Genomic DNA, 144,179 nt, shown 5'->3' on the forward strand with positions numbered 1-144,179 from the left:
GCAGAGTTGTTACAAAAGGACTGAAATAAAACAGTTTGCACAATTATACATAACCAACCAAAGACTAATAATGAAAGATCATTTCTTTAACCCCTTAGTGACAGAGCCAATTTGGTACTTAGTGACCGAGCAAATTTTTACAATTCTGACCACTGTCACTTTATGAGGTTATAACTCTGGAACGCTTTGACGGATCCTGCTGATTCTGAGATTGTTTTTTCGTGACATGTTGTACTTCATGCTAGTGGTAACATTTCTTCGATATTACTTGCGATTATTTATGAAAAAAATGGAAATATGGTGAAAATTTTTAAAATTTTGTAATTTTCAAATTTTGTATTTTTATGCCCTTAAATCAGAGAGATATGTCACACAAAATAGTTAATAAATAACATTTCCCACATGTCTACTTTACATCAGCACAATTTTGGAAACAAATTTTTTTTTTGTTAGGGAGTTATAAGGGTTAAAATTTGACCAGCAATTTCTCATTTTTACAACACCATTTTTTTTTAGGGACCACATCACATTTGAAGTCATTTTGAGGGGTCTATATGATAGAAAATAACCAAGTGTGACACCATTCTAAAAACTGCACCCCTCAAGGTACTTAAAACCACATTCAAGAAGTTTATTAACCCTTTACGTGCTTCACAGGAACTCAAACAATGTGGAAGAAAAAAATGAACATTTAACTTTTTTTGCAAACACTTTATTCAGAACCATATTTTTTTATTTTCACAAGTGTAAAAACAGAAATTTAACCATACATTTTGTTGTGCAATTTCTCCTGAATACGCTGATACCCCATATGTGGGGGTAAACCACTGTTTGGGCGCACCGCAGAGCTTGGAAGAGAAGGAGCGCCGTTTGACTTTTTCAATGCAGAATTGGCTGGAATTGAGATCGGATGCCATGTCACGTTTGGAGAGCCCCTGATGTGCCTAAACAGTGGAAACGCTCAACAAGTGACACCATTTTGGAAACTAGACCCCTTAAGGAACTTAACTAGATGTGTGGTGAGCACTTTGAGCCCCCAAGTGCTTCACAGAAGTTTATAACGTAGAGCCGTGAAAATCAAAAATCGCATTTGTTTACACAAAAATGATATTTTCGCCCACAAATTCTTATTTTCACAAGGGTAACAGGAGAAATTAGACCACAAAAGTTGTTGTGCAATTTCTCCTGAGTACGTCGATACCCCATATGTGGGGGTAAACCACTGTTTGGGCGCACCGCAGAGCTTGGAAGAGAAGGAGTGCCGTTTTACTTTTTCAATGTAGAATTGGCTGGAATTGAGATCGGACGCCATGTCGCGTTTGGAGAGCCCCTGATGTGCCTAAACAGTGGAAACCCCCCACAAGTGACACCATTTTGGAAACTAGACCCCATAAGGAACTTAACTAGATGTGTGGTGAGCACTTTGATCCCCCAGGTGCTTCACGGAAGTTTATAACGTAGAGCCATGAAAATAAAAAATCACATTTTTTCTACAAAAATGATCTTTTTGCCCCAAAATTTTTATTTTCCCAAGGGTAACAGGAGAAATTAGACCACAAAAGTTGTTGTGCAATTTTTCCTGAGTACGTTGATACCCCATATGTGGGGGTAAACCACTGTTTGGGCTCACTGCAGAGCTTGGAAGAGAATGAGTGCCGTTTTACTTTTTCAATGTAGAATTAGCTGGAATTGAGATCGGATGCCATGTCGCGTTTTGAGAGCCCCTGATGTGCCTAAACAGTGGAAACCCCCCACAAATGACACCATTTTGGAAACTAGACCCCTTAAGGAACTTATCTAGATGTGTGGTGAGCACTTTAAACCCCCAGGTGCTTCACGGAAGTTTATAACGTAGAGCCGTGAAAATAAAAAATCCTTTTTTTTCACTCAAAAATGATTTTTTAGCCTGCAATTTTTTATTTTACCAAGGGTAACAGGAGACATTGGACCACAAAATCTGTTGACCAGTTTGTCCTGAGTACGCTGATACCCCATATGTGGGGGGAGGGCACTGTTTGGGCACCCATCAGGGCTCGGAAGGGAAGGAGCGCCGCTTGGAATGCAGACTTTGATGGGATGGTCTGCAGGTGTCATGTTGCATTTGCAGAGATCCTGATGTACCTAAACAGTAGAAACCCCCCACAAGTGACTCCATTTTGGAAACTAGACCCCCCAAAGAGCTTATCTAGATGTGTGGTGAGCACTAGGAACCCCCAACTGCTTGACAGAAGTTTATAATGTAGAGCCATGAAAATAAAAAAAATCATATTTTTTCCACAAAAATGATCTTTTCACCCCCAAATTTTTACTTTCACAAGGGTAACAGGAGAAATTGGACCCCAAAATTTATTGTGCAATTTATGCTGAGTAGGCTGATACCCCATATGTGGGGGATAAACCACTGTTTGGGCGCATGGCAGAGCTTGGAAGGGAAGAAGCGCCGTTTTGGAATGCAGACTTTGATAGAATGGTCTGCAGGCATTATGTTGCGTTTGCAGAGCCCACGATGTACCTAAACAGTAGAAACGCCCCACAAGTGACCTCATTTTGGAAACTAGACCCCCCAAGGAACTTATCTAGATGTGTTGTGAGAACTTTGAATGCCCAAGTGCTTCACAGAAGTTTATAATGCAGAGTCGTGAAAACAAAAAAAAATATTTTTTCCACAAAAAAAGATTTTTTAGCCCCCAAGTTTTTATTTTCACAAGGGTATCAGGAGAAATTGGACCCCAAAAGTTGTTGTCCAATTTATCCCGAGTACGCTGATGCCCCATATGTGGGGGTAAACCACTGTTTGGGCGCACGGCAGAGCTCAGAATGTAGGGAGCACCATTTTACTTTTTGAGCACAAAATTGGCTGTGGCGTTTAGAGTCCCCCTGATGTACCTAAACAGTGGAAACCCCCCAATTCTAACCCCAACACACCCCTAACCCTAATCCCAACCCGATCCATAATCCTAATCACAACCCTAACCCCCAAAACACCCCTAACCCTAATCCCAAAGCTAACCATAACCCTAATCAAAACCCTAAACCCAACACCCCCCTAATCCTAATCTCAACTCTAACCTCAAAACCTAACCCTAATCCAAATACACCCCTATCCCAACCCTAGCCTTAACCCTAATCCCAAACCTAACCCTAATCCCAAATGTAACCCTAATGCCAACCCTAATCCAAATCCTAATCCCAACTCTAACCCTAACTTTAGCCCCAACCCTAGCCCTAACCCTAACTTTAGCCCAAACCCTAACTTTAGCCCTAAACCTAGCCCCAACCCTAACCCTAACTTTAGCCCCAACCCTAGCCCTAACCCTAGCTCTAACCCTAATCCTAGCTCTAACCCTAACCCAAGCCCTAACCCTAACCCTAAGGCTATGTGCACATGTTGCGGATTTTGCTGCGGATCCGCAGCGTTTCCGCAGCTGTGGGTTCGCAGCAGTTTCCCATGAGTTTACAGTACAATGTAAACCTATGGGAAACATAAAACGCTGTGCCCATGCTGCGGAAAAAAACACACGGAAACGCAGCGGTTTACATTCCGCAGCATGTCAATTCTTTCTGCTGATTCCGCAGCGGTTTTACACCTGCTCCATAATAGAAAACCGCAGGTGTAAAACCGCAGTGGAATCCGCACAAAAACCGCGGTACATCCGCGATAAATCCGCAGGAAAAACGCAGCTTTTTGGTCCTGCGGATTTATCAAATCCGCTGCGGAAAAATCCGCAGAGAACCATTCTATGTGTGCACATATCCTAACCCTACCCCTAACCCTACCCCTAACCCTAACCCTAACCCTACCCCTAACCCTACCCCTAACCCTAACCCTATTTGGAAAATAGAAATTCATACATTTTTTTAATTTTATTATTTTTTTCTTACTAAGGGGGTGATAAAGGGGGGGGGGGTTATTTACTATTTTTTTTTATTTTGATCACTGTGATAGGATCTCACAGTGACCAAAATAAAAAAAGAGGAAGAATTTTCTTTTGCCGGCCGGCAGATGATGGCGGGCGCACTGCGCATGCGCCCGCCATTTTCTTACCGGAGCAAGAAGCCGGCGGCCAGCAGAAGAAGCAGGAGGACCCAGGGTCCCCGAATCCCCCTATTTCTCTGTCCTCTGATGTGCGATCACATCAGAGGACAGAGAATGACATCGCTTTTTTTTTTTGCGGTCGCCGGTAAACAGTTAATTACCGGCGATTGCAAAACAGGGGTCGGTAAAAACCGACCCCGATCATGTTCTTTGGGGTCTCGGCTACCCCCGGCAGCCGAGACCCCAAAGAACATCCGGGTGCCGGGCGGCGGGCGCACTGCGCATGCGCCCGCCATTATTTCCCCGGAAAAAGATGGCGGCGCCCATCGGGAGCCACGAGGAGCACCGGGGGAGGTAGGTGAGTATTGGGGGGCTATCGGGGGCTATCGGGGACCACATTTCTCTGTCCTCCGATGTGCGATCACATCGGGGGACAGAGAAATTAAATGGCAAATCGCGTTTTGTTTTTTTTGTTGCGACCGCCGGTAAACGGTTAATTCGGGGGTAAAAAAACCCCGAATCATGTTCTCTGGGGTCTCAGCTACCCCCGGCAACCGAGACCCCAGAGAAAATCCGACTCTGGGGGGCGCTATTCACTTTTTCCACAGCGCCGTTAATTAACGGCGCTGTGGTTTAAGTACCCTTAGCGGCCGCCGTTAAAAGGCGTATCGGCGGTCATTAAGGGGTTAATCCAGCTGGATCCTAGGTAATAAGTCCAGAAAGCCTCTCTGGCCATCAGCAGTCTCTCCATGTCTCGTCCCCTCGGTGACGTCACCGGTCTATCAATACCAGATATCTGAGGCCATGTTGTGCGTCTTTGGTGATGATTATTGAAATGCTTGGATGAAAATGAAGATTTTAGCAAACTGAGGACTAAAATGGATGAAAGGAACTGGTTTATTTCCTATAGAAGATTTTGGTTTTTTTTGTTTATGGATGATAAGATCCTGTCGACTTTTATATTGTACAATATTTAAGGCTCTATCTAAAGTCCATTGAGGATAGCCTCTTCCTAGTGATTTATCACAATGTTGTTTCCTCTCTTCCTCCAACATACGATTGTCACTACAGTTCCTGGTTCTACGCGTTACTTCACCTACCGGTATTGATTTGATGGTGTGTTGAGGAGGGCTACTTGTAGCAGGCAGAATGGTATTACCTGACAGAGGCTTGGAAAACGTGGATGTGACTATTGATTTACCTTGTATACCCCCCAATTGTAGATCTAGGAATGATGTGGAAGACAGATTAGTGGTGTATGTGAAAGATTACAATGATTGGAATTGAGATGCTGGATGACCTTTGGTATGGTAGATACAGCACCAGACCAGATGTGTCGTCAATGTATCTTCCATACCTGAAAATATATGACAAACGGATTACCATAAAAGTAAAGAATTTATCCTTCCCTATAAGAGATCACAAGAATAGTGATGGATGGTGAATGCCCCCCCCATTGACACTCCTCTACACTAAATGATCAAAACAGAATTATTTGTGGCTCATTAAAAAACGAGTCATTTGAATCATAAATGGACATAAATTTGGAGAATAATCACTGTACTTTGTTAAATGAAAATTCATCACCGCAATAGCAAAATCTTGAGGAATTGATGCATACAAAGAAGTCACGTCACAACTTAGCCATGAAAAATTATCCTTCCAAATAATGCAACAAAATATATCTAAAGGATCCTTAGCGCCTTAAAGAAACCCGATGTTCTTAGGCACAAGGGTTGCAGGAGTGAATCCAACCATTCACTTGAGTGCTCCGTGTTGGAGCCAATGCTGGAGATTATCGGTCTCATCGGTGGTGGAACCATGTTTTTGTGGACCTTCGGTAGCGAATGCACGATTGGAAGCACCAGATGTTCCACTTTAAGAATATGTGCTTGTGCTTTGGTGAGTACAGCCAATGCAAAACCTTCATCCAACTATTATGAAAGTTTCCACCTGGAATTGTCTAGTTGGATCTGATGTTAATCTCTTGCATTTAGTGTTAATAATAATAATAATAATAATAATCTTTATTTATATAGCGCCAACATATTCCGCAGCGCTTTACAGTTTAACAGTTTCAAACACAACAGTCATAGGTAACAATGTTAACAATACAGCAATAAAGCAAAATAAGACGACCCTGCTCGTGAGAGCTTACAATCTACAATGAGGTGGGGAGATACAAAGTACAGGTGTGTATTTACAATGATGTATTTACAATGATGGTCCAGAAATCTTCAGGGGGTGGGGGGTAGGTGAGATAGTGAATGGGCTACACACACACACAAACATAAAATGACTGATTAGGGAACGCGATAGGCCGCTCTGAACAAATGAGTTTTGAGTGAGCGCCTAAAGCTATGCAAGTTGTGGATGGTCCTAATATCTTGGGGTAGAGCATTCCAGAGGATTGGCGCAGCACGGGAGAAGTCTTGGAGTCGGGAGTGGGAGGTACGGATTAGTGCAGAGGTTAGTCGAAAGTCGTTTGCAGAGCGCAGAGGTCGGTTAGGCCGATAGACAGAAATGAGGGAGGAGATGTAAGGGGGTGCCGCACTGTGGAGAGCTTTGTGGGTGAGAACAAGTACTTTGAATTGTATCCTGTAATGAATGGGCAGCCAGTGTAATGACTGGCGAAGAGCTGACACGTCCGAGTAACGATTAGCCAGATGGACGACCCTGGCTGCTGCATTAAGGATAGACTGGAGAGGGGAAAGTCACGTGAGGGGGAGGCCAATTAAAAGAGAGTTACAGTAGTCCAGACGGGAGTGGATTAGGGCGACAGTGAGAGTTTTTGTTGTCTCCATGGTGAGAAAAGGGCGGATTCTAGAGATGTTCTTTAGGTGTAAGCGGCACGAGCGGGCAAGAGATTGTATGTGGGAGGTGAAGGAGAGATCGGAGTCAAACATGACACCCAGACAGCGTGCCTGCTGCCGGGGTGTTATTATGGTGCCACCCACGGAGAGGGAAATGTCAGATTTAGGGAGGTTAGTAGAAGGCGGGAGCAGAAGAAGTTCAGTTTTGGAGAGGTTGAGCTTCAGATAGAGAGCGGACATGATGTTAGAGACTGCAGACAGACAGTCAGTGGCGTTCTGTAGTACAGCGGGGGTAAGGTCAGGGGCTGATGTGTATAGTTGTGTGTCATCAGCATAAAGATGGTACTGAAAGCCAAATCTGCTGATGGTCTGTCCAATTGGGGCCGTGTAGAGGGAGAAGAGAAGGGGGCCAAGGACTGAGCCCTGAGGTACCCCGACAGTGAGAGGAAGAGGAGATGAAGTGGAGCCGGAGAACAGAACACTGAAGGAGCGTTCAGAAAGATAGGAGGAGAACCAGGAGAGAGCAGTGTCCTTAATGCCTAGTGACTGGAGCCTAGAGAGTAGGAGAGGGTGGTCAACAGTGTCGAAAGCTGCAGAAAGATCGAGAATGAGCAGAGAGTGGTCACCGTTACATTTTGCTGTCAGAAGGTCATTGGTCACCTTGATGAGTGCAGTTTCTGTTGAATGTAGGGGGCGGAACCCGGACTGTGAAGGGTCTAGGAGGGAATGAGTGGAGAGGTAACGGGTAAGGCGGGAGTAGACTAGGCGCTCCAGGAGTTTTGAGATGAAGGGTAGATTGGAGACCGGTCTGTAGTTGTTAGCACATGATGGGTCAAGGGTGGGTTTTTTTAGTAATGGAGTAATGATAGAGTGTTTGAAGGAGGAGGGGAAAATGCCAGAGGAGAGGGAGAGATTAAAGATTGCAGTTAGGTGAGTTGTGACGACTGGAGAGAGAGACTGGAGAAGGTGTGAGGGAATGGGGTCGGTGGTGCATGTAGTCGGACGAGAAGAGGAGAGGAGCTTGGAGACTTCTTCTTCTGTGATGGGATCGAATGTGGAGAGTGAGCCAGGGGAGATGCAGGGAGGAATGGGAGTCATTGCACTTGGTGTCTGGGAGCGGATTTCCTGACGGATGTTATCTATTTTCTCTATAAAGTGGGAGGCCAGGTCATCAGCACAAATGTCTGTGATAGGGTCTTGTGCTTTTGGCCTGAGGAGGGAGTGAAATGTGTCAAAAAGTTTCTTGGGGTTGTTGGATAGTGAGGAGATCAGGGTGGTGAAGTAGGTCTGTTTGGCAAGGTGAAGGGCAGAGTTATAGGTCCTTAACATAAATTTGAAGTGCAAGAAGTCTTCTGGGGTGCGAGTTTTCCTCCATAAGCGTTCAGCACACCTGGAGCATCGCTGGAGGAATCGGGTTTGCGATGTGAGCCAGGGCTGTTTCACTCTGTGTTTGGAGGTTCTGAGGGTGAGGGGAGCTACTTGGTCTAGGGTGCTTCTAAGAGTGTCATTGAAGTAATGTACAGCCAGATCAGGACAGGGCCAAGAGGAGACTGGGGACAGTGATGAGTGTAAGGAGTCTGAAAGTGTGTGAGGATTAATAGCATGTAGATTTCTGAATGTGTGGTAGGTAGGAGAGTGCTGGGGTGGGCGAGGAATTGTGAGTGTGAAGGAGAGAATGTTGTGGTCAGAGAGGGGAAGTGGTGAGTTATCGAGGTGGGGAATTGAACAGAGCCGGACAAAGACCAGGTCCAGGGTGTTACCGTCTTTGTGTGTTTCAGAGGTTGAGAGCTGTGAGAGGCCTAGGGAAGTGGTTAGTGATAGAAGCTGGGATGCAGATGTGGACGTGGGGCTGTTAATGGGGATGTTGAAGTCTCCCAGGATAAGGGTTGGTAATTCTGAGGACATGAAGTGCGGCAGCCAGGCTGAGAAGTGGTCCAGGAAGTGGGTGGGTGAGCCTGGGGGCCTGTATATGACCGCTACTCTGAGGGAGAGGGGACGGAAGAGCCTGATGGTGTGGACCTCAAAAGAAGGGAATGAAAGTGAAACAACTGGGGGTATAACCTGGAACGTGCATTGGGGGGACAAGAGTATGCCGACTCCACCACCAGGTCTGTTAGTGGGTCTTGGGGAATGGGAGAATTGTAAGCCACCATGGGAAATGGCAGCAGGGGAGACAGTGTCAGAGTCTTGGATCCAGGTTTCAGTGATGGCCAACAGATTCAGAGAGTTGTTCAGAAAGTAGTTGTGCAGGAAAGGAAGCTTGTTACATACAGACCGTGGATTCCAAAGGGCACAATTGAAAGGGAGAGGTGAGGGAGTGCAAGTAATATTAATAAGGTTAGTATGGTTTTGATATGAGATAGGGTAGCAGTTGAGGTTGAGGGATGGGGGACCGGGGTTGGGGGATATGTCCCCCGAAATCAGTAGGAGTAACAAGATAAAAAGCAAGTAGTTTTTTGAAGTGTTTGTAGTTTTTTTGTGCAGTGTGTTTGGGTAAGATGGGCTGAGGTTTTTCAGGAAGGTGAGAAGTGCATGGGAGCTGTACATGGGAGAGGGAAGCAGTGAGGAGCTGATGTGTATGAGTCGTGGTGGAGGGGGGATTGGGTGGTGAATGTGGATTGCAAGGGAGCATAGGAGGATAGGAATAAAGCACATGGTGAGAAGGGAAAACAGAGTGTGGTTTACCTGACTCCTGCCATGGAATAACTGCGGTATCACGACGCTTATCTTCCGTGACGCTTTGCTTATGTGACGCGTGCACCCCCACTAGCGTGCCCCCCTAAGGATGGTTCTACATTTATAGTCCAGTGATGGGTCAGAAGAGATGGATTATGGGACCAGGGTGGGGATAATTTGGCAGCTGGGGCCAGCACACCAGGGGGTGGTTAAATGATCAAAGGCATTGTGGCTGGCAACATGCTATAACACCTTCACCTGATTGTATCTAGAGTGGCCACAGTAATTGATATACATCAAACAGTGATTACATCCTACAATACAACCAATGAATTATACCAAACATTACGCAGGCACATTAAAATAAGTTGCTAGATGGTATAGTGGCAGATGAGACATGGACAGCAAGCAGAGGTGGGAAGCTATACCATTAATTCTAATGCAGCAGATGAGACATGGACAAAAAGAGAATTAATTTGCATTCTATATACATGAGTGTCCATGATTACGACTAGGCCTCCTTTGTCCGCCATTTTGATGGTTACTTCTGACATCTGTCTTAATTCTTGCATTATTTGACTCTGAGAGGGATTTCTATTGGATGTTTGTCTCTAACACTTGGGTGTCATGTCCAATTTCTTCAGCCCTCGTTCATCGATCCATGCAGTTTGCCCAGGAATGAATAGGATAAAAGAAAGGATTCCCAGTTTCAAGTAGTAAAGCTGATTTTTCTCTAGGAGAGCTGCTGGTATGTAAATCTTGAAGATGTCCCAGAGCCATTTGTTCTGAAAATGTACAAAATTCATTTATAGGAATAAAATTGTTTTGATCAGTTACCGCGCACCCTAAATAAAATAGATCAAACAATTAAGTTCATTTTGATCTCATCGAGATCGGACATGCAATTTTTGGATGCTTTAATTAAACAAAAAAATGGGAAACTAACTACAACCCTATTTGTAAAACAAACGGATAGAAACCATTTACTGGTGTACAATAGTCAACATCCCCGTAGTATGGTAAGATCAATACCAATTAGTCATTTTTTGAGGGTGCGTCGTATAGTCAGTGAGAAAGTGAAGGTGGATGGGGTTATGGAATCTCTGGTTGAAACATTTAGGAATTGAGGGTACCCAAAAAACTATGTGATCAACAAGAAAGAAAGGTATTGAATCGGGACAGAACTTCCCTGCTACAGATAAGGTCAAAGAGAAAAGAACTTACCTGAAATCCAATGGTAACAACATTTAGGGTATGTGCACACGTAATTTGGAGCTCTGCGGATTTTTCTGCAGCGGATTTCAGAAATCCGCAGGTAAAAGGCACTGCGTTTTACCTGCGGATTTAATGAGGATTCCACCTGCGGTTTACACCTGCGGATTGTATTGTTCTATTGTGGAGCAGGTGTAAACCACAGCGGAATCCTCACAAAGAATTGACATGCTGCAGAATGTAACCCGCAGCGTTTCCGCGTGTTTTTTTCCGCAGCATGGGCACTGAGGATTGCGGTTTCCATAGGTTTACATGGTACTGTAAACGCATGGAAAGCTGCTGCGGACCCGCAGCTGCAGATCCGCTGCGGATCCGCAGCAAAATCCGCAACGTGTGCACATAGCCTTACAGAGGAGAGCAGGGATGTAGCGGATATAATTAGCAAACATTGGTGGGTGCTGGCCGGGGACTTGCAAAGGTGGAAGGATTTAAAAACCCAGCACAGGAAGAGCAGGAATATTAACCCCTTTACTCCCAAGGGTAATTCTGACAATGTTTTTTCGAGATATAGTGTACTTCATGATAGTGGTAAAATTTCTTTGATATTACCTGTGTTTATTTGTGAAAGAAATGGAAATTTGGCAAAAATTTTGAAAATGTTGCAATTTTCCAACTTAGAATATTCATGCCCTTAAATCACAGAGATATGTCACACAAAATGCTTAATAAGTAACATTTCCCACATGTCTATTTTACATCAGCACAATTTTTTAAACAATTTTTTTGTTAGGAAGTTATAAGGGTTAAAAGTTGACCAGCAATTTCTCATTTTTACAACCTTTTTTTTTAGGGACCACATCACATTTGAAGTCATTTTGAGGGGTCTATATGATAGAAAATACCCAAGTGTGACACCATTCTAAAAACTGCACCCCTCAAGGTGCTCAAAACCACATTCAAGAAGTTTATTAACCCTTCAGGTGCTTCACAGGAATTTTTGGAATGTAAAAAAAAAAAAGAACATTTACTTCAGATCCAATTTGTTTTATTTTACCAAGGGTAACAGGAGAAATTGGACCCCGAAAGTTGTTATACAATTTCTCCTGAATACGCCGATACCCCATATGTGGGGGTAAACCACTGTTTGGGCGCACTGCAGAGCTCGGAAGAGAAGGAGCGCCATTTGACTTTTTCAATGCAGAACGGCTGGAATTGAGATCGGACGCCATGTCACATTTGGAGAGCCCCTGATGTGCCTAAACAGTGGAAACCCCCCACAAGTGACACCATTTTGGAAAGTAGACCCCCCAAAAAGCTTATCTAGATGTGTGGTGAGCACTTTGAACCCCCACATGCTTCACAGAAGTTTATAACGTAGAGCCGTGAAAATAAAAAATCATATTTTTTCCACAAAAATTATCTTTTCGCCCCCAATTTTTTTTATTTTCCCAACGGTAACAGGAGAAATTGGACCCCAAAAGTTTTTGTGCAATTTGTCCTGAGTACATTGCGACCCCATATGTGGGGGTAAACCACTGTTTGGGCGCCTGGCAAGGCTCAGAAGGGAAGGAGCACCATTTGACTTTTTCAACTCAAAATTGGCTGGAATTGGGATCAGACGCCATGTCGCGTTTGGAGAGCCCCTGATGTGCCTAAACAGTGGAAATGCCCCAGTTCTAACTCCAACCCTAACCCCAACACACCCTCACCCTAATCCCAATCCTAACCCCAACCCTAATCCAAACCCTAACCCCAACTCTAGCCCCAACCCTATCCGTAACTTTAGCCCCAACCCTAACCCTAATGGAAAAATGGAAATAAATATTTGTTTTTTATTTTATTATTTTTTCCTAACTAAGCAGGTTATTAATGGAGGTTTGATTTGCTATTTATAGCATCTATAATATAACTCTGGGAGCGTCACTCTGTCCGAAGCCTTTATAGACTGCGCAAGCGCAAGCGCCGGCGCAGTCTGGACCCCACAGAGCGACGCTCCCAGGAGATCGCGGTATGCGTAAGCGCTGAACACACACTGCGATCTCCAACGGAGAAGCAGGGACGAGCCAGGAGGCGGAGGGTGAGTATACTTACCTGTCCCGTTCCACCGACGCGATTCCGGGCCATGAATGTCCCCCTGCTCCCGGAATCGGCGCCTGCGCAGTCTGCGCTTTCCGGCGCCATTTTATTGAAGACACATTGCAGTGTGTCTTCACGAAAATGGCGCCGGAAAGCGCGGACTGCGCAGGCGCCGATTCCGGAAGCAGGACCAAGACAATGGCGGCGGAAATGAATCAGGTGGCGACAGCCGCCGCACCCAGCACAGCCGTCCACAGCCGACGCACCCAGCACAGCCACCGCACCCAGCACAGCCGTCCACAGCCGCCGCACCCAGCACAGCCACCCACAGCCGCCGCACCCACCACAGCCACCGCACCCAGCACAGCCACGCACAGCCGCCCACAGCCACCCACAGCCACGCACAGCCGCCCACAGCCACGCACAACCGCTGCACCTAGCACAGCCACCGCACCCAGCACAGCTGTCCACAGCCACGCACAGCCGCCTACAGCCACGCACAGCCACCGCACCCAGCACAGCCGCCCACAGCCACGCACAGCCGCCTACAGCCACGCACAGCCGCCTACAGCCACGCACAGCCACCGCACCCAGCACAGCCGTCCACAGCTGCCGCACCCAGCACAGCCGCCGCACCCAGCACAGCCACGCACAGCCGCCTACAGCCACGCACAGCCGCCTACAGCCACGCACAGCCGCCTACAGCCACGCACAGCCACCGCACCCAGCACAGCCGTCCACAGCCGCCGCACCCAGCACAGCCACCCACAGCTGCCGCACCCACCACAGCCACCGCACCCAGCACAGCCACGCACAGCCGCCCACAGCCACCCACAGCCGCCTACAGCCACGCACAACCGCTGCACCTAGCACAGCCACCGCACCCAGCACAGCTGTCCACAGCCGCCGCACCCAGCACAGCCACGCACAGCCATCCACAGCCGCCACACCCAGCACAGCCGCCGCACCCAGCACAGCCACGCACAGCCGCCCACAGCCACGCACAGCCTCCTACAGCCACGCACAGCCGCCTACAGCCACACACAGCCACCGCACCCAGCACAGCCGTCCACAGCTGCCGCACCCAGCACAGCCGCCGCACCCTTCACAGCCATGCACAGCCGCCTACAGCCACGCACAGCCGCCTACAGCCACGCACAGCCGCCTACAGCCACGCACAGCCACCGCACCCAGCACAGCCGTCCACAGCCGCCGCACCCAGCACAGCCACGCACAGCCATCCACAGCCGCCGCACCCACCACAGCCACCGCACCCAGCACAGCCGCCGCACCCAGCACAGCCGTCCACAGCCGCTGCACCCAGCACAGCCACGCACAGCCGCCGCACCCACCACAGCCACCGCACCCAGCACAGCCGCCGCACCCAGGACAGCCACGCACAGCCGCCCACAGCCACCCACAGCCACGCTGTTGTGAATTTACCTTTTTGGCTCCCTCTAGTGGTTACTAGTGATTTGACTCTGGGAATGTCTGCCATCCCTTGTATGCTCACCTGGGTCGTTAGGTCAGGGGTGTTGCTATATAAGCTCCCTGAACCTTCAGTTCAATGCCTGGCAACGTTGTAATCAGAGCTAATCTGTTGTGCTCTTGTCTTCTGATCCTGGTTCCTGCTAGATTAAGCTAAGTCTGCTTTCTTGCTTTTTGCTATTTGTTTTTGTTTGCATTTTTGTCCAGCTTGTACATAATCTGTATCCTAACCTTGCTGGAAGCTCTAGGGAGGCTGGAGTTCTCCCCCCGGGCCGTTAGACGGTTCGGGGGTTCTTGAATTTCCAGTGTGGATTTTTGATAGGGTTTTTGTTGACCATATAAGTTATCTTACTACATTCTGCTATTAGTAAGTGGGCCTCTCTTTGCTAAACCTAGTTCATCTCTGTGTTTGTCATTTCCTCTTACCTCACCGTTATTATTTGTGGGGGGCTTGTATCCAACTTTTGGGGTCTATTCTCTGGAGGCAAGAGAGGTCTTTGTTTTCCTCTTCTAGGGGTAGTTAGTCCTCCGGCTGGCGCGAGACATCTAGCGACCAACGTAGGCATGTTCCCCGGCTACTTCTAGTGTTGGCGTTAGGAGTAGATATATGGTCAACCCAGTTACCACTGCCCTATGAGCTGGATTTTTGTACTTCGCAGACTTACTTGTTCCTCTGAGACCCTCGCCATTGGGGTCATAACACCACGCACAGCCGCCTACAGCCACGCACAGCCGCTGCACCCAGCACAGCCACCGCACCCAGCACAGCCGTCCACAGCCGCCGCACCCAGCACAGCCACGCACAGCCATCCACAGCCGCCGCACCCACCACAGTCACCGCACCCAGCACAGCCGCCGCACCCAGCACAGCCGCCGCACCCAGCACAGCCATGCACAGCCGCCTACAGCCACGCACAGCCGCCTACAGCCACGCACAGCCACCGCACCCAGCACAGCCATCCACAGCCGCCGCACCCAGCACAGCCACGCACAGCCATCCACAGCCGCCGCACCCAGCACTGCCGCCGCACCCAGCACAGCCGCCGCACCCAGCACAGCCACGCACAGCCGCCCACAGCCATGCACAGCCGCCCACAGCCACGCACAGCCGCCTACAGCCACGCACAGCCGCCTACAGCCACACACAGCCACCGCACCCAGCACAGCCGTCCACAGCCGACGCACCCAGCACAGCCACCCACAGCCGCCGCACCCACCACAGCCACTGCACCCAGCACAGCCACCGCACCCAGCACAGCCACCGCACCCAGCACAGCCACCGCACCCAGCATAGCCACGCACAGCCGCCACACCCAGCACAGCCGCCGCACCAAGCACAGCTGCCGCACCCAGCACAGCCACGCACAGCCGCCCACAGCCACGCACAGCCGCCTACAGCCACGCACAGCCGCTGCACCCAGCACAGCCACCGCACCCAGCCCAGCCACGCACAGCCGCCCGTACCCAGCACAGCCACGCACAGCCGCGCCACATACAGCCGCCCGCACTCAGCACAGCCACATACAGCCGCCCGCACTCAGCACAGCCGCCCGCACTCAGCACAGCCGCCCGCATTCAGCACAGCCGCCCGCACTGATGGGGGCGCAGAATGGAGCAGCACGTGATAGGATGGGGGCGCAGGATGGGAGCACATGACAGGATGGGGATGCAGGATGGAGCAGCACATGACACGGTGGAGCAGCACATGACAGGATGGGGGCGCAGGATGGAGCAGCACATGACACGGTGGAGCAGCACATGACAGGATGGGGGCGCAGGATGGAGCAGCACATGACACGGTGGAGCAGTACATGACAGGATGGGGGCGCAGGATGGAGCAGCACATGACACGGTGGAGCAGCACATGACAGGATGGGGGCGCAGGATGGAGCAGCACATGACAGGATGGGAGAGCAAGATGGGAGCAGCACATACCAGGATGGAGACCATATACCAATATAAATGCTCGCCACCCGGGCGTAGAACGGGTTCAATAGCTAGTTTTTTTATGTTTGGCTGCTGTCACACACTAAGGCTACGTTCACATTTGCGTTGTGCGCCACAGCGTCGGCGACGCAACGCACAACGCAAACAAAAACGCAGCAAAACGCATGCACAACGCTGCGTTTTGCGACGCATGCATCCTATTTTTGGTTGATTTTGGACGCAGCAAAAATGCAACTTGCTGCGTCCTCTGCGCCCGGACGCGTGCGCCACAAAACGCAAGTGCAACGCATGTCCATGCGCCCCCATGTTTAAATATAGGGGCGCATGACGCATGCGGCGATGCTGCGGCGCCCGACGCTGCGGCGCAGACCGCAAATGTGAACGTAGACTAAACGACGCTTTTTATTGCAATAGTTTTTACATCACCACATTTTGAGAGCTATAATTTTTCCATATTTTGGCCCACAGAGTTATGTGAGGTCTTGTTTTTTGCAGGACAAGTTGACGTTTTTATTGGTACCATTTTCGGGAACACCACTTTTTTGTCGCTTCTAATTCCGATTTTTGGGAGGCAGAATGAACAAAAACCAGCTATTCATGAATTTCTTTTTTTTGGGGGGAGGCGTTTATACCGTTCTGCGTTTGGTAAAATTGATAAAGCAGTTCTATTCTTCGGGTCAGTATGATTACAGCGATACCTCATTTATATCATTTTTTTATGTTTTGGTGCTTTTATATAATAAAAACTGTTTTATAGAAAAAATAATTGTTTTTGCATCGCTTTATTCTGAGAGCTATAACTTTTTTATTTTTTCGCTGATGATGCTGTATTGCGGCTCATGTTTTGCGGGACAAGATGACGTTTTCAGCGGTACCATGTTTATTTACAGTATATCTGTCTTTTTTATCGCATGTTATTCCAATAAGTTTGGCAGTATGATGATAGAGCATTGTTTTTTGCCTTGTTTTTTTTATGGGGTTCACTAAAGGGGTTAATTAGTGGGACAGTTTTATAGGTCGATACCAAATATGTGTACTTTTATTGTTTAGATTTGTTTTTTTCATTCAAATATTTATTGATTTTTTTTTATTATTATTATTATTTTATATATATATATATTTGTACAATTATTTTTAAAAAAATGTATTTCATTTTTATTTTTATTTTTATTTATTTATATAGCACCATTAATTCCATGGTACTGTACATGAGAAAGGGGTTACATACAGGGTTATAAATATCGTTTACAGTGACAGACTGGTACAGAGGGGAGAGAGGACCCTGTCCTTGCGGACTTACATTCTATGGGACACTCATTTTGTGCAGGCTGATCGCTTCTATTACACTGACCTAAGAGACTTCCTGATAATCACTGACCATGACAGGAAGTCTCTCAGGTCTGGAGACCCGGATGTCGTCATGATGACAAAGGGTCTCCATGGTAGCGATCCGGTCATCCTAAGGCAGAGGGGCTGTTGATAATTATTGACCTTGTCAGATTGGTCACCGGATGGGCAGCTTCACTGTGGACTGGCTAGCAGGCACGCTGCAGCGAGGGAATTATTAATGCTCAGGTCGCAGCCAGACAATAGCTTATAAAACCCCGTTCCGTCGCTGCCAGCTCACCTGCCTAGCCCAGAACACACTTCACTGCCACCAGCTCAGATTTCTCCACCGAGGGGTTCAGAGCCAACCCAAATTAGTAGCGTAATTAACTTCCGAAGACTTAGGGTACGTTTTAGAGCAAGGGAACGAAGCTAGTAAAAATTATAACTTTTACTCCATAAAAAGATTAGGCAGTGTTTATAAAAGGTATATCAAGAGTTTACAATATGAGACAATTTAAAGTATGCACAGCACTTATAAAAAAAAAACTGGGATTAAAACAGAAAGTAACACTCACATGTGCTCAGATCATTTCAGCTAACCAGGCCGGTGGGTGGAGCCAAATGTCCCAGTTCATCAGAGGGATCGGCTGTATCAGCTCCTCTGGTAAGACTGAAAGTTGGGTTGTGTGCCGTGCCTTATACTTGCATGCTTGTGACATCACTAAAGGGGCTGGTTTACCTGCACCTTCCCCTCCCCTCAAAGTACAGATTTTACCAGCAATACTTATAATTCTCATAACGTGGCTCGCGAATCTAGCAGAGTAACGGCACACACATCACTCATCTTGTATTGAAATTAGCTATCTAATGATACCAAATTCGTACTAGTTGTCCCACACGGTTCAGGATAAATCCGCACTTTGTACTTGTTGTGTTTAGCTGCTAGCGCTTACAGTGGTTGACAGATCTACCGATGGCAATTCGCAATATGTACTCCTTATTTTTCTAGCCCAAATCGGTGGCCCAATATCTTACTATAATAGAACAATGAACCTCATGTCTTTTGAGAGAGACCATACCAGTTTCAGCTGGTACTAGATGGGAGAATTGTCTACCGCAGCTACAGGGGCAATAAACATTCTTTTGGTGGGAGGGAATGAGAGGTTTGGGATTCACACACACACACACAGCAGCAGAAGCGAAGAGAGGGGGGTCGGACTAGCCCACAGCGTGTGTGATGACAAGGGGAACTAAAAATCATATTATACATTATCGTCACAATGTACCTGATAATGATTTTTCTGAAAATGCCGAGGGTAATACTGATGATGCTGATGATGAAAATGTGAATGTGTTACCTGCTAACCATTTATCTCTGAAGAATGATGTGTTCACAGGTGCAGGAGCGCTCAGCCATGTCACTTCATGTAGTGGGATGGCTGAGGAACCCCTAACAGGAGAAAGTGATGGTGCTAAGGGAAATGGGGAGATGCATGGGAACCATGAGGATGGTGATGCCGTGCAACTGACGAGTGCCACAGAGGAAAGTAACTGCCCCATAAGTAGCACTGCTCCTGGAATGTTGGGGGTGGATGGGGAGGTAGTAGCCATAGCAGCGGCGGCTGATGGGTCTGTGGAAATCCCCGGGGAGACAGCCTTCGTAGCTGCTGTCACCCGCAGTCAGAGTGCCCAGAACGCAGATAATGTTCTGCCTTCTGGACCCTCCTCAGTCACTGGCATGACTGAACCCAGACCCAGAGCAGGTCTCAGAGGGTTCCCGTGGGGAAGGCACCCTGACATCGCTTCTGGCTTCCCCTAGCCAGGAGTTCCAGGCCGCTCTGCACTCAGATGTGAGCCTGGAGAATTTGAGACACCTCCCTGAGATGCCCTGCTCCGTGTTGTTAAGGAGAGGGTGTTCTGGGAACAAGGGAGGTTGTACCGGGAGACAGTACCCGGAAAATAGCAAAAGGAGTGTTTGAGGGAAAGACAGCTGGTCGTCCTGTACCAAATCTGGGGTGAGTTGTTGCAGATTGCCCATGAGATCCCACTTGCTGGACACTTGGGGATCAGCAAAACTAAGGCTCAACACTTCTATTGGCCCCAGATGGGGACAGATGTGTCAAACTACTGCCGCTCCTGTGTCACCTGTCAAAGAGTGGGGAAGGCGGGGCCTGCTCTTAAGGCTCCCCTGATCCCTTTGCCAGTGATAGAGGAGCCTTTCCAGAGGATCGCGGTGGACATTTTGGGCTCGCTGGCTGTCCCAAGCAGCTCTGGAAAGCAATACGTCCTCACTGTGGTAGACTATGCTACCCGGTACTCAGAGACAGTGGCTCTGTCCTCAACTAGGGCAGATAAAGTGGCGGATGCACTGTTGGCTATCTTTTCACGGGTAGGATTTCCCAGGGAGATGCTTACCAATCAAGGGACCCAATTCATCTCTCGCCTAATGGAGGTTCTCTGTAAGAGAATGCAGGTGAAGCGTCTGGTATCGAGTGCGTATCACCCACAGACCAATGGCTTGTGTGAGTGCTTCAGTGATACCCTCAAACAGATGCTACGCATGCTGAATGAGACCCAAGGGCGAGACTGGGAGCAGTACCTCCCACACCTGCTATTCACTTACCGAGAGATTCCGCAGGCCTCGACGGGGTTCTCCCCCTTCGAGCTCCTGTACGGCAGGCGAGTCCATGGACCCCTTGGGTTGATAAGGAAATCCTGGGAAGAGGAGCCAAACCCTTCTGATGTGTCCATAGTGGAGTATGTCATGCGCTTCCGTGACAAAATGCAGACCTTGACGCAGTTGGTGCATGACAACATGATGCAAGCTCAGGCTGATCAGAAGCACTGGTATGACCAGATCCCCCGGGAGCGGATCTACCACGTGGGTCAAAAGGTGTGGGTGCTGGTCCCCGTACCAAAGGATAAGCTTCAGGCAACCTGGATAGGCCCATACGTTGTCCACCAACAGCTCAACCCGGTCACCTACGTAGTCACGCTTGACCATGCTCGGGGTAGTCGAAAGGCCTTTCACGTCAATATGATGAAGGCTCATCACGAACGTGAAGCCTGCATCCTACCGGTCTGCAGCCTGCGTCCTACCGGTCTGCAGCCTGCCTGAAGATGGGGAGGAAGACCCCCTCCTGGACATGCTGGCCCAAGCCAAGGCCGGTGGGTCCATCAAGGACGTGGAGGTAAGCGCCTTGTTAACCGAACCCCAGCAATCGCAGTTAAGGACCAAGCTGGAACCCTTCAGGGCTGTGTTCTCCAACTGACCTGGAAGGGCTAAATTAGCGGACCACGAGGTGAACACCGGGAGTCATGCCCCACTATGGCAAACACCCTATAGGATCTCTAACGAGGTGCAGCAGGTTATGCGCCAGGAGATCGATGAGATGTTACAGCTGGGGGTGATTCAACGGTCAAAGAGCGAGTGGGCCTCACCTGTAGTTCTCGTGACAAAGAAGGATCGGACCACCCAGTTCTTCGTGGACTACAGGGGGCTCAATGCCATCACAGCCTCTGACGTGCACTCAATGCTGCGCATCGAGGAGTTGCTTGAGCGGTTAGCTGGTGCAGAATATCTGACCATAATGGATCTGAACCAAGGATTCTGGCAGATTCCCCTGAGCCCTGAGGCGCAGAAGTCTGCCTTTATCTCACCCTTTGGACTGTACAAGTCCACTGTTATGCCCTTCGGCATGAAGAATGCCCCTGCCACTTTCCAGTGGATGGTCAACCACCTGCTTCAGGGACAGGAGAAGTACGCGATGACGTTCCTGGATAACATTGCCATCTTCAGTTCCTCCTGAGACGAACACCTGCAGCATCTTCAGGAGGTGCTCAGGCAAATTCACCAAGCTGGCCTGACCATCAAGGCGGGAAAGTGCCAGATGGGCATGAGAGAGGTCCACTACCTGGGGCACTGGGTAGGTGGGAACTCCATAAGGCCAGAGCCTGGGAAAGTGGACGAGATCGCGTCCTGACCCACCCCCAGGACCTAGAAACAGGTGATGTCCTTACTGGGCACTGCAGGGTACTATCGGTGCTATGTACAGAACTATAGTAGCCTGGCAAAACCCTTGACGGACCTCACCACGAAGAAGCTACCTCAAATAGTCGACTGGACCGACGGCTGTGAGGGGGCCTTCCAGGCTTTGAAAACAGCCCTGTGCCACTCTCCTGTGTTAAAAGCAGTCGACCGTTCCTGGTGCAGATCGACGCCAGCGCCTCGGTGCTGTGCTCAGCCAGGTCGACTTGGGGAACAAAGAGCACCTCGTGTTGTACCTGAACCGGAAGCTTCTGCCGAGGGAAATGGCCTTTTCCACCATCGAAAAACAGTGCCGGGCCATAGTCTGGGCCCTGCAATGGTTGCAGCCCTACCTGTACAGTCGCACGTTCACTGTGGTGACTGAGCACAACCCTTTGCGCTGGCTACAAGCCATGTGTGGGACCAATGGAAGGCTGCTATGCTGGAGCCTTGCCCTCCAGCAGTACAACTTTACAGTCAAACACAAAACGGGTAGGGAGCATGGCAATGCAGACGGATTGTCCCGCCGGGGCAAACCTGCCGAGGTGCACATGGAGGAATACCGCGAGGTTCTGTTTCCGTAGCGCAGTACAAAAAAAGGTGTCAGGAAATAGGAAGTTCTGATTACTTCACTTACACATACAAAGCTCTAAGCTGCAGTTTCCTGTGCCTGCCAGTAAGGCTGGAATTCTAAGCCTGCAGGCAACTCCCTCCCCCTGCTGTATAGTTGTAATGGGAGACCAGCAGGGGCGTAACTACCGCGGTCGCAGCGGTCGCCATTGCGACCGGGCCCCGCAGGTCAGGGGCCCCGGGCCGGCAGGTCTGAGCAGGGCCAGGCTGGCCATCGGGCACTTCTGGCAAATGCCAGAAGAGCCGATGCCAGTAGTGGGCCGCTGCACTGTTCCTCCCCCGGAACCCCCCCCAGTGCCGCCGCCGCATTTAACTATACCGGCGTCTATGACACCGGTATAGTTCAATGCAATGATGGGAGGAGAGAGCGTCTCCTGACGCTTCCTCTCCCATCATTCCCCGCTCTGCCTCTGACAGTACACTGCGGGTGCGCGATGACGTCATATCATCGCGCACCTGCAGTGTCCTGGGCAGACTTCAGCCGCCAGGAGCAGCGCGGGCAAATGGAAAGGTGAGGAGAGTTTTTTTTTTTTTTTTCTTTTTAACCGGACTGTGGGGCCATTATCGGGGGGGGGGGGGGGGGATGAGATGAGATGTGGGCTGTGCTCTATATATCCCTGTGCGGGCTCTGCTGTATATACCCCTGTGGGGACTCTGCTGTATATATCCCTGTGCGGGCTGTGCTGTATATATCCCTGTGCGGGCTCTGCTGTATATACCACTGTGCGGGCTCTGCTGTATATACCACTGTGCGGGCTCTGCTGTATATACCACTGTGCGGGCTCTGCTGTATATAACACTGTGCGGGCTGTGCTCTATATACCACTGTGCGGGCTGTGCTGTATATACCACTGTGCGGGCTGTGCTGTATATACCACTGTGCGGGCTCTGCTGTATATAACACTGTGCGGGCTGTGCTGTATATACCACTGTGCGGGCTCTGCTGTATATAACACTGTGCGGGCTGTGCTCTATATACCACTGTGCGGGCTCTGCTGTATATAACACTGTGCGGGCTGTGCTGTATATACCACTGTGCGGGCTGTGCTGTATATACCACTGTGCGGGCTGTGCTCTATATACCACTGTGCAGGCTCTGCTGTATATAACACTGTGCGGGCTGTGCTCTATATACCACTGTGCGGGCTGTGCTCTATATACCACTGTGCGGGCTGTGCTCTATATACCACTGTGCGGGCTGTGCTCTATATACCACTGCGGGCTGTGCTCTATATACCACTGTGCGGTCTGTGCTGTATATAACACTGTGCGGGCTCTGCTGTATATACCACTGTGCGGGCTGTGCTGTATATACCACTGTGCGGGCTGTGCTGTATATACCACTGTGCGGGCTCTGCTGGATATACCACTGTGCGGGCTGTGCTCTATATATCCCTGTGCGGGCTCTGCTGTATATACCACTGTGCGGGCTGTGCTCTATATACCACTGTGCAGGCTCTGCTGTATATATCCCTGTGCGGGCTCTGCTGTATATACCACTGTGCGGGCTGTGCTCTATATACCACTGTGCGGGCTGTGCTCTATATACCACTGTGCGGGCTGTGCTCTATATACCACTGTGCGGTCTGTGCTGTATATACCACTGTGCGGGCTGTGCTGTATATACCACTGTGCGGGCTGTGCTGTATATACCACTGTGCGGGCTGTGCTGTATATACCACTGTGCGGGCTGTGCTGTATATACCACTGTGCGGGCTGTGCTGGATATACCACTGTGCGGGCTGTGCTCTATATATCCCTGTGCGGGCTCTGCTGTATATACCACTGTGCGGGCTGTGCTCTATATACCACTGTGCAGGCTCTGCTGTATATATCCCTGTGCGGGCTGTGCTCTATATACCACTGTGCGGGCTGTGCTGTATATACCACTGTGCGGGCTGTGCTGTATATACCACTGTGCGGGCTGTGCTGTATATACCACTGTGCTGGCTGTGCTGTATATACCACTGTGCGGGCTGTGCTGTATATACCACTGTGCGGGCTGTGCTGGATATACCACTGTGCGGGCTGTGCTCTATATATCCCTGTGCGGGCTCTGCTGTATATACCACTGTGCGGGCTGTGCTCTATATACCACTGTGCAGGCTCTGCTGTATATATCCCTGTGCGGGCTCTGCTGTATATACCACTGTGCGGGCTGTGCTCTATATACCACTGTGCGGGCTGTGCTCTATATACCACTGTGCGGGCTGTGCTCTATATACCACTGCGGGCTGTGCTCTATATACCACTGTGCGGGCTGTGCTGTATATACCACTGTGCGGGCTCTGCTGTATATACCACTGTGCGGGCTGTGCTGTATATACCACTGTGCGGGCTGTGCTGGATATACCACTGTGCGGTCTGTGCTGGATATACCACTGTGCGGTCTGTGCTGGATATACCACTGTGCGGGCTGTGCTGGATATACCACTGTGCGGGCTGTGCTGGATATACCCCTGTGCGGGCTGTGCTGGATATACCACTGTGTGGGCTGTGCTGGCACCCAACACCATGTTGCAGTGCAGGAGATTCCTGCAACAGTCCGAGGCGTATCTAGGGGAAGCGGGGCGGGGGAAGGTGGGGGCGGGGGAAGGTGGGGGGGTAGGGGGGGTAGGGGGTGGGGTAGGGGGGGGGGTAGGGGGGGGGGTAGGGGGGGGCCCCATTTGGAAGTTCGCACCGGGGCCCATAACTTTGTAGTTACGCCACTGGAGACCAGGAATGTTTATGGCTCTGTGCTGTGACAGACAAGTCTCCCTACACTCCTCATTCCCCCCTCCCTCATGATGCTGGCTAAAACTGTATAGCAAGCATAGGATTCTATTGTTCTTTTAAGGTTATGTATATTGGCACCGATCAGGGCTAGAGATATTATATATTCCGGATGTCCATCGAGAGATCTATATCTCACAGAAATAGCTAGGAGCTAAACCCGAGTGCAAGGAGCATGTTTTTCCATAAGCGGGTCGTGTAACTACGTCGTGCTTACACTTAAATGAATCCCCCTGACGGGGTGCACATCCTGATTGTGGAGAAACGGGGTCAGTGGGTGCTCTCGTCCGCTGGCCTGGCTGTCTTTAGCAAGACTGCATGGACCAAGGCTCATACCACTGAACACCCGCTCTATCTCCCGGTGGGCAATACACTACACAGACAACAAAGGATTAAGGTAAAACAGTGTGACAATACTTTATTGAACCACAGCACACAATAGCAAACAGAACAATCTTAGCAATTACACCAAGATGATGCACATTACAGGACCTCACCCTTCCACTGACTCACCAAGACAATGGTAGATGTTATGTCAGAGCTCCCAGGATCGCTACTCCATCTGTGGTATGTACGCAGAGAGAAGGTAACGACAAGTGTAGGGAGATATCCGAGAGCAGTCCTGTGTCTGGTCTGGTGTATCCTCAGCTGAGACCCTGAAGAGAGTCCAGTTGGTAGTTCTGTGTTACTTCAGCACTAATGATGTGATCTGAGTCTTTTTACACACAAGACATATAAGTTATTTTTAGAATTACCCAGTGTCCTTCAGTTCAACATCAAGATAAGGTAAACAATGGTGATGAGATAAAGTAGGGCTACTTGACCATTCAGTCTATTTGCACAGACTTTCCCTCTCTGCTTTAGAAGTCACCAAGCTGGTTCCAGAGTTCAATGCGCAATTAGCATATCAGCACACATCAATAAACAAAGATAAACACACACTATGTACAAGTCACTATTAGAGACTTACACAGTATGTTAAATGGTATATCAGTTCGCAAGTCTGTCTTCTTGAACCATCAGACATAAACACTTAAATCCACAAGCCAATATACAGATGCAAAGTCAGTTCTTATTGGTTTGCAAAAGAATAGTTGTCTGGGTAATTAAGATATACTCTGGTTTCTTCACACTGATCATTGTATCTTTCATATACGAGGTTCATACAGCGAGCTATGTATAAAAATGGTTGCCATAACTCTAAGAAAAGGGGAGGATTCAGCCCGAGTGAGGTCACCACAGGAGTGCCTTGGTTTTAGGCAGTGAATTAAGTGAGTGTAGCAGCAGTCTTCCAGTGTCTTTTGTCTGGGGTCTAGCTGCTATACAGATGTGTGATAAGCATTTTGATGTGTCCCCCTGAGCACATGGACAACCAGGAGATGAAATGATCTGACCGAAATGTGTTTTTTCAACTTTAAACCCATTTTATTTGTAATTGTACTGTACATACGATACATGACTTCTTTATACAAATCTTTTTATACTTCTGTAAACACTGCCTACCTTTTTTTGGAGTAGAATATAAAATTACTAGCTTTGTGTCTCTTTGCTCTATAACATGCGGTCACGTCCTCTGAAGTGAATTACGCTACTAATCTGGGTTGGCTCCGGACCTGTTAATTAAAAAACCAGAGCTGGTGGCAGCGGAATTTGTCCTGTGCGTTTGGGAAGCCTGGTAGCGACGGACGTTGATAATTATTGTTCCTGCCTGAGTGGGAATAGTTATATTGCCCTCGCTGCAGCGTGCCCATTTGCCAGTACAAAGTAAGCAGCCTTTCTGGTGACTAATTATCCTAGGTGCAGTGCCCTGTCTGACCTGAGGGTAAGGGGGGCGCCAGAGAGCTGCAAGTTCCAAACAAGAACTGTGAAGTGGGATATAGATAAATCCCCTTCAGAAAGAACCAGGGGCAACCAAACAACCCCGGTTCATGACAAATTGGTGTGAGTGGTGGGGATGATAATGGTATCCTCCCCGTGAATCATGACACCAACCTTGCGAAGACTCAGGCTGGGGTCACACATGGCGTAAGACAATACGCCACGTATTATACGTCCGTACTACGGCCGTAATACGGAGAAATGTTCCCAAAATAGTGATCCGTAGTCAGGGTGTGTCAGCGTATTTTGCGCATGGCATCCTCCGTATGGCATCCGTACTGCGAGATTTTCGCGCAGGCTTGCAAAACCGACATCTAATGGATTTATGTGCTCAAATGTTCGGGAAAACATATATACAGTATATATATATATATATGTCATTGTGACACATATATATATATATTCTGTATTTAGATTTCAATCAGCGCGATATCTGTGAACAGCCGGTAATTCAATTGCCGGCTTTTCATTTCTCCTGCACAAACCCGACAGGATATGAGACATGGTTTACATACAGTAAACCATCTCATATCCCCCTTTTTTTTGCATATTCCACACTACTAATGTTAGTAGTGTGTATGTGCAAAATTTCTGCGCTGTAGCTGCTAAAATAAAGGGTTAAATGGCGGAAAAAATTGGCGTGGGCTCCCGCGCAATTTTCTCCGCCAGAGTGGTAAAGCCAGTGACTGAGGGCAGATATTAATAGCCAGGAGAGGGTCCATGGTTATTGGCCCCCCCGTGGCTACAAACATCTGCCCCCAGCCACCCCAGAAAAGGCACATCTGGAAGATGCGCCTATTCTGGCACTTGGCCACTCTCTTCCCACTCCCTGTAGCGGTGGGATATGGGGTAATGAAGGGTTAATGCCACCTTGCTATTGAAAGGTGACATTAAGCCAGATTAATAATGGAGAGGCGTCAATTATGACACCTCTCCATTATTAATCCAATTGTAGGAAAGGGTTAAAAAACACACACACATGATTGAAAAGTATTTTAATGAAATAAACACAGCGGTTGTTGTAATAATTTATTGTTCTCTCAAATCCATTTGCAGTCCCTCGCTTGGCAACATAATAAACGCACAAGATACATACCTTCTGATGTACTGTCAGGTCCAACGATGTAATCCATCTGAAGGGGTTAACTAATATTACAGGCAGGAGCCCTGCTAATGCAGCTGTGCTCCGTGCCTGTAATCCCCGGCGAATGAATGAAATGTAGGTCATTGACCTACATTTCATTCATTCGCGGTGAGGCGCCCTCTGGTGGATGTTCTCATGAACTGCAGCCTGGGAACTTTTTCCCACGCTCCAGGTCATATGAGGACATCCACCAGGGGGCGCATCACCGCGAATGAATGAAATGTAGGTCAATGACCTACATTTCATTCATTCGCCGGGGATTACAGGCACGGAGCACAGCTGCATTAGCAGGGCTCCTGCCTGTAATATTAGTTAACCCCTTCAGATGGATTACATCGTTGGACCTGACAGTACATCAGAAGGTATGTATCTTGTGCGTTTATTATGTTGCCAAGCGAGGGACTGCAAATGGATTTGAGAGAACAATAAATTATTACAACAACCGCTGTGTTTATTTCATTAAAATACTTTTCAATCATGTGTGTGTGTGTTTTTTAACCCTTTCCTACAATTGGATTAATAATGGATAGGTGTCATAATTGACGCCTCTCCATCATTAATCTGGCTTAATGTCACCTTCCAATAGCAAGGTGGCATTAACCCTTCATTACCCCATATCCCACCGCTACAGGGAGTGGGAAGAGAGTGGCCAAGTGCCAGAATAGGCGCATCTTCCAGATGTGCCTTTTCTGGGGTGGCTGGGGGCAGATGTTTGTAGCCACGGGGGGGCCAATAACCATGGACCCTCTCCTGGCTATTAATATCTGCCCTCAGTCACTGGCTTTACCGCTCTGGCGGAGAAAATTGCGCGGGAGCCCACGCCAATTTTTTCCGCCATTTAACCCTTTATTTCAGCAGCTACAGCGCTGAAATTTTGCACATACACACTACTAACATTAGTAGTGTGGAATATGCAAAAAAAAAGGGGATATGAGATGGTTTACTGTATGTAAACCATGTCTCATATCCTGTCGGGTTTGTGCAGGAGAAATGAAAAGCCGGCAATTGAATTACCGTCTTTTCACTAACAGCGCTGCGTATTTCTCGCAAGTCACACTGCTGGTCCGTGTGGAATCCGTATTTTTCTCGCCCCCATAGACTTTCATTGGCGTATTATTTGCGCAATACGCTGACAAACGCAGCATGCTGCGATTTTGTACGGCCGTAGAACGCCGTATAATACTGAACCGTAATATACGGCTGATAGGAGCAGCCCCATTGAGAAGCATTGTGCCGTATGTAATGCGAGTTTTACGTACGTAGTTTTTGCGCTCTTACGTCCGTAAAACACGCATGTGTGACCCCAGCCTTACAGAAAACGTTTGACCTCTGTCATTGCCAACTAAGGATATATAACAAAATATTGAGATGAACTTTTGTTAATGACCAATTACTTATTTTCCTTTATAATTTGCATAATAGATCTTCCCAAATCAGACCAGGTGATTTTCTGGATTTGTTTCTCATTGTGACTCTCATAGTTGTGTTCTACCTATGATGTCAATTACAGGCCTCTCTCATCTTTAAAAGTGGGAGAACTTACACAATTGGTCGCTGACTAAATACTTTTTTCCCCACTGTGTTATTTTCTGGTTAGCTAATAACGGTATCACTCAGAGAATACTTTTGTCATCATTGGGCAAAAAAAGTATTCACGTCGATTTTTATGGCTAACATGGTACCACAATATACAGTAATTTGTGATTGTTTATGTCGAAACAGAAATCCTTGTTGTCAGCAGCACATCGCCCGGTGAATACTGCAGACGTGCTGCTGATTACTGATACTGTAGGGGACGGATTGACAGCGATCGCTCTGTTCCCACCATTCTTCCTCATCTTGTGTAGAGGCCGGGAAACGAGCGTTGAACAACTTCGATATTGTCGATGACACTCGTTTAACGGCCTGAACTCAGCGCATGTAAATACAACCAAAATGTTTCTTTGCGATGGTGCAATATGTCAGCATATGAGACCCCACTTTAAAACTTTGCCCAGGGCCATGCTTTGGGTAAAACTCGCTCCGCATGGACCATGGATCACACCGGTACTGGTACCTGTGCAAGAGGCCGAATGCTGCCATCTAGTGGTGCAGAGCGGTAGTGGAGGATAGCAGGTTGTGAGCGCTGTGTAAGGCTATTTTTCAGTTGACATATTGCTTTATTTTTAAAGGTGAAATATAGGGGGATTATATTTTTCAATTTTGACAAAATAAAAATATGTTTGCAGTCTCTTTTGGGGACTTGAACCTGAGGTTATTTGATTGCTTGATCTTTATATTCAATTTCTACAGTGTAAAGAGAAAATGATGTTCTCCATTCCTCCAGCTGAGCGTCACAAGCAGAATATGATGGCAGCCACTGCGGCGACAGCTCATCGGCCCCCGCGTACCAGCAATCAGTCTGTATAAATGTCAGCGGCATTTAAACAGCAGCAATCAGTGTAACTGAGCTGGTTTATGGCAGGCAGTGCGGGCTCAGCTCCTGAGTCTGCAGCACACAATCAGATCTGACTTAGGATGTAATAGCACATCCTATGTCGGGAAAGGGTTAATCATGAGGCATCTACAAGAGCCCGCATGTCCACTTGTGATTGGCTAAGAAACATGACATGAGTGTGGCTGTCACTGGCATAGGAGTAATGAGGCCCTCACCTGTACACAATGTAAGACACAGAGCCTCCCATACACATCACCACAGAGCGACCCCCATACACATCACCAGAGCCCCCCCATACACATCACCAGACACAGAGCGCCCCCCATACACATCACCAGACAGAGCCCCCCCCATACACATCACCAGACACAGAGCGCCCCCATACACATCACCAGACACAGAGCCCCCCATACACATCACCAGACACAGAGCCCCCCATACACATCACCAGACACAGAGCGCCCCCCCATACACATCACCAGACACAGAGCGCCCCCCATACACATCACCACAGAGCGCCCCCCATACACATCACCAGACACAGAGCGCCCCCCATACACATCACCAGACAGAGCGCCCCCCATACACATCAGACACAGAGCGCCCCCCATACACATCAGACACAGAGCGCCCCCCATACACATCACCAGACACAGAGCCCCCCCATACACATCACCAGACACAGAACGCCCCCCCATACACATGACCAGACACAGAACGCCCCCCCATACACATGACCAGACACAGAGCGCCCTCCCATACACATCACCAGAGACAGAGCGCCCCCCATACACATCACCAGAGACAGAGCGCCCCCCATACACATCACCAGACACAGAGCGCCCCCCATACACATCACCAGACACAGAGCGCCCCCCATACACATCACCAGAGCCCCCCCATACACATCACCAGAGACAGAGCGCCCCCCATACACATCACCAGACACAGAGCCCCCCCATACACATCACCAGACACAGAGCCCCCCATACACATCACCAGACACAGAGCCCCCCCATACACATCACCAGACACAGAGCCCCCCATACACATCACCAGACAGAGCCCCCCCCCCACCAGTCTGTTTCCAGCTGTTGTAGGTCCTGAGAACTTGCTTGTACTCCCCCCTCCCGTGGTGTAATTTGATATTAAAAAACAAACTGTCCTTCACTCCCCCTTCCCAGGTCCAGCAGTTTCCGCTACGGTCTCCGTTGTTGGCAGTGCTGACGTCCTATCGATACCGCTGCAGCCAGTCAGTGCACTCAGCAGCTCTGCCCGATTAGACCGCAGTTATTAGCTGCAGCGCTGTCTGCAATAACAGATGGGGAGCGGGGTCGGAGGCTCAGTGCTGGACCTGGGGAGGGTGAGAAAAGTTATGGTTATTTATGATTTTGAAACAAACTGCAGCCGAGGTTACACAGGACAGGAAACCCTAAATGTGACCGCTGTAGGCGGAGCTATGACCTGTCAGCAGTGTGGACCCCGCACAGGACGCTCCAGGGGTCTCCGCAGCCATAGGTGGCAATGGCGTCCTGTCCTTAGGTCAGCTGATCGACAAGGAGGCCTGTGATTGGCTGCAGCGGTCAGATGCCTGGAACAGAACGTCATATACCTTGGATGATGTCACGTTCTAGTCTCCTGATCGCTGCAGCCAATCACAGGCCTCCTTGTCGATCAGCTGACCTACTCCAGCTCCAGGGGCGCTCACATCCTGATGGAGATCTCTGGCTCAGATCAGTGCAGCGCCTGACTGGACACCGGCGGCACTACAAAGCCCAGCAGCTATTTGTAACCCTCAGATACTGCATTGCTGGGACATGCACTACTGCACCCAGCAGCCTACACATATAGCTCCGCCTCCTCCGCACATTCTGGAGTTTCAGTCCCGACGTCTAAGGAACCTTGGTGGCAACGTAATGACGTAATTCAGTTTCCGGCCTGGCGCCAGGTACACGCATGACAGGAAGTAGTGCGAGCGCGTGTGACGTCACGCCCCGCAGAGGCTGAGCTTCCGAGAGTGGGAGAACAGGAGAGCGGGCGGCGGGTCCGTGAGAGCTGCGCGTGAGAGAGCCCCGGACCGAGACCTCCGCCCCCGGGGACGGAGAGGTGAGAAGCCGAGGGCGGCGGGTATGTGCTGGGGAAGAGGCCTGGACTGTAGCTATGGCTCCCTGCTATCAGCCATCAGAGGAGACTACAGTCTATTACTCCCTGGTATCAGCTACTACTGTGTGAGGAGACTACAGTCTATTACTCCCTGTTATCAGCCATTACTGTGTGAGGGGACTACAGTCTATTACTCCCTGGTATCAGCCACTACTGGGGGAGGAGACTACAGTCTATTACTCCCTGGTATCAGCCACTACTGGGGGAGGAGACTACAGTCTATTACTCCCTGGTATCAGCCATTACTGTGTGAGGGGACTACAGTCTATTACTCCCTGTTATCTGCCATTACTGGGGCCAGGAGACTACAGTCTATTACTCCCTGTTATCTGCCATTACTGGGGGAGGAGACTACAGTCTATTACTCCCTGTTATCTGCCATTACTGGGGGAGGTGACTACAGTCTATTACTCCCTGTTATCTGCCATTACTGGGGCCAGGAGACTACAGTCTATTACTCCCTGTTATCTGCCATTACTGGGGGAGGAGACTACAGTCTATTACTCCCTGTTATCTGCCATTACTGGGGGAGGAGACTACAGTCTATTACTCCCTGTTATCTGCCATTACTGGGGGAGGTGACTACAGTCTATTGCTCCCTGTTATCAGCCATTACTGGGGCCAGGAGACTACAGTCTATTACTCCCTGGTATCAGCCATTACTGGGGGAGGTGACTGCAGTCTATTACTCCCTGTTATCAGCTACTACTGGGGCCAGGAGACTACAGTCTATTACTCCCTGGTATCAGCCGTTACTGGGGGAGGAGACTACAGTCTATTACTCCCTGTTATCAGCCTAAAAAATGACTAGAAAGGGGGCACCACGGACTGTACAGTGGGATCACCCTGACCTCCAACCATGTGTATTAGAAAACAGCAAAGAGAAAAAGTGAGGGTCATATACAATGGGGATCACCACACATTGGATTTAGCAAAATAGAACGATTTTTATTACACTGAAAAACAGATGAAACAAGCAATACAGAAAACAGACAGTTAAAAACAATTAAAAAAGCAACACACTTGTTCCTTAGAAACAAAGCCCATAATAAGGCCTACACCTGCGCTAGAGTGAATAAGGTAATATCCAATAGAAAAAAATGCCTATATGGACACCACTGGGCATACACTAATGATACAGATGAGAAGACCCATAGGTAAGAATATGAGATGTAGACAATAAGGGACAGTACTATACCACAATGATACTAATACAGTTTTCTCCCCAAAATACTGCCGAAAATACAGCCACAAAATACTGACCCTCAAAAGAGCAAGTCCCTTACAGGGGTGACGAAGCCTCCTCTGTGGGGCGACACGCGTCGGGTCTCCGCTCCACCTGCGCTACTGACTGTGTTTTACACCTTTATGGTATTGTATTTTATGGCTGCACATAGGACTCTGTGCAGGCTTACTCGCCTGCTGTCCTATTGAAGGATATTGGTGTAGCTTCAGTCCTCTGTGCATGCTAAAGTAAGGGATTTGCTCTTTTGAGGGTCAGTATTTTGTGGCTGTATTTTCGGCAGTATTTTGGGGGAGAAAACTGTATTAGTATCATTGTGGTATAGTACTGTCCCTTATTGTCTACATCTCATATTCTTACCTATGGGTCTTCTCATCTGTATCATTAGTGTATGCCCAGTGGTGTCCATATAGGCATTTTTTTCTATTGGATATTACCTTATTCACTCTAGCGCAGGTGTAGGCCTTATTATGGGCTTTGTTTCTAAGGAACAAGTGTGTTGCTTTTTTAATTGTTTTTAACTGTCTGTTTTCTGTATTGCTTGTTTCATCTGTTTTTCAGCGTAATAAAAATCATTCTATTTTGCTAAATCCAATGTGTGGTGATCCCCATTGTATATGACCCTCACTTTTTCTCTTTGCTGTTCCCTGTTATCAGCCATTACAGTAATTTTCCTTAAGTATTTGCAGTGTTTTTTTTTCCCTCTGCAGCGTTTTTTACCCATTGACTTTGAGTCAGTCAAATCCGCAGCAAAAACGCAGGTGTAAAAATGTTTGTGGATTTGCTGAGATTTTGTTTTGCGTTTTACCAGGCTTCCTATGGTGTTTCCCACGCTGTCATCTGTGACAACGTGGAAAAAACCGGTGTGGTGGTTCTTACCGGCGGTAACGCAATCGCTGTTAAGACTGTCGGTCAGAGCGCTGTGGGATCACGCTGTCAGATGTCAGCGTGACCGCGCAGCTGTGACTGTGACCCACGGTAATGCTACTGCCGGTACTGTGGGTCAGAGCTCTGCAGGGTAATGCTGTCAGATGTCAGCGTGACCCCGCAGCAGTGACTGTGACCTGCGGTAACGCAACCGTCGTTAAGACTGTCGGCCAGAGCTCTGCGGGGTAATGCTGTCAGATGATGACGTGACACCGCAGCTGTGACTGTGCCCCACGGTAACGCTATCGCCGGTACTGTCGGTCAGAGCGCTGCATGGTAATACTGTCAAATGTCGACGTGAATATTCATTACCTTAATGAGCAGGGACACGTGATCGCTCCACCGCAGGAGCTGCTGGCACCGGAACGAGGGCACGCAGGGAAGGTAAGACAAGGATGGGGATGAGGAGCCATGCATACAAGAATAGGGATTAGGGGACAATGCATACCCAGTTTATACTCGAGTAAATACATTTTCCCTGTTTTTCGAGGCAAAATTAGGTGCCTCAGCTAATACTCAGGTCTTTTACACGAGTATATACGGTACGTTCGTTCTGTTAACTCTCCTACAAAAGCTGGTGCCTGTGTGTGTTTGTATTTATTATTATTATTAATATTATTATTATTATTACTACGGTACTACTTCTTTGCTTAGTATTGAGGGTGTCGGGCTGACCCCTTTTCATTACTAAGCCTAGAGCTAGGTGTCAGACAGCTGCTGACACCAAGCCCTAATCCGATTACCCTGGAAAAGGTGGTGTTGAACCAAGAAATTACATCACAAAACTTTTTTTTTTTTTTTTTTTAATATCTTTATTTAGCTAAAAAAATAATCATTCATTGCTGTATAGAAACACGGCAAAACCACACTTCTTTTCAGCAGCGGTTTTCCTGCTAAGGGTATGTGCACACGTTCAGTTTTTTTCGCAACAAAAACGCTATAAAAACTCATTAAAAACGCATACATTATGCATCCTATCATTTAGAATACATTCTGCATGTTTTGTGCACATGGTGCGTTTTTTTCCACGAAAAAAACGCATCGCGGTAAAAAAAGCAGCATGTTCATTAATTTTGCGAATTTTCTGCGTTTTTCCCGCAATTCTATGCATTTGGAAAAAAACGCATCAAACACGCGTCAAAGACGCATGAAAAAACGCGAAAAAAAAAAAACGCATGCAGATTTCTGGCAGAAATGTCCGTTTTTTGTCAGGAAAATTTCTGCAAGAAATCCTGACGTATGCATATACCCCAAGAGATGCAGAAACTTCTGCAAGTAAATGCTCAACGCGCTCACGTAGCCTAACACTGACTGGGGTGAGAAGCTCTGCGGCCCCCTGGGCTCCATCCCCGTTATCCATCAGCCTTGATGTCTATTCACAAGGTAAAAAACTGAATTGTGACTCTGTTTTTTTTTCTTTTAGATGGCTGAGGAAGTTCTGTGCCAGAAACCAGAGGATCTAAAACTGGTATAGTGCCCTTTCTGTTGGCTGCTCATTGACAGTGGGGTCCGTCCCCTTTGATGCACGCAGTGTCATCAGTGTGAATTTGGCTAAGATCGCTGCCGAGCTCACTGAGCTGTAAGTTTGGTTCCGTAGATTCACAGGGGATGTGGGGTCTGATCATTACAGACCACTTCCCGATCCTCTGCCTCCTGAAGTCGTTTCCCCTCCCAGCACCGGCCTCTTTACTTTGATTAACAGCCTGTGTGAAGACGGGCAAGGAAATCGGAGAGTGAGCTGTCAGTCAAGTCAAGGAGGCGACAATGGGCGGGGAGACAAATCCGGGAGGCAGCTGCTTGTGAAGTGCTCTGTTAGACCCAAAGCACTTAAAATATATATTTTTTTTTCATATAAAAACTGCTCATTACCCAGGAACAGATGCAATGCTTCATCCTCCCTGCAGGGATGGTGCAGGGTTATTAAGCATCTGCTTGGTTTTTCAGATTATTGTTGATCTCTGGGTCCTGGCAGCAGCTTTCCTCTAATTTTACTATTGTCATTGGTCCTTCCTGATGTAAAGGATCGTCCAGAGCGGAGCGCCCTTTTAAGTCACTGACTGTTTATATATTGCAGAGTCAGAAACCTCCCAGCAAAGCTGTTAGGTTAGATCGGACGAGATGCCTGCTATCAAGCGGCAGATCCCCCACTGCTGACAGGTCACTTATTTATCCCATGGGGTGATCTCCAAGTTTGTGAATAAGTGGTTAATCTCTTTCCATTGCTGCTTTTCACTGCACTCTTTAGTCTTTTTTTACCTATTGTCTGCACTGCCACATTTAAGTCTGCAGGTGGCGCTCCCTGCTCATTTAGTTTCTCTTGTGTTTAGGAAGCAAAAGTTTAACGGAGACCAAAAGAGAGAACGCGGTAAAGAAGAACCCGGAGAAAAGAAAGGAGCCTCTTCTCATCACCAGTCACACAATGAGCGTATGGAAGTAAGCGATGAGAGATTCTGTGTAATGTTACAGGAGGAGGGACCTCCAAACTGTACAACCTTGTTCAGTGAACTGTTTACACCTGACGGGGTACCAGCTGAAATACTCCTGACTTATATGGCAGGGCAGACCCATGACCATGTGCTGCCTGTGGAAGGGCGGAATCCAGAATTGGCCGAAAAAGAATCAAAGCTATGTGTTTTCAGCAACCTGAAAATGCTGGTTTTATTTATTTTTTTTTTATGTCCTGCGTGAGAAAACTGCTCCCTCCAAAGATGAAAAATAGTGTATAGAGATAATATTTCCTACTGTTGATATATCGCCGACATATTCTGCAGTGCTGTACAGACCTCATCGTCCTTCACTGTATCGCGACCTAAGTTTCCTATTGGGACACCTATTCAGGGTGGGAGGACGTGGAAAGTTTGTGCAGCGGGGATCCCTGGGCTGTGAGGACATGATGCTGACCACCATCCTGGCCCAATACACAGGTGCCGACATGGAGGAGACAGCCGCACGTGCGCTGCCACCTCTGTGTCCTTGGCTGAGGTAGACGAGGCCCTGTTCTCGAGAGAATATATTCACACATACTAGTGCGGACACTGTAGGGGAGAGGAGCTTGTGGAAACCAGTGATGTCCATTTAATAGGTTATTAGCAACTGCACGCAGAGGGCCGGGGCGACTGCACGCAGAGGGCCGGGGCGACTGCACGCAGAGGGCCGGGGCGACTGCACGCAGAGGGCCGGGGCGACTGCACGCAGAGGGCCGGGGCGACTGCACGCAGAGGGCCGGGGCGACTGCACGCAGAGGGCCGGGGCGACTGCACGCAGAGGGCCGGGGCGACTGCACGCAGAGGGCCGGGGCACCTGCATATTTATTTTATTTTTTTTTCTTTTATATCTGTAGGTTGGACAAGCTGCATCCTCTGAGAAGCTGATCCAGGAAAATTTTGTGTCTTGGTAAGGCCTCACCGCATGCAAACTTTCATAGCGGTTCTCTAGAATGTTCCTTAATTCTGATTGTTGGGGGTCTGATTTTTGAGCCCACCATCTCTGAGGGAACAAGTGATGAATCCTCTGTTAATGACCCTTTGTGCTGAAGACTGTGACACTGCCATATGTAAGTACTGTGGTTGTTCATAAGATCATACATGGCGTCAGGTAGGACGAAAGCTAAAGCTGCCACTGAGGGGTTTCTAGTTGGACCCCAATGTTCACCATTGGACCTTCCCCTTTAAATGTCAGTTATTCATGCCCTTAATTGCTCCTTCTTAAGCTTGAGTTCTGGCTCTTCTGCATTTAGTTGTAAATTCGGGCCCTACTACGTGTAGTCCCTAGTCCTCAATGGCATTACTCTTTTACAAAAGCTATTTTTGCAGGCAAAACATGTGATTACATATATAAAACATAAATTCAGTCATCGTCACCTCCCGGCCCCCACCTGGGTCCAGCACAGGCCGCTCTGCATTCTCCGCAGAGACAAGGTGCAGATCATTGTGGCCTGTGATTGGCTGCAGGGCTCATGTGACTGAGCAGCTTGTCATTAATAACGGTCTATGAAGAGCTTCCCAAGTCACCTGACCGCGGTAGCCAATCATAGGCCGTAGCAGTCCGTCGGTTGGTAGAACACTGACACCATCGCTTCTGATGACTGAGCGGCCTGCACAGGGTCCGGGCGGGTGCCGGTAGGAAGAGTTTAGCATCCGGTCCTCTGGCGGTATATACCCCGAGTGGTGGTCCTGCAGCAGCTGGTAGTGAATGCCTTCTGTCCCGATACTTATAAATTCAGAAGAGGATGGGTGCGGTCTACAGGTTCCCGGTCTGTCAGTCATGTCTTACATTATTCCTTTTAGCACCTCTGAACAATTTTTGGATTCTGCTCGAAACTCTGAATGTGCAATGAAGACGCATCACCCCGCAGAGGAAGACGGGTATGTATTCCAGGGTCACTTTAGTAGAGTCCAAACTTCCTGATCTCAGCACTGCTTCCTGAGCTGGACGTGTATGTAAAGAATGGAGAGGTCTGTAATGGCAGGCACGGTACCGCATAGGGAATGCGCCTCGGACTGCGGAGCCCCTATGGACACAGCTAGTAGGAAACTGTGCAGTGCCAATTCCCCCCCCCCCCCCCCACTACTGCGAACTCGGCTTCAGGAAAATGGCCGCTGCGATCTCCATCTGCGCATGCGCGGCATCCCGCGGCCATTTTCCTGAAGCCCCGGGAAGCGGAGCACTCCATCTGCGCACGCGCGGCCTCAGGAAGATGGCCACCGATAACCAGGGGAATAGCACAGATCGCGCTCTTTTTCGGCTGTTGCGCATGCGAGAACCACTACGCCAACGCCGGGAAGGTAAGCAAGAGGTGGGGGAGAAACAGCCATTTCACCACACCCTTTTGACCAGACCAGCGTGATTGACAGGCGAAAACGGTGACTTTTGTAAGGTATTTCGGCAGCATAGGTGGGGAATCGGGACAAAAAATACACTATTGTAAAGCACAGCTCAGGCCCTATTTAACGGTATTTTTATCTCATACTGAAAAAAACGGGGTGACAGGTTCCCTTTAAGTCACAGCGGAAGTGGAGGGAGGGGCGAAGGTTCGTAGCCGCTTATTAGCTGCCCGCCAATCGGTCGCAGACTAGGCCCACGGCTGTGAGCCCGTTGCGAAATCTAATTTGCCCCTCCCTGCTTATCAAATTAATAAACTGTGACCGACTAGTTCAACCCATCTAGGCCTGTTTGTGTTGTCTTTTTGGGATCAGGGGAAGGGGGGAAGGCACTGGTAACGACACAAGGGTCTCCGCGGTCTATCTATTGTAGGTACACTGCAACTGTGAGAGACAGAATGTAAAAATAAAATCCAGAAAAATCACACTGTAGGATTTTTACATAATTTATTTGCATTTTATTGCATGAAATAAGTATTTGATGCAATAGAAAAACAGAACTTAACCCCTTAATCCCATTGGACGTACTATCCCGTCAAGGTGACCTGGGACTTAATTCCCAGTGACGGGATAGTATGTCCAGCGCGATCGGCAGCGCTCACGGGGGGAGCGCGGCCAATCGCGGCCGGGTGTCAGCTGATAATCACAGCTGACATCCGGCACTATGTGCCAGGAGCGGTCACGGACCGCCCCCGGCACATTAACCCCCGGCACACTGCGATCAAACATGATCGCAGTGTTCCGGCGGTATAAGGAGCCCCCTCCCTGCGCGCTTCCCTGAGACCCTTGAGGCCGCGGGGCTGCATCCGGGTCCTGCAGGGATTACTTCCGGGTGCAGACCAGGCTCTGGTAAGCCTGCAGTGATCTAAGACAGATCGCCGATCTGACAGAGTGCTGTGCAAACTGTCAGATCAGCGATCTGTGATGTCCCCCCCCCCGGGACAAAGTAAAAAAAAATAAAAAATCCACATGTGTTAAAAAAAAAAAAAAAATTATTCCCATAAATACATTTCTTTATCTAAATAATAATAAAACAATAAAAGTACACATATTTAGTATCGCCGCGTCCGTAACGACCCAAGCTATAAAACTGTCCCACTAGTTAACCCCTTCAGTGAACACCGTAAGAAAAAAAAAAAAGCCAAAAAACGCTTTATTATCACACCGCCTAACAAAAAGTGGAATAACGCGATCAAAAAGACGGATATAAATAACCATGGTACCGCTGAAAACGTCATCTCGTCCCGCAAAAAACGAGCCGCCATACAGCGTCATCAGCGAAAAAATAAAAGTTATAGTCCTCAGAATAAAGCGATGCCAAAATAATAATTTTTTCTATAAAATAGCTTTTATCGTATAAAAGCGCAAAAACAAAAAAATTATATAAATGAGATATCGCTGTAATCGTACTGACCCGACGAATAAAACTGCTTTATCCATTTTACCAAACGTGGAACGGTATAAACGCCTCTCCCAAAAGAAATTCATGAATAGCTGTTTTTTGGTTATTCTGCCTCACAAAAATCGGAATAAAAAGTGATCAAAAACTGTCACGTGTCCGAAAATGTTACCAATAAAAACATCAACTCGTCCTGCAAAAAACAAGACCTCACATGACTCTGTGGACTAAAATATGGAAAAATTATAGCTCTTAAAATGTGGAGACGCAAAAACTTTTTTGCTATAAAAAAAGCGTCTTTTAGTGTCTGACAGCTGCCAATCATAAAAATCCGATATAAAAAACGCTATAAAAGTAAATCAAACCCCCTTCATCACCCCCTTAGTTAGGGAAAAATAATAAAATAAAAAAAATGTATTTATTTCCATTTTCCCATTAGGGTTAGGGCTAGGGTTAGGGCTAGCGTTAAGGCTAGGGTTAGGGTTGGGGCTAGGGTTGGAGCTAAAGTTAGGGTTGGAGCTAAAGTTAGGGTTGGAGCTAAAGTTAGGGTTAGGGTTTGGATTACATTTACGGTTGGGATAAGGGTTGGGATTAGAATTAGGGGTGTGTCAAGGTTAGGAGTGTGGTTAGGGTTACCGTTGGGATTAGGGTTAGGGGTGTGTTTGGATTAGGGTTTCAGGTAGGATTGGGGAGTTTCCACTGTTCAGGCACATCAGGGGCTCTCCAAACGGGACATGGCGTCCGATCTCAATTCCAGCCAATTCTGCGTTGAAAAAGGAAAACAGTGCTCCTTCCCTTCCGAGCTCTCCCGTGCGTCCAAAAAGGGGTTTACCCCAACATATGGGGTATCAGCGTACTCCGGACAAATTGGACAACAACTATTGGGGTCCAATTTATCCTGTTACCCATGTGCAAATACAAAACTGGGGGCTAAAAAATCATTTTTGTGAGAAGAAAAAAAAAAAATAAATTATTTTCACGGCTCTGCGTTATAAACTGTAGTGAAACACTTGGAGGTTGAAAGCTCTCAAAACACATCTAGATAAGTTCCTTAGGGGGTCTACTTTCCAAAATGGTGTCACTTGTGGGGGGTTTTAATATTTAGGCATATCAGGGGCTCTCCAAACGCGACATGGTGTCCCATCTTAATTCCAGTCAATTTTGCATTGAAAAGTCAAACTGCGCTCCTTCCCTTCCGAGCTCTGCCATGCGCCCAAACAGTCGTTTACCCCCACATATGGGGTATCAGCGTACTCAGGACAAATTGCACAACAACTTTTGGGTCCAATTTCTTCTCTTACCCTTGGGAAAATAAAAAATTGGGGGCGAAAAGATCATTTTTGTGAAAAAATATGATTTTTTATTTTTACGGCTCTGCATTATAAACTTCTGTGAAGCACTTGTTGGATCAAAGTGCTCACCACACATCTAGATAAGTTCCTTAAGGGTCTTCTTTCCAAAATGGTGTCACTTATGGGGGGTTTCAATGTTTAGGCACATCAGGGGCTCTCCAATCGCAACATGGCGTCCCATCTCAATTCCAGTCAATTTTGCATTGAAAAGTCAAATGGCGCTCCTTCGCTTCCGAGCTCTGCCATGCGCCCAAACAGTGGTTTACCCCCACATATGGGGTATCAGCGTACTTGGGACAAATTGTACAACAACTTTTGGGGTCCATTTTCTCCTGTTACCCTTGGTAAAATAAAACAAATTGGAGAAGACAAATTTTGTGTGAAAAAAAGTTAAATGTTCATTTTTATTTAAACATTCCAAAAATTCCTGTGAAACACCTGAAGGCTTAATAAACTTCTTGAATGTGGTTTTCAGCACCTTGAGGGGTGCCGTTTTTAGAATGATGTCACACTTGGGTATTTTCTATCTTATAGACCCCTCAAAATAACTTCAAATGAGATGTGGTCCCTAAAAAAAAAAAATGGTGTTGTAAAAATGAGAAATTGCTGGTCAACTTTTAACCCTTATACCTACCTAACAAAAAAAAATTTTGGTTCTAAAATTGTGCTGATGTAAAGTAGACATGTGGGAAATGTTATTTACTAAGTATTTTGCGTGACATATCTCTGTGATTTAAGGGCATAAAAATTCAAAGTTGGAAAATTGCGAAATTTTCAAAATTTTCGCCAAATTTCCATTTTTTTTTTTCACAAATAAACGCAAGTTATATCGAATACATTTTACCACTATCATGAAGTACAATATGTCACGAGAAAACAATGTCAGAATCGCCAAGATCCGTTGAAGCGTTCCAGAGTTATAACCTCATAAAGGGACAGTGGTCAGAATTGTAAAAATTGGCCCGGTCATTAACCCCTTCAAGTCGCGGCCCTTTTTCGTTTTTGTGTTTTCGTTTTTCGCTCCCCTCCTTCCCACAGCCATAACTTTTTTATTTTTCCATCAATATGGCCATGTGAGGGCTTATTTTTTGCGGGACGAGTTGTACTTTTGAACGACATCATTGGTTTTACCATGTCATGTACTAGAAAACGGGAAAAAAAATCCAAGTGCGGTGAAATTGCAAAAAAAGGGCAATCCCACACTTGTTTTTTGTTTGGCTATTTTGCTAGGTTCACTAAATGCTAAAACTGACCTGCCATTATGATTCTCTAGGTCATTACGAGTTCATAGACACCTAACATGTCTAGGTTATTTTTTATCCAAGTGGTGAAAAAAAATTCCAAACATTGCTTAAAAAAAAAAAAAAAAAAAAAGTGCCATTTTCCGATACCCGTAGCGTCTCCAATTTTCATGATCTGGGGTCGGGTGAGGGCTTATTTTTTGCGTTCCGAGCTGGCGTTTTTAATGATACCATTTTGGCACAGATACGTTCTTTTGATCGCCCGTTATTGCATTTTAACGCAATGTCGTGGCGACAAAAAAAACGTAATTCTGGCGTTTCGGATTTTTTTCTCGCTACGCTGTTTAGCGATCAGGTTAATGCTTTTTTTTAATTGATAGATCGGGCGATTCTGAACGCGGAGATACCAAATATGTGTAGGTTTGTTTTTTTTTTATTGTTTTATTTAGGATGGGGCGAAAGGGGGGTGATTTAAACTTTTATATTTTTAATATTTTTTTCACATTTTTAAAAACTTTTTTTTTTCACTTTTGCCATGCTTCAATAGCCTCCAAGGGAGGCTAGAAGCAGGCATAGCCCGATCGGCTCTGCTACATAACAGCGATCATCAGATCGCTGTTATGTAGCTGAAATGCAGGTGTGCTGTGAGCGCTGACCACAGGGGGGCGCTCACAGCAGGCCGGCATCAGTAACCATAGAGGTCTCAAGGACCTCTATGGTTACCTTCCTGATGCATCGCCGACCCCCGATCATGTGACGGGGGTCGGCGATGACGTCATTTCCGGCCGCCCGGCCTGATGCGGTAGTTAAATGCCGCTGTCTGCATTTGACAGCGGCATTTAACAGGTTAATAGCGGCGGGTGAATAGCGATTTCACCCGCCGCTATTGCGCGCACATGTCAGCTGTACAAAACAGCTGACATGTCGCGACTTTGATGTGCACTCACCGCCGGAGCGCACATCAAAGCAGGGGACCCGACATGCGCAGTACATGTACGGCGCATGTCGCGAAAGGGTTAACGTGCAAACCACCCTCGGGGCTTAAGGGGTTAATATTTGGTACAGAAACCTTTGTTTGCAGTTAGAGGTCAGACGTTTCCTGTAGTTCTTGACCAGGTTTGTACACACTGCAGCAGGGATTTTGGCCCCCTCCTCCATCCAGATCTTCTCCATATGTTTCATGTTTTGGGGCTGTCGCAGCACAACATTGAGTTTCAGCTCCTCCAAAGATTCTTTATTGGGTTCAGGTCTGGAGACTGGCTAGGCCACTCTAGGATCGTAAAATGCTTCTTACGGAGCCGCTGCTTAGTTGCCCTGGCTGTGTGTTTTGAGTCTTGACCCATCTTCAGTGCTCCATTCTCCCTTCAATATGGAACAGTCGTCCTGTCCCCTTTGCATATTAGCGCTCACAAAGTATGATGTTTCCTCCACCATGCTTCACGGTTGGGACGGTGTTCTTGGGGTTGTACTCATCCTTTTTCTTCCTCTAAACACGGCCAGTGGATTTGATACCAAAAAGTTCTATTTTGGTCTCCACTGACCACATGACTTTCTCCCATGCCTCCTCTGGATCATCCAGGTGGTCATTGGTGAACTTCAATCGGTTCTGGACATGTACTGGGGTGGGCAGGGGGACCTTGCATGCCCTGCAGGATTATAATCCCTGTATGTCACTAACGGTAATGTTTGACACTCTGGTCCCATCTCTCTTCAGGTCATTGACCAGGTCCTCCTTTGTAGTTTTGAGGTGATTCCTGACCTTTCTCAGAATCATCCTAACCCCATGAGGCGAGATCTTGCATGGAAGCCCAGACCTACCGAGGGAAGATTCAGTCATCTGTTTTTTTCCATTGTGTAATCATTGCGCCAACAGTTGTTGCCTTCTCACCAAGCTGCTTGCCTATTGTCCTGTAGTGCAACTCAGCCTTGTGCAGGTCTACAATATTGTCCCTGGTGTCCTTAGACAGCTCTTTGGTCTTGGCCATCATGGAGAGGTTGGAGTGTGATTGAGTGTGTGGACAGGTGTCATTAATGCAGGTAGCGAGGTTAAACGGGTGCAATTAATACAGGTAATGAGAGAAGAGGCGGCGGCTTCTTAACCCCTTCCCGACCCATGACGCCACGTAGGCGTCATGAAAACCCGTGCCAATCCGACCCATGACGCCTATGTGGCGTCATGGAATGATCGCGTCCCTGCAGATCGGGTGAAAGGGTTAACTCCAATTTCACCCGATCTGCAGGGACAGGGGGAGTGGTGCTTCAGCCCAGGGGGGGTGGCTTCACCCCCCCGTGGCTACGATCGCTCTGATTGGCTGTTGAAAGTGAAACTGCCAATCAGAGCGATTTGTAATATTTCACCTAAAAAACTGGTGAAATATTACACTCCAGCCATGGCCGATGCTGCAATATCATCGGCCATGGCTGGAAACACTGATGTGAGCCCCCCCCCACCCCACCGATCGCCCCCCGAAGCCACCGATCTGTCCCGTAGTCCCCTCCGTCCTGTGCTCCGCTCCCCCGTCCTCCTGTCCGCTCCCACCCTGCTCCTATGCCACCCCCCCCCTTATACTCACCGAGGCTCCCGGTGTCGGTCCGTCTTCTCCATGGGCGCCGCCATCTTCCAAAATGGCGGGCGCATGCTCAGTGCGCCCGCTGAATCTGCCGGCCGGCAGATTCGTTACAAGTACATTTTGATCGCTGTGGTAGGTTCTATCACAGCGATCAAAATAAAAAAAATAATAAATAAACCTCCCCTTTATCACCCCCATAGGTAGGGACAATAATAAAATAAAGAAAATATTTTTTTTCTTTTTCCACTAGGGTTAGGGTTAGAACTAGGGTTAGAACTAGGGGTAGGGTTAGGGGTAGGGTTATGGCATGTGCACAAAGTGCGGATTTGCCTGCGGATCCGCAGCGGATTGGCCGCGGATTGGCCGCGGATCCGCAGCGGATTGGCCGCTGCGAATTCGTAGCAGTTTTCCATCAGGTTTACAGTACCATGTACACCTATGGAAAACCAAATCCACTGTGCCCATGGTGCGGAAAATTCCGTGCAGAAACGCTGCGTTGTATTTTCCGCAGCATGTCAATATTTTGTGCGGATTCCACAGCGTTTTACACCTGTTCCTCAATAGGAATCCGCAGGTGAAATCCGCACAAAAAAAACACTGGAAATCCGCTGTAAATCCGCAGGTAAAACGCAGTGCCTTTTACCTGCAGATTTTTCAAAAATCGTGCGGAAAAATCTCACACGAAACTGCAACGTGGGCACATAGCCTTAGAGTTAGGGTTGCAATTAGGGCTAGGATTGGAAATAGGGTTAAGATTAGGCTTGTGGTTAGGGTTACGGATAGGGTTAGGGGTGTGTTGGGGTTACAGTTGGGATTAGGGTTAGGGTTAGGATTAGGGTTACGGGTGTGTTGGGGTTAGGGTTGTGGTTAGGGGTGTGTTGGGGTTAGGGTTGTGATTAGGGTTATGGCTACAGTTGGGATTAGGGTTAGGGGTGTGTTGGGGTTAGTGTTGAAGTTAGAATTGAGGGGTTTCCACTGTTTAGGCACATCAGGGGTCTCCAAACGCAACATGGCGCCACCATTGATTCCAGCCAATCTTGCGTTCAAAAAGTCAAATGGTGCTCCCTCCCTTCCAAGCCCCGACGTGCGCCCAAACAGTGGTTAACCCCCACATTTGGGGTACCAGCATACTCAGGACAAACTGGGCAACAACTGTTGGGGTCCAATTTCTCCTGTTACCCTTGCAAAAATAAAGAATTACTTGCTAAAACATAATTTTTGAGGAAAGAACAATTATTTTTTATTTTCACGGCTCTGCGTTATAAACTTCTGTGAAGCACTTGGGGGTTGAAAGTGCTCACCACACATCTAGATAAGTTCCTTCGGGGGTCTAGTTTCCAAAATGGGGTCACTTGTGGGGTGTTTCTACTGTTTAGGCACATCAGGGGCTCTGCAAATGCAACGTGATGCCCGCAGACCATTCCATCAAAGTCTGCATTTCAAATGTCACTACTTCCCTTCCGAGCCCTGACGTGCGCCCAAACAGTGGTTTACCCCCACATATGGGGTACCAGCACACTCACAACAAACTGGGCAACAACTATTGGGGCCCAATTTCTCCTGTTACCCTTGGGAAAATAAAAAATTGCTTGCTAAAACATCTTTTTTGAGGAAAGAAATATGATTTTTTATTTTCACGGCTCTGCGTTGTAAACTTCTGTGAAGCACTTGGGGGTTGAACGTGCTCATCACACATCTAGATAAGTTCCTTGGGGGGTCTAGTTTCCAAAATGGGGTCACTTGTGGGGGGTTTCTACTGTTTAGGCACATTAGGGGCTCTGCAAATGCAATGTGACGCCCGCAGACCATTCCATCAAAGTCTGCATTCCAAAACGTCACTACTTCCCTTCCGAGCCCCGGCATGTGCCCAAACCATGGTTTACCCCCACATATGGGGTATCCGCGTACTCAGGAGAAACTGGACAACAACTTTTGGGGTCAAATTTCTCCTTTTACCCTTGCAAAAATAAAAAATTCTGGGCTAAAAAAATATTTTTGAGGAAAGGAAACACATTTATTATTTTCACGGCTCTGCGTTATAAACTTCTGTGAAGCACTTGGGGGTTCAGAGTGCTCACCACACATCTAGATAAGTTCCCTTGGGGGTCTAGTTTCCAAAATGGAGTCACTTGTGGGGAGTTCCTAGTGTTTAGGCACATCAGGGGCTCAGCAAACGCAACCTGACGCCCACAGAGCATTCCATCAAAGTCTGCATTTCAAAACGTCACTACTTCCCTTCCGAACCCCGACGTGTGCCAAAACAGTGGTTTACCCCCACATATGGGGTATCAGCGTACTCAGGAGAAACTGGACAACAACTTTTGGGGTCCAATTTCTCCTGTTACCCTTGGGAAAATAAACAATTGTGGGCTAAAAAATCATTTTCTGAGAAAAGAAAAATTATTTTTTATTTTCATGGCTCTGCGTTATAAACTTCTGTGAAGCACTTGGGGGTTCAAAGTGCTCACTACACATCTAGATAAGTTCCTTGGGGGGTCTAGTTTCCAAAATGGGGTCACTTGTGCAGGAGCTCCAATGTTTAGGCACACAGGGGCTCTCCAAACGCGACATGGTGTCCGCTAACGATTGGAGCTAATTTTCCATTCAAAAAGTCAAATGGCACGCCTCCCCTTCCGAGCCTTGCCGTGCACCCAAACAGTGGTTTACCCCCACATATGAGGTATCGGCGTACTCAGGAGAAATTGCCCAACAAATTTTAGGATCCATTTTATCCTGTTGCCCATGTGAAAATGAAAAAATTGAGGCTAAAAGAAATTTTGTGTGAAAAAAAAAGTACTTTTTCATTTTTACGGATCAATTTGTGAAGCACCTGAGGGTTTAAAGTGCTCACTATGCTTCTAGATAAGTTCCTTGGGGGGTCTAGTTTCCAAAATGGGGTCACTTGTGGGGGAGCTCCAATGTTTAGGCACACAGGGGCTCTCCAAACGTGACATGGTGTCTGCTAGCGATGGAGATTTTTTCATTCAAAAAGTCAAATGGCGCTCCTTCCCTTCCGAGCCTTACCATGTGCCCAAACAGTGGTTTACCCCCACATATGAGGTATCGGTGTACTCAGGAGAAATTGTCCAACAAATTTTAGGATCCATTTTATCCTGTTGCCCATGTGAAAATGAAAAAATGCTCACTATGCTTCTAGATAAGTTCCTTGGGGGGTCTAGTTTCCAAAATGGGGTCACTTGTGGGGGAGCTCCAATGTTTAGGCACACGGGGGCTCTCCAAACGCGACATGGTGTCCGCTAAAGATTGGAGCCAATTTTTCATTGAAAAAGTCAAATGGCGCTCCTTCCCTTCCGAGCCCTGCCGTGCGCCCAAACAGTGGTTTACCCCCACATATGAGGTATCAGCGTACTCAGGACAAATTGGACAACAACGTTCGTGGTCCAGTTTCTCCTTTTACCCTTGGGAAAATAAAATTTTTTTCGCTAAAAGATCATTTTTGTGACTAAAAAGTTAAATGTTCATTTTTTATTTCCATGTTGCTTCTGCTTCTGTGAAACACCTGAAGGGTTAATAAACTTCTTGAATGTGGTTTTGAGCACCTTGAGGGGTGCAGTTTTTAGAATGTTGTTACTTTTGGGTATTTTCAGCCATATAGAACCCTGAAACTGACTTCAAATGTGAGGTGGTCCCTAAAAAAAATGGTTTTGTAAATTTTGTTGTAAAAATGAGAAATCACTGGTCAAATTTTAACCCTTATAACTTCCTAGCAAAAAAAAAATTTGTTTCCAAAATTGTGCTGATGTAAAGTAGACATGTGGGAAATGTTATTTATTAACTATTTTGTGTCACATAACTCTCTGGTTTAACAGAATAAAAATTAAAAATGTGAAAATTGCGAAATTTTCAAAATTTTTGCCAAATTTCCGTTTTTTTCACAAATAAACTCAGAAATTATCGACCTAAATTTACCACTAACATGAAGCCCAATATGTCACGAAAAAACAATCTCAGAATCGCTAGGATCCGTTGAAGCGTTCCTGAGTTATTACCTCATAAAGGGACACTAGTCAGAATTGCAAAAAAACGGCAAGGTCATTAAGGCCAAAATAGGCTGGGTCATGAAGGGGTTAAAGAAAGACGAAAAGCTCTGTGAAAGCCAGAATTCTTGCTGGTTGGTCAGTGATCAAATACTTATTTCATGCAATAAAATGCAAATGATTTAAAAATCATACAGTGTGATTTATATTTTTAGCTTCTCTCTCTCACTGGTGAAGTGTTCCTACGATAAAAATTAGACCTCTCCATTCTTTGTAGGTGTGAAAACTTGCAAAATCGTCAGTGGATCAGATTCTTAATTTCCCCATTGTATGTTCCTGGCTGGATGTGTAAATATCGCTGCTCAAAAAAAATAAAGGGAACACTAAAATCCCACATCCTAGATCTCTCTGAATGAAATATTCTAGTTGTAAATCTTTATTCATTACGTAGTGGAATGTGTTGAGAACAATGATCAATGTAAATCACAATTAATATCCCATGGAGGTCTGGAGTTGGAATGATGCTCAAAATCAAAATGGAAAATTAAATTACAGGCTGATCCAACTTCAGTGGAAATGCCTCAAGACAAGGAAATAATGCTCAGTAGTGTGTGTGGCCTCCATGTGCCTGTATGATCTTCCTACAACGCCTGGGCATGCTCCTGATGAGGCTGCGGATGGTCTCCTGAGGGATCTCCTACCAGACCTGGACTAAAGCATCCACCAACTCCTGGACAGTCTGTGGTGCAACGTGACATCGGTGGATGGTGCGAGACATGATGTCCCAGATGTGTTCAATCGGATTCAGGTCTGGGGAACGGGCGGGCCAGTCCATAGCTTCAATGCCTTCATCTTGCAGGAACTGCTGACACACTCCAGCCACATGAGGTCTGGCATTGTCCTGCATTAGGAGGAACCCAGGGCCAACCGCACCAGCATATGGTCTCACAAGGGGTCTGAGGATGTCATCTCGGTACCTAATGGCAGTCAGGCTACCTCTGGCGAGCACATGGGGGGCTGTGTGTCCCTCCAAAGAAATGGCACCCCACACCATTACTGACCCACTGCCAAACCGGTCATGCTGAAGGAGGCTGCAGGCAGCAGAATGTTCTCCACGACACAACACCCACTTGTGGACATCAGACCCTCATACCATGCTCATACCACACTCATGGAGTCCGTTTCTGACAGTTTGAGCAGACACATGGATGTTAGTGGCCTGCTGCAGGTCATTTCTCCTACGCCTCATTGGGGGACACAGACCGTGGGTGTTATGCTGCTTGCCACTAGGAGGACACTAAGTAATACAAAGAAAGTTAGCTCCTCCCCTGCAGTATACACCCTCCTGCTGGCCCTCAGCTAACCAGTTCTTGCTTAGTGTCTGTAGGAGGCACTTGGGTCTTTTTTCCCCGCCAGCGGCAATCATTCGGCGCGCGGCCCGCCGACGCGCTCCACAGGCAGGCTCCATAAATTTAGTCCCCGGCTTTTGCAGCCGGACTAGGCCGCAGTTGAAATGCCTTCATGGTCCCGATGGGCTGAACTTCGTGGATGTACAGAAGCCCCCCTCCATGGTCCGGGCAGCCCCCACTGTCCCACCACTGTGAAAGCGGATGGCACAAGGAGGCGGACGGTTCCTCTCCACCTCCCTAACAAAAGAGATGATGGATTGAGGTTTATCTCTCTATCCCTGTACCGTCCACGCTGCAATACCCGACATCCGCGGCGGCTCCATGCCGGGACGCGCACCGTTGGTAAGTGGATCCTGCCAGCAATGGGCTTCTGCAGCGGGATATTCACAGGCAGTCTCAGACTTCCCTGTGGCCACCTCCCTGAGGTAACGCTCCAGCCGGCTAAAAAATTTAGCTCCCGGCTTCGGCCGATGTGTAGTCCGCACCGCAGAAGCGCACTGTGTCGCCTCAAGGCGGCTTAGCCTTTTTTCCTGGCGTTTTTTCACCTGACGCGGAAGCGCTCAATTTTCTCGAGCAACGGGTGACCACCCCTAACTTCTACGCTGACGCCGGCTGCAGAAATTTACGCCCCGGCTGGGGCCTATTCATGGAAGTCTCGAGGCTCCGCCCACGTCGTGCCTGTGGCTCCGCCCCCTGAATTGGCGCTTCTCGCTCGCTGCGAGATTTTACCTAAACCCGCATAACCAGTATTCCTGGTCTTAAAGTCGCACGACCAGTATTCTCTGGTCTTAAAGGCACGTGACCAGTATTCCCTGGTCTTAAAGGCACGTGACCAGTATTCCCTGGTCTATAGGCACGTGACCAGTATTCCCTGGTCTATAGGCATGTGACCAGTATTCCTGGTCTTAAAGTCGCACGACCAGTATTCTCTGGTCTTAAAGGCACGTGACCAGTATTCCCTGGTCTTAAAGGCACGTGACCAGTATTCCCTGGTCTATAGGCACGTGACCAGTATTCCCTGGTCTATAGGCATGTGACCAGTATTCCCTGGTCTTAAGGGCACGTGACCAGTATCCCCTGGTCTTAAAGGCAAGTGACCAGTATTCCCTGGTCTTAAAGACACGGGACCAGTAAGTATCCCCGGGTCTTAAACGCACACGTCCAGCATTCCCTGGTCTTAAAGGCACACGACCAGTATTCCCTGGTCTTAAAGGCCCACGACCAGCGTTCTCTGGTCTTAAAGGCACACGACCAGCATTCTCTGGTCTTAAAGCCACACAACCAGTAATTCCTGGTCTTAAAGGCACACGACCAGTATTCCCTGGTCTTAAAGGCACACAACCAGTATTCCCTGGTCTTAAAGGCACTCGACCAGTATTCCCTGGTCTTAAAGGCACACGACCAGTATTCCCTGGTCTGGAGGGCACCATGACCAATCCGAAATTGGTCATAGATGAGGAGCCCTCTGCCGCTGATCCCAGTTTATCCCAGTGTAACAAGTTCCCTCAGTCTAAACTCCCTCGTAGAGCTTTTGCCATCCAGTCCGGATATGCGATTCACTGGACAGAAGCCTCTACGCGGGACGCTATGCCTGGTCTGATTTTTAAGGGCGACAGGCACTTTAAAGGGCGCCGGTCTCCCCACACCATCAACAGACGGGCACACGAAGGTCCAGGCCTAACGCCAAACAACCTGTCCTGTCCACCCGGAGACCTGAACTCTGTGGATGTACAGAGGCACCCTTTTTTCGGGCGTCTGAGCACCCCCTCTGCATCACCACTATTTAACAGAAGATGCAAGTAGGCGAATGTTCCCTCTCCACTTCCTTGTTAAGAGGATGGTGGATCGAGGCTCCTAATTTTTAACTCTGCAATGACCTGCTGGAAGCAGCGGCGCATTCTGTCACTCGGCAGATTAACCGGGTACAATCCCCTGTGGTTTACCTACCAGTATCCCTGCCCGATATGTCCTCAATTAAAAATACCACGATCTGTCAAATAGCACATCTGGTTTGTTCCGTTTGGCAGCTACGGGTCCAGCCCTTTAACCTCCCTATCCGCCGCATGGATTGCTAGAGCAACGGTCTCCTGCTGGAGTCCTTAACTACTTTGATTCACACCAGTATCCCTTTCCTGAAGACAGTTCAGCTGGTCAATCATATTTTTGAGCGGGAGACTAACGAAGAATCGTACGTTCCCGCAGCCCCGACCAACAGTGAAAGGGCTGTCCAGGACAGTCTAGATCTAAGGGATCTTGGTTCCTAAAAAGGGGAACGAGAAGTAGGACCGATCCCGGACCTCAAACTTCTAACAATCTTTTCACAAGGTTCTTTTTCTTCGAATGGAGTCTCCTCCGCTCAGCCATTACTTCAACAAAAAAGGTGCAGTTTCTGGCATCCATCGACATTCGGGATGCCTAACCTCTTCAAAAATTTCTTTGCTTTTCCATTCGTGAACAGCATTTAAGTCACGACCTTGTCCTTCGGCCTTGCTACCGCACCCAGGGTGTTCGCAAGGGTCATGGCGGCTGTCATCTTGCACCTAGAGGTGTGGCCGTCCTACCCTGTTTGGCCGACTGTTTACCCGCCCTTGCAGGACTACGCTAAGTCGTCTATATCACTTGCGATACCCTCTCACCTGGGCTGGTGGCTAGACTTAGACAACTCCTCATTTCCAGCCCAGCAGATATCCTTCTTTGAGGATGATCCAGTATTCTTCCAGAAGGGTGGTAAATCTTCCTCCAGACAAGGTCATGGTTTTTCAACAGGGAGCTCGCGCTCTTGCTCACTCATCCCCTCATTTCATTCGATTTGCTGGGAGGGTTCCAAAAAAAAAAAAAAAAAAAAAACGGAGACGACAATGGAAGCAGTTTCCTTCGCTCCGTTAGTTTTCAGCAAGTCAAGCAGCCTTTCAGACGATAGTCTCTGAGCTCCTTCTTCATCCGGAGTTTTTTCTTCCGGTTCCATGGTTACTGGTAACTTCCAATGCCAGTCCTCTTCTCCCGATCATTGCTCTGGAGATCTCAAGGGTAGTCCTATAGTAGGTCCACTCCTTATGGCGGGTCAACCCATCCGAATTCAATTTGACAACGCCACGGCTGTGTCATACGTCAATCATCTAGCGAGTATCCACGTTCAAGCACCATGGCCAAAGTACCTCACATGGGCCGAGATCTATCACTCGGTGATCTTGGCAGTACATATCCCAGGAGAACTCTGGGCTGCGAACATATTTAGCCATCAGGGTTTCACCTCAAGTGAGTGGGAACTTCACCGGAAGTATTCCATCAGACCCGCCTTCACTGGAGCTCTACAGTTGTAGTTCGGATGGCGTCCTGACTGATCGCCTGTGTACTGGAGTTTGTTGGTCGGCCTCGAGATCCAGAAGCCTTCGCACTGCATGCTCCGGTTATTCCGTGGTACCAGTTTCCACTTCCGAAAGCTTTTCAGAAGCAGAAAGGGCCCCAGTGGTCCTCGGAAATCCGCACTGACCACGTCAGTTCGCTTGCGGAGCTGGTAGCTTTCTGTCTTTCTGCAACAAAACTGCAAGTAGGGACCACCTCGCAGGATGTTTTTCACATGTAGTTCTTCCCTATTGCATACCGTTAGATCATTGGGATCTATTCTATTAGGGAAGGTTGCTTCCTTTTCTCTCGGCGATATCCTCATCCTGACGAGTCTTCGGGCTAACGGGTCTTTTCAGACTTTTTTCTCTTATTCCCTTCAAGGCAAGGTTGTCCTCAAGCCTTCCCTGTCCCTAGTTACCAAGGTGGTATTGTATTACTACTGTCATGAGGGCATAGTTCTTCCCTCATCTCTTTTGGCACCACTCTACAAAATGGAATGAGGTCCCCATATTCCGGACAGAGCAAGTGCTCTGAGTAGGTATGTCTTGAGGACGGCGTCCTTCCGAAGGTTGGACACTGTATCTTGGGTTTCCTAACAGTAAGAGGAAGGCTTCCTGACGTTTACAGGAAGGGTTTGGCCGTCTCCATCGGCCATTTAGCCTGGTGTATTCCTTCACCATCCAGGAGTCCTTCCGTGTTAGATGACAGCCTATCTCCCTGTCTATCGTGGGTTATAGGCACCAGGCGTCAACAAGACACGCCTGCAAGCTTGCGGATTCGTCCAGTCCGCATGCATTCTTGAAGCATTATAATTCCCAGACTTCCACAGATGTGACTCTGGGCAGGCGGACTCTGCAGGCCGCGGTGGCGCACTTGTAAGTAGCAGTTACACAGGGCCTGATCTGACGTTGTCCCCACCCAGGGACTGCTTTGGTACGTCCCACGGTCTGTGTCCCCCAATGAGGCGTAGGAGAAAAGGAGATTTTTGTTTACTTACCGTAAAATCTTTTTCTCCGAGCCAATCATTGGGGGACACAGCTCCCACCCTGGTATTGGCTTATGCTTGTTTGTTTATAATCCGATATGCTATACTCTCATATATAATATGACATGCTGTAAGCTAATATGTTGTTACTGATCTCCTACTGCTTTTTACACCGAACTGGTTAGCTGAGGGCCAGCAGGAGGGTGTATACTGCAGGGGAGGAGCTAACTTTCTTTGTATTACTTAGTGTCCTCCTAGTGGCAAGCAGCATAACACCCACGGTCTGTGTCCCCCAATGATTGGCTCGGAGAAAAAGATTTTACGGTAAGTAAACAAAAATCTCCTTTTTGCAGGGTTCTGGCACTGTTCCTTCTACACAAAAGAGGGGGTAGCGGTAATGCAGCTGGATTGTAGCCTTCCTAACAAAAATATTCAACCTTTCCCTCACTTCCGGTATTTTTCCCTCCTCATTTAAGCATGCCATCATACATCCACTACTTAAAAAGCCCTCCCTCGATCAAAATTGTGCCGCTAATTATAGACCTGTCTCTAATCTTCCCTTCATCTCTAAACTCCTGGAACGCCTGGTCCACTCCCGTCTTACCTGCTATCTCTCAGATAATTCTCTTCTCGACCCTCTTCAATCTGGTTTCCGCTCTTTACACTCTACTGAAACTGCCCTCACTAAAGTCTCTAATGACCTACTAACAGCTAAATCTAATGGTCACTATTCCATGCTCATTCTCTTGGATCTCTCCGCAGCATTCGACACTGTGGATCATCAGCTCCTTCTCACTATGCTCCGCTCCATCGGCCTCAAGGACACCGTTCTCTCTTGGTTCTCCTCCTATCTCTCTGGCCGATCCTTCACTGTTTGTTTTGCTGGTTCCTCCTCCTCTCACCTTCCCCTTACTGTTGGGGTTCCTCAAGGATCAGTCCTAGGCCCCCTCCTCTTCTCTTTGTATACTGCCCCTATTGGACAAACAATCAGTAGATTTGGTTTCCAGTACCATCTCTATGCTGACGACACCCAATTATACAACTCTTCTCCTGTTATCACGCCGACCTTTTTAGAAAACACCAGTGATTGTCTTACCGCTGTCTCTAACATCATGTCCTCCCTCTATCTGAAACTGAACCTGTCAAAAACTGAACTCCTCGTGTTCTCTCCCTCTACAAACCTACCTTTGCCCGACATTGCCATCTCTGTGTGCGGTTCCACCATTACTCCAAAGCAACATGCCCGCTGCCTTGGAGTCATCCTTGATTCCGAGCTTTCATTCACCCCCCACATCCGATCACTGGCTCGCTCTTCTTATCTGCATCTCAAAAACATTTCCAGAATTCGCCCTTTTCTTACTTTCGACTCTGCAAAAACTCTTACTGTCTCACTTATTCATTCTCGTCTGGACTATTGTAACTCTCTACTAATTGGCCTACCTTTTACCAGACTCTCCCCGCTCCAATCTGTCCTGAATGCTGCTGCCAGGATCATATTCCTCGCCAACCGTTACACCGATGCCTCTACCTTGTGCCAGTCATTACACTGGCTACCCATCCAATCCAGAATCCAGTACAAAACTACTACCCTCATCCACAAAGCACTCCATGGCTCAGCACCACCCTACATCTCCTCTCTGGTCTCAGTCTACCAACCTACCCGTGCCCTCCGCTCTGCTAATGACCTCAGGTTAGCATCCTCAATAATCAGAACCTCCCACTCCCGTCTCCAAGACTTTACACGTGCGGCGCCGATTCTTTGGAATGCACTACCTAGGTTAATACAATTAATCCCCAATCCCCACAGTTTTAAGCGTGCCCTAAAAACTCATTTGTTCAGATTGGCCTACCGCCTCAACGCATTAACCTAATTATCCCTGTGTGGCCTATTAATAAAAAAACAACAACATAATCACGTTCCTCCATCATGTTCTCATACACTTTATGCAGTTAATAGCCTCTGTGTCTGTACTGTTACATACTTAGGTAGTTAACTGGTTCATGCAGCTTTACATGAACACCCGAGCCTTACACTATGGCTGGTCCAAATAACTAAAGCAATTGTTACCATCCACCTCTCGTGTCTCCCCTTTTCCTCATAGATTGTAAGCTTGCGAGCAGGGCCCTCATTCCTACTGGTATCTGTTTTGAACTGTGATTTCTGTTATGCTGTAATGTCTATTGTCTGTATAAGTCCCCTCTATAAGTTGTAAAGCGCTGCGGAATATGTTGGCGCTATATAAATAAAATTATTATTATTATTATTATTCCTAGTGCCCCCACCACGTCTCCTAGTGTACTGGCCTGGCTCCTGGTATCTGCTCTGGACACAACGCTGACAGACACAGCAAACCTTGCCACAGCTAGCATTGATGTGCCATCCTGGATGAGCTGCATTACCTGAGCAACCTCTGTTAGTTGATACAAAAACCCCAATAACAAAATATGCATGTCCAAAGGACAGCAAAATAAAACAAAAACCCGCTCAAAAAGTAAGCTATAATTTTCAGGAGGAAAAAGAGCAAACAGGTGTACTAAAAATAGAAAAATTTTTATTATAATAAGTCACCAAAGTACATATTACAAATCATCACAAATAATTTTTGCAGGAAAAACGACACCAAGGGCGTCACAGTATCTCAGTATTTGGTCAATTATTGCTGAAAAAGCCAATATATTTCTCAAATAAAGTGCACAGTGCAATGTCATCATTACATATATGGGGCATCTTCATAGACCCATAGTAAAAGTGCTAGCAACAGCTAAATCATATTAGGGATGAGATGCTCACCTAAGATTTCTCAAATAAAGTGCACAGTGCAATATCAGCATTACATGTATACGGCATCTTCATAAACCCATAGTAAAAAGTGCTAGCAACAGCTATATCATGTTGGGGATGAGGTGCTCACCTAAGACCAAGAAGCAGAGATACCGGACCGGGTGTGGATGCCCCCCGACGCGCGTTTCGCGGGTAACAAAGCCCGCTTTTTCAAGAGGATGTAGTGTTTGCTCAGCCAGGACCTTTTATGATCCTTTGAACCGGCATGTGATGTCCGGCCGGCCAATCGCAGTGAGCGTAGCGGCGCATGCGCACTGTAGATCCAAAGCTCTCAGCAGATGGAGCAGGGCGTCATCGTCATTACGCACGAGAGGGGAGGAGGAGCAGTCCCCGCTCGTACGGAAGAGGATAAAGACGCACCGCTACATAGCCAGGAGCCAGGATCACAGCGCGCACGCGCACCCCCACTGTGTCACCAATGAATAACATGAAAGCATGCAGTGTGTAAGTACCACTATGTGCACCGAACAAAAGTGCGTATAAACAGGGACATATATGACTCAGACCAAAAAAATATATACACAAAAAACGTATATGGCGGTTCAATTCTAGAAAAGGTCTTAAATAAAGTACAGTCCCACATCTTTGTGTGTATAATACACTTGCAAGCATAGATGGTTGTTAGTTAGTAGATGCCGCCTCATGCTACTGTACAGTACCTCTAGGAGTGAGAGCAATGACAAAATGCAAAAGTGACCAAAACGGAGAACAGAGAAATGGTCTGTGGTCACCGCTCCTTTTATAAGGGTTGTGTTGCTAATTGCTGATCATTTCTACCTGTTGTCTGTTCCATTTGCACAACAGCAGGAGAAATTTATTCCCAGTCAGTGTTGCGTCATTACTGGACTGGTTAATTTCACAAACATGTGATTGACTTGGAGTTACATTGTGCTGTTTAGGGTTCCCTTTTTTTTTTTTAGAGCAGCATACTGTATATGTATGTGTGTGTATATGTTCACGTTCACCAGGAATATATATTTCTCTGGGAACATATGAAGCCCCTTTTGTCAGCACAATAATCCTGCATTGTGACCACAAAGTTCAGCTCTCCAGAGGGTGCACCGCCAAAGCCGGCTGCCATGTTTAATATTGCAGAAATAATCCTCTTTCCCTCTGTCCTAGGCTGCCAGTCACAACCTCCAGCATAGATGAAAACAACAACGTACTGCAAGAGGAATCTGAAAATAGGTACCTGGCGAAGTCTCTTGGGTTACAGTAGTGTAGTAGTATCTTCCCGTGATAGGATTCTTGCCGAGTGATCAATCATTTTGCACATGACTTGCTGGTGGTGCTTTACATAGAGCAGATCTGGTGTCGTAGTTACCAAATCTTCCCTACCTGTAGAGTAAGGGCTAATACACACGAGCGTACTGTGGCCTCATGCCTCGACTATTGCAGTCGTGAGCCCAAATAGTGTGTATGGGGGGCTTTAGTCGCATCCTATTTGTCAATACTTTTCAGAACAGTTGGTGCCATGTATACGAATATTCCCCAATTGTATGTGTTCTTGTACCTTGGCAGTGTAAAATCTGTTTCTGGAGCATATTGCATTTTATTTCTACAATTGGAATTCACAAGGTTTTAAGGAGGGGGGAAAAAACTCTTCCCGCCCTCATTCCACCCATTAAAGGGGTTTTATATTCATACATTTTCATCTGTTCTAAGTGAGAAGTTGCTAATAAACTTAGTCTTTCCATTTCTCACTATATTCTGAACCTCCGCTTGCTGTCAGTGACTGAGACTGTGACTTCTGTAAACTCTGGACATATCTAGTCTTGCTCTCCGCTGAGCGGAACATATGGGCGGCAGCAGTCGCACAAGTCTCTGCTAGTCCAGATACATCCGAGCATTGTGTATGCTGAGAGCAGGACTCGATGTGGACGGGTTTACTGCAGATGTCAAATAGGGTGTCCTCATTCACTGACGGCAAGCAGAGATTTTGTAAAGAACTGAAGCGCAGATTCTTTTGAAATTTTCACAAATTCACTAAATAAGGTTTAATTCCATAAAACCAGGAGTCTCCTTTACCCGAGGTTGATCTCGCAACGATCGGTCCCCTGTTTTCAGTATTTATATAGATTGGTTATTCACTGTTGTGTTTTAATTTCCAGGCAGAGTGAAATCTCGGAGAATGAACCTGACAAGGATCAAGCGGTACGTGGGACCTTTTGTTTCCATAGCTGGGTCGCCCCTGTACTATGTAGATTGTGGCAGACGGCATGGCGGACAATCCTAATTCATTGTTTCGAATAGCGACCAGAAAAAAAACCATGAAGGAGCAGCACTAAAGCAATATCTCTAATTTATGATGTTCTGCTTGTGCAATCGGCTGGATGTCGGATGTGGCGGTCGTCAGCTGTGGCCACTACCTGCAATTTCCTAGCTGCGACTCCTTGCCCACATTGGGTTCCGACGTCGCAGCTTACAGCGCACAACTCGCATTGTGGCCAAATTTGTGCAAACACATTGTGGTACAACTTCGCCCTGTAGCAGACGCCGTCCCGTTAGGTTTGGTATCTTGGGAGTATGTCCGACCCTCTGACTCCTCAGTCCCTAATGAGGCTGGCGGCTTTAGGTTTATAGGGTTCAAGGTCCAGTACTGGCTGTAGAACCAGAGCTAAAATGTTTATGTGGTTTCATCCAATGCTTTTCTTTTCCAGTTGGCGTCTTCTAGGATTTCGGAGCACAAAAGTGATGCTCAACAACTCAACCACTTACCTGATAATCTGCCCTTCGAGAGCATTAATGGAGAAAAAGATCACGAGGATCTACCAAAGGATCACAGAGATCAGGCCGGGGAGTCACGTAGCTCTAGGATTTCTGAGCACAAAAGTGATGCCCAACAACTCAACCACTTACCTGATGATCTGCCTGTTGAGAGCACTAATGGAGAAAATGATCACAAGGATCTACCAAAGGATCACAGAGATCATACTGGGGAGTCGCGTAGCTCTGGGATTTCTGAAAATGACAGCGGCACCAAAGCCCTCAAGGAAAAAGAGAACCGTGCTGAGAAAATGGGACACGTGTCTAAGAAAAGGGATCAGCATGGAAGAGCAGACAAAAAGCTCAAGGAGCATAATGAAGAAGTAAAGAAAAAGGATCATCATGAGAGAAAAGAGAAGGAGGATCGCGAAAAGAGCAAAACACGGGAGAAAGTGAAGGTTAAGGTAAAGGAGACTGAGGATAAAGACGAGGACCAGAAGACAAGGAGCGACGTTCCCAAGAAGAGCAAAACACAGGAGAACGTGAAGGGTAAGGTAAAGGAGACTGAGGATAAAGACAGGGACCAGAAGGCAAGGAGCGACGTCCCCAAGAAGAGCAAACAGAGTGATGAAAAGCTCAAAGACTCATCCAAATCTAAGGAGGGCCACTCACGAAAAAGCAAAAAAGAACATCAGATAAAAAAGGAGACCCGAGACACCGAGGCACTTCCAAAAGAGAACGGAAGTGTCCTGAAGATGACCCTGGTGGACCTGGATCTATTCGACGACAAGAAGCAGAAGTCCAAGAGCAAGTCCCGGGATAAGAAGGGATCTGACGAAAAGCAGGACAAGCAGAAAAAGGGCGATGATAAAGACTCCAAAAGACAAAGCGAATGTGAAAGGGAGGAAACTAAAGGAATAAAGAGGGAAGTGGAAGAATCGCAGAGAGAGGAGGACTCCAAGGCCGGCCACAAGAAGGCAAAGCAGGATCCTGAGAAGGATCAGACGACCCAGAAGGAGGAGAAAGGAAAAACGAGGAGCAAAAAGAGGAAGAATGTGGACGGGGAGGACGAAACCAAAGCCAAGAAGACGAAGGAAGAAGAGTCCAAGTGGAAATGGTGAGTGAGCAGTGGTGTCGGTGCATTCTGGGAGTTGTAGTTTCACATCTGTAGGTTATTTCGGCTGCAGGAGTCCACCAGGGTGGTCTCATACTATTGGTGGTCACATCCTGTCCGCAGCGGTGATGGACATTGTGATCACGGGATTGTCTCTCAGCACAAGCTCTGCCATTTTCTGGGTGGATTTAATTTGTGTCCTCACTATCACTGCCCTGCGCTTCATTAATAAACATTTAATAACGTCCTGTGTGCTGGGATGCCGCCATGGATGTCCGCCTGCTTACTCCTGAGTATAGGGCACGCACTGTAACCGGCCGGGTTTTGGAGACGCAGCGTCACCGGTGTCACTGTCCTCCAGGTTATTGCACCTGGTTCTGGCGGATCAGGGATCCCTTCTCTCCTGTGCTGTGAGAAATCCTTCCCTTGTGAGATCGGCATGGTAGAGCCGCAGTTTCCGTAACTCTAGCCCGGATGTGGTTGGTATCTGCAGATGGCGTGAGCTGCGTGCACGATCCTGAGCTTACAGGAGAGTCCCCCGGGGGCCTGTATACCTCCGGGTGCTCACACCTTGTAAGATAATCATCATCCCTCTCCTGGCTGCCGTCCAGCGCCTACGAGGGAGAGGCCTCGTACTGAAGAGACCCGCCGCGCTCTGTGCACAGCACATGATGGTGGGAGTGCTGCAGACAGCCTGCACCAGCACATGTAACGCTGTTATCGGGCACAGCTCTGCCCCTCCGGGCTCCTGGAAGCTTCCACGAGACCGGTGCCTGGTGTGTGTAGATCACATGTGGGTGTATGGAGCCGGCTCAGGTCGTGTCCTACAGGTGGTGCCTGCCACTGACTGCTCCGATCGCTGCTGCTTAACCATTTAATCGCCAATCTATGACCTCTGCATTTACATTATGGTGCTCATCAGCCTGCCCGTGCTGGGTTTGCCATGTCCCGTTTATGTCATTACTGGGTTTGCCATGTCCCGTCACAGCCATCTCGGTGCTCCTATAAAATCCACCTCATGGCTCGCCGTCATGGATTTATCATTTTACTATGTACTGTAGTATTTCAGGTCCAAGTAACCTATGAAGACTAAATGGAGTAAAAGAAACAAAGTTTTGGAAGTTATAAGGAATAACAATTCTCAGAAAATGGGGACACACAAAAATAATTTTTAACCACTAAATTACCCTGACGTGAAGAATTGTCCTCAGGTCGTATTTCATCCATTATAAGTTCATGCTAAAAACATACAACTCTGCCCTTCACCTCTCCAAACAAACCTATTTCAACACCCTCATCACCTCGCTGTCCAATAACCCTAAACGTCTCTTTGACACTTTCCAGTCCCTACTCAACCCAAGAGAGCAGGCCTCAACAACGGATCTCCGCGCTGACGATCTGGCCAATTACTTCAAAGGAAAAATTGACCACATTCGACAGGAATTCACCTCCCAAACTCTTCATACCATGCACTGTCTTCCCTCCCCCACTGCATCTAGTTCACTCTCTGACTTTGAACCAGTTACAGAAGAAGAAGTAAGCAGGCTCCTTGCATCTTCTCGCCCGACCACTTGCACCAGTGACCCCATTCCGTCACATCTCCTCCAGTCCCTTTCCCCGGCTGTCACCTCTCACCTAACAAAAATATTCAACCTTTCCCTCACTTCCGGTATTTTTCCCTCCTCATTTAAGCATGCCATCATACATCCATTACTTAAAAAACCCTCCCTCGACCAAAATTGTGCCGCTAATTATAGACCTGTCTCTAATCTTCCCTTCATCTCTAAACTCCTCGAACGCCTGGTCCACTCCCGCCTTACCCGCTATCTCTCAGATAACTCTCTTCTCGACCCTCTTCAATCTGGCTTCCGCTCTTTACACTCTACTGAAACTGCCCTCACTAAAGTCTCTAATGACCTACTAACAGCTAAATCTAATGGTCACTACTCTATGCTAATTCTCTTGGATCTCTCCGCAGCATTCGACACTGTGGATCATCAGCTCCTCCTCACTATGCTCCGCTTCATCGGCATCAAGGACACCGTTCTCTCCTGGTTCTCCTCCTATCTCTCTGACCGATCCTTCACTGTATGTTTTGCTGGTTCCTCCTCCTCTCACCTTCCCCTTACTGTTGGGGTTCCTCAAGGATCAGTCCTAGGCCCCCTCCTCTTCTCTTTGTATACTGCCCCTATTGGACAAACAATCAGTAGATTTGGTTTCCAGTACCATCGCTATGCTGACAACACCCAATTATACACTTCTTCTCCTGCTTTCACGCCGACCTTCTTAGAAAACACCAGTGATTGTCTTACCGCTGTCTCTAACATCATGTCCTCCCTCTATCTGAAACTGAACCTGTCAAAAACTGAGCTCCTCGTGTCCTCTCCCTCTACTAACCTACCTTTGCCTGACATTGCCATCTCCGTGTGCGGTTCCACCATTACTCCAAAGCAACATGCCCGCTGCCTTGGGGTCATCCTTGATTCCGAGCTTTCATTCACCCCCCACATCCGATCACTGGCTCGCTCTTCTTATCTGCATCTCAAAAACATTTCTAGAATTCGCCCTTTTCTTACTTTCGACTCTGCAAAAACTCTTACTGTCTCACTTATTCATTCGCGTCTGGACTATTGTAACTCTCTACTAATTGGCCTCCCTCTTACCAAACTCTCCCCGCTCCAATCTGTCCTGAATGCTGCTGCCAGGATCATATTCCTCACCAACCGTTACACCGATGCCTCTACCTTGTGCCAGTCATTACACTGGCTACCCATCCGCTCCAGAATCCAGCACAAAACTACTACCCTCATCCACAAAGCACTCCATGGCTCAGCACCACCCTACATCTCCTCTCTGGTCTCAGTCTACCACCCTACCCGTGCCCTCCGCTCCGCTAATGACCTCAGGTTAGCATCCTCAATAATCAGAACCTCCCACTCCCGTCTCCAAGACTTTACATGTGCTGCACGATTCTTTGGAATGCACTACCTAGGTTAATACGATTAATCCCCAATCCCCACAGTTTTAAGCGTGCCCTAAAAACTCATTTGTTCAGACTGGCTTACCGCCTTAACGCATTAACCTAACTATCCCTGTGTGGCCTATTAAAAAAAAAAATATAATCAGGTTCCTCGCATCATGTTCTCATACACTTTATGCAGTTAATAGCCTCTGTGTCTGTACTGCTACATACTTAGGCAGTTAACTGGTTCATGCAGCTTTACATGAACACCCGAGCCTTACACTATGGCTGGTCCACATAACTAAAGCAATTGTCACCATCCACCTCTTGTGTCTCCCCTTTTCCTCATAGTTTGTAAGCTTGCGAGCAGCAGGGCCCTCATTCCTCCTGGTATCTGTTTTGAACTGTGATTTCTGTTATGCTGTAATGTCTATTGTCTGTACAAGTCCCCTCTATAAGTTGTAAAGTGCTGTGGAGTATGTTGGCGCTATATAAATAAAAATTACTATTATTATTATTATTATTTACTGCGCAATAAACTCTATACAAAGGCTGAGGACGCCTCAGTTATTAAACACCCGGTTTCATTTTTGTACATGAAGGGGTTAATTTGATGATCCTGCTCCTCATCCTGTACTGTCCCTGCTGTTGGGTCATGTGCTGCCTCACACCATAAAACTACATTTCCCATCATGCCTTCTGCAGAGCTGTGAGCTGATTGGTTGCTTTCCAGGAAGCCTCTTTCCCCGGAGAGGTGTCATTGCTGGATGTTGCAGACATGTGTGTGACATGCTCAGCAATGGCTGCCGGCTGCGGGTCGCCCTCGGGACCTGCTGCACGCTGCCGCCTGCATGGAGGCTCCTGACTATGACTACGCTGCCGGCGCGGAGCAGAAAGCTGGCGGTCAGACCCTGGTGAGGATGTGCTCCGTGTCCGTGCACGGTCTGTGCTCAGTTCTGCAACTTTTTACTACTTTGTTTTCACTCCTCACCGTCTTTTGAGACCTTGCTTGCTTCCTGGCAGAAAAGATCTCTTTATTTTCATTCAGCGACCAAACCTCGTCCTTTACTCGCAGCTGATGGACTTGTTACAGTTTAGACTCAGAAGCCGCAGGAATTTCTTTCCAGGGTTCACTGATACATTGTAACGACCCAGCAGCAACAAGCAGCGTGTGCACCCCAATATCGAGACCCATTTACATAAACCGATCTCCTTCTTTATGACTGATGTGTAACTCTTGTGTCCTAGGTGGGAGGAGAAGAATTATGAGGACGGCGTGAAATGGAAGTTTCTGGAGCATCGAGGACCGTACTTCGCTCCAGGGTACGAGCCGCTGCCAGACGACGTGCGCTTTCTGTACGATGGTAAGCGGAGCCCACATTTGTGGGGGGTCATCTCCAGAGACTGCTTACCTGCACCCCTCCGGCAGGCATTTCTATGGGAGGCATTAAAGGGGTTGTCGCCTTCCAGAAAACTTCCTTTCATTGACTTTAGTAGCTATAAGAAAAAAAGATTACTTGCCCTCCCCGATTTCAGCGGCGACTGTTGCACTTTTATCTGCAGCGCTGGTGTCATGTCTACAGCACTGCAGCCAATCACTGAGCTTAGGGACACGTGACATCTACACGAGCGATTGGCTGCAGAGCCGTCAACATGACATTGCAGACCACAGCAGTGGAGACTCAGCACTGGACCTGAGGAGGGTGAGTAAATCTTTTTTTCTAGCCCTAATCGCATTACATCAGAGGCCTATTTATTTCTGTATACACCAGGAATATTCCAGGAGTATAGATCAAATCTATCCGTTTGGTTTTAGCCACCCACTACAAATATAGAAAAGCATGGCCCCCGGTACACAAACTGTGGGGAAAGCGAGGTTAATAAATCTCACAGTATCTCTACCCAGACTTGTGCGAAAAGTGAAAATCTATTCCTGCCCGAAATGCAACCTCCTACAAGTAAAGTGCATGTGATACCGGGACTGGGGTCCGACATGCCCACAGGCCCAAGGTGTGCTGGTAAAGACCATTTATTTCTGCATGACAGTCCCCCAAATCATTGGTGACCTGCAGGGTGTGCACGTCACGTTCCCCGTTATTTCACTGCTGTCATTACTGACATATACTTTATACGTGACCCATAGGGGCATAGGTGTAACTACTGGATTGTCGGCTGTAGCTCCCGTCTATCTGATGACTTGGTGTCACTGATTGTCCAGTGTGCATTGATCTTACACATGGCTTCTCAGAACACATAACATATGACATTTTACTGTTCTCCGGATCCAGGAGAGCCCATGAAGCTGAGCCTGGCAGCTGAGGAAGTGGCCACCTTCTATGGGAAGATGCTGGATCACGAATACACCACAAAGGAGATATTCCAGAAGAACTTCTTCACCGACTGGAAAACAGTGAGTCTCCTGTGACCGTCTAATATGCATATGCTGATATCTGTAGCCCCCATTCAGGCTATAAGTGGGGGTTGTGCTGGTTATTGGCACCAGGAGAAGGAACCATTAAATTGCCTGGGATATCTGTAATGTAAGGACTCGCTGCATCCTCCATGCAGGACTCTGCGTGTTTCCTCATTAAGGCAGTATACCCGATGTGCAGCATAGAAAGTACTATATATAGATAGGTTGGTGCACAGGTCCTGCGGCCCTGTCGGTAGTCTGTGGTCACGTTACTGACCCCTGCTGCCCCATCGGTAGTCTGTGGCCACCATACTGATCCCTGCGGACAACGTCCTAACTGCTGGTGTCCTGGGCGCTTCTGATTAGTAGTCCTGTCATTCCACACTTGACGTTCTCTGGTCCGACTAATGAAAATATCCATTGATGATGGAAGGTGCTGGCCCTAGTCCGGTGCCCGTGGACTATGATGTGTCTGCAGGACCAGCGTACAGCTGTAACATATACAACTTTGCAGCTTGTTTTATAAAATATTTACTTTTTCTCGTTTTAGCAAATGAGCAAAGAAGAGAAGAAGACCATAAAGCAGCTGTACAAGTGCGACTTCTCCGAGATACACAAGTATTTCTATGATAAGAACGAGGCTCGGAAAGCTTTACCCAAAGAGGAGAAGCAGGTGAGGCCCACCGCTCTGTCTGCAGCTATGGGGTCCGCATCTCAGGTCACCGTCTCTACACAAGGGGCATTTACCTGTCGCTCTCCTCATAAATCTCGGGACCAGCTCTGATCTCTTCTTATATAAGAACCCATGCTGGTTCTGGATAATTACTGTATTCTTATCCAAGTACTTACACACAATTTGTTCACAGATCTTTTTATATAATTCATCTGGACCAGGAGATGTAAATTCATGTAAATTAGCTCAGTGTTCCCTCACCATCTCTTGGTTTATGGATAGTGTGGATTCTTTTATTCGTTCGATGGCACCATGAAGATCAGTTGATGTTGCATTTGCTTTCTTAGAGAACACAGATGCAAAATAGGAATGTAAGAGTTCGGACTTCTCAACATCATTTTTGACCACTTCACCCTTGTCATCCTGTAAGAATCCTATGCAGTAAAAAATAGTAATAACGGTCCTAGGAGCGCTGGAAATGAGACCAAAACAAGGATTTTAGTGTTGAACCACAACGCGTTCCACCTGATGAAGACGGTTTAACCGTTGAAACGCGTTGTGGTTCAACACTAAAATCCTTGTTTTGGTCTCATTTCCAGCGCTCCTAGGACCGTTATTACTATTTTTTACTGCATTTTGTTTCCTCCTAGAAGGCTAACGGCTGGAGCTGTGGTGGACTCTTTGCTTTTAATTTTAACTGTGACCCTCACAGCGCTCCCCAGTGACCGCTTTCTTTTCCCTTGAATTTCATTGTAAGAATCCTATAGCATCTTTGCCTTTTCTGTTACTTTTGGCAAACTTCCAAAATCCTTTCTTGCTGCTTTTGGTCTCCCTTGCAAGCCTCATTACTGGCTTTAGCTCTTCTAACTCGTGCCCTGCATTCCCTGCATTATATTCTTCTTTAGATATTCCCCCCTCTTTCCATTTGATATACATTTTTTTTTTACTTTTTAATGAGTGATTAAGTTCTGTGTTCATCCATCTTAGTCTCTTTAATGCTTCCAATTCTTCCTTGTTTTCAGGATTATCGATTTGTGCAGTGAGAATTTCATTTAGGAAAATCTCAATTCTTCTTGGACATTTCTGTCCTTTAGAACATCCGGACATTGGATCTTTCCTACCCTCTTTCTGAGTCCATTAACATCTGCCTTTCTGAAGTCCAACCATAAAGTCTTGAGTCCTCGCTGATCTTCCTCCTCTTGTATTCCAAAATATGAGGAAATTCCGATTGATTGCTGCCTCCTAAATTCCCGGTCACCTTTGCCTTCTCAACCATTTCCTCCCTGTTGGTAAGAATTGGGTCCATGATTGCAGATCCTCTTGTTCTCTTTTCTACCTTTTGAAAGATAAAGTTGTCAGCAAGAGAAAAAATAATTAATTTACCCTATCAGACACATGTTTGATTTTGACACTGGAAGACCTCACACGTCTCCTGAGGTCTCATTTTCTTCTTCACCACAGCTCTTCTTTTTCTCCCTTCAAGAGGCTTCTGATTTTTACTGGAGTGTTTTGTGGGCACAGCACTTTTTTGATGTACATCTTCATACTTCGATCCATGGGCAAGAGCTGGGCGCTACGATTTGCTTAGGCTACTTTCACACTAGCGTCATTCAACGCACGTCATAATGCGTCGTTTTGGAGAAAAATCGCATCCTGCAAAGTTGACCGCAGGATGCGTTTTTCTCCATACACCTGCATTAGCGACGCATTGCGACGGATTGCCACACGTCGCATCCGTCGTGCGACGGATGCGTCGTGCTTTGCGGACCGTCGGCACAAAAGTTCCATGCAACGTTTGTTTGTGCGTCGTGTCCGCCATTTTCGACCGCGCATGCGCAGCCGGAACTCCGCCCCCTCCTCCCCGGAACTCACATTGGGCAGCGGATGCGTTGTAAAACTGCATCCGCTGCCCACGTTGTGCTACATTAACACACTGTCCGTTGGTACGTCGAGCCAACGGACTAGTGTGAAAGTAGCCTTACCTGTCATATATTATAGATAAGTGTTTATTGTGAGAAAGCTTCTGTAACTGCTTCACTACCGGAATATTTTTTTTTCATTTTTCTTCCAGGAGATATAATCAACATTTCTTTACTTTTACATTCGGAAAAAAGGAGGCGATTGAAACTCTGATTTCTTTCACGTTCGTTAGTTTGTTCGGTATACAAGCTATCGGCATTCTGTATTGCGGTATATAATATAATAATGACCTCCCATGAATCCTAGGAATATAAAGATGGTGGGAGCCCTCTGTAGGCCTTGGGGTGCTTTAGGCAATCCCCGCAGTTATATGTAGCTGAGGGGTTGAAGGACGGCAGAATGGTCGCATCTCGCGATCTCTCCACCTAAATCCTCCTGTCAGAGATTGACAGCAGCAATGGGAGGTAGCGCTGACCGTTGCTGTTAGAGGCAGGTGCTGTCTGTATAACACGGGTCCTGAGATTGCTCCATCTACCGGTACTGTGACAGATATATGCGTCATTAATCAGGAAGGAGTGATGCGCAAAGACCCAGAAGCCACGAGAAACCGACATCAGATTTGTGGCCACGTGTATGTTTGCCGGCAGCGGTGGTGTCATCTTGGATGATTGCTTGTCTGGTGCTTTTGTGGCGGGGTCTGTCTTGTTAGTCGTCTGAGGTCTGAATTATAAAGTTGTTATATTTTTCTTTTACATTTTTCAAGAAATTGAAAGAAGAGACGAATAAGATTCAGGAGGAGTATGGGTATTGCACCCTGGACGGGCATCGAGAGAAGATTGGAAACTTCAAGATTGAGCCTCCCGGACTGTTCCGAGGCCGCGGAGATCACCCCAAAATGGGAATGTTAAAGCTGCGGATAAAGCCAGAGGACGTCATCATAAACTGCAGCAAGTGAGTGACACTTAGTCTGTTCTCGGCAGCCATTGCAAAACTACAGCTTCCAGCCTTCCTGCGAGGCTGTCTAGGCATGCTGGAACCTGCAAGTGACGAGCTAGAGGATGTATATTATACAGCTTAAAAAATGAGTGCGTCTCCTCTCACCACCACAGAGATGCCAAGATCCCGGAGCCTCCCCCCGGTCACAAGTGGAAGGAGGTGCGCTTCGACAACGCGGTCACCTGGCTGGCATCCTGGACGGAGAACATTCAGGGATCCATCAAGTACATTATGCTGAATCCAAGCTCAAAACTGAAGGTGAGAAACGCAGAATTTATCGTTGATCTGTGCTGTAAATATTCCCTAATAATCACTCCCAGCAATCTGAATACTACCGCTCCGGAGCAGTCACCTGCAGGTGCGGACTATAGACCTAAAATTCCAGGGGACCCTGGGCACAGTAGATGAGCCGTGCCAGCTGTAATGTACTGCCAACATCCGCCTGCAATTGGCCAGCGGTGGAGGGTCATGGCATTAAAGACAGCTGGGATTGGAAAAAAAGTAGCAACCTAAAAAAGACACACATTTGGTATGGCTGAAAGCCTCGTCGTGAATGGGCATTTTAACCCCTTTCCGTCAGCGAATTGTAACCTTTGCATTTCATTTTTCCCCCTTTCTCCCATAAGCCATAATGTTTTATTTTCTCCATCGTCCTCACTTGTATGAGGCTTGTCTCTTACAGTGCAAGTCTGTAGTTTAGAAGGACACCATTCACTTTACCGTATAATGTGCTGTAAAACTTTGAAAAATAATTGAAGAAATGGTGGAGAATAAAACCCCCCAAAACACAGTTCCACCATTGTGTTTTTTTTAGGTTTAGTTTTTACAGCATTTTGCAGTAAATATGACCTGGTGATGGGATTCTCCCGCACAGAACATGAACAGCGATATCAAACCTATAAGGTGTTTTTTTTTCATCTCTAAGAGGTTAAAAAAAAATTGTCGCTATTTTCCATATTCCATGGATGAAGCTGTGCGAGCGCTTGTCTTTTGTGAGCCAAACGTTATGTATTATTGTACCATTTTTGGGCTAGGTGCAATGCTTTAGCTGCTTTTATTTTTTTCGGGAGGAGGTGTAATGGCCCCCTAAAAAGTAAATTGTGGCTTTTTTTTGTTGTTTTTTCCCCACTTGATGTAGGAGTAGATTAAAGAGTCAAATTTATGGTCTTGGCTTCAGCTTCTGGTTGATGTACCTGACGGCCTGGCTCTGACCTAGAGTAATCCCCCAGATGAGTCCTGGGCAGTAACAGGTGTGGGCATTTCCTAGTGTCTCATGCCCATGTATGATGCTGCAGACAGTTGTGGATGGGGGAGAAAAGGCAAATTTTCTTTTTTTTAGTTAAAGAAATTTTTTATTTTTTTTTATAATACCCAAAATGTGATATCAAAATATACAATTTATGCCGCAAAAAGCTAAATCTACAGCTGCGTCAGCGGAAAAAGTCACTGCTTTTTAAATGCAAAGATGTAAAATGTGTGCGTCTGTTGTCAGTGCCGTGTATGTAGATCCTTTATCTGCTGCAGGGGGAGAAGGACTGGCAGAAATACGAGATGGCGCGTCGCCTGAAGAGCGTGGTCGCTCAGATCCGATCCCAGTATCGCCTGGACTGGAAATCCCGAGAGATGAAGAAGCGGCAGAGAGCGGTGGCGCTGTATTTCATTGATAAGGTACACTGCTAATATCACGTGCCTTTTCTCCTTCGTCTCATTGGGGGGCACAGGACTGTGGGTGTATGCTGCTGCTGCCAGGAGGCTGACACTAAGTAAACATAATCCAGTTCATGCTTAGTGTCTTTAGGTGGCACATGTCTGGGTTTTTCCAGACCTCTTTTCTCTTTTTTACCATGAAGATGAGGCAGGGGCGACGGACCCTTTTGAAGGGGTCCGATCTCCCCAAACCAACAACGGGCGAGCACATGGAGTGTCGCCTCCACGTACCCTCTCCCGCAACGTGGGACAAGATGCCGGACTCAGCCCTGACCACCCTAAGGTACTGAAACCCTAGGCTGTACAGGTGCATATGTGCAGTCCGTGCGGCCCCCACTGCATCACCAATGCTAAGACTGCGGTGAGGGTCGAAGGAAGGGACTCGCGGCCTCAAAATCTACCATAGCAAGGTGGATACGATCGACTATTCAGGAGTCCTACCGCATCAGAGGCACAGTTGTTCCGGTTGGGATCAGGGCACACTCCACTCGGGCAGTGGGCGCTTCCTGGGCTCTTTGGCACCAGGCATCAGCGGAACAGGTTTGCAAGACCAGTCTACACACTTTCTCTAAACACTATAATATCCATACTCAGGCAGCCGTAGCACATCTATAGGCAGTAGGTGCTTAGGGCTTATACCATGGAGTCTGTTTCTCACCCAGGGACTGCTTTAGGACGTCCCACAGTCCTGTGTCCCCCAATGAGACGAAAGAGAATATGGATTTTTGTATTACTCATCGTAAAATCCTTTTCTCCAAGACGCTCATTGGGGGACACAACCCACTCTATTAGCCAGATGGCTTCTTCTTTATTATTCGGTGTTTTTTGTTTCTAGACATGTTGCACCTGTGTTAAAGCTGATTTATTTTTTTGTTGTTGTTCTCCTACTGCTTTACTGCACAAAACTGGATTAGCCTGCGGCCAGTGTCGGGGTATATACGGCGGAGGAGGAGACAACTTTTTTTTATGTTTACTTAGTGTCAGCCTCCTGGCAGAAGTAGCATACACCCACAGTCCTGTGTCCCCCCATGAGAGTCTCGGAGAAAAGGATTTTATGGTGAATAACACAAAAATCCATATTTTTTGTCCCTGTGTAATTTTATTAATCTGTGACTTGTGAGTTATTAAATGTATGAAGATGGGGTGACCGTAATCTTGCCTCCACAGCTGGCCCTTAGAGCGGGCAATGAGAAGGAGGAGGGCGAGACTGCGGACACGGTGGGCTGCTGCTCCTTGAGGGTGGAGCACATCCAGCTGTACCCGGAGATGGACGGCCAGCACTACGTGGTGGAGTTTGACTTCTTGGGAAAAGATTCAATCCGATATTACAACAAGGTCCCCGTGGAGAAGGAGGTAACGGCCGGACCCGCTTGTGTGGTCTTCTAGATCTGTGCAGCCCCAGGCCTCATCCTGACGGAACTTAGGAACGGTTTTATCACTTTCTCATTGTACTTTGTATGTCAAGATCTCTGCTTGCTGTGAGAGAACCGTCCTCCTGTCACCCTGTACTGGTCCAAATCTCACAGCGGAGGGTTTACTGCGAGTTTCCTCACCTGACAGTGTATCGGCCCAGACAATCCTTTGTGATCTGCACTGACACATTGTCGCAGGCTCTCAGCTGTAAAAAGGTCTCTACATCCAGTGACTAAAAACCATGTAAGCATTGTTCCAATTCGCTGGCAGCTTCAGGGATCTTGGAAACAAAGACAAGTGGTAGCACGAAGTATGGCAGAAAGTGACCGAAATAATTAGGATTTAGATTTAACCCTTCACTGGTTGTTGGCCGCATCCTGGCTCTGTGCAGACGTTGGACACGAGTCTGACGTAAATCTCTTTTCAGGTGTTCAAGAACCTGAAGCGTTTTATGGAGAATAAGAACCCGGATGACGACCTGTTTGATAGACTGAACGTGAGTATATGTCGTGTTCACACACGGAAGGCGAGACCTGCAGCAGTGAGCAGCCGACAACTGGACTCGGCCGAGTCGTGCATATGTCGTCAGCCGGTAGAGGGTCACCAGCTGCTGCCGGTCTCGTCTTCTCTGTTTTTCTGGCTTTCTTCACCCCATCCATGTTCTTTCAGGCTCCTGCTTTCTCCCCTTGCCCCCTTTTCTGGTCTCCTCTTTTTCCGCTCTCCCCCACCGGCCAGCCTCTTGCACCCCCCCCGCCAGAAGAGATCCTTTATTCAGCTATAAACATAAAACATGTCTTTTCCCACAGACCTCCAATCTTAACAAACACCTCCAAGACCTGATGGACGGACTGACAGCAAAAGTGTTCAGGACGTACAACGCCTCCATTACCCTCCAGGACCAGCTGAAGGCGCTAACGAACGGTACGTGCCCACAGGTAGTCTATAACCCCGCCAGGTCATGTAATCGGGGGTCTCTCAGGAGAGGTGTAAGATTTGCTTTCCATCACGGGGTTCATAAAAAAATTTCAGCCACCACTATTCAAGATAAGAAACCGGAATAATCCATGAAGCAATGTTTTTCTATTCTATATTCCGCAGTGTAGAATAAAAATATCACATACTGTCCTCCCACCTGAGCGCTGCTGCACTGACTGTGGGGCTTGTGTGACACATTATTATGATGCTAGGTTATCACTGCAGCCAGTGTCACACAAGCCCCGGCATTACTGGAATGGCGTCTGTGCGGGAGAGCAGTATGTCTTCTATTTTACGCTGGGAATAGAATTGTAGTAGACAACCCTTAGTGGGAGGAAAGAGATGAATCCGGTGCCGGTGACTTCTGCATGTGACTGTTATTCTGCTCAGACTGACAGGACTTGATCCATTGCCTTGTTTCACTCTCCAGAGGAAGACAACGTCGCAGCCAAGATCCTGTCCTACAACCGTGCAAATCGAGCCGTCGCACTTCTGTGTAACCATCAGAGGGCGCTACCGAAGACCTTTGAAAAATCCATGCAAAATCTACAGGCCAAGGTACAAAAGAGGTCTGATGCGGAGGGGCCGTCTGCGGGGAACTGGTCCTATCACCCGGGACCTGATATCACATCCTGCCTTACCCTGCACTAATCATTCTAGATTGACGCAAAGGAGCTGCAAGTAAAAGAGGCAAAGAAGGAGCTGAAGAAAGCTAAAGCCGACCACAAGGCAAAGAATCTCGACCGCACCAAAAAGTAAGGGCTGAGCTCAACTTTCTGCTCCTGAACGGACCTCATATTCTCTAGTCACAGCCAAAGCTGGTTAGTGCCTCTGTACTGACTGTAGTAAGGACTGCTATTGCAGCTCTGGATGGAACTGAAGTATTAGACTACAGAATTGTGATTGCAGCTCTGGATAGGACTGGCGTAAAATACTACATAGAATTGGGATTGCAGCTCCGTATGTGACAGGAGTATAAAACTGCAGAATCGTGAATGCCACTCTGGATGTGACTAAAATGTTAATATATTTTGCGCTGAGGTGGAATTATTTTTCCCCAGGGAGATGGAGAAGAAGAAGAAGCAACGCGAGAGGCTGGAGGAGCAGCTCATGAAACTGAAGCTTCAGGCAACCGACAAGGAGGAGAACAAGCAGATTGCTCTGGGCACGTCCAAGCTTAACTATCTGGACCCGAGGATTACTGTGGCCTGGTAAGACAGAGCCCATGCGGTGCCTAGCATCGTACGCACTTGCACCTCCATACGTGACTCGTCCAGCGCCACTCTGGTCTGTGTGGTTGTGTGTGGTATTACAGCTCAGCCCCATATATGTGATGTAATGGGCAGAAGTCGGCGATGAAGTGGGCTGATCTTTGTCACCCATATAAAGTAAGTCATTGATAGGTTTTTATGTGACACTGGGGGTCCACCATCCCCATCTCCACAGAGTGCAGTACCGGAGAATGGCCACTATGGTGTATGGCGTTGTGCCACTCCGACTCTCCATTGCATATCTGGGGTCCGCAGCACTAGGTTTTAGCAGATTGTCGGGGGTCCCAGGGGTCTGGTCCCCACTTATCCCAAGGCAACGCCATTTATATATCAGTCCTAAACAACCCCTTTTAAGAGCTAATTAACCCACGATTGACCTGTTGGATGTATGTAATTGACCTTGTACCACGACTGTGGCTGCCGTGGGTCATTACACCACATCACACCTTTCCCGCCCTCTGCAGGTGTAAGAAGTACGGCGTGCCCATCGAGAAGATTTACAACAAGACGCAGAGAGAGAAGTTCGCCTGGGCCATCGACATGACCAATGAGGACTTCGAGTTTTAGCGTCCTGACTGCTGGATAGGCTACGTAACACTGCCTGTATTAGAGGATTATCACCCAGCTTTCCCAGGAGCAGATAGGACTGCTTCACATGCTGGCATAAGAGGAAGATGCAAGGGTTTCTGATCACGGGGGATCGTTTGTAGATCTCCTGGATCTCAGGGATTTTTGAGTCATTTTTTTTTTTTTTTTTTTTTTTTACCGCTCACGTTCTACGTTTTCTGCAGAAGTGAGAATCCATTTGTTTATTACGCAGATTAAATCTTAATATGTTTTTGTGCCGACGGCCATTGCTTTAATTTATTTCTGTCCTTTGTTTTGTTCTCTCCGTGCTGTGGGCAAATACAATGAATATTTGTGTATTACTTAATTTTTCATCCATTTTTTTCATCTGGTAATGGTCTAAGAATCAAGGTGATGCCTCCGACTACCTACAGGATATTAAGTGGTCTTAACCCCTTCACGACATATGACATATATGTACGTCGTACGTCATGTCTCCCCCTCTGCTATGAGTCGCCCCCTCTCACCAACCCCCGTGGCCGACGTTCATAGGAAATGATGAATTCTGCAACACATGAAGCCCTGCTATGTGTAGCACAGAAGATCACAGCTTCCAGTCTGCTAAGGTGATGATTGAAGCAAAAGTAAAACTAAAAATGTTAAAATTTAAAAAATATAAGTTCAGATTACCCCCCATCCCCCAAAAAAACAAAAACACAATACACATATTTGGTATCACAGCCTTCAGAAAAACCCGATCTATCAAAATATAAACAGAATTATTCCAATTGGCAAACGGCGAAACACGGAAAAAATTGAAAAGCCAAAATTAAGGTTTTTTTGTTGTTTTTTTTTGGTCGCTGCAACAGTGCAGTAAAATGCAAAACCAGGCGATCAAAACATTGTATCTGCACCAAACTCGTATCAACACAAACGTCATCTTGGCACACAAAAAATAAGCCCTCGCTTAGCCCCAGATCACGGAAAATGGAGACGCCAAAGGTCACGGAAAATTTGGCGTCTTTGGAAACTTCAGAATTTTTTTTTTACCACTTAAAAAAAGAACCTAGACATGTTTGGTGTCTGCAAACTCGAAATGACCTGGAAAATCATAATGGCAAGTCAGTTTTCGCATGTACATAACATGCTAAATAAAAAAATCCCAAAAAACAATTATGGAATGGCACTTTTTTTTTTTTTTTTTTTTTCAGTTTCGCCACACTTGGAATTTTTTTTCCAGTCCAGGCCTTCACACGGACATATTGATGGGGGGGGGGAAAGGTTATGGCTCTGAGAAGGAGTTAAGCAAAAAAAAATTGAAAGCGCCAAAATGGAAAATGGCTTGGGGGTGAAGGGGTTAATGTTTCGGCTGCTCTAGGTCTTGGTATTACTTAATCCTGCACTTAGTGATACAATGTTGCGCAGAAGTGTTACTAGGAGATATTCCGCCCTGGCTCTCTCAGCCCTTGCCATACTTTCCTCTGTTTCTTGCTGATTTTGCCGTATCCTGTTTGTCTCCGCCGTGGAATGTTCATTACTATTAATTATACTGGGTGTAAGAATGTGTGCGCAGACCTATAGGAACCCACTTCAGTAAGGTGGGGTTCATACGTCTGTGTGTTGCCATCAGGACAGGTAGGGTGGTCTCCTGACCAAGACTCGGCAGCCTCAGGCATGAATAAACCTGGAAAGTCCAGGCCAGGAGACCCCCGGGTCCGTCCAGATCACAGAACCAAACCTGGAGGCATGAAACCGGCTTTACTGGATTGGAGCTGTTAATGAAACCTAAGTTATCGCCGTCTCCCCATAGAACACTGCACACTAATTTGCGGACATTTTGCACTTTGTTTCTTGTTCAGCTTAGGGCAATGAATCTGCCGGACCGAGTCTGTGATTTTTCTTGCCAGTGAGAAGTGGAGGAAAACAGTAAATCCTGGAACAAATGTGGCTAAACTTTGCTGCACATTGAAAGAATAACAAAAAAAGTATAATCGGTGATCGCTGGTGCTTGTGGGCGGCAAGTTTCCCTGCAGCACCCCCACAGGTGACACAAGGTATTACACAGTTCTCAATGAGACCAGGGGAGGAAAAGTCTCCACAATACATGAATGGAGGACACTTATTTACTCAGGAAAGCGTCACAGGCCGATGACTCCTTTCATCTTTGTGAAGATGCAGCAGCGTCTCCCGGCCCCGTCGTGTTTGTATGTGTCGGCGTCCTGGTGACCAAAGACAGCACAACTGGACAAAGAAAGTGTGGACACCTGTAATCTCCAGAACAGAAGATGACAGGACAAGTTCCTAACAGATCTGTCACCGCCCGGAGACCACAGGAGCGTTGTGATGTGAGCGAGGCTGACGGCGTCTGACTAGGGGTTATAAAGTGATTGTAGAATGAATGGAGGAGATGGATACAGAGAGATTCCGCGAGATGGGTTATATGGATATGAGAGAATTCAGCGGGACGTTCTGTTTCCATCGTCCATCAGGAAGTCATGGACTATAGTCAGTGACACTTTCTCAGAACTTTCTGCAGAGCTTCTTTTTCTTTATTTTGGGGAATGTAACACGTCCGCCTTTTTTTTTTGTTTGTTTTGTTTTGTGGACGACTTTCCTTATTTTATTCTGTATTTTCTCGTTCCATAAGAGGCTTTGATAGAATGACCGATCCGGTGAGCCGCTGACAGGACAGGGGTGTGATGGGGGGCACTTATTAATTGCCGGGATCATGTTGTATTTTTTTGTATCTTTTTTTAGTGGGGTGTTAATGTGGAAAGGGTTAAATGGGTGACGGATCTCAGGAGGTCCTCAATAGCAGCTGAAAGACTGAAAGTAAAATGTTCAGTTGAGTCTGGAGGTGTTGGGATTGTAAAGGAATTAGCGGGTGTCAGAATTTGGAGCAGTCAGAGGGTGTCAGCACGACTCTGGGATTTCAGTGGGTGTCAGGAGGATTCGGTGGGTGCCAAGAAGACTCATGGAGACAGCTACACATGTTCACTTGGACCTTGACAAAGCTATGGATCTGACCAAAACATTGGCCGCTGGCGACGCTCCGGCTGATAACACCCGCTGACTACCTACCCCGAGTTCCCTCGGAGTGCCGTGGTTGTCTACTTTGTTTCTGGAGCAGTGGGTGTCGGGAAAGTTACACCAGTGTACGTGACCGATTCTGTGCTTGACTCTGGGTACCAAGTGGACACTTTACCACTGCAGCCCCCAGATTAGCTCCTCGTCATTCATGGCCATGGCTCCGTTGCCCATCCTGGGGGCTGATAGGTGCCTCTATAGATTGTGGTACTTGGGGTGAGATTGGTGCCGTCACTGGGGATCGCTGCAGCTGATCATGTGGCCCAAGATGAGGAGTGTTTTTTTGGGCCACGAGTCATTATTTAATTTTTTTTTCCTTAAGACCCGTTCCCCCGCTGATGAGCGTCTCTTGTACTGATTGTTGGTGATCCCTTGTGTGACCCAGTTACCACAACACAACGAGCCCCCAGTGCTGCTCCCAGCGACCTCTACACTGACCTGTAATTACAGGTGTGTATATAAGGAGCTGTCAGGCGGTATCCACAGTGCATCTCCGCTCACAGCTATGGCCGCCTACACAAGCCTCCTGCTGGTCGCTGCCCTCTGTGCTGGCACAGGTGAGTGCGCTGCCCCTTTAACATAGTGAGACATTGTATCACTGGGCTTCACAGCCAGGATACAATGGATGTGAGAGGTGGGCATGCTGGGGGTTCTAGTCCAGCACATTTCCTATTGGATGATGTATGATCATTAATGAGACAACGTGCTTGTTCCCCTTAGTTTACTCCTTAAGTTGCTACACGTGCAATGGACAAAGCAGCAACACCAACTGCATGACGGCGACCAACTGCTCCTCCGCCAGCACCTACTGCATGACCTCCGTGGTGGCCGGCGGGATCGGTGAGTGGCAAATTTATAACTCACCCAAAAAATAACCACAGGGAACTATATGGGTGTGAAGGAAATGACAGGATTCGTCGCTGTCAGATAGTAATGATTAATTAGAGATGAGAGAGCCGTAAAATGCTCGGGAGCTCGTTACTCCATCCGAGAATATTCCGAATACTCTCAGGCTGATCCTACAGAGAGGTCTAGGGGGGGACAGTAAAAGTGTTCAAATAGATGGAAAAAGTGCAGAATGGAAGGAGAACAGCATTGGGAGAACCCCAGGAAGCATCTCTGACCCCCAGATTATTGCAGAGGTTAATGGTGTCACATTTATAACTCCACTTTAAGGACTGACAATAAAACATTCCAAACCCATGAGAAATTGCATTTCTCCTACGCCTCATTGGGGGACACAGACCGTGGGTGTTATGCTGCTTGCCACTAGGAGGACACTAAGTGATACAAAGAAAGTTAGCTCCTCCCCTGCAGTATACACCCTCCTGCTGGCCCTCAGCTAACCAGTTCTTGCTTAGTGTCTGTAGGAGGCACTTGGGTCTGTTTTCAGACCCCAACTTTCTTATTTTAATTTTTATTTTTCTGTAAATTTTTATTTTTTATTCAACGGAGTGAAGGGGGCGACGGATCCTTTTTTATGGGACCCGCTCTCCCCCGAACCAGCAACAGGCGAGCACGGCGAGTATACCTCCCCGTCCCTCTCCTGCGACGCGGGAGCACGCCAAATTTTACTCGGGCAATGGGTTTCCATCTTTGGTCCCGATTTCCCTTCCCCCTGCAAGACGGCGAGCACATAGAGCCTGCTCTAATGTTCCTCTCCGGTGGCCCGACATACAAGGCCCACATCACATGGCGTTGCATACTTGCGGCAGAGCCCAAAGGGATTGCAGATGAGGATGGAGCGTGCAGGGACAGGGGGACCTGCATTACCGGACTGTGAGTACATCAGGAGTTCCCCTCCTGCGCTCCGGATCGCTTTGCGGCCGCGCCACCTCACACCGCCGGGCAGGCCGGAAATTTAGTCCCCGGCTTTTCAGCCGGAGTAGGCCGCAGTGGCCTCTATGGGGTAGACGCCGGCGGTACTTTCGGCAGAGCCCCCTGGGGACAGGCGCCGGCGGTCGGGAACTGCGGCGGTTAGCGTCGCTCCGTTGCGGCCGCCGCGCATCCCCAGTCAGGCTGGAAATTTAGTACCCGGCTTTTCAGCTGGAGTAGGCCGCAGTGGGCAGATCCCTCCCACGGCCGTAACTCCGCCCCCTATATCGGCGCTTCTCGTCTGGGACGAGAGGCGCCCTGCAGATCTCGGGGGCCATGCTTCCTCACGCTGCCTGCGTGGAAGATGCGGTCCTGGGGGTGCCACTGGCCAGCGGCAATCATTCGGTGCGCGGCCCGCCGACGCGCTCCACCGGCAGGCTCCATAAATTTAGTCCCCGGCTTTTGCAGCCGGACTAGGCCGCAGTGAAATACCTTTCAGGAGCGGAGGTGCTTTCATGGTCCCGATGGGCTGAACTTCGTGGAAGAAGCCCCCCTCCATGGTCCGGGCAGCCTCCACCACTGTGAAAGCGGACAAGGAGGCGGACGGTTCCTCTCCACCTCCCTAACAAAGGGATGATGGATTGAGGTTTATCTCTCTACCCCTGCACCGTCCACGCTGCAATACCCGACATCCGCGGCGGCTCCATGCCGGGACGCGCACCGTTGGTAAGTGGATCCTGCCAGCAATGGGCTTCTGCAGCGGGATATTGACAGGCAGTCTCAGACTTCCCTGTGACCACCTCCCTGAGGTAACGCTCCAGCCGGCTAACAAATTTAGCTCCCGGCTTCGGCCGATGTGTAGTCCGCACCCCAGAAGCGCACTGTGTCGCCTCAAGGCGGCTTAGCCTTTTTTCCTGGCGCTTAGCGCCTGACGCGGAAGCGCTCAATTTTCTCGAGCAACGGGTGACCACCCCTGACTCTTACGCTGACGCCGGCTGCAGAAATTTACGCCCCGGCTGGGGCCTATCATGGAAGTTTCGAGGCTCCGCCCACGTCGTGCCTGTAGCTCCGTCCCCTAAATTGGCGCTTCTCGCTCGCTGCGAGAATTTACCTAAACCCGCATGACCAGTATTCTCTGGTCTTAAAGGCACGTGACCAGTATTTCCTGGTCTTAAAGGCACGTGACCAGTATTTCCTGGTCTTAAAGGCACGTGACCAGTATTTCCTGGTCTTAAAGGCTCGTGACCAGTATTCCCTGGTCTTAAGGGTACGTGACCAGTATCCCCTGGTCTTAAAGGCACGTGACCAGTATTCCCTGGTCTTAAAGGCAACGTGACCAGTATTCCCTGGTCTTAAAGGCGCGTGACCAGTATTCCCTGGTCTTAAGGGCGCGTGACCAGAATTCCCGGGTTTTTAAAGGCACACGTCCAGTTTTCCCTGGTCTTAAAGGCACGCGACCAGTATTCCCTGGTCTTAATGGCGCACTACCAGTATTCCCTGGTCTTAAAGGCACACGACCAGCATTCTCTGGTCTTAAAGCCACACGACCAGTAATCCCTGGTCTTAAAGGCACACGACCAGTATTCCCTGGTCTTAAAGGCACACGACCAGTATTCCCTGGTCTTAAAGGCACACGACCAGTATTCCCTGGTCTTAAAGGCACACGACCAGTTTTCCCTGGTCTTAACGGCACACGACCAGTATTCCCTGGTCTTGAGGGCACCATGACCAATCCGAAACTGGTCATAATTGAGGAGCCCTCTGCCGCCGAGCCCAGTTTATCCCAGTGTAACTAGTTCCCTCAGCCTAAACTCCCTCGTAGAGCTTTTGCCATCCAGTCCGGATATGCGATTCACTGGACAGAAGCCTCTACGCGGGACGCTATGCCTGGTCTGATTTTTAAGGGCGACAGGCACTTTAAAGGGCGCCGGTCTCCCCACACCATCAACAGACGGGCACTCGAAGGTCCAGGCCTAACGCCAGACAGCCTGTCCTGTCCACCCGGAGACCTGCACTCTGTGGATGTACAGAGGCATCCTTTTTTTCGGGCGTCTGAGCACCCCCCTCTGCATCACCACTATTTAACAGAAGATGCAAGTAGGCGAATTTCCCTCTCCACTTCCTTGTTGAGAGGATGGTGGATCGAGGCTCCTAATTTTTAACTCTGCAATGACCTGCTGGAAGCAGCGGCGCATTCTGCCACTCGGCAGATTAACCAGGTACAATCTCCTGTGGGTTACCTACCAGTATCCCTGCCCGATATGTCCTTAATTAAAAATGCCACGATCTGTCAAATAGCACATCTGGTTTGTTCCGTTTGGCAACTACGGGTCCAGCCCTTTAACCTCCCTATCCGCCGCATGGATGCTAGAGCAACGGTCTCCTGCTTAGAGCCCTTAACTACTTTGATTCACACCAGTATCCCTTTCCTGAAGACAGTTCAGCTGGTCAATCATATTCTTGAGCGGGAGACTAACGAACAATCGTACGTTACCGCAGCCCCGACCAACAGTGAAAGGGTTGTCCAGGACAGTCTAGATCTAAGGGATCTTGGTTAAAAAGGTGGAACGATAAGTAGGACCGATTCCGGACCTCAAACTTCTAACAATCTTTTCACAAGGTTCTTCTTCTTCTTGGAATGGAGTCTCATCCGCTCAGCCATTACTTCAACAAAAAAGGTGCAGTTTCGGGCATCCATCGACATTCGGGATGCCTAACCTCTTCAAAAATTCCTTTGCTTTTCCATTCGTGAATAGCATTTAAGTCACGACCTTGTTCTTCGGCCTTGCTACCGCATCCAGGGTATTCGCAAGGGTCATGGTGGCTGTCATCTTGCACCTAGAGGCGTGGTCGTCCTATCCTGTTTGACCGACTGTTTACCCACCCTTGCAGGACTACGCTAAGTCATCTATATCTCTTGCGATACCCTCTCACCTGGGCTGGTGGCTAGACTTAGACAACTCCTCATTTCCAGCCCAGCAGATATCCTTTTTGAGGATGATCCAGTATTCCTCCAGAAGGGTGGTATATCTCCCTCCGGACAAGGTCATGGTTTTTCAACGGGAGCTCGCGCTCTTGCTCACTCATCCCCTCATTTCATTCGATTTGCTGGGAGGGTTCCAAAAAAAAAAAAAAAAAAAAACGGAGACGACAATGGAAACAGTTTTCTTTGCTCCGTTAGTTTTCAGCAAGTCAAGCAGCCTTTCAGACGATAGTCTCTGAGTTCCTTCTTCATCCGGAGTTTTTTTCTCCCGGTTCCATGGTTACTAGTAACTTCCAATGCCAGTCCTCTTCTCCCGATCATTGCTCTGGAGATCTCAAGGGTAGTCCTATAGTAGGTCCACTCCTTATGGCGGGTCAACCCATCCGAATTCAATTGGACAACGCCACGGCTGTGTCATACGTCAATCATCTAGCGAGTACCCACGTTCAAGCACCATGGCCAAAGTACCTCACATGGGCCGAGATCTATCACTCGGTGATATTGGCAGTTCATATCCCAGAAGTAGAACTCTGGGCTGCGAACATATTTAGTCGTCAGGGTTTCACCTCAAGTGAGTGGGAACTTCACCGGAAGTATTCCATCAGACCCGCCTTCACTGGAGCTCTACAGTTGTAGCTCGGATAGCGTCCTGACTGATCGCCGGCGTACTGGAGGGTTGTTCGGCCTCGAGATCCAGGAGCCTTCGCACTGCATGATCCGGTTATTCCGTGGTACCAGTTTCCACTTCCGAAAACTTTTCAGAAGCAGAAAGGGCCCCAGTGATCCTCGGACATCCGTACTGACCACGTCAGTTCACTTGCGGAGCTGGTAGCTTTCTGTATTTCTGCAACAAAACTGCAAGTAGGGACCACCTCGCAGGATGTTTTTCACATGTAATTCTTCCCTATTGCATACCGTTAGATCATTGGGATCTATTCTATTAGGGAAGGTTGCCCCCTTTTCTCTCGGCTATATCCTCATCCTGACGAGTCTTCGGTGCTAACGGGTCTTTTTCAGTCTTTTTTCTCTTATTTCCTTCAAGGCAAGGTTGTCCTCAAGCCTTCCCTGTCCCTAGTTACCAAGGTGGTATTGTATTACTACTGTCATGAGGGCATAGTTCCTCCCTCATCTCTTTTGGCATCACTCCACAAAATGGAATGAGGTCCCCATATTCCGGACAGAGCAAGTGCTCTGAGTAGGTATGTCTTGAGGACGGCGTCCTTCCGAAGGTTGGACACTGTATCTTGGGTTTCCTACCGGTAAGAGGAAGGCTTCCTGACTTTTACAGGAAGGGTTTGGCCGTCTCCATCGGCCATTTAGCCTGGTGTATTCTTTCACCATCCAGTAGTCCTTCCGTGTTAGATGACAGCCTATCTCCCCGTCTATCGTGGGTTCCAGGCACCAGGCGTCAACAAGACACGCCTGCACGTTTGCGGATTCGTCCAGTCCGCATGCATTCTTGAAGCATATAATTCCCAGACTTCCACAAATGTGACTCTGGGCAGGCGGACTCTGCAGGCCGCGGTGGCGCACTTGTAAGTAGCGGTTACACAGAGCCTGATCTGATGTTGTCCCCACCCAGGGACTGCTTTGGTACGTCCCACGGTCTGTGTCCCCCAATGAGGCGTAGGAGAAAAGGAGATTTTTGTTTACTTACCGTAAAATCTTTTTCTCCGAGCCAATCATTGGGGGACACAGCTCCCACCCTAGTATTGGCTTATGCTTGTTTTTACAATCCGATATGCTATACTCTCATATATGATATGACATGCTGTAAGCTAATATGTTGTTACTGATCTCCTACTGCTTTTTGCACCGAACTGGTTAGCTGAGGGCCAGCAGGAGGGTGTATAATGCAGGGGAGGAGCTAACTTTCTTTGTATCACTTAGTGTCCTCCTAGTGGCAAGCAGCATAACACCCACGGTCTGTATCCCCCAATGATTGGCTCGGAGAAAAAGATTTTACGGTAAGTAAACAAAAATCTCCTTTTTGCAGGAAAAAAAATGTAAAGAAACACTCTTTCCTGTAATAATGACTTTTATATAAGGCAAAATTTAAAAAGGATTAAAAAAAAAAAAAAAAAATTAAGTAACTAAAATTTGAAATTTTTAGTTAACCCCTTCATGACCTTGGGATTTTCCATTTTTCCGTGTTCGTTTTTCGCTCCCCTCCTTCCCAGAGCCATAACTTTTTTATTTTTCCGTCAATATGGCCATGTGAGGGCTTATTTTTTGCGAAACAAGTTGTACTTTTGAACGACATCATTGGTTTTACCATGTCGTGTACTAGAAAACGGAAAAAAAAAATCCAAGTGCGGTGAAATTGCAAAAAAAGTGCAGTCCCACATTTGTTTTTTCTTTTGTTTTTTTTGCTAGGTTCACTAAATGCTAAATCTGACCTATTACGATTCTCCAGGTCATTACGAGTTCATAGACACCTAACATGACTTGGTTATTTTTTATCTAAGTGGTGAAAAAAAATGCCAAACTTTGCTAAAAAAACAAACAAAGCAAAACAAAAATTGCGCCATTTTCCAATACCCGTAGCGTCTCCATTTTTCATGATCTGGGGTTGGTTGAGGGCTTATTTTTTGCGTGCTGAGCTGGCGTTTTTAATGATACTATTTCGGTGCAGATACGTTCTTTTGATCGCCCGTTATTGCATTTTAATGCAATGTCGTGGCGACCAAAAAAACGTAATTCTGGCGTTTCTATTTTTTTTCTCGCTACGCTGTTTAGCGATCAGGTTAATGCTTTTTTTTTTATTGATAGATCGGGCGATTATGAACGCGGTGATACCAAATATGTGTAGGTTTTATTATTTTTTTAATTGATTTACTTTGAATGGGGCGAAAGGGGGGGGATTTAAACTTTTTTATTTTTATTTTTATTTTTTCACATTTTTTTTTACTTTTTTTTTTTTTTTACTTTTGCCATGCTTCAATAGCCTCCATGGGAGGCTAGAAGCTGGCACAACATGATCGGCTCTGCTACATAGCAGCTATCATCAGATCGCTGCTATGCAGCAGAAATGCAGGTGTGCTATGAGCGCCGACCACAGGGTAGCGCTCACAGCTACCGGGGATCAGTAACCATAGAGGTCTCAAGGACCTCTATGGTTACTCTGCAGAAGCATCGCTGACCTCCGATCATGTGACGGGTCGGCGATGCGCTCATTTCCGGCCACCCGGCCGGAAGCTCCGGTTAAATGCCGCTGTCTGCGTTTGACAGCGGCATTTAACTAGTTAATAGCGGCGGGTGAATCGCGAATTCACCCTCCGCTATTGCGGGCACATGTCAGCTGACATGTCCCGGCTTTGATGCGGGCTCACCGCCGGAGCCCTGCATCAAAGCGGGGTATCTGACCTCGGACGTACTATCCCGTCCGAGGTCAGAAAGGGGTTAAAGATTGGAAATTTCAGCGTAATTTATAAAGGAAGCAAGACCTGCCAAAAATACTCAGAAACACCCTGTATTAGACATAAAGGAGGCCTCATACACATTCTGTTCACTTTGTCATGTACTGGTCTCCTAAACACATAAAGACTATGCAGTAAGTGCAAAGCCTGCCAAAAATTACAAGCAGGGTAATCCATACACCATTGAAAGCACCAACTGCATGGACTCATTAAAATATTAAGAAAGTACACCTGTAGCAACTAATTTTGGTTTTTATTACAAACCAACAAAATTTCACACAAAGCAGGTTCTACAGTATATATGACAAGTCAATTTTTTGACCAAAAATAGTGTGAACTGCACCAAGCCAATCGTATTTTAATTTTTTTATTTTTACGCACCGTACTTTTACACAAAGCACGTTAATCTGTATGTATGAATCACAATATAGTCACTATAGTGTGACCGCTCTTACAGTACAGAACTCTATAGTATGACCGCTCTTACAGTACAGAGCTCTATAGTGTGACCGCTCTTACAGTAGAGCTCTATAGTGTGACCGCTCTTACAGTACAGAGCTCTATAGTGTGACCGCTCTTACAGTACAGAGCTCTATAGTGTGACCGCTCTTACAGTACAGAGCTCTATAATGTGACCGCTCTTACAGTACAGAGCTCTATAGTGTGACCGCTCTTACAGTACAGAGCTCTATAGTGACCGCTCTTACAGTACAGAGCTCTATAGTGTGACCGCTCTTACAGTACACAGCTCTATAGTGTGACCGCTCTTACAGTACAGAGCTCTATAGTGTGACCGCTCTTACAGTACAGAGCTCTATAGTGTGACCGCTCTTACAGTAGAGCTCCATAGTGTGACCGCTCTTACAGTACAGAGCTCTATAGTGTGACCGCTCTTACAGTACAGAGCTCTATAGTGTGACCGCTCTTACAGTACAGAGCTCTATAGTGTGACCGCTCTTACAGTACACAGCTCTATAGTGTGACCGCCCTTACAGTACAGAGCTCTATAGTGACCGCTCTTACAGTACAGAGCTCTATAGTGTGACCGCTCTTACAGTACACAGCTCTATAGTGTGACCGCCCTTACAGTACAGCGCTCTATAGTGTGACCGCTCTTACAGTACACAGCTCTATAGTGTGACCGCCCTTACAGTACAGAGCTCTATAGTGTGACCGCTCTTACAGTACAGAGTTCTATAGTGACCGCCCTTACAGTACAGAGTTCTATAGTGACCGCCCTTACAGTACAGAGCTCTATAGTGTGACCGCCCTTACAGTACAGAGCTCTATAGTGTGACCGCTCTTACAGTACAGAGCTCTATAGTGTGACCGCTCTTACAGTACACAGCTCTATAGTGTGACCGCTCTTACAGTACACAGCTCTATAGTGACGGCTCTTACAGTACAGAGCTCTATAGTGTGACCGCTCTTACAGTACACAGCTCTATAGTGTGACCGCTCTTACGGTACAGAGCTCTATAGTGTGACCGCTCTTACAGTACAGAGCTCTATAGTGTGACCGCTCTTACAGTACAGAGTTCTATAGTGACCGCCCTTACAGTACAGAGTTCTATAGTGACCGCCCTTACAGTACAGAGCTCTATAGTGTGACCGCCCTTACAGTACAGAGCTCTATAGTGTGACCGCTCTTACAGTACAGAGCTCTATAGTGTGACCGCTCTTACAGTACAGAGCTCTATAGTGTGACCGCTCTTACAGTACACAGCTCTATAGTGTGACCGCTCTTACAGTACAGAGCTCTATAGTGACGGCTCTTACAGTACAGAGCTCTATAGTGTGACCGCTCTTACAGTACAGAGCTCTATAGTGTGACCGCCCTTACAGTACAGAGCTCTATAGTGTGACCGCCCTTACAGTACATAACTCCGTTGTGTTCCTTATCTCCGCGTCTTCTGTCTTCCTCTGCAGGGAGTCTCTCCGGTGCCAGCATCACTAAGACGTGTGCCTCAGTCTGCACAGACACTGGGTTTAATGCCGTTGTGGTCTCCACGTCGGTGTCCTGTTGCAGCACGGACCTGTGTAACGTCAGCGGAGTCTCCAGTGTCCGGTCCACCTACACCGTCCTCGTTGCTGCCCTGGGGGTCCTCGGGCTTCTTCTGAGACGCTCCTCCCTGTAACCTCCAGATTGTGTGCGGAGCACAGCGGTATATCGGCTTCTTTTTCTATTTGATGACGGATTACGAGGCTTCGTCAGAACGGTCCAGTGTGTACAGGACCTCAGGATGTCCTCTCCGGATCACCCGTGTAGCAGATTGACTCGTCCCGGGGATCAGAATGTTGTATCTATACTGCGAGTGGACGGTAGATTAGATTTTGTGTTTTTATTTCATGTAAATAAAAAAAAATTGATTCAGCCTGACATTCAGAATGTAATAAAATGTCCTGGAATTATGGTGGTGATGGGATTGTCACACGTGGGGGAGGGGAGCTGACCTGCGGCTTGTAATTGCCTCCTGGTTTCACACTTGGCGCTAGTGGGCCTTCACCCTACAACGCTTTACACCGGCCCATAGAGCCCGTATCTGGGCTTGGTGTAGTAGAAATCCCCCTACCGGATATTTCTGCAAATTTTACACGATATTTGTGATATTTCAAGTAAATTAAGTTCATTGACGTTGTAGTATATTGATGCATTGATCACTGCTTGCTGTCAGTGACTGTGAACACATACCTGTATGGGAATAAACAGCCACAGTTCCAGGAGCCATAAAACCTCTTCACTGCGTACATACAATATACTATATAATATATACGAGAGCCATACTGTGCACAGAGAGTGCCATGGTGTCTGCTCAAATAGAGATATGTAGCCACAATGTAACACCAAAACTTCACAAAAAAGACCTGTGCTGCCGTCTGCTGGAATCCGGGGAGGGGGAAAGTAGTAATGTCTACATGACATCAGCTTCATTGTAAAGAAGGATCCTGAATCCTGAAGATTTTCAAACACTGATGCATTGTAGCAACCCGAGATCTGTGCTGCCGTGTCTAGACAGTGACATCCACAGTGCCCCCATAATAACAGCGATATCCACAGTGCCCCCATAATAACAGCGATATCCACAGTGCCCCCATAATAACAGCGATATCCACAGTGCCCCCATAATAACAGTGATATCCACAGTGCCCCCATAATAACAGTGATATCCACAGTGCCCCCATAATAACAGTGATATCCACAGTGCCCCCATAATAACAGTGATATCCACAGTGCCCCCATGATAACAGTGATATCCACAGTGTCCCCATAATAACAGTGATATCCACAGTGCCCCCATAATAAGTGATATCCACAGTGCCCCCATAATAAGTGATATCCACAGTGCCCCCATAATAACAGTGATATCCACAGTGCCCCCATAATAACAGTGATATCCACAGTGCCCCCATAATAAGTGATATCCACAGTGCCCCCATAATAACAGTGATATCCACAGTGCCCCATAATAACAGCGATATCCACAGTGTCCCCATAATAACAGTGATATCCACAGTGCCCCCATAATAAGTGATATCCACAGTGCCCCCATAATAAGTGATATCCACAGTGCCCCCATAATAACAGCGATATCCACAGTGCCCCATAATAACAGCGATATCCACAGTGCCCCCATAATAAGTGATATCCACAGTGCCCCATAATAACAGTGATATCCACAGTGTCCCCATAATAACAGTGATATCCACAGTGCCCCCATAATAAGTGATATCCACAGTGCCCCCATAATAAGTGATATCCACAGTGCCCCCATAATAACAGCGATATCCACAGTGCCCCCATAATAACAGCGATATCCACAGTGCCCCCATAATAACAGCGATATCCACAGTGCCCCCATAATAACAGCGATATCCACAGTGCCCCCATAATAACAGCGATATCCACAGTGCCCCCATAATAACAGCGATATCCACAGTGCCCCCATAATAACAGCGATATCCACAGTGCCCCCATAATAACAGCGATATCCACAGTGCCCCCATAATAACAGCGATATCCACAGTGCCCCATAATAACAGTGATATCCACACTGCCCCATAATACCAGTGATATCCACAGTGTCCCCATAATAACAGCGATATCCACAGTGCCCCCATAATAACAGCGATATCCACAGTGCCCCCATAATAACAACGATATCCACAGTGCCCCCATAATAACAGTGATATCCACAGTGCCCCCATAATAATAGTGATATCCACAGTGCCCCCATAATAACAGTGATATCCACAGTGCCCCCATAATAACAGTGATATCCACAGTGCCCCCATAATAACAGTGATATCCACAGTGCTCCCATAATAACAGTGATATCCACAGTGCCCCCATAATAATAGTGATATCCACAGTGCCCCCATAATAACAGTGATATCCACAGTGCCCCCATAATAACAGCGATATCCACAGTGCCCCCATAATAACAGCGATATCCACAGTGCCCCATAATAACAGCGATATCCACAGTGCCCCCATAATAACAGTGATATCCACAGTGCCCCCATAATAACAGTGATATCCACAGTGCCCCCATAATAACAGTGATATCCACAGTGCCCCCATAATAAGTGATATCCACAGTGCCCCCATAATAAGTGATATCCACAGTGCTCCCATAATAACAGCGATATCCACAGTGCCCCATAATAACAGCGATATCCACAGTGCCCCATAATAACAGCGATATCCACAGTGCCCCCATAATAACAGTGATATCCACAGTGCCCCATAATAAGTGATATCCACAGTGCCCCCATAATAACAGCGATATCCACAGTGCCCCATAATAACAGTGATATCCACAGTGCCCCCATAATAACAGTGATATCCACAGTGCTCCATAATAACAGTGATATCCACAGTGCCCCCATAATAACAGTGATATCCACAGTGCCCCATAATAACAGTGATATCCACAGTGCCCCCATAATAACAGCGATATCCACAGTGCCCCATAATAACAGTGATATCCACAGTGCCCCATAATAACAGTGATATCCACAGTGCCCCACAAGTGATATCCACAGTGCCCCCATAATAACAGCGATATCCACAGTGCCCCCATAATAACAGTGATATCCACAGTGCCCCCATAATAACAGCGATATCCACAGTGCCCCATAATAACAGCGATATCCACAGTGCCCTACAAGTGATATCCACAGTGCCCCCATAATAACAGTGATATCCACAGTGCCCCATAATAAGTGATATCCACAGTGCCCCCATAATAACAGCGATATCCACAGTGCCCCATAATAACAGTGATATCCACAGTGCCCCCATAATAACAGTGATATCCACAGTGCTCCATAATAACAGTGATATCCACAGTGCCCCCATAATAACAGTGATATCCACAGTGCCCCATAATAACAGTGATATCCACAGTGCCCCCATAATAACAGCGATATCCACAGTGCCCCATAATAACAGTGATATCCACAGTGCCCCATAATAACAGTGATATCCACAGTGCCCCACAAGTGATATCCACAGTGCCCCCATAATAACAGCGATATCCACAGTGCCCCCATAATAACAGTGATATCCACAGTGCCCCCATAATAACAGCGATATCCACAGTGCCCCATAATAACAGCGATATCCACAGTGCCCTACAAGTGATATCCACAGTGCCCCCATAATAACAGCGATATCCACAGTGCCCCCATAATAACAGCGATATCCACAGTGCCCCATAATAAGTGATATCCACAGTGCCCCCATAATAACAGTGATATTCACAGTGCCCCCATAATAAGTGATATCCACAGTGCCCCCATAATAACAGCGATATCCACAGTGCCCCATAATAACAGCGATATCCACAGTGCCCCCATAATAACAGCGATATCCACAGTGCCCCCATAATAACAGTGATATCCACAGTGCCCCCATAATAACAGTGATATCCACAGTGCCCCATAATAAGTGATATCCACAGTGCCCCATAATACGTGATATCCACAATGTCCCCATAATAACAGTGATATCCACAGTGCCCCCATAATAACAGCGATATCCACAGTGCCCCCATAATAACAGTGATATCCACAGTTGCACCATAATAACAGTGATATCCACAGTGCCCCCATAATAACAGTGATATCCACAGTGCCCCATAATAAGTGATATCCACAGTGCCCCCATAATAACAGTGATATCCACAGTGCCCCCATAATAACAGTGATATCCACAGTGCCCCATAATAAGTGATATCCACAGTGCCCCATAATACGTGATATCCACAATGTCCCCATAATAACAGTGATATCCACAGTGCCCCCATAATAACAGCGATATCCACAGTGCCCCCATAATAACAGTGATATCCACAGTTGCACCATAATAACAGTGATATCCACAGTGCCCCCATAATAACAGTGATATCCACAGTGCCCCATAATAAGTGATATCCACAGTGCCCCCATAATAACAGTGATATCCACAGTGCCCCACAACAGTGATATCCACAGTGCCCCCATAATAACAGTGATATCCACAGTGCCCCCATAATAAGTGATATCCACAGTGCACCATAATAACAGTGATATCCACAGTACCCCCATAATAACAGTGATATCCACAGTGCCCCCATAATAACAGTGATATCCACAGTGCCCCCATAATAACAGTGATATCCACAGTGCCCCCATAATAACAGTGATATCCACAGTGCCCCCATAATAACAGTGATATCCACAGTGCCCCCATAATAACAGTGATATCCACAGTGCCCCATAATAACAGTGATATCCACAGTGCCCCACAACAGTGATATCCACAGTGCCCCCATAATAACAGTGATATCCACAGTGCCCCCATAATAACAGCGATATCCACAGTGCCCCATAATAACAGCGATATCCACAGTGCCCCACAAGTGATATCCACAGTGCCCCCATAATAACAGCGATATCCACAGTGCCCCCATAATAACAGTAATATCCACAGTGCCCCCATAACAGTGATATCCACAGTGCCCCCATAATAACAGCGATATCCACAGTGCCCCATAATAACAGCGATATCCACAGTGCCCCACAAGTGATATCCACAGTGCCCCCATAATAACAGCGATATCCACAGTGCCCCCATAATAACAGTGATATCCACAGTGCCCCCATAATAACAGTGATATCCACAGTGCCCCATAATAACAGCGATATCCACAGTGCCCCACAAGTGATATCCACAGTGCCCCCATAATAACAGCGATGTCCACAGTGCCCCCATAATAACAGTAATATCCACAGTGCCCCCATAACAGTGATATCCACAGTGCCCCCATAATAACAGCGATATCCACAGTGCCCCATAATAACAGCGATATCCACAGTGCCCCACAAGTGATATCCACAGTGCCCCCATAATAACAGCGATATCCACAGTGCCCCCATAATAACAGTGATATCCACAGTGCCCCATAATAACTGTGATATCCACAGTGCCCCCATAATAGTTACATAGTTACATAGTTATTAAGGTTGAAGGAAGACTTTAAGTCCATCTAGTTCAACCCATAGCCTAACCTAACATGCCCTAACATGTTGATCCAGGGGAAGGCAAAAAAACCCATGTGGTAAGAGTAAGCTCCACCATGGGGAAAAAAATTCCTTCCCGACTCCACATACGGCAATCAGACTAGTTCCCTGGATCAACGCCTTATCAAGGAATCTAGTGTATATACCCTGTAACATTATACATTTCCAGAAAGGCATCCAGTCCCCTCTTACATTTTAGTAATGAATCACTCATTACAACATCATACGGCAGAGAGTTCCATAGTCTCACTGCTCTTACAGTAAAGAATCCGCGTCTGTTATTATGCTTAAACCTTCTTTCCTCCAGACGTAGAGGATGCCCCCTTGTCCCTGTCACCGGTCTATGATTAAAAAGATCATCAGAAAGGTCTTTGTACTGTCCCCTCATATATTTATACATTAACATAAGATCACCCCTTAGCCTTCGTTTTTCCAAACTAAACAGCCCCAAGTGTAATAACCTATCTTGGTATTGCAGACCCCCCAGTCCTCTAATAACCTTGGTCGCTCTTCTCTGCACCCGCTCCAGTTCAGCTATGTCTTTCTTATACACCGGAGACCAGAACTGTGCACAGTATTCTAAGTGTGGTCGAACTAGTGACTTGTATAGAGGTAAAATTATGTTCTCCTCATGAGCATCTATGCCTCTTTTAATGCATCCCATTATTTTATTTGCCTTTGTAGCAGCTGCCTGACACTGGCCACTGAATATGAGTTTGTCATCCACCCATACACCCAGGTCTTTTTCATTGACGGTTTTGCCCAGAATTTTAGAATTAAGCACATAGTTATACATCTTATTACTTCTACCCAAGTGCATGACCTTACATTTATCCCCATTAAAGCTCATTTGCCATTTATCAGCCCAAGCTTCTAGTTTACATAAATCAGCCTGTAATATAAAATTGTCCTCCCCTGTATTGATTACCCTGCAGAGTTTAGTGTCATCTGCAAATATTGAAATTCTACTCTGAATGCCCCCTACAAGGTCATTAATAAATATGTTAAAAAGAAGAGGGCCCAATACTGACCTCTGTGGTACCCCACTACTAACCGTGACCCAGTCCGAGTGTGCTCCATTAATAACCACCCTTTGTTTCCTATCCCTGAGCCAGCTCTCAGTCCACTTACACATTTTCCCCTATCCCCATTATTCTCATTTTATGTAACAACCTTTTGTGTGGCACCGTATCAAAAGCTTTTGAAAAGTCCATATACACTACATCCACTGGGCTCCCTTGGTCCAGACCGGAACTTACCTCTTCATAGAAGCTGATCAAATTAGTCTGACATGATCGGTCCCTAGTAAACCCGTGCTGATACTGGGTCATGAGGTTATTCCTCTTCAGATACTCCAGTATAGCATCCCTTAGAATGCCCTCCAGGATTTTACCCACAGTAGAGGTTAAGCTTACTGGCCTATAATTTCCGAGTTCAGTTTTTGTCCCCTTTTTGAATATTGGCACCACATTTGCTATACGCCAGTCCTGTGGTACAGACCCTGTTATTATGGACTCTTTAAAGATTAATAATAATGGTCTATCAATGACTGTACTTAGTTCCTGCAGTACTCGGGGGTGTATCCCATCCGGGCCCGGAGATTTGTCAATTTTAGTGATTTTTAGACGCCGCCGTACTTCCTGCTGGGTTAAGCAGGTGACACTTAATGGGGAATTTTTATCACTAGTCATATTGTCTGCCATGGGATTTTCTTTTGTAAATACTGATGAAAAAAAGTCATTTAGCATATTGGCTTTTTCCTTATCCTCATCCACCATTTCACCCAGATTATTTTTAAGGGGGCCAACACTGTCATTTTTTAGTTTCTTACTATTTATGTAGTTAAAGAATATTTTGGGGTTATTTTTCCTCTCTCTGGCAATGAGTCTCTCTGTCTCAATCTTTGCTGCCTTGATTTGCTTTTTACAGAATTGATGTAATTTTCTGTATTTATTTAATGCCTCCTCACTACCTACTTCCTTTAATTCTCTAAATGCTTTCTTTTTGTCCCTTATTGCGCCCCTTACAGCTCTATTTAGCCATATTGGCTTCCTCCTATTTCTAGTATGTTTATTCCCATACGGTATATACTGTGCACAGGTCCTATCCAGGATGCTAATAAATGTCTCCCATTTTCTTTGTGTACTTTTATGTCTCAGGATATCATCCCAGTTAATTGCACCAAGATCCTCTCTCATCCGTTGGAAATTTGCCCTCCTGAAGTTTAGTGTCCTTGTCACCCCCCTACTACCCATCCTATTAAAGGAGACATGAAAACTTATTATTTTGTGATCACTATTCCCCAAGTGACCCCCAACCCTTATATTTGATATGCGGTCTGGCCTGTTGGTTAATATTAGATCTAGCAGTGCCCCCCTCCTTGTTGGGTCCTGAACCAGTTGTGAAAGGTAATTGTCTCTCATAGTTGTCAAAAACCGATTACCTTTACTGGAGCTGCAGGTTTCTGTTCCCCAATCTATTTCAGGGTAGTTGAAGTCCCCCATAATAATGACTTCTCCTTGAGTCGCAGCTTCATCTATTTGCTTTACGAGGATATTCTCCATTGCTTCCATTATTTTTGGAGATTTATAACAAACCCCTATCAGTAATTTATTATTTTTTCCCCCTCCCCTTATCTCCACCCACAGGGACTCTACATTTTCATTAGATTCACCTATATTATCACGCAGGATGGGTTTTAAGGCAGATTTTACATATAGACACACCCCTCCCCCTCGCTTATCTGTACGGTCATTTCTGAACAGACTATAGCCCTGCAAGTTAACAGCCCAGTCATGGCTCTCATCCAGCCACGTCTCAGATATCCCCACCATGTCATAATTATGCTCCAACAACATTAGTTCTAATTCCTCCATTTTGTTGGCGAGGCTTCTGGCATTAGTATACATGCACTTGATGTTACTCTCTGTACCTCTATTCTTTCTTAAATTACTAACTGTTCTAACCCCACCCCCCATGCCACCGCCACCCCCAACTTCCTTATTTGTGCCCAGGTCTCTATCTGCACTATCTTCCCCTCCTATAAAATGAATACCCTCCCCCCCAATCCCTAGTTTAAACACTCTTCCAACCTTCTAACCATTTTCTCCCCCAGCACAGCTGCCCCTTCCCCATTGAGGTGCAGCCCGTCCCTAGCGTAGAGCCTGTAGCCCACTGAGAAGTCGGCCCAGTTCTGCAGGAACCCAAACCCCTCCTTCCTACACCAATTCTTGAGCCACTTATTAACCTCCCTAATCTCCCGTTGCCTCTCTGGCGTGGCACGTGGTACAGGCAGTATTTCGGAAAATACCACGTTGGAGGTCCTTGCTTTCAGCTTGCAGCCTAATTCCCTGAAATCATCTTTAAGGACCTTCCACCTACCTCTAACTTTGTCATTTGTGCCAATGTGCACCATGACCGCTGGGTCCTCACCAGCCCCTCCCAGTAATCTGTCCACCCGATCAGCGATGTGTCGGACTCGAGCGCCAGGTAGGCAGCACACCGTCCGACGATCCCTGTCTTTGTGACAGATTGCCCTATCTGTTCCCCTAATAATTGAGTCCCCCACTACCAGCACCTGTCTGGCCTGCCCTGCTCTCCTATTTCTCTCCTTACTGGAGCAGTCACTCCTCCGGCTTTCAGAGGACATGCCTGGCTGCAGCAACGCTACCCCTGTACTGGCACCCCCCCTCATCTGCCAACTTAGCAAACTTATTGGGGTGTGCCAGATCAGGACTAGCCTCCCTGGCACTCTTCTCTCTACCCCGCCTTCTATCTGTCACCCAGCTAACTGCCACACTGTCCTGCAGCTCCATCCTACCATCCCCCTCCTCATCTATCCCATTGAGCGTCTGCTCTGTGAGCAGAAGACTCCTCTCCATATTGTCTATGGATCTCAGTGTTGCCAGCTGCACATTTAGATCCAGTATCTGGGTTTCCAAATGCACAACGTGCTCACATCTCGCACAGCAGTATGCACCCTCGACCGGCTGGTCAAGGACTGCATACATGTGGCAAGATGTACACTGGATGGCATTAACAATTGTGGAGCACATTTCCTAATGGGGATTGCACCAGACAGAAATGTAAAAAAAATAAATAATACAAAGTATTAATTAAAACTTGGAACAGCAATTCCTCCTTTGGAAACTCCCTGATTCCAAAGTCACTGAGTCACAAGTCACACTTACCGCCGTCCACACTTACGCTCAGGTCACACTCACCTCGCTCACACTCGCTATGCTGAAGATTTAAAGATTTTTTTTTTTTTCCTCTATTTCCCTTCAACAACAAGCCTCCTTGCTGTTCAAATGCAATTCCAAAAAGTGATATCCACAGTGCCCCATAATAACAGCGATATCCACAGTGCCCCATAATAAGTGATATCCACAGTGCCCCCATAATAACAGCGATATCCACAGTGCCCCCATAATAACAGTGATATCCACAGTGCCCCCATAATAACAGTGATATCCACAGTGCCCCCATAATAACAGCGATATCCACAGTGTCCCCATAATAACAGTGATATCCACAGTGCCCCCATAATAACAGTGATATCCACAGTGCCCCCATAATAACAGTGATATCCACAGTGCCCCATAATAACTGTGATATCCACAGTGCCCCATAATAAGTGATATCCACAGTGCCCCCATAATAACAGTGATATCCACAGTGCCCCCATAATAACAGTGATATCCACAGTGCCCCCATAATAAGTGATATCCACAGTGCACCATAATAACAGTGATATCCACAGTGCCCCCATAATAACAGTGATATCCACAGTGCCCCCATAATAACAGTGATATCCACAGTGCCCCCATAATAACAGTGATATCCACAGTGTCCCCATAATAGCAGTGATATCCAGTGTCCCCATAATAACAGTGACATCCACAGTGCCCCCATAATAACAGTGATATCCACAGTGTCCCCATAATAACAGTGATATCCACAGTGCCCCATAATAAGTGATATCCACAGTGCCCCATAATAAGTGATATCCACAGTGCCCCCATAATAACAGTGATATCCACAGTGCCCCCATAATAACAGTGATATCCACAGTGCCCCCATAATAACAGTGATATCCACAGTGCCCCCATAATAAGTGATATCCACAGTGCACCATAATAACAGTGATATCCACAATGTCCCCATAATAACAGCGATATCCACAGTGCCCCATAATAACAGCGATATCCACAGTGCCCCTGTGAAGGAAGAAATTAAGAAAGAATCTCCATTTTTGTGCTTTTCGACTCCATTTTGTTGTTTTGATATAAATTTTGTTAGTAGGCTAAAGGTTACAGCTGTTATGAGATTTTGATGAGACCTTGATTGTTGCAACCTCGGTAGAACATGAGACTGAGGGTGTATTGTTCTACAAAACTTTGACGCACAGATTGTTCCTGCATTCTTATAGGCTAAGAACCGTGAGCGTGTTCTTATGCTGATTGGTTGAAGTGTAATTTCTATGACTATGATAAAGTCATGCAGAATAAACGGGGGCCAGAGATCTGCTCGATCCCCCATACAGAGACACACGTCTCAGTCTGGTCATTTTCAGTTGCCGGCAACACCTTATATATTAATTTGGAAATCACTGGGTTAACCGTGAAGGATCACTTTAGATCCTCCCTCAACAGTTGGTGCCGAAACCCGGGACCCAAGCAGGAACGCTTCTGCCCCCCGGAGGACAACAAGACAAAGGACCCTTGGACCGGACGCAGGCACTGGAAAATTGGGACTGATCATCCCCCACAACAACCACGGTAAGTTGGCAGTTATACTGTCCAGACTGACCGTTTGGTGTGGTTTTCCTGTGTTTGTTGCTGCAAAGAGGATCTGAGGTTTGTCCCCGGAGTGGGATGATTCTTGGGTGGAATCATATAGAGGTGTAGTTCCGTTGGAAGCCCAGTGCTCGAACCGTACCTCATAAGGGACGGACACCCCGGATTAACCAGTGATGTAATTCTCTTTACAGTCAAAATACCCTGAATTCCTGATCACTGTTAGAATCAGGCGCGGTGAGGTGATCGAAGATTGGGTAGGATGCGTAACTCAGGAATACATAGATATATATGTGTATGTCCAGGGGCGTCCGGAGGGGTTAAGTCTGAGACGCCCTCCTCCTTTCACTGAGTACCGCGATTTGCGCGGTGAGGTGATCGAAGATGGGTAGGATGCATAACTCAGGAATATATTGATTTAAATATTTCCAGGGGTGTCCGGAGGGTTAAGTCTAAGACGCCCTCCTCCTTTCACTGAGTACCGCGATTTTGGGTTGTCCCAGCGGGGGACAGGTAAAAACCCCAGTGGAATAGACTAAGCGGCCGTTCTGGTATCTATGCACGACTAAGAAGGGGTATTTAACTCTAAAGGAGAATGAGTCCGTGGAAGAAGAAGACTTTGAATTGTGTGATAAAAATTTGATATTGTTAGCCCAAAGAAGGGAAAAGAAATCTGTCAGGAATGCAGGGAAAATATTCTCAATCTGGCATGTGAATTGTGTGATGAATATTTTGTAGAAATTAATTAAGTCTAAGAACTACTGAATTTTGTGTCTGTGTTAGTCTTTGGAATATCAGATGGGAGGGGTTGAGCAGCTGCGCTGTGGTTTTTCTTCCTTTCTGCACTGAGGAATGTTATGATTTTTCTTATCGCTGTTTCTGAAAAGGGAGGGCGCGCGCGCGTCGCTGCGCTTTTGAGTCTCTCTGTGTTTTCTTAGTGTTGTACGTGCTGGTAGATCTGTGAAATATTGTAAACTGAAAGTGAAATCTGGTTGTGCCCCTCAATCCCAAGGCACCAATATCCATCCTATGATCCGGCTGCGTGGATCTGTGATGTATGCGGAGTTACTAATTCTCAGTGTAGAGAGATCTGTTACATTTACTCCAAGTGAAGGCTGGGGAGGGATAGTTTCCAAATCATTAAGGGTGGCATAATGTATAATGTGAACCTGGATGGGGGAATATATGAGAGTGGGGTTGATTTCTGTAATGCTTTAAACGTTTGGGCACAAGATAGATTAGCGGACCAAGTTACCTCCCTCACAGATGTCACACAGGACAAGGGGGAGACTGCCGAGAAGTTTTATGGGCGTCTTATGGTAGTGTTTAAAGATTTGGGATTCTCATTGTATAATAAAGCCCATTCACACCTATTTGTGGCAGCATTAATGTCCGGCCTTAAATCTGAATTGAAGGAGGCAATAGTGTCGGTCAGACCCGATATTGAGATTTCCACTCCGGATGATGCATTAAAAGTAATTAAAAGTTTTCAAAAGAATTTAGCACGTTCTGCATCAACAGGAAAATCAAGGGTTAAAACTGTAGCTGCAGCAGTGTCTGCTCCAATTCTAGCCCCCACCCCAGGTACAAGAATGCAGCTGGCTCCTTATCAGTGGCCTGCCCAGCAGCAAATTCCAACTCCAGCCCTCCCACCTTATACGAATTCAGTCCCCTACTCAAATATTTCTTTTAACCCTATGTCTGGAGGTATCGCTCCCCAGCCCCGCCGCACCAGTTCTCATTTGCAGTGTTGGCGCTGTGGCCGGCCCGGTCACTTTCAGAGAAGTTGTCACACCCCTGCTAACAGATGCTACCCTCAAGTTCCCCCTTCCAGTCACAACCTGAATACAGGGAACCCCAGAGGATACCCCAATTACAGACAGCCTCAAAATCCTGATAATCGCCCATACTGAAGCGGCCAACTCTATAACCAGGTCATCAGATGTACCTACGGATATCCCTATTTAATTCTCAGACCAAGAGCTTGTTTTAATCTGTGTAGATGGCAGACCCCCCCCCCCCAGCCCGGAAAGGCCCCTAGATCTCTTCTTCCCGTGAAACCCTCACACCTATAAGGCCAGACTCTCCAAGAACCTGAAGTTCGTTTCCCTGTCATTCACGTTACTACATCACACCTCAGGGCTCCCAAGTTCTTTTCTCAGTGGGGTATGGGACATACTTACCCACCAGGTGGGAGCCATAGTGAACCCAGCTAATTCTACCCTGTCACATAGAGGTTGTTTGGCCCAACAGATAGCTAACAAGGGGGGCCCAGTCATAGCCCAAGAGTGTCAGGCCTACCTTGCCACTTATGGCCCCTTGCATCCAAGAGACGCTATGTCCACCCAAAGAGGGAATTTGCCTTGTGATATAGTGTTACACACCGCAGGCCCCTTATATGATTACAAGACACCCGAGCCCTGCCGTACAGTATTGCAGACTGCCTTGCAGACAGAGCTCACCTATGCAGGACATGCTACAGGTGTGCTGACTCAGCTTCATGGAGACAAACAGAGATCTGTTGCTTATTACAGCGCGCCTGGATACGGTGGCAAGAGGAAGTTCCTCCTGTGTTTGGGCCGTGGTGTCTGTCCAGTTGTTGCTACACAAATCTTCAGAGATTGTTTTGGATCTCCCACTGATGGTCCACACCCCACACGATGTATATAGTATCCCTGACCAAGTACAACCTAGCCACATGTCCATGGCTGGACAGCTGCGACTTCAGTGTGCTATTCTTATGCCTACTAATGTGATTTTAAAAAAGGTGCACTGTCCTGAACCCTGCTACTCTTCCCCTAGTTCCTATGGATCCAAAGGGGGGAGGAGTAGGTGTCATGAAAAAGGACACTCTTTTTCTTTCTAGAATGGATCCAGAGGAACAAGATTAGGTTTCCAAATCACATGATTGTCTAGAATTGATGTCTCAGGAAACGGCTGGTCTCTAGTGTGCCTATTATAATGCTGATTTTGAGCTTTTTGTAGATGGATCCCGTCACCAAGATGACCAAGGACGCTTCTGTACCAGATATGCTGTGGTCTCAGAACATGAGGTAATCAAGGCAGAGTCAATGCCAGCTCATATGTCTGCACAAGAAGCAGAGCTCAAGGCGCTCACAGAAGCGCGCAAACTAGCAGAAGGTAAGACTGTAAATATCTACACTGATTCCAGGTATGCTTTTGGCATTACACACGATTATGGGCCTATCTGGAGAGCCAGGGCTTTCCTGACAGCAAATGGCCACCCCATTAAACATGCTGAGGCAGTCCAGCAACTTATGAATGCACTACAGTTTCCCACCCAAGCAGGCATCATAAAGGTAAAGGCACATACCAAAGGCACTGATGGACGGACAAAGGGTAACGCACTGGTAGACCAGACTGCCAAGAAAGCAGCAAGCACTCCTGTAGCCTCTCAAGTACATCACCTAGACACCCCACCATCTCCACTTGTGTTGAAAGACATCTTAGCCCGGTTACAAGAACAGGCAAGTAAGGAGGAGAAAAATAGGTGGCAAAAGATAGGGGCTTGCTCTGATACCGTCACTGGACTATGGGGGAGGGGTGAAAAGGTCTGCCTACCACAGGTACTGTACCCAATGATGGCACAGGTTCTGCACGGGAATGTGCACCACTCGAAGACGGCCATGTGTGACACCCTACAGAAACAATGGATTGCCCCCGGGTTTTCCACCTGCGCAGAAAGGCAGGTACAGAGCTGCATGATATGTGTCACACATAATCAGGGTAGGACAGTGAAAACCCCATCCAAACACACTCCCCGGCCCTTTAACCAATTCCAGAGACTGCAGATTGATTATATTCAGTTACCCAGGGTAGGGACGTATGAGTATGTGTTGGTCTGCATTGATTTATTTTCAGGTTGGCCAGAAGCCTACCCAGTTGCCAAAGCTACGGCTAAGACAACGGTGAAGAAACTGATGGCTGAGATCATATGCAGGTATGGAGTTCCTGAAGTCATCGAAAGCGATCGGGGTTCCCATTTTACTGGAGAGATCATGTCAGAGGTAATGGCAGCACTGGGGGTAAGTCAAGCATTGCATACTCCATACCATCCGCAGAGTAGTAGAAAAGTGGAGAGACTAAATGGAACTCTTAAGCTTAAAATCCAGAAGGCAATGACAGAGACTGGAAAACCATGGACAGAATGCCTTCCTCTGGCTTTGTTTTCAGTAAGATATACCCCAAACAGGAAGACAGGACTGTCATCATATGAGATTCTGTTTGGCAGGGGCCCCAATCTTGAATGTTTCTTTCCACAACAGTTGCAGCTCAAGTACCAGGACTTGACTAGCTATGTGCAGGCCTTACATGGACACCTTGCCAAAGTGCATTTAACTGTCTTCAGTTCTCTTCCAGACCCAGACAAGGTTCCTGGACACCATCCCTTTGTGCCAGGAGACCTGGTGTATGTGAAAAAGTTTGTGCGCAGAGATTGTCTCCAGCCGAGATTTGAAGGACCTCACACGGTGATCCTGGTTACCCCCACTGCAGTAAAACTTGAAGGAAAGAGCACCTGTATCCATGCCTCACACTGTAAAAGAGACCGAACCAGTGTTTAGTCACAGAAGTGACTGAAGGGAAATGTTGCTATTGTTTTTGATCCTGGAACTGAGGGCTATCCTCGCCCCTACCTCTTCGGCCCCTATTGTAAATAAGAATTCTGGTCCCACTATTCTCTGGGTAAATCTGACAGCCCCGGCGAATATCTGGCGATTTGATTTCTGTGATGTAGCCAAGTGCCTCGAGACTGGACGGGTGGTAGAGGGAATCATCCAGTTTTATATATGTGTTACCAGAAATGACAACAATAACTGTCATTATTGGACAGATGCCGCCTGGAATACAGGAGATAATTGGGGATATAAACCTAGTGAAGCCATGTTCCCAAGGATGGGACGGGTAGGAGTCTCCGTGAGAGAATGCATCTAACAGCCCTTCTGCAACCACTTAGGGGCTGTAAATGGGGTAAAAGCTGTCACCCCCTCCTCCTAAATCTCGAAAGCTCCCAATCTGCTGACCTGCAGACGTTTGTACTGGGAAGGCATTATAATTATGTATTTAGTAGTGGATACCATGGGAATTTAGGCCATATACAGCTCCAGGATATTAGTTTCAGACCAACCAAGGCCCCTGTTACCAGTACACCTAAAACAGGCCCAGGTGAGCGTTTACAAAATGTAGTTAATGAAGTGATACCCATTCCAGGTCTCAGTTGGCAAGAGGTTTTCTCCATAGAAACACAAACAGCCCCAAGGAAAAGCCTATGGTTAGAATGGGTGAGATACAATGTAAGAGTCCAGAATATCTCTGTAGGATGTATTGCTTGTGCTGCTGCGAATACGCACCTATACACACATGCATTGCTTTTTCCTGATGACGACACCACTGCCTGTGTCATGAATCTGTTGAAAGGTTTGAAGTCCACTGATTGCCCAGATTATGTCCCACTAATTCATAAGGAACCTAGACTAAAGGTTCCAGGAGAAGTAACCGTATTAGCTGACAATTACACCTGCTATAATTCCCACGACACCACAGGTACACCAGTAGGGATCTTCGAGACAGGTTTCTGCGAGGAGAACAGCACTTTAGATACTGATTTGCTAATCAAACATACACATTATATGTACGACATTTATTGGTTATGTGGAGATGGTAAGCTCCGTCCTAGGTTGCCTAATGCCTGGATAGGCCAATGCACCCTTGTTAAACTAGCCATGCAGTTCAAGATTTTATTTTTGGGATCCAAAGATACCTGATGAACCTACCAGAAAGAGGAGAAGTCTCGATCAGCTCCACATGAGTTAGGAAGAAGATCCATTAGTATATATCGATGCCATTGGAGTGCCAAGGGGGGTGCCTGACCAGTTTAAAGCCCAGAACCAGATTTATTCCGGCATTGCTTCTATTATCCCACAGGTGCAGATTAATAAAAATGTTGAATGGATCAAATATATATATATTACAGTGAACAAAGATTTGTCAATTATAGCTGTGATGCCTTCCAGGGTATAGTTGAGGATTTGGGCCCTAGCACTTGTATGACCCGTGCTGCAACCCGACCTAAGAGAATTACACTGAATCCTGTCCAGACAAGATCACATGCAGTGACATAAGAAGCTGACACATGATTGTGGTTGGTGGATACTGGAGACACTAACTTTTGGGAGTAGGCTGACAGTAATCCTTTTGGGAAGGAGCTGTAGACCAGCATGTCATGTCACGCCCCCACCATCAGAGAACCAACCACATCAGGTAGGGTAAGACAGATACAGGAGTATTATCCCTGGAGGCCCTCTGACTAGCTAGCTATGCAAAAACAATTGGCTGACCCTGAGAACCAACCTCTCTCATTTTACAAACAAACAATGATAATATGATGGACGTATAAGTACACCTAGGCAGGCCTAGGTAGTCAGTGAAAGCAATCCCGACTGGCACCTTCCTCAATTAAGAAGTAGACCCACCAGAGTACGATGGTACTGATCCAGGGGAGATCCCTAAGTATGTCCCCCTCAAGAGAGTAAACAAAACCCCCCCCATTCTCAAATGATGTTAAGAGATTTAGTTTAGGGACAGTGGGAGAACTCCATGTGAGGTTAGTGAAGGGTTCAGCTGCCTGGAGGCCTCTCGCTAGGGGAGAGTTTCTGAGGTGTCTGGATGAAGAAATCCACCTCCCCTTTTCCCATCACATGGACAGTCTCGAAGGATCTTTCTTTAGGGGAAAAACTTAGTATTTAGGGGGAATTGTCAAGATGAAAATATATATCTTTATACCTTTTTTGTACTGCTATACTCTCATACTGTGAAACAATAAGTTTTTCCTATGCTTGCAGATATAACTGTATTTAAAATGGCTGCCAGTATTCACCTTTATCTTTGTCATGTATGTAATACTAAAACTTGTTTTTTTGGTGTATTTCTGTGTGTATTAGGGAATTCTGCACTAGGATAACTAGTGATGAAACCAAAAGTGTTGCTATCTCTGCTCTTCTCTACACCGATTTCACAAAGTTATCTGATGAAGATGTTGAAGCCAAGCGCATGGCTATCTTCAAAAGATCCCCACTACTGTTATCAATAGTGTTGAGCATTCCGATGCTGCAAGTATCGGGTATCGGCCGATATTTGCTGTATCGGAATTCCGATACCGGGATTCCGATACTCTTGTGGTATCGGGTATCGGGTATCGCAACAACATTAATGTTAAAATGTGTAAAAGAGAGAATTAAAATAAAAAATATCGCTATACTCACCTCTCCGACGCAGCCGGGACTTCAGCGAGGGAACCGGCAGCGTTGTTTGTTTAAAATTCGCGCTATTACTTGGTTACGTGAATTCCCGGCTTGTGATTGGTCAGGTCGGCCACGTTGCCGGGACGCGGACCAATCACAGCAAGCCGTGACGAAATTACGTCACGGCTTGCTGTGATTGGTCCGCGTCCCGGCAATATGGCCGCCCTGACCAATCACAAGCCGTGACGTCACGGGAGGCTGGACACGCGCACATTTTAAAATGAGCGCGTCCAGCCTCCCGGCTTGTGATTGGTTGACCGCGGCGCAACCAATCACAAGCCGTGACGTCACGGGAGGCTGGACACGCGCCCATTTTAAAATGAGCGCGTCCAGCCTCCCGGCTTGTGATTGGTTGACCGCGGCGCAACCAATCACAAGCCGTGACGTCACGGGAGGCTGGACACGCGCCCATTTTAAAATGAGCGCGTGTCCAGCCTCCCGTGACGTCACGGCTTGTGATTGGTCAGGGCGGCCATATTGCCGGGACGCGGACCAATCACAGCAAGCCGTGACGTAATTTCGTCACGGCTTGCTGTGATTGGTCCGCGTCCCGGCAACATGGCCGACCTGACCAATCACAAGCCGGGAATTCACGTAACCAAGTAATAGCGCAAATTTTAAACAAACAACGCTGCCGGTTCCCTCGCTGAAGTCCCGGCTGCGTCGGAGAGGTGAGTATAGCGATATTTTTTATTTTAATTCTTTCTTTTACACATTTATATGGTTCCCAGGGCCTGAAGGAGAGTTTCCTCTCCTTCAGACCCTGGGAACCATCAGGAATACCGTCCGATACTTGAGTCCCATTGACTTGTATTGGTATCGGGTATCGGTATCGGATTGGATCCGATATTTTGCCGGTATCGGCCGATACTTTCCGATACCGATACTTTCAAGTATCGGACGGTATCGCTCAACACTAGTTATCAATAATTGTTATTCGTAAATTCTAGTATACAGGGGGGACGGGTACGCCGCAACAGCCATGGCTGGTAACATGGCACCAGTCATGTGAAGACCAGTACCCCTCGAGCTTAGAGCTTGGGATAGTACCTCTGATGCTGGACATTAATTAACAAAATTTATCTAGGGGGGAATGTGAAGGAAGAAATTAAAAGAAAGAATCTCCATTTTTGTGCTTTTCGACTCCATTTTGTTGTTTTGATATAAATTTTGTTAGTAGGCTAAAGGTTACAGCTGTTATGAGATTTTGATGAGACCTTGATTGTTGCAACCTCGGTAGAACATGAGACTGAGGGTGTATTGTTCTACAAAACTTTGACGCACAGATTGTTCCTGCATTCTTATAGGCTAAGAACCGTGAGCGTGTTCTTATGCTGATTGGTTGAAGTGTAATTTCTATGACTATGATAAAGTCATGCAGAATAAACGGGGGCCAGAGATCTGCTCGATCCCCCATACAGAGACACACGTCTCCGTCTGGTCATTTTCAGTTGCCGGCAACACCTTATATATTAATTTGGAAATCACTGGGTTAACCGTGAAGGATCACTTTAGATCCTCCCTCAACACCCCCATAAGTGATATTCACAGTGCCACATAATAAGAGATATCCACAGTGCCCCCATAATAGTGATATTCACAGTGCCCCATAATAACCGTGATATCCACAGTGCCCCATAATAGTGATATCCACAGTGCCCCATAATAGTGATATCCACAGTGCCCCATAATAGTGATATCCACAGTGCCCCATAATAAGTGATATCCACAGTGCCCCATAATAGTGATATCCACAGTGTCCCCATAATAACAGCGATATCCACAGTGCCCCATAATAGTGATATCCACAGTGCCCCATAATAAGTGATATCCACAGTGCCCCATAATAGTGATATCCACAGTGTCCCCATAATAACAGTGATATCCACAGTGCCCCATAATAGTGATATCCACAGTGCCCCATAATAAGTGATATCCACAGTGCCCCATAATAAGTGATATCCACAGTGCCCCATAATAACAGTGATATCCACAGTGTCCCCATAATAACAGTGATATCCACAGTGCCCCCATAATAACAGGGATATGCACAGTGTCCCCATAATAACAGGGATATGCACAGTGTCCCCATAATAACAGCGATATCCACAGTGTCCCCATAATAACAGTGATATCCACAGTGCCCCCAAAATAACAGTGATATCCACAGTGCCCCCATAATGACAGCGATATCCACAGTACCCCCACAATAAGTGATATCCACAGTGCCCCCATAAGTGACATCCACAGTGCCCTATAATAAGTGATATCTACAGTGCCCCCATAATAACTGATATCCACAGTGCCCCCATAATAATGAGGGTCTGAGAAGAGCAATATGCTGCAGAATGGATCTGTATATAAAGGGGCTAAGATTAGTGATATTACAGGATGGGCCTGTATTAAGAGATTATGAGAGAAGTGATGGGTCTGTGTATAGAGGGGCTTAGAGGAGTGATGTGGTGTTTAATGAGGCTGAGAGATAATTCAATGCACTGCAGAATTTGATTGTATATACTGAGAGGAGGGATGTTAAGGAGGGGGCTGTACACAGGGGTGTGAGAAGATGGATGTACTTTGGAATTGGCCTGTGTATAGAAGAACTGAGAGAAGTGGTATGCTGCAGGATGGAGCTGTGTATAGAGGGGCTGAGGTGAGTGACATACTGCAGGATGTTATTTATATAGAAGTGTTGAGAGAACTGATATGCTGCAAGATGGGGCTTTGTATAGAGAGGCTGAGAAGAGTGATGTGCTGCAGGATGGGGCTATGTATAGAGGGGCTGAAGTGAGGGATATGCAGGATGAGGTTGAGAGGAGTGATGTAATGCAGGATGGGGCTGTTTATAGAGGGGCTGAGGTGAGTGACATACTGCAGGATGTTATTTATAGAGGGGCTGAGAGGAGGGATGTAATACAGGATGAGGGCTGTGTATAGAGGGGCTGAGAGGAGGAATGTAATGCAGGATGTTATTTATAGAGGGGCTGAGAGGAGTAACCCATCTGCAGCTGCATCAATGGAACAGGAGGTCTCTTCATGCACTGGTGGGCCGTGTTCTGGAAAACACCATTGTCCATGGCTTGCTGTGAGGACAGGTGCGTTTGTACAGTAGTGCTCAGGGTGTTGAGCGCTGCTGTCAGTCGGCCATTGGTCTGTGTGCATCTGGTTGTGTCCGACTGGTGGCAGCACTCATCTTATGTATTTAATTTGACCAAGCAGCCCAGCAGCTCTCTGGATTTTTTGGGATGGGTGATGTTGTAATTGGTTTTAATTAAAATATATTTATACAGCAGGGGTGCAGTTAAACAAAAAACAAGTCTCGTATTGATTTGTGAACAAAGCACAGGACACTTAGCCACAACAAAACCACTCCAGAAATGGCATATTCAGAAAGGAGAAACATAGGAGTTTATAAAAATACAAAAAAATCTTTATTGACACGTTTAGACAATAGACAACATAACATGTATAAAAACGGCAAATAAGGACACACAGTATTGGGGCCCGGCAATATATAAGTTTAGAATTTCCCAATACAATATATACTTATTTTTTCAGGTAAGAAGTGCCATGTGACTTTTTCACCATTTTTTTGAGACGGCGCCTCTAAGCCTTTGTGCACACGTGAAAGAATGCAGAAATTTCCTGAGGTTTTCCGCAGGAATTCTGCACGCTTTTTTGTCGCGTTTTTATCTCGTATTTTGCGCTTTTTTTGTACGGATTTTTCGTGTTTTTTTACGGAGGTTCCCAATGCAATAATATAGTGGGAAATCCGCTTAAAATCCGCAAAATTAATGAACATGCTGCGTATTTTTCCGCATGCGTTTGTTTTGTGGAAAAAAAAAGCAACATGTGCACAAAAATTGCGGAAACCATTAAAACGGATGGGATGCTTAATGTATGCGTTTTTTAAGCGTTTTTGTTGCGGAAAGCCACTGAAAAAACTCGCAAAAAAAATGCGAAAAATCTGTGAATAATCTGGAACGTGTGCACATACCCTAAAAGTGACAACCTGTCCACCATCAATTAACACAGTCTTTAGTATATAGGAGTCAATACGGTTATAGAGGCATAGTCCCACAGTCAGGCAAAAAACAGAACACCCAGAAATTTCATGTAGAACAGTCCTGTGTACATATAGCGATATGGACATGGATAATCTTACCAATTGCTTGAGGCACACCTCAGAAGCTTGTAAACAACCCCAAAGTGTGTTTTGCCCGCTAATACGCCATGCTTTCTCTAGGGGAAATGTTTGTGGTACTTCCCAACAAGGACCTCAATCACACTCCAACCTCCCCACCATGGCCAAGACCAAAGAGCTGTCTAAGGACACCAGGGACAAAACTGTATACCTGCACAAGACCGGGATGGGCTACAGGACAATACGCAAGCAGCTTGGTGAGACGGCAACACCTGTTGGCACAATTATTAGAAAATGGAAGAAACAGATGACTGTCAATCTTCCTCAGTCTGGGGCTCCATGCAAGAACTCGCCTCGTGTGGTAAGGATGATTCTGAGAAAGGTCAGAGGTACACGGAAGGACCTGGTCAATGACCTGAAGAGAGCTGGGACCAGAGTCTCAAACATTACCGTTAGTAACACACTCATGCTGGTTGCCCTGAAACACTTCTTCTAAACAGTAGTCAGTCATGTGTGTGTGGTGCGGTGGAGCTGGTTCTTTACTAACTTTTCCCTCAGGAGTACATTATGCCTCCCGTCCATGGGATCGGGTCCGGTGGTTGCTTCAAACAAGTCAGGAGACCTTGGGTCCGGTGTAACAGGTTCAGCTTTATTGTACAATTCGGATAAACATGGCTGCAGCATACAGAATAAGACAGAGTCTCATTTTAGTGAGGTTTCCTGGCCTGTCAGTCTTCATTTTCTTTCTGCCCGACTTGGCCCTAGCCCAACTGTCCTAGCCGGCCCCAGGGACTCCATTCCTGGCATAACAGCTTCTCGCGTGAACACCGTCCTTTCCTTTCTCTGTGACGCGGCCAACATCTTTCTACCTGGGGGGACAGGTGTATGGCTCTCAATACCCCTTCTGGCCATTAAGCCAAGACTGCCCCAAGATGAAACTTAGAATGTGTCCTTATGCTGTGGGGAAACCTGGAATGACAGCACCCGTTCAGCTCTGCTGCACCTGCCTCTTCTTGCACCTGCTAACACTGTCTTGTCCAGCTTTACTCTCCTTCACTGACTGACTCGCTCACTGAACTTGCACTTGACGCAGTCTTGGACTCTGACTGAATGACTCCCCTGACTAACCTGGAAAAACCTTTTCTATAAAACCTCGTCTAACCCTTCCCAAACTGTGGGCTAATCTCAACTCTATTAACTAATCCCTAGTTTAGTGCAAACTGTATCCCTACACTTGTGTGGTCCCTTTTGTGGACAGACCTCCAATATTCCCAGGGATGGCCTTAGGCATAGCCTATAGGAGAACCATACATATAACACCGGCCATAGGGAGAAAACATAACATTCACTTTTATATAATCATGACACATTAAACGCAATAACCCGTTGTCACGGCATCTTCACGCAGCCTCATCACTACATACCCCCAAGGCAAAACATGGTCGTCCCCGACCATTTTATCACACGAGAATTAAAATAAAAACTGTAGGCAACAAGGTTCAAACCCTCTTCTCTTCTCCCGTGAAGGATGTCCACATCTGACTAAACATGGCCAGACACAAAGCAGAACAGCCCAACTGGAGGGTCTGAGTTCATTTTTAGTTTGAGGCAACAGCCTCCATGTAGCAGCCGGCTACCACAGATGAAAAAAACTTTCTTGAACAGTCACTCTATACGACATTATGCGCTCAACAGGAATGCTGGCCTAACATACGGCCACTGAGGGAACAGCTTCACCGGAGGAAAAAAAAACAAACCTCACTCATTTCACGTCAAAGAAGTCAACCAAGTGTTGCGTGAAGGAGAGCAGTCCCACATCCAGAGAAGGTCAGGGCACTTCTTACCATGGTCCACTTCCGGAACATCAGACTTGGTTACAATAATATTCGTTGAATTGTTGTTGGTCATCGAAAAGGTTGGAACGGCCACACGGGGTGCTTTGGCACAGGAGCTTCTCATTTCTTTGGCCCGAACACGGTTTGGTATGGTGTTTTGAGTACTCACACTCACCTTTCGGGGAGGAATAGGCAGTTCCGATGCCCGGAACATGTGTTCCGGGGGTGGGTGTCATCGTTGGTGTCTGTGTTCCCCCTCAAAATCCTCCTCTTTCTCTCAGCGGGTGATCTCTTCAGTAGTAGCGGGATTGGTGACGCCCACCACGTGCCACCCCTTGCGGCACCACACCTTACAGAAATCAACCTTTCCCCCCACATATAAGCTATGCAGGTGATAGGTCAATGGTTAAAAGGGACACCTAGCCCTATTAACATAGACTCCAACCCCTATGCCTTGTTCTTTAATGAAACCATAGCCTTTGATATGGTTGACGTCAACCACATGTCCCTCAGTACACTGCTACTCAAATTGGGCTCTCTGCAGCCCAGCCAGGCACTCCCGGGCCAGAGTCTTCCTGTACTCTCTACTTGACCACGTTGCGGAGCTCCCGTGGCCAGCAGAAGCCAGAGGAGTCAGAGTCAGTAAGACAGAGTCCCATTTTAGTGATGTTTCCTGGAGTGTCAGTCTTTGGTTTCTTTCTGCCCAACTTGCCCCTGGCCCAACTGTCCTAGCTGGCCCCAGGGAGTCTCCTCCTGGCATAAGAGCTTCTCTGGTGAGCACCATCCCTTAATTTCTCTGCAACCTGGCTAATATCGTTCTCCCTGTGGGGGCAGGTGTATGGCTCTCAATACCCCTTCCGGACCTCAAGCCCGACTGTTCCAAGATGAAACTTAGAATGTGTCCACAAGCTGTGGGGAAACCGGGACTGACAGCAGCCATTCAGCTCTGCCACATCTGCCTCTTCTTGCGCCTGCTAACACTGTCTTGTCTAGCTTTACTCTCCTTCACTGACTGACTCGCTCACTGAACTTGCACTTGACTGAGTCCTGGACTCTGACTGAATGACTCCCCTGACTACAGTAAAGCCATGTGGGGCCAGACAGAAACTAACCCTTGTGGGGGGCATCTCCTCATCTCCAGTTCTCCATGGATCTCTGTCCATAGTGTTAGCCTCCAGACTCACACAGTTTCCTGCCTTTCTCTACTGCATGTCTCTGGACCCATCTGCCTCTACAACAGCCCTCATACAGATGGGAGTCTCTGAATTTGCAGGTTGTCTCTTCTTCGGCAGAATGTCTCTTCCTCTCCCGTCCTGCAGGTTGTCTCTTCTTCTGCAGAATGTCTCTTCTTCTCCTGTCCTGCAGGTTGTCTCTTCTTCGGCAGAATGTCTCTTCTTCTCCCATCCTGCAGGTTGTCTCTTCTTCTGCAGAATGTCTCTTCTCCTGTCCTGCAGGTTGTCTCTTCTTCTGCAGAATGTCTCTTCTTCTCCCGTCCTGCAGGTTGTCTCTTCTTTGGCAGAATGTCTCTTCTTATCCCGTCCTGCAGGTTGTCTCTTCTTCTGCAGAATGTCTCTTCTTCTCCTGTCCTGCAGGTTGTCTCTTCTTCGGCAGAATGTCTCTTCTTCTCCCGTCCTGCAGGTTGTCTCTTCTGCAGAATGTCTCTTCTCCTGTCCTGCAGGTTGTCTCTTCTTCTGCAGAATGTCTCTTCTTCTCCCGTCCTGCAGGTTGTCTCTTCTTTGGCAGAATGTCTCTTCTTATCCCGTCCTGCAGGTTGTCTTTTCTTCTGCAGAATGTCTCTTCTTCTCCCATCCTGCAGGTTGTCTCTTCTTCGGCAGAATGCCTCTTCTTCTCCCGTCCTGCAGGTTGTCTCTTCTTCTGCAGAATGTCTCTTCTTCTCCTGTCCTGCAGGTTGTCTCTTATTCTGCAGAATGTCTCTTCTTCTCCTGTCCTGCAGGTTGTCTCTTCTTCGGCAGAATGTCTCTTCTTCTCCCATCCTGCAGGTTGTCTCTTCTTCTGCAGAATGTCTCTTCTCCTGTCCTGCAGGTTGTCTCTTCTTCTGCAGAATGTCTCTTCTTCTCCCGTCCTGCAGGTTGTCTCTTCTTTGGCAGAATGTCTCTTCTTATCCCGTCCTGCAGGTTGTCTCTTCTTCTGCAGAATGTCTCTTCTTCTCCTGTCCTGCAGGTTGTCTCTTCTTCGGCAGAATGTCTCTTCTTCTCCCGTCCTGCAGGTTGTCTCTTCTTCTGCAGAATGTCTCTTCTCCTGTCCTGCAGGTTGTCTCTTCTTCTGCAGAATGTCTCTTCTTCTCCCGTCCTGCAGGTTGTCTCTTCTTTGGCAGAATGTCTCTTCTTATCCCGTCCTGCAGGTTGTCTTTTCTTCTGCAGAATGTCTCTTCTTCTCCCATCCTGCAGGTTGTCTCTTCTTCGGCAGAATGCCTCTTCTTCTCCCGTCCTGCAGGTTGTCTCTTCTTCTGCAGAATGTCTCTTCTTCTCCCGTCCTGCAGGTTGTCTCTTCTTCTGCAGAATGTCTCTTTCCCTCCCGTCTGCTTGACCTCAGCTCTCCACCGAGGTCGTCACTCTCTACTATAGTCCCTGGTGCTCCACAAGGAATGGAGCCTTTCTCTCCCTTCAGTCCAATATTGCTTTTCCTTGGTGTTCCTGCATTACTCCATGCTCTGCAAACTTTCAGCTGCTGCAGCACCTCTTTAAAACTGTTCCCATTCTGGGACCCAGTCGTGTTCCAAGAAGAGACATTCCTATATAAAAGTGATTGGGAGAAGTCATAAGGATTTTAGGTTGTGATGTACGATCTCCCCGAGTAATAGCTAGGTGTAGTCCTCGCACACATGGATGCAGCTATCTCCTGGGAAAATGTACGGCACCTTCCCAAATCACTGGAGATCCTGTTTGGGGACGTGCGGAGAAGACAGCTCTTTTTCGTGTGTGCTGGTGTTGCCCAGTTATTACGGATTGGTTGATCAATATTTGGTTTTCTATCTCCCATTTTGCCACAGATGCACTGAAGGAGGACCCCTTTGCCCCTATTGTCAGCCCTTATTGGCATGGCTGAGAATCCCTCCATTATAGCCCCAGAGGCAGAGAATACAAGGGCCCAGACTGTAATTATAGTGTCGCCCTGGGGCCACAGTGATTAATACAAACTGTTGTTCTCTATGGCGGAGAATTGAGGAAACGTAAAAGTGTCCATTGTTTCCCAAACTAAGATCATGGTGAAAGTGAATAGTGCTGAAACCTGAGAACAACAACGGGCCGTGTCCACAACAAATCCAGTTACGGAAAGTCCAAGCCCCTTATGTGTTCTTTTCCTGATCAGGGACAGGACGTGTAGTCCATCCCCAGACACCAGACATGGCAACTGGTCATCAGCCGCGTAACAATCTCCATTCCTTCTCATTGGATACTATAAGTTGGAACCAAGACGTAATCTTTGCTGATGCTTTGTTACAATGTATTAGTGCAGGTAGAATGGATCAATGTGGAGTCCGGGCTGGATACTAATGTAGCAAATTCCCTGTTGTTTCAGACTAGATTGGGAGGTTTTCAGCAACTCCATGAAAACAAAAATGTTCCTGTTCAATGACAGCAAGCGGAGATTTTGATCATGCAGACCTAATTTACTTATTTATAGAAGGAAGGCTGTAAAATGTACTAACCCAAATTGTATGCAGTAGTCGTCACCCCTAAGTGGCCCCTTAATAGCTACCGAAGGGGCATCTGAGGCAGCCTGGCCCTCCTGTCCACTATGTAGAAGCAGAGATCTTTCCATCTGCCATGGAGACACAATGGAGGCTGGAGGGAAGGGCCGGGGACAAGATATTTTGGTGTCCAAGGCAGATGAAGCTGATGGCGCCCCCACTCCACCTCTCAGCTCCCAAGCAAAGGAATGGGTCAGAGACAAGATGACAGGACCCCTAATGCACCCCCTCCGATGGGTCAGCTAACAAGCTCTGACCACCACTTCCACTAGAATTGTTACCTTTCTTATTTTAGCTGATATTTTTTGATGAAAAAGTAGTGTAGTGTAAGGGTGAGGCTTAACCGGGAGTGCAATCACTCATTGTTCGAAACCATTTATGCAATACAAGGGGCAAATACCGATATACATCCCTGACATCCTACATTTTAAATGTAAGACCAAAGGATGTTATTATTATTTATTATTATAGCGCCATTTATTCCATGTGAGGAGGGGTATTATGGAAATTAATATAGCTTAACTGTAATGGAGGGGCTGTTTGGTTTCAATTAAGGTGTCCAGCATTTGGCGGATACCATAATGGAAACTAACTAGACCACTTTATAGTCCAAGTGATATGCCTGATGGTTTTTGCATCCATCATACGACAAAAACAGGTTGCAACAAAACTGATGGTGATCTGGTGCTGTACTCCTTTACTGATGGTTGTTCTGGTAACATATTCCTGTTCTGATATTGGTTCTGGTGACAAATTCATGTAGTGTTGGCTGTTCTGGTGCTGTATACATGCACTACTTGTCATGCTGCTACAGTGCAGTATAACGCAACCTCCACCAGAGGGAGCTTGAGAGGGAAGTGAGACTGCGTACACAGAGAAGAACCATAGAGCAGCAGCATAGGCGACCCCAAGTGGCGAGAGAGTGGTCAAACAAGCTGAGTCAAAAAACAACAATAGACAGAAGTACTAAAGGGATCAGCAGAACACATGGTCTTGAACAGGCCAGGAGGTTCAGCAACAGTCAGAAGCGTATAAGACAAAGTCAGAAGGCAGAAGCGAGTCCGAATACAAGTCAAGTCAGAAACCAGAGAATCAAAACCAAAAAACAGGGAAACGCTGGGAAAAGGGCAGAGAGAGGGAGTCAACAGACACGGGGCACGTCAGGGATCACAACAGGACAAATCAAGAGCTACCAGAGTCAGGTTCACATGCCGAAGGCAGAACTATAGCTGTCACTGCCAGCAGGATGCATAGGAGCTAAATAGCAAACTGGAACCCAGAATGAGGCAAAGCAAAGTTAACCCTTGACATGATCCGCCCGGAAAAAGGGCAGACAAGATTAAACCCTGGAAAGGATCGAGACACTACTACTTATGGCTCTGGTGATGTATGCATTTAGTGATAATCATTATGGTGATGTATTCATCATCAGAACCATCATGAGTGCATGAAAATGAAACCAATATAATTATCAGAACATAAATAGAACAACAGAGCCATTAATAGGACATACATACAGCACCAGGATCATCATCAGTAAATAAATAGGTTGCTAGAACCACCATCAGTACATGAATACATCACCAGAACCATCATCAGTAAATAAATACAACAAGGTACCATCTTCAGTACATGAATACGTCACCAGTAGTAATGGGTGAACCCAATACTGTAAAGTTCTGGGTCTGTACCAAACACCTAGTGTCCATGCTCAGACCCCAAAAACAAATTTCTATAAGAAGTCTGTGCTACCGTTCTGATTCAGTAGCCCGAACAAAGTTTGTTGAAAGGCTGCAGTGCATCCAATCACAAGCTTTGCCAGTGTGAGCACTTCCAGCCCAATCACAGCCATGACAAGTATTGTATGAACATAAGACAGGATCTGATTTTGCTATATAATTAATCAATGTGTTTATTGTTGATTACCAGAGTTTTTCATATTTTAATTTGTATGCCTTTTTCTTCCTGCACAACATAGGGTTAATCGTATGTATACTCCATTGATTGACCAGTGACTTTCCAGGTGTGTGGTGAGGGATAGGTATATAAGTAACACTGGCACCTGTATGCAGCAGACCACGACTAAGACTCGGCAAAGTCGAAACGCGTCGGTCAGTTCTCTGGCATTTCGGTGATATGTCAATAAGAAATATTAATCATTAGCAAATAAAAGTGACGTTTTACCTACATAATCAATGCTGGAGAATTGGCTTTTTCTTCTGACTATATGAAGTGACCCGGACTCGGGCGGCTCCGTGCGGTGATTTCCATCCAAGATGGGTGCCGCAGCTGGGTGGCTATTACATATTTTGCACCCATGGATTCTACACGAATATCAAACTTTACAGATATTAACAATGACTCCGGACGTTTAGTTAAGTTTGTGTCTATTTTCAACAAAACTATTAATACGATGACTGTCGCCATAAAAACTCCTGCAGAAGTTACTCTGATGAGACAATTGGAAAATAAAAAATCCAGCCCTAAAATGAGTAACCTAAGTCTTTTAGGCCCGGTAGCTTACTTTTTGCCAACAGTTCTAATTACAATGTTGTGCATTTTTCTTATCTTTATTTGGAATTTTGAAATAAACTTGTAAAAGTTCATTTATTTGAGATCCTCCATAGGATTTGCACCGGGGCCTAAAAGTCCCAAGTTATGTGAAAGTGTATATTTCAGACATCACGCATTCTGGGGATTATTATTATTATTATTTATTTATATAGCACCATTAATTCCATGATTGGATAAATTAACATCCTAGATTTCAAAGTAAATGATTCCTAAAGGATTACACCACTTTTTTGTGCACAGAAGACTAAAATAGAGAACTAAGTGCCCGGGTTCCAGCTGCCAAGTTTGCCAACTACCACTTGTTGGCAGAGAGTGATGATAGAATAAATAAAGGTAGATTTCCACAGGGGCTACGGGAAGGATGCGGAGTATATGTAGAATGTGGAGCATTCAGAAAACGTCGGAACGGACTTATTACACCAGAAATTAATAGGAATGGATTTTTTTTCCTTGCAATCGATGTGAAGTGTGCCGCACGCTACTCCCCTAGAAAAAGAAAGAAATTGATAACGGAAAGGACCATTCTACCATCAAAGACTTCAGAACTTGTCGGAGAAAAGGGGTTATATACTGCATCTAATGCCCCTGCCCGAAAAAATATATTGGACACACAAAAGACCATTGACAAAAAGGATCATATCTGTAATTTTACCAAAAACTTTGATGGACTCCCCCTATCCAAACACTACAAAGAAAAGCATGGGGCTCGCTCTCAGGTGCCGGACTGTGGGGCATCCAAACAGTAAAAGAAGATTGGGGAGATGCGAATTCATTAAAAAGATGTCACGGAAAGAAAGTCAATGGATTTTTCACCTGAACGTATTAAGTCCTAATGGCCTCCATAGTGAGGTTGAGCTGTTTGCGCTCCAATAACATTTTCAAACAATCGCATAAATCCCCAACATATGTGTACCTACTAACCGGTATGAGTGCGCGTACCAGCGATTAACGGGACTGCGTCTAGCACGAGTGACAATTTGGATCTGACCTTATGACTGTTCATACGCGTTAATCCCTTCTTTCAGTCCCAGGATTATCTGAACATACCGTGCAGTGAATACCTTGGCATACCGCCTAGCCACCTGTCGGGTCTGTGGCAGTCTTACAGATTACGGGCAGTAGCTTTTCCAGCTATACTAGCGCACTGCACAGAAGAAGCTCGATACATATGTCATATGTTACATGCTGCATTCATCTAGTCTCGTCATATAGATCATTATATGCGTGTATACTCCGTGTTCCTACAATAACGCCACTGGAAATCTACCTTTATGCTTTTTGCACAGACACATTTCGAAGCGAATGGAATCAGATCCTCTCAGCCGGTTCAATGATGGTCATGAAGCTGATAGTTAAACATGAAGAAAGCGAAATGGGTAACATTAAGGAGGAAACAAAGACTCTACAGTCCTCCCTAAATATGTATATATGTATATTAATATAAATGAATGTATAAAACATTGTGTGGATGGGGATTGTAGACCCAGGGGAGCCGCCACCACAGGGGTCTTACGTGCAGTCCTAGGTGATGGGATGCTGGAATATGCTTCAATCCGTTGAGCTTAAAGCAAATGTTTAAGGGGAAGGGAGGAAAACAATCCACATGTTCAGTCAGGAAGTTGGGAGAGTGACTTTGAGGGGAGATGATCTGGAGCCATGGATCGATGGATGGATGCATGGTCTTTGGAGTTTTGGAGATCAGTTGCCGGCTGGGCTGGATTCCCCTGCTAGGGTTGAGGGTTCTGTCCTCTGGATGAGATGGCTTCCTCTCCCCTCTTCCCTACTTTGTACTTGCCAAACTTCATAATCACTAGACTCTTCTTCACATTCTCCATACTGTGCCTTTTCACAAACTTTTCTATGCAGCAAGATGCATGACTGCATACTCTGCTTTGCTGTGCCAAAGTGCTGATCCACAAACTCAGCTCTGCTGTTCTGCATACGATGTAGCATATCAAGCTCCTCAGTTCCATGCCACTCCAGATGCTGGCCTGCACATCCAACTACACTACCAGTGTTTCCCGGTGTCCCTGGGTCCCCCTGCTTCCCCCCACGGCCGCTGCTGCCCCCAGCAACAATAAGAAGATTTTTCCTATTGGTTCATTTTGGTCACTGTGATAGACCCTATCACAGTGATCAAAATAAAAAAAATGTAAATAAACCCCAATTAATCACCCCCTTAGTTAGGCAAAAATAATAAAATAAAGAAAATGCATTTATTTCTATTTTCCCACTGGGGCTAGGGTTGGGCTAAAGTGAGTTGGGCTAAAGTTAGGGTTAGGGTTGGGGCAAAATTTAGGGTTAGGCTTGAGGCTAAAGTTAGGGTTAGGGTTGGGATTAGGGTTAGTGTTGAGGTTGGGATTAGAGTTAGGGTTGGGATTAGGGTTAGGGGTGGGATTAGAGTTAGGGGTGTGTTGGGATTAGGGTTGTGGCTAGGGTTGGGATTAGGGTTAGTTTTAGGGTTAGGGTTTTAATTAGGGTTGAGATTAGGGTTAGGTTTGTGGTTAGGGTTATGGTTGGGGTTGGGATTAGGGTTATGGTTAGGCTTGGGATTATTGTTAGGGGTGTGTTGGGGTTAGAGTTGGAGTTAGAATTGGGGGGTTTCCACTGTTTAGGTACAACAGGGGGTCTACAAACGTGACATGGCGCTACCATTGATTCCAGCCAATTTTGTGTTCAAAAAGTCAAATGGTGCTCCCTCTCTTCTGAGCTTTGCCATGTGCCTAAACAGTGGTTTACCGAACATATGGGGCATCAGCGTACTCAGGACAAATTGGACAATAAGTTTTGGGGTCCAATTTCTCCTGTTACCCTTGGGAAAATAAAAAAAAATGGGGGCTAAAAAGTCATTTTTGCGGAAAAAAAAGGATTTTTTATTTTCATGCTCTCCATTATAAACCTCTGTGAAGCACTTGGGCATTGAAAGTGCTCACCACACATCTAGATAAGTTCCTTAGGGGTCTAGTTTCTAAAATGGGGTCACTTGTGGGGGGTTTCTACTGTTTAGACACATCAGGGGCTCTCCAAACGAAACATGGCGTCCGATCTCAAATCCAGCCAATTCTGCATTGAAAAAGTCAAACGGCGCTCCTTCCCTTCCAAGCTCTGCTGTGCGCCCAAAGAGTGGTTTACCCCCACATATGGGATATCGGCGCATTCAGAAGAAATTGCACAACAAATTTTGTGGTTCATTTTCCCTTTTTGCACTTGTGAAAAAAAAAAAGGTTCTCAAGTACAATGTTTGTAAAAAAAAAAGTTAAATGTCCATTTTTTCCTTCCACATTGCTTCACTTCCTGTGAAGCATGTAAAGGGTTAATAAACTTCTTGAATGTAGTTTTGAGCACCTTGAGGGGTGCAGTTTTTAGAATGGTGTCACTTTTGGGTATTTTCAGCCATATAGACCCTTCAAACTAACTTCAAATGTTAGGTGGTCCCTAAAAAAAATGGTTTTGTAAATTTTGTTGCAAAAATGAGAAATCACTGGTCAACTTTTAACCCTTATAACTTCCTAACAAAAAAACAAAAATTCCAACATTTTCCAAAATTGTGCTGATGTAAATTAGACATGTGGGAAATGTTATTTAGTAAGTATCTTGTGTGACATATCTCTCTGATTTAAGGGCACAAAAACTAAAAGTTTGAAAATGGCAAAATTTAAAAAAAATTCACCATATTTCCGTTTTTTTCATAAATGAATCCAAGTAATATAGAAGAAATGTTACCACTAACATGAAGTACAATATGTCACGAAGAAACATTCTCAGAATCAGCAGGATCCATGGAAGCTCCAGAGTCATTACCTCATAAAGGGACAGTGGTCAGAATTGTAAAAATTGGCCCGGTCATTAAGCTGCAAATTGGCTCTGTCACTAAGGGGTTAACTGAGGTAAGTGAGGTCAACAGTTCTTTGGATGTTGTTGTGGGGTCTTTCAGGACCTCTTGGATGAGTAATCATTGTGCTCTTGGTGTAATTTTGGTCTGCCGGCAATTCCTAGGAAGGTTCTCCATTGTTACATGTTTTCTCTCATTTGTGAATAGTGGCTCTTACTGTGGTTCACTGGAGTCCCAAAGCTTAAGAAATGGCTTTATAAACTTCTCTACACTGATAGATCTCAATTAATTTTTTTCTCATTTGTTTCAGAATTTCTTTGGATCGTGGCATGAGGTCTAGCTTTTGAGGATCTTTTGGTCTACTTAAATTAGTCAGGCAGGTCCTTTTTAAGTGATTTCTTCATTGAGGACAGGTGTGGCAGTAATCAGGCCTGTGTGTGGCTAGGGAATGTGACCTCAGCTTCCCAAAGATGTGGTAAACTACAGTTAATTTATGTTTTTAAGGAAGGGGGGGTGCAATCACTTTTTCACACAGGGCCCTGGAGGTTTGGATTTCTTTTTATCTTAGTAATAAAGACCTTCATGTTTATGTATAAACTGCATTTTGTGATTCCTTCTGTTATCTTTGTCTAATCTTTACATTTGTTTGGTGATCGGTAACATTTCAGTGTGACAAACATGCAAAATAATAGGAAATCAGGAAGGGGCGAACACTTTTTCACAGCACTGTATATGGACACTGTGAGGTTAGAGGTTATTGTGGCGTTATTAGTTACTAGTTGTTGGTGAGATAATTGGGGTTGCAGGTATGTGACACGTATTGTCCGCACATGTATGGGTTGTTAGCCGCTCGTGTGTTTTGTTTGTCTCTGTTTGCCGTCCTTACATCATTACTTACATTGGGTGAATGAGGACAATTATGGTTTTCATGGAAACATTTTTATAAACACACAAAGAGCTGTATATATAGAGAAGAGCATCCTCACCGGTCACACCGCACAATGGCAGCGCACACAAACCTCCTCCTGGTCATCGCCCTCTGCGCGGCCACAGGTAAGACCCTGCACCTGTCCGACCCCCGCACTGCTGGTACTGCAATAATGGGGCTCAGCAGAGAGTATCACACATGGTCGGGTTAGATACAGTAGCTCAGCACACCGTATCACACAGGATAAGATTAGATACACAGCTCAGCACAAAGTATCACACATGATGGGATTAGATACAGCAGCTCAGCAGAGAATATCACACATGATGCGATTAGATACAGCAGCTCAGCAGAGATTATCACACATGATGGGATTAGATACAGCAGCTCAGCAGAGATTATCACACATGATGGGATTAGATACAGCAGCTCAGCAGAGAGTATCACACAGTATAAGATTAGATACACAGCTCAGCACAAAGTATCACACATGATGGGATTAATACAGCAGCTCAGCAGAGAGTCTCACACATGATGTATTAGATTCAGCAGCTCTGCACATATGATGGGATTAGATACACGGCTCAGCAGTCAGTATCACACAGGATAGGATTAGATACACGGCTCAGCAGACAGTATCACACAGGATAGGATTAGATACACGGCTCAGTAGTCAGTATCACACAGGAGAGGATTAGATACACGGCTCAGCAGTCAGTATCACACAGGATAGGATTAGATACATGGCTCAGCAGTCAGTATCACACAGGATAGGATTAGATACACAGCTCAGCAGACAGTATCACACAGGATAGGATTAGATACACGGCTCAGCAGTCAGTATCACACAGGATAGGATTAGATACACGGCTCAGCAGTCAGTATCACACAGGAGAGGATTAGATACACGGCTCAGCAGTCAGTATCACACAGGAGAGGATTAGATACACAGCTCAGCAGTCAGTATCACACAGGAGAGGATTAGATACACAGCTCAGCAGTCAGTATCACACAGGATAGGATTAGATACACAGCTCAGCAGTCAGTATCACACAGGATAGGATTAGATACACAGCTCAGCAGTAAGTATCACACTACACTGTGTGCAGAATTATTAGGCAAGTTGTATTTTAGAGGATTATTTTTATTATTGATCAACAACTATGTTCTCAATCAACCCAAAAGACTCATAAATACCAGAGCTTAATATTTTTGGAAGTTGGAGTGTTTTTTTTTATTTTTTATTTGGTATCTTAGGAGGATATCTGTTTGTGCAGGTAATTATTACTGTGCAGAATTATTAGGCAACTTAATAAAAACCAAATATGTTCCCATCTCACTTGTTTATTTTCACCAGGTAAACCAATATAACTGCACAAAATTTAGAAATAAACATTTCTGACATGCAAAAACAATACCCCAAGAAATGAGTGACCAATATAGCCCCCTTTCTTTATGATGACACTCGGCAGCCTCCATCCATAGATTCTGTCAGTTGCTTGATCTGTTTACGATGAACATTGCGTGCAGCAGCCACCACAGCCCCCAGACACTGCTCCGAGAGGTGGACTGTTTTCCCTCCCTGTAGATCTCACATTTTATGAGGGACCACAGGTTCTCTATGGGGTTCAGATCAGGTGAACAAGGGGCCATGTCATTATTTTTCCTTCTTTGAGAGCTTTACTGGCCAGCCACGCTGCGGAGTAGTTGGAGGCTGTGATGGAGCATTGTCCTGCATGGAAATCATGTTTTTCTTGAACGATACCGACTTCTTCTGTAGAAGTTGTCTTCCAGAAACTGGCAGTAGGTCTGGGAGTTGAGCTTCACTCCATCCTCAACCCGATAAGGTCCCACAAGTTCATCTTTGATGATCCCAGCCCATACCAGTCCCCCACCACCACCTTGCTGGCGTCTGAGTCGGAGTGGAGCTCTCTGCCCTTTACTGATCCAGCCTCTGGCCCGTCCATCTGGCCCATCAAGAGTCACCCTCATTTCATCAGTCCAGAAAACCTTTGAAGAGTCTGTCTTAAGATATTTCTTGGCCCAGTCTTGACGTTTTATCTTATGTTCCTTGTTCACAGGTGGTCGTTTTTCAGCCTTCCTTACCTTGGCCATGTCCCTGAGTATCGCACACCTTGTGCTTTTTGTTACTCCAGTAACGTTGCAGCTCTGAAATATGGCAAAACTGGTGGCAAATGGCATCTTGGCAGCTTCACGCTTGATTTTCCTCAATTCATGGGCAGTTATTTTGTGCCTTTTTTGCCCAACCCGCTTCTTGTGACCCTGTTGGCTATTTGCCATGAAACGCTCGATTGTTCGGTGATCACGCTTCAAAAGTTTGGCAATTTCAGGACTGCTGCATCCCTCTGCAAGACATCTCACAATTGTGGACTTTTCAGAGCCGTCAAATCTCTTTTCTGACCCATTTTGCCAAAGGAAAGGAAGTTCCCTAATAATTAAGCACACCTTATATAGGGTTCTGATGTCATTAGACAACACCCCTCCTCATTACAGAGATGCACATCACCTGACTTACTGAACTGGTAGTTGGCTCTCAAGCCTGAACAGCTTGGGGTAGGACGACATGTATAAAAAGTATCATGTGACCAAAATACAACTTGCCGAATAATTCTGCACACAGTGTATATAGGATTAGCTACACGGCTCAGCAGACCGTATCACACATGAGATGATTAGATACACGGCCCAGCAGACTATTACACAGGATAGTATTAGCTTCAGCAGTTCAGCAAAGTATCACATATGACGGTAAAGGTACCTTCACACTAAACGATATCGCTAGCGATCCGTGACGTTGCAGCGTCCTCGCTAGCGATATCGTTGAGTTTGACAGGCAGCAGCGATCAGGATCCTGCTGTGATATCGCTGGTCGTTGAACAAAGTTCAGAACTTTATTTGGTCGTCCGATCGCCGTGTATCGTTGTGTTTGACACCAAAAGCAACGATGCCAGCGATGTTTTACTCTGGTAACCAGGGTAAACATCGGGTTACTAAGCGCAGGGCTGCGCTTAGTAACCCGATGCTTACCCTGGTTACCAGTGTAAAATGTAAAAAAAACAAACACTACATACTCACCTTCGCGTCCCCCGGTGTCCGCTTCCCACACTGACTGAGCGCCGTAAAGTGAAAGTGAAAGTACAGCACAGCGGTGACGTCACCGCTCTGTTGTTAGGGCTGGCGCTCAGTCAGTGCAGGAAGCGGACGCCGGGGGACACGAATGTGAGTATGTAGTGTTTTTTTTTTTTTACATTTTACGCTGGTAACCAGGGTAAACATCGGGTTACTAAGCGCGGCCCTGCGCTTAGTAACCCGATGTTTACCCTGGTTACCCGGGGACCTCGGCATCGTTGGCATACTAGAGTTGGATTTCCAGGAAAGCCCCGATACTAGATATCTTTACGTGAGCACACATAAATGCCGAGAGCGAGCTGCTAGGCGAGGCCGATCCTCCATGTCTACACTAGGATGGGATATACGTCCGGTCGCCCACTGTAATGTTTCTCTTCTGCCCGCAGCTTACTCTCTGAAATGCTACGTCTGTACCTCAGCAAGTTCCAACTCCAATTGTCAGACTGCGGCAAACTGCACTAATGGAGAAACGTATTGTCAGACGATAGTGGCGTCAGTCGGAATCGGTGAGCTCAGCATTTTGGTTTTATGGTCGTAGTCCTGTACAGTCAGCTCCAGCCGAGCACCGGTCTACACGGACTGTGCATATGTCATCATTTTATATAGCCTAGTTATAACATGTTATAGCAGAAACGTCTACAGTCACTCTGCTCTTACAGTAAGTAATCCATAGTCTCACTGCTCTTACAGTAAAGAATCCATAGTCTCACTGCTCTTACAGTAAAGAATCCATCGTCTGACTGCTCTTACAGTAAAGAATCCAGAGTCTCACTGCTCCTACTGTAAAGAATCCATAGCCTCTCTGATCTTCCAGTAAAAAATACATTGTCTCACTGCTCTTACAGTAAAGAATCCATAGCCTCTCTGCTCATACAGTAAAGAATCCATCGTCTCACTGCTCTTACAGTAAAGAATCCATAGTCTCACTGCTCCTACTGTAAAGAATCCATAGCCTCTCTGATCTTCCAGTAAAAATACATTGTCTCACTGCTCTTACAGTAAAGAATCCATAGTCTCTCTGCTCTCACTGTAAAGAATCCATAGTCTCTCTGCTCTTACAGTAAAGAATTCATAGTCTCACTGCTCTTACAGTAAAGAATCCATAGTCTCACTGCTCCTACTGTAAAGAATCCATAGCCTCTCTGATCTTCCAGTAAAAATACATTGTCTCACTGCTCTTACAGTATATAATCCATAGTCTCTCTGCTCTTACTGTAAAGAATCCATAGTCTCTCTGCTCTTACTGTAAAGAATCCATAGTCTCTCTGCTCTTACAGTAAAGAATTCATAGTCTCACTGCTCTTACAGTAAAGAATCCATAGTCTCACTGCTCTTACAGTAAATAATCCATAGTCTCACTAATCTTACAGTAAGGAATCCATAGTCTCACTGCTCTTACAGTAATAATAATAATAATAATAATTTTTATTTATATAGCGCCAACATATTCCGCAGCGCTTTACAACTTATAGAGGGGACTTGTACAGACAATAGACATTACAGCATAACAGAAATCACAGTTCAAAATAGATACCAGGAGGAATGAGGGCCCTGCTGCTCGCAAGCTTACAAACTATGAGGAAAAGGGGAGACACGAGAGGTGGATGGTAACAATTGCTTTAGTTATTTGGACCAGCCATAGTGTAAGGCTCGGGTGTTCATGTAAAGCTGCATGAACCAGTTAACAGCCTAAGTATGTAGCAGTACAGACACAGAGTGCTATTAACTGCATAAAGTGTGTGAGAACATGATGCAAGGAACCTGATACAGTAAAGAATCCATAGTCTCACTGCTCTTGCTGTAAAGAATCCATAGTCTCACTGTTCTTACAGTAAAGAATCTATAGTCTCACTGTTCATACAGTTAAGAATTCATAGTCTCACTGCTCTTACAGTAAAGAATCCATAGTCTCACTGCTCTTACTGTAAAGAATCCATAGTCTTGCTGATCTTACAGTAAAGAACCCATAGTCTCACTGCTCTTACAGTAAAGAATCCAGTCTCACTGCTCTTACAGTAAAGAATCCATAGTCTCTCTGCTCATACAGTAAAGAATCCATAGTCTCACTGCTCTTACAGTAAAGAATCCACAGTCTCACTGCTCATACAGTAAAGAATCCATAGTCCCACTGCTCATACAGTAAATAATCCATAGTCTCTCTGCTCATACAGTAAAGAATCCATAGTCTTACTGCTCTTACAGTAAAGAACCCATAGTCTCGCTGCTCTTACAGTAAAGAATCCACAGTCTCACTGCTCTTACAGTAAAGAATCCATAGTCTCTCTGCTCATACAGTAAGGAATCCATAGTCTCATTGCTCTTACAGTAAATAATCCATAGTCTCATTGCTCTTACAGTATATAATCCATAGTCTCACTGCTCTTACTGTAAAGAATCCATAGTCTCACTGCTCTTACTGTAAAGAATCCATAGTCTCATTGCTCTTACAGTATATAATCCATAGGCTCACTGCTCTTACAGTAAAGAATCCATAGTCTTACTGCTCTTACAGTAAAGAATCCATAGTCTCACTGCTCTTACAGTAAATAATCCATAGTCTCACTGCTCTTACAGTAAAGAATCCATAGTCTCACTGCTCTTACAGTAAAGAATCCATAGTCTCATTGCTCTTACAGTAAAGAACCCATAGTCTCACTGCTCTTACAGTATATAATCCATAGTCTCACTGCTCTTACAGTATATAATCCATAGTCTCACTGCTCTTACAGTATATAATCCATAGGCTCACTGCTCTTACAGTAAAGAATCCATAAGTCTCACTGCTCTTACAGTAAAGAATCCATAGTCTCTCTGCTCATACAGTAAAGAATCCATAGTCTTACTGCTCTTACAGTAAAGAATCCATAGTCTCACTGCTCATACAGTAAAGAATCCATAGTCTCTCTGCTCTTACAGTAAAGAATCTATAGTCTCTCTGCTCTTACAGTAAAGAATCCATAGTCTCACTGCTCTTACAGTAAAGAATCCATAGTCTCTCTGCTCATACAGTAAAGAATCCATAGTCTCACTGCTCTTACAGTAAATAATCCATAGTCTCACTGCTCTTACAGTAAAGAATCCATAGTCTCTCTGCTCATACAGTAAAGAATTCATAGTCTCACTGCTCTTACAGTAAAGAATCCATAGTCTCACTGCTCTTACTGTAAAGAATCCATAGTCTTGCTGATCTTACAGTAAAGAACCCATAATCTCACTGCTCTTACAGTAAAGAATCCAGTCTCACTGCTCTTACAGTAAAGAATCCATAATCTCTCTGCTCATACAGTAAAGAATCCATAGTCTCACTGCTCTTACAGTAAAGAATCCACAGTCTCACTGCTCATACAGTAAAGAATCCATAGTCTCACTGCTCATACAGTAAATAATCCATAGTCTCTCTGCTCATACAGTAAAGAATCCATAGTCTTACTGCTCTTACAGTAAAGAACCCATAGTCTCGCTGCTCTTACAGTAAAGAATCCACAGTCTCACTGCTCTTACAGTAAAGAATCCATAGTCTCACTGCTCTTACAGTAAAGAATCCATAGTCTCACTGTTCTTACTGTAAAGAATCCATAGCCTCACTGCTCTTACAGTAAGAAATCCATAGTCTCACTGTTCTTACAGTAAAGAATCCATAGTCTCTCTACTCATACAGTAAAGAATCCATAGTCTCACTGCTCTTACAGTAAAGAATCCACAGTCTCACTGCTCTTACAGTAAAGAATCCATAGTCTCACTGCTCTTACTGTAAAGAATCCATAGTCTCACTGTTCTTACTGTAAAGAATCCATAGCCTCACTGCTCTTACAGTAAGGAATCCATAGTCTCATTGCTCTTACAGTAAATAATCCATAGTCTCATTGCTCTTACAGTATATAATCCATAGTCTCACTGCTCTTACAGTAAAGAATCCATAGTCTCACTGCTCTTACAGTAAAGAATCGATAGTCTCATTGCTGTTACAGTATATAATCCATAGGCTCACTGCTCTTACAGTAAAGAATCCATAGTCTTACTGCTCTTACAGTAAAGAATCCATAGTCTCACTGCTCTTACAGTAAATAATCCATAGTCTCACTGCTCTTACAGTAAAGAATCCAGTCTCACTGCTCTTACAGTAAAGAATCCATAGTCTCATTGCTCTTACAGTAAAGAACCCATAGTCTCACTGCTCTTACAGTATATAATCCATAGTCTCACTGCTCTTACAGTATATAATCCATAGTCTCACTGCTCTTACAGTAAAGAATCCATAGTCTCACTGCTCTTACAGTATATAATCCATAGTCTCACTGCTCTTACAGTATATAATCCATAGTCTCTCTGCTCTTACAGTAAAGAATCTATAGTCTCTCTGCTCTTACAGTAAAGAATCCATAGTCTCACTGTTCTTACAGCAAAGAATCCATAGTCTCTCTGCTCTTACAGTAAAGAATCTATAGTCTCTCTGCTCTTACAGTAAAGAATCCATAGTCTCACTGTTCTTACAGCAAAGAATCCATAGTCTCACTGTTCTTACAGTAAAGAATCCATAGTCTCACTGCTTATACAGTAAGGAATCCGTAGTATTACTGCTCCTACACTAGATAATCAGTAGAGTCCCTGTTCATACAATGAGTAATCCATAGTGTCTTTGCTTGTATAGTACAAAATCTATAGTGTCACTGCTCGAACAGTAAAGAATCCATAGTCACATTGCTGATATCACAAAGAATCTCATGTGTGATGATGATACAACCTTTCTTCTAGAGGCAGAGGTTGCCCCCTCGTCCTCCTTGTACACAGGGGCCCGGTACTGTACACAGCATTCTGCCCAGTGACTTGTAAACTACATTCTTGTCGTGAGCAGCTTTTAACCCTTCCAATCCCGGTCAATTCATCAAATCTGCTTTTTTCCGCTGTAGGTGCGATCTCGGCCACTTCCATCTCTAAGTCATGTGCATTGACCTGCACTGCGAGCAGCACCGGTATTTCCTTGGCTTCTGGTTCCACCTCCTGCTGCACAACCGACCTGTGTAACGTCAGCGGCGGCACCAGCATCAAGGCCAGCTCTGCCGCCATCATCCTGGCGCTGGGATCCCTCCTGACAATCCTGAGGAGCTCAGTCCTGTAACCGCAGAACACAGAAATAAAGAGATCAGAACTTCACGGACATACATTTCATTTTTCTTCCCATTTCTAAGATCTCCGCTTCCATTCAATGAATGAAAAGAATCTTGTTCACATCTGTAGAGTATACGTCTTGATTGACCTTATACTTTTCACAGCTGAGGGATTGCTAAAATCGTATCCAGTCAAGACAATCCTCTGATACAGTCTGATACATTGTAACAAAATATTATGAGCAGAGATCTGTCATAATGTGTTTACCCCACGGAGGATATCACTGTGACAAACCCTCAGCTGTGCGAGCAGGATGCGGTTAGGTTCTCCAGCCTCTGTGTCAGGTATATTATAAGTCTAATTGGCTTCCATGTACAAACCATATAGTAACCAAAATTATGGGCATCAAGTACCTTGGGCTGCGTGTGCCCGGGGCAAGGCAAAGATTGTGTGCCCCATGGACAACTAGAGCTCCCTGAGCCCTTCCTCTAGTCCAGTATTGAGCCTCTTATCCCCTATCAAACGTATTAGGAAAACAATAATGTAAGTAACGTTTGCCTTTGACCCTCTAATTTCTGCTTTTGCCAAAATCCAACATGAAATTAATTAAAGGTATACACATTGATACTGACTTTATCTTATTATTACATTTTTGTCTTTTTTTATGTAAAACTACATTGTTACCATTTCCCAAACTTCAGCCATAACCAACCTTTCCCTCACGCTAGAGCTAACTGTATCACTAAATGTAGCTCTCACCATAGCACTAATTCTATCCCTCACCCGAGCCTTAGCTCTAACCCTATTCCTCACCTTAGCACTAACTATTCCTGACTGTAGCCCTTACCCTAAACCTAGCGCTAACCCTACCCCTCATCCTAGACCTAGCGCTAACCCTATCCCTCACCTTATCCCTCATCCTAGATCTAGTGCTAACCTTATTCCTCACCCTAGACCTAGCGCTAACCCTATCCCTCATCCTAGCCCTCATCCTAGACCTGGCGCTAACCCTATTCCTCACTCTAGCCCGCATCCTATGCCTAGCACTATTCCTCAATTTAGCCTTTACCCTAGACCTAGTGCTAAACCTATCCCTCACCTTAGTTCTCATCCTAAACCTAGCGCTAACCTTATCCCTCACCTTAGACCTCATCCTAGACTTAGTGCTAGCCCTATTCCTCACCCTAGCTCGCACCCTAGGCCTAGCATTAACCATAACCCTCACCCTAGCCCTCATTCTAGACCTTGCGTTAACCCTACCCCTCACTGAAGCACTAAGCCTATTCCTCGCCCTAGCCCTTACCCTAGACCTAGTGCTAACCTTATCCCTTCCCCTAGCCCTCATCCTAGACCTAGCGCTAACACTATCCCATCCCTCACCTTAGCCTTATCCTAGACCTGGGCGACAACTCTATTCCTTACTCTAGCTCTTACGCTAGACCTAGCGCTAACCCTAGCCTTCATCCTAGACCTAGCACTAACTCTATTCCTCACCCTAGCTCTCATCTTAGATCTAGCGCTAACCCTATTCCTCACCTTACCCTAGATCTAGCGATGACCTTATTCCTCACCTTAGTCCTTACCCTAAACCTAGCGCTAACCCTATCTCTCACCTTAGTCCTTATCCTAGACCTAGCGCTAACAATATTCCCCACCCTAGCTCTCATCCTAGACCTAGCGCTAACCCTATCCCTCACCTTAGCCCTCATCCTAGACCTAGTGCTAACAATATTCCTCACCCTAGCCCTCATCCTAGACCTAGCGCTAACCCTATTCCTCACCTTAGTCCTTACCCTTAGAACCTTTCCCTGCAACCAGAAAAAATGTAAAACCTGTCCATTTATAATGACCACGGACAAGATAAAGATCCCAATTCACACCAGGACTACAAGATCCCAGGTACTTTCAGCTGCGTCACTTCTAATGGGGTGTACTTAATTATTTGTACCAAATGTCCAACTGGGGGTCTGTATGTGGGGAGACAGGGCAGAAACTGAGAACAAGGATGAACTCTCATCGCCACACAATAAGAGAAAAAAGAATGGATCTACCTGTGGCCAAACATTTCTGTCTCCCAAATCATAACATTATGGACATGAAATTACTTGTGCTAAAAGGTAACTTCAAATCTCAGAGAGACAGGAGAGTCTGGGAATATAAACTGATGACGACCTTTGACTGTCTTAGTGGTGGAATGAATGTGTCGCATGGATTTATGTCTTTTTACATCAATTAAAGAATTTGCACTTCAGACCTTGTGGGGTCATCATAACAGAACCAGACCCCAATCAGAGGACAATAAAACATTCACTCCTAATCTAGGAACTTTCCAATATTTATGGACACAACTGTTTATCACTTCTCACTCTCCCATAATGACAGTTCTGTGGTGTGTTGTGTATAAATATGTGATTCTTCAGAATTTGCTTTAGTCTATGCCTGATGAAGAGACCGGAGTAGTCTCGAAAGCTGCAATTTGTTACCATCTTTTCAGTTAGCCATTAACCCCTTCCCGACCCATGACGCCACGTAGGCATCATGAAAGTCGGTGCCAATCCGACCTATGACGCCTATGTGGCGTCATGGAATGATCACGTCCCTGCAGATCGGGTGAAAGGGTTAACTCCAATTTCACCCGATCTGCAGGGACAGGGGGAGTGGTACTTCAGCCCAGGGGGGGCGGCTTCATCCCCCCCCCCCCCGTGGCTACGATCGCTCTGATTGGCTGTTGAAAGTGAAACTGCCAATCAGAGCGATTTGTAATATTTCACCTAAAAAACTGGTGAAATATTACAATCCAGCCATGGCCGATGCTGCAATATCATCAGCCATGGCTGGAAACACTTATGTACCCCCCCCCACCGCTACCGATCTCCTCCCCGGTCCTCCGTCCGGTGCTCCACTCCCCTCCATCATCCTGTCTGCTCCCCCGTCCTCCTGCTCGCTCCCCCCGTGCTCCGATCCCACCCCCCGTCCTCCGATCCACCCCCCATGCTCAGATCCCCCCCCTCATACTTACCGGGCCTCCCGGTGTCCGTCCGTCTTCTCCATGGGTGCCGCCATCTTCCAAAATGGCGGGCTCATGCACAGTGCGCCCGCCGAATCTGCCGGCCGGCAGATTCGTTCCAGGTATGGTTTGATCACTGTGATATAACCTATCACAGTGATCAAAATAAAAAAAATTGTAAATGACCCCCCCCCCCCCTTTATCACCCCCATAGGACAATAATAAAAAAAAGAAAATATGTTTTTTTCTTTTTCCACTAGGGTTAGGGTTAGAACTAGGGTTAGAACTAGGGGTAGGGTTAGGGGTAGGGTTATGGCATGTGCACACAGTGCGGATTTGGCTGCGGATCCGCAGCGGATTGGCTGCGGATCCGCAGCGGATTGGCCGCGGATCCGCAGCGGATTGGCCGCTGCGAATTCATAGCAGTTTTCCATCAGGTTTACAGTACCATGTACACCTATGGAAAACCAAATCCGCTGTGCCCATGGTGCGGAAAATTCCGTGCGGAAACGCTGCGTTGTATTTTCCGCAGCATGTCAATTCTTTGTGCGGATTCCGCAGCGTTTTACACCTGTTCCTCAATAGGAATCCGCAGGTGAAATCCGCACAAAAAAACACTGGAAATCTGCTGTAAATCTGCAGATAAAACGCAGTGCCTTTTACCTGCAGATTTTTCAAAAATCGTGCGGAAAAATCTCACACGAATCCGCAACTTGGGCACATAGCCTTAGAGTTAGGGTTGGAATTAGGGCTAGGGTTGGAAATAGAGTTAAGATTAGGCTTGTGGTTAGGGTTACGGATAGGGTTAGGGGTGTGTTGGGGTTACAGTTGTGGGTTGGGATTAGGGTTAGGGTTGGGATTAGGGTTAGGATTAGGGTTAGGGTTGGGATTAGGGTTACGGGTGTGTTGGGATTAGGGTTGTGATTAGGGTTATGGCTACAGTTGGGATTAGGGTTAGGGGTGTGTTGGGGTTAGTGTTGAAGTTAGAATTGAGGGGTTTCCACTGTTTAGGCACATCAGGGGTCTCCAAACGCAACATGGCGCCACCATTGATTCCAGCCAATCTTGCGTTCAAAAAGTCAAATAGTGCTCCCTCCCTTCCAAGCCCCGACGTGCGCCCAAACAGTGGTTTACCCCCACATATGGGGTACCAGCGTACTCGACAAACTGGGCAACAACTATTGGGGTCCAATTTCTCCTGTTACCCTTGCAAAAATAAAAAATTACTAGCTAAAACATAATTTTTGAGGAAAGAACAATTATTTTTGATTTTCACCGCTCTGCGTTATAAACGTCTGTGAAGCACTTGGGGGTTGAAAGTGCTCACCACACATCTAGATAAGTTCCTTGGAGGGGTCTAGTTTCCAAAATGGGGTCACTTGTGGGGTGTTTCTACTGTTTAGGCACATCAGGGGCTCTGCAAATGCAACGTGATGCCCGCAGATCATTCCATCAAATTCTTCATTTCAAATGTCACTACTTCCCTTCCGAGCCCTGACGTGCGCCCAAACAGTGGTTTACCCCCACATATGGGGTATCAGCGTACTCAGGAGAAACTGGACAACAACTTTTGGGGTCCAATTTCTCCTGTTATCCTTGTGAAAATAAAAAATTGCTTGCTAAAACATCTTTTTTGAGGAAAGAAAAATGATTTTTTATTTTCACGGCTCTGCGTTGTAAACTTCTGTGAAGCACTTGGGGGTTGAACGTGCTCACCACACATCTAGATAAGTTCCTTGGGGGGTCTAGTTTCCAAAATGGGGTCACTTGTGGGGGGTTTCTACTGTTTAGGCACATCAGGGGCTCTGCAAACGTAACATGATGCCCGCAGACCATTCCATCAAAGTCTGTATTCCAAAACGTCACTACTTCCCTTCCGAGCCCCGCCATGTGCCCAAACAGTGGTTTACCCCCACATATGGGGTATCAGCGTACTCAAGAGAAACTGGACAACAACTTTTGGGGTCAAATTTCTCCTGTTACCCTTGGGAAAATTAAAAAATTCTGGGCTAAAAAAATATTTTTGAGGAAAGGAAACACATTTATTATTTTCACGGCTCTGCGTTATAAAATTCTGTGAAGCACTTTGGGGTTCAAAGTGCTCACCACACATTTAGATAAGTTCCCTTGGGGGTCTAGTTTCCAAAATGGGGTCACTTGTGCGGGAGTTCCTACTGTTTAGGCACATCAGGGACTCTGCAAACGCAACCTGACGCCCGCAGAGCATTCCATCAAAGTCTGCATTTCAAAACATCACTACTTCCCTTCCGAACCCCGACGTGTGCCAAAACAGCGGTTTACCCCCACATATGGGGTATCAGCGTACTCAGGAGAAACTGGACAACAACTTTTGTGGTCCAATTTCTCCTGTTACCCTTGGGAAAATAAAAAATTGTGGGCTAAAAAATAATTTTTGAGAAAAGAAAAATTATTTTTTATTTTCATGGCTCTGCGTTATAAACTTCTGTGAAGCACTTGGGGGTTCAAAGTGCTCAACACACATCTAGATTAGTTCCTTGGGAGGTCTAGTTTCCAAAATGGGGTCACTTGTGGGGAAGCTCCAATGTTTAGGCACACAGGGGCTCTCCAAACGCGACATGGTGTCCGCTAATGATTGGAGCTAATTTTCCATTCAAAAAGCCAAATGGCGCTCCTTCCCTTCCAAGCCCTGCCGTGCGCCCAAACAGTGGTTTACCCCCACATATGAGGTATCATCGTAATCAGAACAAACTGGACAACAACATTTGGGGTCCAATTTCTCCTATTACCCTTGGGAAAATAAAAAATTCCGGGCTAAAAATCATTTTTGAGGAAAGAAAAATTATTTTTTATTTTCACGGCTCTGCGTTATAAACTTCTGTGAAGCACCTGGGGGTTTTAAGTGCTCACTATGCATCTAGATAAGTTCCTTGGGGGGTCTAGTTTCCAAAATGGGTTCACTTGTAAGGGAGCTCCAATGTTTAGGCGCACAGGGGCTCTCCAAACACGACATGGTGTCCGCTAATGATTGGAGCTAATTTTCCATTCAAAAAGTCAAATGGCGCTCCTTCCCTTCCGAGTCTTACCATGTGCCCAAACAGTGGTTTACCCCCACATGTGAGGTATCGGCGTACTCAGGAGAAATTGTGCAACAAATTTGAGGATCCATTTTATCCTGTTGCCCATGTGAAAATGAAAAAATTGAGGCTAAAATAATTTTTTTGTGAAAAAAAAGTACTTTTTAATTTTTACGGATCAATTTGTGAAGCACCTGGGGGTTTAAAGTGCTCACTATGCTTCTAGATAAGTTCCTTGGGGGGTCTAGTTTCCAAAATGGGGTCACTTGTGGGGGAGCTCCAATGTTTAGGCACACAGGGGCTCTCCAAACGCGACATGGTGTCCGCTAAAGATTGGAGCCAATTTTTAATTCAAAAAGTCAAATGGTGCTCCTTCCCTTCCGAGCCCTGCCGTGCGCCCAAACAGTGGTTTACCCCCACATATGAGGTATCAGCGTACTGAGGACAAATTGGACAACAACGTTTGTGGTCCAGTTTCTCCTTTTACCCTTGGGAAAATAAAAAAAATTGTTGCTAAAAGATCATTTTTGTGACTAAAAAGTTAAATGTTCATTTTTTACTTCCATGTTGCTTCTGCTGCTGTGAAACACCTGAAGGGTTAATAAACTTCTTGAATGTGGTTTTGAGCACCTTGAGGGGTGCAGTTTTTAGAATGGTGTCACTTTTGGGTATTTTCAGCCATATAGACCCCTCAAAATGACTTCAAATGTGAGGTGGTCCCTAAAAAAAATGGTTTTGTAAATTTTGTTGTAAAAATGAGAAATCACTGGTCAAATTTTAACCCTTATAACTTCCTAGCAAAAAAAAAAAATTGTTTCCAAAATTTTGCTGATGTAAAGTAGACATGTGGGAAATGTTATTTATTAACTATTTTGTGTCACATAACTCTCTGGTTTAGCAGAATAAAAATTAAAAATGTGAAAATTGCGAAATTTTCAAAATTTTTGCCAAATTTCCGTTTTTTTCACAAATAAACTCAGAAATTATCGACCTAAATTTACCACTAACATGAAACCCAATATGTCATGAAAAAACAATCTCAGAATCGCTAGGATCTGTTAAAGCGTTCCTGAGTTATTACCTCATAAAGGGACACTGGTCAGAATTGCAAAAAACGGTCAGGTCATTAAGGTCAAAATAGGCTGGGTCATGAAGGGGTTAAAAGGTATCAACCACTGAGGACTCTCAATTCTAAATATTTTTCTATCTACTGTCTAACACGGTACCAAGATATATATCTTTCCTGTAACAGAACATATTGCACACTTAAACATGTATAACATTGTAAACACATGGGAACCATTAGGCTGCGTGTCCACGTTCAGGATGGCCGGCGGTATCGTCGGAGCGGCGAAGCCCCGCCCCCTTTCTGGGACGCGATGATGTCGGATGTGTTAACTCTTCACATCCGGGATCATCGCCCCCCTCCCATAGCGCCCTGTGTTATGCCTTGCGGGGACGCTGCGTCCCTGCAAGGTGTACGGACATGCTGCGATCTGAAAAGACGCGCAGCATGTCCGGAGTCGCAGGCCCGCCGCGTGCGGGTTTCCACGCATAGTGGAGACGGGATTTCAAAAAATCCCCTCCACTATGCTGGAACATCTGGACGCTGCGTGTTTGACGCTGCAGCTCTGCGCAGCGTCAAACAAGCAGCATTTACTGACCGTGGACACACACCCTAAGGGTGTCGCACGAACTCAGTGCAGAGGGGAGAGGAGGCAATTGACGGTCCCTGCCGCCTCCTTACAAGAGCACAGTGCAGTTCCCACCATTTATTCCGGTCTTCATAAGCTCCTCATTGGCAGTCATCTTGGTTGATGGTGATAGCAGAGCACAGATGTCAAGACCAGTTGATCATCACTTTGTTATATTGAGAGTTTTGTCATTTTGGTTGCTGCCTATGCAGAGCCCAGCAGTCAATGACAAATTGATCTTAGCTACTGTGCTCTGCATAGGAGCTGTCAACAGTGACTGGGATGATAAAGCCGCCACTGGCTGCATAACTCACTCATTCGCTGAGTGGGCACAGACTAAGCTTTTCCAAATGTCCGCTATTAATGGTCTTCCCATGGATCCGCTCCCTCTTGCACTTCTACCATTCTATTCATGAACCAGAAGGCTCAGGATGAATAAAGTGATTGGTCCCTCTTAGATAAGGGTGTATGGAAAAACGTTCCCAGTATACAGCACGTGCTGGTGTTACTGGTGCGTGCAGGTATATAATCAGCTGTGGTTGGACTCAATGCTGCTCTTGTTTGCAGGAGATTACATTACAGAAAGGAAGAGAGAGAGGGAGTGTTTGTCTGGTAAATAACAGTACAAGTCCTGTAGCGTTATACCAAGATAATAAGGAGGGAGCCAAGCATGAATCGAAAAATGGGAAACCATCAGCAAGCGGCTGTCACAGAAGAATCTGCTGGGGAGAAAGTAACAAAGAATCAATCACTGCAAAACCAGAAAGATTGGATTTTCAGGAATCTAGAAAACAAACAGAGGTTTTAGCGTAACATTATATATATTGTACATACGGTCCCGCTATTCTGGGGTGGTATATACGGTCCCGCTATTCTGGGGTGTTATATACGGTCCCGCTATTCTGGGGTGTTATATACGGTCCCGTTATTCTGGGGTGTTATATACGGTCCCGTTATTCTGGGGTGGTATATACGGTCCCGCTATTCTGGGGTGTTATATACGGTCCCGCTATTCTGGGGTGTTATATACGGTCCCGTTATTCTGGGGTGTTATATACGGTCCCGCTATTCTGGGGTGTTATATACGGTCCCGTTATTCTGGGGTGTTATATACGGTCCCGTTATTCTGGGGTGGTATATACGGTCCCGCTATTCTGGGGTGTTATATACGGTCCCGCTATTCTGGGGTGTTATATACGGTCCCGTTATTCTGGGGTGTTATATACGGTCCCGCTATTCTGGGGTGTTATATACGGTCCCGTTATTCTGGGGTGTTATATACGGTCCCGCTATTCTGGGGTGGTATATACGGTCCCGCTATTCTGGGGTGTTATATACGGTCCCGCTATTCTGGGGTGGTATATACGGTCCCGCTATTCTGGGGTGTTATATACGGTCCCGTTATTCTGGGGTGGTATATACGGTCCCGCTATTCTGGGGTGGTATATACGGTCCCGTTATTCTGGGGTGTTATATACGGTCCCGCTATTCTGGGGTGGTATATACGGTCCCATTATTCTGGGGTGGTATATACGGTCCCGCTATTCTGGGGTATTATATACGGTCCCATTATTCTGGGGTGTTATATACAGTACCGTTATTCTGCGGTGTTATATAC

At 46.6% G+C, this 144,179-nt stretch overlaps 3 protein-coding genes across 9 annotated transcripts; all 3 read left to right on the forward strand.

Moving 5' to 3' along the window:
• Positions 1-32,337: 32,337 nt before the first annotated feature.
• TOP1MT (DNA topoisomerase I mitochondrial) lies at positions 32,338-77,898 on the forward strand. Of its 7 annotated transcripts, XM_077271367.1 has the most exons (22): positions 32,387-32,571; positions 36,222-36,266; positions 36,873-36,955; positions 37,126-37,231; positions 38,139-38,191; positions 39,085-39,162; positions 59,942-60,007; positions 60,931-60,973; positions 61,480-62,642; positions 66,850-66,965; positions 67,890-68,011; positions 68,565-68,687; positions 71,371-71,558; positions 71,717-71,861; positions 73,128-73,271; positions 74,478-74,663; positions 75,151-75,219; positions 75,530-75,644; positions 76,129-76,256; positions 76,359-76,453; positions 76,760-76,909; positions 77,434-77,898. In XM_077271367.1, exons 2-22 carry the CDS (start codon positions 36,222-36,224, stop codon positions 77,534-77,536), a joined length of 3,321 nt encoding a protein of 1,106 aa, XP_077127482.1. In that variant the 5' UTR covers positions 32,387-32,571; the 3' UTR covers positions 77,537-77,898. The 7 variants fall into 7 exon arrangements, with proteins under 7 accessions (XP_077127484.1, XP_077127487.1, XP_077127482.1 ...); XM_077271369.1 differs by lacking the exon at positions 36,873-36,955 and having other exon boundaries at positions 32,338-32,571; XM_077271371.1 differs by lacking the exon at positions 36,222-36,266 and having other exon boundaries at positions 32,445-32,571.
• A 3,133-nt stretch (positions 77,899-81,031) lies between these two features.
• On the forward strand, positions 81,032-91,215 carry LOC143783110 (lymphocyte antigen 6E-like). Its single transcript, XM_077271378.1, has 3 exons — positions 81,032-81,180; positions 81,344-81,463; positions 90,770-91,215. Exons 1-3 carry the CDS (start codon positions 81,129-81,131, stop codon positions 90,976-90,978), a joined length of 381 nt encoding a protein of 126 aa, XP_077127493.1. The 5' UTR covers positions 81,032-81,128; the 3' UTR covers positions 90,979-91,215.
• A 35,334-nt stretch (positions 91,216-126,549) lies between these two features.
• On the forward strand, positions 126,550-135,429 carry LOC143783111 (lymphocyte antigen 6E-like). Its single transcript, XM_077271379.1, has 3 exons — positions 126,550-126,673; positions 130,085-130,204; positions 134,606-135,429. The coding sequence occupies exons 1-3, from the start codon at positions 126,622-126,624 to the stop codon at positions 134,812-134,814; spliced, it is 381 nt and encodes a 126-aa protein (XP_077127494.1). The 5' UTR covers positions 126,550-126,621; the 3' UTR covers positions 134,815-135,429.
• The last annotated feature ends 8,750 nt before the right edge of the window (positions 135,430-144,179 follow it).

The sequence above is a fragment of the Ranitomeya variabilis genome, chromosome 6, assembly GCF_051348905.1.
Source record: "Ranitomeya variabilis isolate aRanVar5 chromosome 6, aRanVar5.hap1, whole genome shotgun sequence".
NCBI lineage: Eukaryota > Metazoa > Chordata > Amphibia > Anura > Dendrobatidae > Ranitomeya > Ranitomeya variabilis.

Coding starts and splice junctions, on each gene's coding strand:
- TOP1MT (XM_077271367.1), top strand. CDS start 36,222: ATGGCTGAGGAAGTTCTGTGCCAGAAACCAGAGGATCTAAAACTG. Junction 71,862..73,127: donor ATCCAAGCTCAAAACTGAAG/GTGAGAAACGCA, acceptor TATCTGCTGCAG/GGGGAGAAGGACTGGCAGAA. Junction 76,910..77,433: donor CCGAGGATTACTGTGGCCTG/GTAAGACAGAGC, acceptor CGCCCTCTGCAG/GTGTAAGAAGTACGGCGTGC.
- LOC143783110 (XM_077271378.1), top strand. CDS start 81,129: ATGGCCGCCTACACAAGCCTCCTGCTGGTCGCTGCCCTCTGTGCTGGC. Junction 81,181..81,343: donor TGCCCTCTGTGCTGGCACAG/GTGAGTGCGCTG, acceptor TGTTCCCCTTAG/TTTACTCCTTAAGTTGCTAC. Junction 81,464..90,769: donor CGTGGTGGCCGGCGGGATCG/GTGAGTGGCAAA, acceptor CTTCCTCTGCAG/GGAGTCTCTCCGGTGCCAGC.
- LOC143783111 (XM_077271379.1), top strand. CDS start 126,622: ATGGCAGCGCACACAAACCTCCTCCTGGTCATCGCCCTCTGCGCGGCC. Junction 126,674..130,084: donor CGCCCTCTGCGCGGCCACAG/GTAAGACCCTGC, acceptor TTCTGCCCGCAG/CTTACTCTCTGAAATGCTAC. Junction 130,205..134,605: donor AGTGGCGTCAGTCGGAATCG/GTGAGCTCAGCA, acceptor TTTCCGCTGTAG/GTGCGATCTCGGCCACTTCC.